At 36.3% G+C, this 117,620-nt stretch overlaps 2 protein-coding genes across 8 annotated transcripts; one reads left to right on the forward strand and one right to left on the reverse strand.

The window, feature by feature from the left end:
- The first annotated feature begins 7,179 nt into the window (after nucleotides 1-7,179).
- RPP38 (ribonuclease P/MRP subunit p38) lies at nucleotides 7,180-9,532 on the forward strand. 2 transcript variants are annotated; one of them, XM_074266667.1, is made up of 2 exons: nucleotides 7,180-7,249; nucleotides 8,610-9,532. In XM_074266667.1, exon 2 carries the CDS (start codon nucleotides 8,634-8,636, stop codon nucleotides 9,471-9,473), a length of 840 nt encoding a protein of 279 aa, XP_074122768.1. In that variant the 5' UTR covers nucleotides 7,180-7,249; nucleotides 8,610-8,633; the 3' UTR covers nucleotides 9,474-9,532. The 2 variants fall into 2 exon arrangements, with proteins under 2 accessions (XP_074122768.1, XP_074122767.1); XM_074266666.1 differs by having other exon boundaries at nucleotides 7,188-7,324.
- Nucleotides 9,533-12,944: 3,412 nt separating this feature from the next.
- NMT2 (N-myristoyltransferase 2) lies at nucleotides 12,945-88,185 on the reverse strand. Of its 6 annotated transcripts, none has more exons than XM_074266660.1 (13): nucleotides 87,826-88,128; nucleotides 86,241-86,315; nucleotides 55,740-55,875; nucleotides 47,389-47,533; nucleotides 43,273-43,391; nucleotides 43,068-43,159; nucleotides 42,796-42,912; nucleotides 40,719-40,889; nucleotides 36,369-36,477; nucleotides 21,504-21,674; nucleotides 15,893-16,060; nucleotides 13,773-13,910; nucleotides 12,945-13,377 (listed from the first exon to the last, which is right to left on the reverse strand). In XM_074266660.1, exons 1-13 carry the CDS (start codon nucleotides 87,933-87,935, stop codon nucleotides 13,357-13,359), a joined length of 1,572 nt encoding a protein of 523 aa, XP_074122761.1. In that variant the 5' UTR covers nucleotides 87,936-88,128; the 3' UTR covers nucleotides 12,945-13,356. The 6 variants fall into 6 exon arrangements, with proteins under 6 accessions (XP_074122761.1, XP_074122762.1, XP_074122766.1 ...); XM_074266661.1 differs by lacking the exon at nucleotides 87,826-88,128 and adding an exon at nucleotides 86,628-86,653; XM_074266665.1 differs by lacking the exon at nucleotides 86,241-86,315 and having other exon boundaries at nucleotides 87,826-88,185.
- Between the last annotated feature and the right edge of the window lie 29,435 nt (nucleotides 88,186-117,620).

A 117,620-nucleotide genomic window follows, 5' to 3' on the forward strand; every position in this document is an offset into this window, starting at 1 on the left:
GGGACTTAAAGGAAGCCAGTAGTTGGAGTTGAGGAGGACAAAAATTTCTGGCATAAGAAAGAGCTAGAGAATTCTGGGAACTGTAAGATGGTGTTTATTGTACATGGAACAGCAAAGAAACCCATGTCACTACACCAAAAGAGTGTGATATGTTGGGAAGTAAAGTATACTGAGAAGATAAAAAGGATTTTGAACATCAAGCAGAGCATTTTATGTTTGGGGGAATAGGGAATTATTGAAGTTTACTAAATAGGAGGGAGGGTGACATATCAGATCTACCCTGTAGGAAAAAATCACTTTAGTGGCCTGAATAGATGATGCTAGCCTGAGAGAGTGGGAGGGTGGCATTGCCCTCCACATAATAGGGAAAGTAGTGGGGAGAGTTTAGGAGGGGATGGACAAACAATGATTTGGATAGCCTGTCTGGACATCACTGAGTTAGGACCTCCACCATCTTTATTACCTGGGCTTGATTCAAGGGAAAAGCCATTCCTAGAGGGAAGGAAGTAAATGAGTAGCCAGAGAAAATCAGGTAATCCATCCATAGAAAGCATAGAGAGTGATTGGAGTAAATGGCAAAGTCCTGTTCATCAGTGCATCATTACTCTATTGCTAGATATATGAAGTATTATGTAAACTTTACGGTGCTAAATAACTACCACTTATTAATGTTAGAAGTCAATATCCTCTGATAGTATAAAAGCATGGCTTTTGTCAGGAGTGTTTGAGGCATGTTCAATAAATTAGGCTCCCAGCAAAGAATTCTCTGGTTGTGCACTGTAGCAAGAAAATCCATAGCACAGATGTCTCTTTTTAACCAATTATTGTGAACTGGGAAAAAACTGAGATTGAAGATCTATATTGAAGATCAATTTTATAACTGAGCTGAGGGTCCCTTTTTTTCTTCACCAATTCCTTCCCATTTCCTTTCTCATTTAAAGGTGACATCTATTCTGTCTGTATTGCTCCTTTTCATTGGAAAAGACAGAGAGAGTAAAGAGTTTGGACAAAACTAGAAACTGACCATCAGTAGCTACCAACCTTTTTCACCCTTTTATAGTCAGACTCCTTGAAAATATTGTCTGTACCTATTTCCTTTGCTTCATCTCCCACTTTTCAATTCTTAACTATCCAGTTTCTGATCCCAACACTTCAGTGAAATGTCCTTTTACAAGTTTGGCAATGCTCTCCATCACTAATTATGGTCATCTGTTTTTAATCTCTTTCTACTTGTCTGCTCTATAGTTTTTTTTTTGTTTGTTTGTTTTAACACTATTGGCTACCTCTTCCTCTAGAATCTCTTTTAATTTGATATTGCTCTATTATTTCTTCTCCTACCTATTTAACCACTACTATCTGATTTGCTAATTATTATTTTTCTCCAACCTACCATTTCTGACTATTCTCTGAGGCTCTAGCCTATACCCTCCTTTCTGTATATACTTTCCCTTAGTAATTTCATCAACTCCCCTGAATAGTAATTATCCCTATACAAATTACTTCCAAATCTACATATCCAGTTCTCCTCTCTCTTCCACCCTCTAATCCTACATTATCAACTGCCCAACCTGTTATATATTCCCACTTGAATGCCTCATGGGCATCCTAAATTCAACATGTCTAAGACTAAATTTATTTTTTTTTACCCCCAAAACCATCTCATTACTTAACTTCTCTGGTTCTATCTATCATTTTTCTAATAATCCCTCTGATTTCAACCTCAGAGTCGAATAGGATTTGGATGATGATTCAACACAGGAGGAGGAACGAGAAGAAGTCATTGGATTTAGTAATAAAGAGATTGCTGGTAAGCTTGAGAGAAACCATTTTAGTCAAAAGTTAAGGTTGAAGTTTAGATTGTAACTTGCTGAGGAGTGAATGGAAGGTAAGAAAGTGGATGTGGACAGTTTTTTCTTCCTTTTTTGGTAATTTTTTTTATTCATGTTACCTTAAATATAAAATGAGAAAAAATAGTATTTCCATGTCATTTATATAGAAGAGCTTCAGAGGATTTGATATAAAAACAATAAAATTCCTCTTGAAGAAAACCTATATAATAAGTATTATACCTTGTTTTCAGAATTCAGAAATTCAGAATTTTTTTTCCTTCTAGGTTTTTTTTTGTTCTCTGTTGTGTACCTTTTACTTTATTACTTTATTCCCTCCCTAAAGAAGGCTACAGTTAAATTAGGATTATATATATGTGTGTGTGTGTGTGTAAATGTATGTACACAGATGCACACACACATATATGTATATATCTATATACATATACATAGATAGCTATACACACTTATATAGTCATATACATACATAGATGAGGCTATATTATATATATTTTCATTTGTCATCTTTTTTTTCTGGAGGTAGAAAAACATCTTTCATATGTCCAAGTTTTTCTAAATCAACCAGCTAATAATTTCTTATCCTACAACACTATTTCAACACAATCACATACTATCAAAGATAGTCTATAAATTTTTTTCTGTCTTGCTTCTTCTATTCTCGACAACATTGGTTTTGATTATATAGGAAATTTTAATTTAAAAGTTTTAATTCAAAATTATCCATTTTACACTTCAAGCAAAAATGTTCTCACCTTAAAATGTAATGTCTGCTACTGCTAAATCTCCTTCCTTTACATCTTTTTTCCTTAGTTTCTTTGTGGACAGTTTTTCCTAGGAGTTAGTTAAAAGGGAGAAGAAACAAAGGATTACTTCTTGAGGGGGATTGTGGTAGGGTCAAGGAAAAGCTTTTTGTTTTTTTTTTTTTTTTTTTTTTTTTTTTAAGGCCAGGGGCAACCTAAACAAGTTTGATGCCAACAGTATATATTGGTGGATGAGAATTGATAGAATTGAGAGTGGGGTGATCAATCATGGTGCCAAAATCCCAAAAGAGACAAAAAGGGTTTGGATCAAGAGAACAAGAAGAAGGGTTGGGATAATATAGAGCACTGGCCTTGAAATCAGGAAAACCTGAGTTCAAATCCAGCCTCAGACACCTAACACTTATTAGCTGTGTGACCTTAGGCAAGTCACTTAACCCAACTGCATCAGAAAAAAAGTAAAGGAAAAAGAAGAGTACAGAGAGTGCCCATCTCTTAATCATAGACTGGACAAAAGAAGTGAAAAGGAAGGCGGTGATACTGAGGGATTTGAGGTTCAAAATTGAGTAGAAAACACATGGTAGAGGGCTTCATTTTTTTCCTCTAAAATAAGAGGTGAGGTGCTCTCCCAGAATGAGTGGGAAGCAGTTGGCAATAGTATAGGTGACTAAGGAGAGACTTGAAACAGGTATGGGGAATATGACACATGAATCAGGAACAGAGTGGTGACTATATTGAAGTAGAGTGAAAAGGGAGATCTAGAAAAAGGCTGATCCATTGGGAGGCCAGGATACATTAAGGGTCTTCCCCTCCCAGATTTATTTATTTATTTAGATTTCTTTGGACAAGATGAAAGAGGAGATTCTTTGCCTCAATTGCTACCTATACTTAATCACCGAAAGGATATTGCCTTAGTCAAACTGAGACTCTTTGAAGACCTTAGCTTAAAAAGGCCAAGGTCTCCCATTTCATCTGGGATCATCTCTAGTTGTCCTGAGTGTTCTGATCTCTATTCAGCCATTGGACCCAGATGACTCTGGAGGGGAAAGGGAGACAGATGACCTTGCCCAGCCCTCCCTCACTTAAATCCAATTCATTTGAATGTCATGTGTCACCTCTGATGTCATGGTTCTCTTTGAAGGACAAACAACCATAGGATACTTAAGAAGACATAGATATGTATATTGAAATGTCTAAGGAGAAGGAACAGATTGGAGTAGAGATAGAAATTGCTTAGTGGCTTGGTGGATGGAGCATGGCCCTGAAGTCAGAAGGATCTAACTAACAGTTAGGATAAGTAATTTAACTCCAATTGCCTAAAAAAAATTGTTTTAATTTTAAAAAGTGAACCAGGTGCTAGGCTCCTTGAGAAAATAAGTGAGATGATTCCAGCTTGCAGATAACAGCTAAAATGATGTCAATCTCAAATGAAGAAAGGTATTAAGAGATTAGAGAGACCAAGAGAAAATAGAATGTGGCTATCCTTACTCTAAACTGAGAGAAGGCACTTTTAATAATGGAGAGGATGACTAGAAATACAGCATCTTCTCAGTCTAATAAGGTTCCATGAGTAAAAGAGTAGAAGAGGATGAGATTTAAGACTTAAGTTTTATTTTGACTATTCTGTATTCCCTCAGCTGATGCTTCTCTTTATGGCAGGGCTCTCCAATCTCCTCCCCATTCTCTTCATTCTCCTTTGAATGTATTCTTGTTTGCCAAAATTAATCTACTTTTCTTTGTGCCCATTTTTGGATTTGTAATTATTCTCTTAGATTTATTTCATCATCCTTTAGAATGTCAGTTCTTTGGGAGGAGACATGTTTTATTGGTGCTGTTGATTTTGTCTTTGTAGTCTCAGAACTTAGAGTCTAAGGTATATGCATAATAGTTACTTAATAAATGCTTCTCAGTTTACTGATTGCTCATCATGTTTCAGTGAACCACTTTACCTTGCCAGCTTCCTTAACATTCTAGTTCTACTACTCCTTGTATCGTTGTGAAAATTAAGATAATCATAAAGTGCTACAGAAGTGGAAGGGAACATTATTTGAGTACAATTTATTTTTACACAGATGGAATTAGACCACTAGCCAAATGCCACCAAAATGTTGGACAATTATGCAAACAAAATCTAAGATAAAAGGAAGTGTCCCTTCTCTATCACACAGTTATGAGAAAGGTATATTCACATTCATGGTATATTGAAACTTCTCCAGAGGAACTGACTGTAACTGGAAGTCAGACTGGAACTCTCATATGCAGAACTGCAGTCCTGCTACTTTGCTTCCATCTGCTGGTAAAAGGTCTCAGAAAAATGTGGAGGAAAAGATGCTGTCAAACAATTCATTCCCAGAGCCCAAAGGAAAACTGCTTTTCCCCCAAGGAAAATGTTTGCCTGACCAATTAACCAATTCACTGAACAGGAAAAGCAAAGATAAATGAAATCCACAGAGAAGTGTCCTCAAAACTGTATTTTTCTTCCCAATTGAATCATTTACCAAACTGAAGAAGCTGATTCCTGTCATCTAAAAAGCTCAGGATTGGGAGACACCAGAAACTGTGATTTTAATGGAATCTTAACTATTTTATAATCTCAAAAAAGTATCTTCTCCGTCTTTGAACTCTTTCCTCATCTATAAAAAAAAATGTTGAACTCTTAAGGTATCTTTAAGGATTCACATTCTAAAAGTCCATAAATAAATGAACTTGAATTTTTTTTCTCCTGTTCCCTAGTAGGATATTTATGGATAATACTTTAGCCAAATGTCTGGGAGGAAGAGGAGAGCCAGTTGGTAAAGTTCTTCAAATCTTAGCCCCTTGCTACTTTCCCACTCTTCTAATATTTCACTCCCTTCCAAGAAATCTAGCATTCAGTGACAATGACCTTCTAATGGTCCCTGTCTTCTCATCGGCTGTAACCCTGGTTTGGAATGTTCTCTCTCATGGTGTATGTCTTATTATTTGTTGCTCAAAGACATGGGCAGGGAACTTAAGTAACCAGAAGATATATGTTCATGGCCACACACATAGGGAACAAAGGCAGCCAGAGAACATGTATGAAATGCAATAGGCATAGAACACACATAGCTTGGGCAACTTATGACATATAAAAACATCAAGAACCTCTTGTCCTATTAGGGAACTCTTTGTAAGATCACAGATTTAGAATCTAATGAAAATTTAAAGGTCATTGAAGGAAACAATTTAATGACACCTGGAAAAAAGCTAGATATATTCTGGCATTGCAATTTGTAAAGTAATAAAATAGGACAAAAATGCTTGTTTTTAAATTCCTGGTAAGTCATGTCAATAAGCATTTAATAAGCATCTAATTTTGGCACATAATATGGCACTTTCCATCTCAAGTCTATTGGAATTGTCTTGGATCACTTCATTGTTAAGAAGAGCTAAGTCCATCACAGTTGATCATTACATAATCTTGCTGTTGCCCTGTGTAATGATCTCCTGGTCCTGCTCATTTCACTCAGCATCAGTTCATGCAAGTCTCTCCAAGCCTCTCTGTATTCCTCCTGCTGGTCATTTCTTACAGAACAATAATATTCCATAACATTCATATATCATAACTTACTCAGCCATTCTCCAATTGATGGGCATCCACTCAGTTTCCATTTCCTTGCCACTACAAAAAGGGCTGCCACAAACATTTTTGCACATGTGGTCCTTTTCCCTTTTTTATGATCTCTTTGGGATACAGGCCCAGTAGATCAGTAGTTGATCATAGTTCCAAATTGCTCTCCAGAATGATTGGATCAGTTCACAACTTAAGCAATAATATATTGCGTCCCAGTTTTTCTACACCCCTCCATTCATCATTATCTTTTTCTCTCATTCTGGCCAATCTGACAGGTGTGTAGTGGTGGGTAGAGTGGTACCTTAGAGTTGTCTTAATTTGCATTTCTCTGATCAACAGTGATTTAGAGCATTTTTTCATCACTAGAAATGGTTTTAATTGTTCGTATCCTTCGACTATTTATCAATTGGAGAATGGCTTGTATTCTTATAAATTTGAATCCATTCTCTTATATATTTTAGAAATGAGGCTTTTATCAGAACCCTTGGATGTAAAAAATTCCCCCTCCCCCCAGTTTTCTGCTTCCTTTCTAACCTTGTCTGAATTGGTATAACGTCATAGCATTTTAAGTTTGTTTGTTTGCTTTTTTAGGACGTTTAATAAATATTTGTTGATTCGAATATCTAAGAGACACTAAGAATAGATAAGAACTAAAGGCGGGTAAACAAAAAGTTCTCGAAAAACCAACGGGATAAGAGCACTCAGCCAGGCTCTTCAAAGAACCAAGTGGAGAATCAGATCATAGCGATTTTCCCGGAGACTTATGCGGCTGGTTACCATGGCAACCAACTCTTCAAACACGCAAGTCCGGAAGGAAATTCCCCTGCCCAGCCAATCTTCAGCGTTTCAAACCCAAGAGAAAAAAGCACATCCGGTGAGAGTTTGACTCTTACTGGCTGGAGACCGGGGAAGGCGGGTCTTCCTTTTGTACTCCCTTGCGAGGGCTTGGCGACTTCCTCCCCTTTCCCTTTTAGGAAGGGGCGGGGCGTACGCATGTTCACTCTGAGGCGACCTGGAAGCTGTAACCTGCGGAACTTGGAGAACCTTTAACTGTGAGTCGGCTCCGGTGCCCGCGGGGCCGCTAGTGCGGGTTGCGCGCTGTACCCCATGAGGGGAAGGGGACCAGGGTAAGCAGTGACTTAGACTCTGGGTTCGTTCTCACCCGGCCCGGGGAGGTCTCGTGACCGAGGGCAGCGGCCCCGCTCGGAGCGCGCGGTCTGCCGAGACCCTCGGTTTGCGGGCCTGCCCCTTCCCGCGCCGGCCGGGGCGCGCGGCGCCGCATGGGGTTCTTCCTAAACTTTCATTCAGCAAGGACTTATAAAACGTCTGTTGCGGCTGGCGAAGAGGGAGGAGCCTGCTAATATTACGGGCTTGTTGTGTGCCGGGTAATCTGTCAAGCGAGGGGCATGGGGGGGGGAAATGTGACTATCTCCTGCCCTGGGGAACATACATTCTCATAGAGAAGACTACGAGGCTTAGAATGTGCAAATCTATAGTTTCCCGTTACTTTATGTGAAAATAAGTTACATTTGGCTACATCTGTTGCTTGCTTGTTTGTATAATTTTCCCCTTGTCTCCAAGAGAACGTTAAGCAGCAGAAACTGCTTAAATTAGGGGCGGCGGTTTCAGTCTTCTTGCTGAAGGCGATGTTGTGGTGAGCGGGGAGACCGGTTGTTCTTGGGGCTAAGGTGCCAGGGAGCTAGTCCTAGCAGACTACTATTGAAAATTATTAAACTTAACTCTGGAGGGAGTTAAAGTCAGCTTAGGTTTCCCCCATCTTTGTATCGCATTTAATGCCGGCCTTCTCCGGGTTCAATTTTTGGGCTGAGTTCTTCCCTAGTTAATGTGTCAGGTTCTTTAATTGGCTGAGAACAGGTGTTACATACTATTTTATAGTTCATTTCCCAACTTAAGATACCGGGGTGAGAGAAGGGACACTGTGTTGCCTGTATGATGAGAACAGGAAACAAAGCTGTTCTATCTAGTGGATAGTCAGAAAGTATGTATCACATGCCTCTGTGTCTAGTGCGAGGCATTGGGGATACAAAGAAACAATTTTCTCTAAGGAAATTAGAATAAAAGAGGTAAATGTCTAGTGTTTGATACTTATGCCAAAGCAACTTTAAAAATTTGCTCATAGATTTGTGTGGTACGTGCTGCAGCTTATAGTTTAGATTTCAAGCCGCATTTTCTGGCCAATAACATTGGTTGTAGTTTTCCTTATGGTTGAAAGAGTGATACTAAGTTTAAATGTAAAAGATACTGTAATGCTTTAGAAAAGTCTTTAATGGCTATAAAAATGGGACTGTTAAAATTTTGATGATTCCAAAATAAGACAACAAACAAGACATATTTGCTGAAAACATTTATTTTAAATAAGAACTCCCAATTAATGTTAATTTTCTTTAATAGTTTTGGTGTCAAAGAACATTCGAGATGGCTGCAGCATCAGGGAAGGGATCTATGCGAAAAGTAAAATCATTTACTGTAAAGACATCGCTAAATAACCCATATGCTATCAGCTGGAGTACTCTGGAAAGAGATGATATGCACTTCATATTACAGACACTGGAAGAAAGATTTAAACATGTTGGACTTCAAAAGATTGAGAATCCAAAGAAGAAAAAACGGCCTTTTTCAAAAAGACAAACCAAAGAAAAGGTTACTATTGATAATGATGAAGTTCCAAAGAAAAAAGAAGCAGAAATTAGCCAGAAAGTACCAGGATGGACTCCTATACATATCAGGAAACAACTTGCTATTGGGATTAATGAAGTTACCAGAGCTCTAGAGAAAAATGAACTTCTTTTAGTGCTAGTGTGCAAATCTGTCAAACCTGCTATGATGACCTCCCACCTGATTCAGTTGAGTGTGAGCAGAGCTGTACCAGCTTGCCAAGTTCCTCGTCTTAGTGATAGCATTGCACCTGTTATTGGTTTAAAATGTGTTCTAGCTCTGGGTTTTAAAAAGAACACTGAAGCTTTTGTTGAGGAACTAAAAGCTATAATTCCCAGGGTACCTAGGTTACATGTGCCATGGCTTCAAAATAGAACTAAAGATTCCTTGGAAGATACAGAAAATGAAACTTTGGAAATGCAAGATGCAAGTATTTTAGAAACCTCTTTTGAAGATCTTACTAAAAATAAGCGAAAGCTTGTTGAATGTCAGCAAGATGCTTCTGCTGTAACTTTACAGCCCCTAAAAATAAAGAAACTGATTCCAAATCCCAATAAGATTAGGAAACCACCAAAAAGTAAAAAAACTACCTTAAAATAACATGTGAAACATAACTTGTATGAAAACCTTTTTTCATAATTAAAACTAATAAAAATGAATTACATGTGTCCTTGCCATATTGCTTGTTAAATGTTCCATGTTAAAAAAAAAAATAACTTTAGGGCACGAACATGTCTAGGTTTAAATCAATATTTAAATGTATCAGTTAATAAAAAAACCTGAGTATAAAAACAAATTTTAAATAAATGTTCAAACTAATATAAATTTAAGAGGCCAGTAAAATGCTGGTTTGTGAGAACATCTGTGTTTCATCATACCTAGGAATTATGAAAATCATTCTGCCACAGCAGACATTGTTCTTATTCATAGTGCATATGTAATTGGATTATAGCTGCTTTATTCTTATCTAATATGTTCAGTCAAAAAACAAAACTGGACTACAGATAGTCTTCTGGAAACAATCCACTTAATCTTGAAATTTGGGGTATCAATTTGTGTTGAACTAAAGTGGTAAATCATTTGTAAGAATTCATTCTTTATACACGAGTGTCAAGTGGTTGCCTATTTTCTCTCTCTATTACACATCTCTGAGGTGGATTCATTTTTGCTAATTTAGGCTTACATTTCATCAAGGATTTGTGGGGAAAAGAATACACACTTTACTACTCAGTGATTCTCTGGGAGACACAATGGGTTTTATTATATAATATGGGGAGGGGGAGGAAAGCTGCACTTCATAATGCCAGATCTAATTGCTTGTCCTAATTTAAAGTTTGGCATTTTGTATGAATTAGATGGGAAGGGATTAACCCTTTTAAATAAAAATTTAAGAAATTAAATTTAAAAATAAAAGTGAAAATTTCCAATGCATCACCTTAAACATATGGAAAACACATTTCCTGTATTATAAAGGAGAGATTAAGAGAACAAAAGTTCTAAGAATGTTTTTGTGGCTGCAACTATCTCTGGAACAGGGCTATTAAACCTTAGTCTACACACTTATTTTAAAAAAAAAATTTTTTTTGCTAACTTTCAATGTAATCTTTCCTTTGTAGTCCTATACGTTTTGTGCTATATGTTAAATAAATTCTGACAAGGGGGGGGTCCCATAGGCTTTATCACACTCTCTGATGGGGTCCATGACACAAAAGGTTGAGAACATTCTGCTTTAAGATTTTTTTTTTTTAAGGGAGCTCTTTATTTTCTTATAGTTGGTTTATTTTCAATAGTGAAAAGTTGAAAAATCCAATGACATTTGAATAAATGATGGCTGAATAAATTATGATATATTAATATAATGGAATATGTCAAAGAAATGACAAGTACAAAGATAAGGAAGTGAGGCAGATAGTGGTTGACAAACTAATATTCTACAATTGTAGATTAAATAAAAAGTAAAAGGCCACCAAACTAAATACAGAGATGAATGCAGAAGGGGGATTCATGAATTATTTTTATAACCACAATGTAAGTAGTTTGAATTTTGATATCCTACTTGCAGATTTTACTCTCTTCTTATTTATAATTGAGAGGGTTTATTAATACTACACCTAGAGGTGCTTTTCAGCTGAAAATAATTTTTGGTTTTAATAGAGCAGAACATTTTGGAATTATTATTCTTTTTAGAATAGTGTGGTAGTTTCTTAATTTTATAAAATAGATGCTAATAACTCAGTACCTTTGGGGCCTGGCTTTCACTGAGGAATTAAGTGACTATGGTAGATTTGTCTTAACTTTTAGTCTCTATTGTTTGAAGGAATTGCTTAGATGCTGACTGTAGGTCTAAAGTTCCATGATTTTCTAATTTTTTTTTTTTCAACATGGACAAAATTTGCATATTTGCCAATATATTTAAACTCTATACAGGGATGGGGATAGATATGAATGTCCTAATTGAAAAGAGTAGAATGAGTCTGATTATACTTTACTTTGAAATAGCATCTGGCTAAATTTAAAAGAGGGCCAGACTACTGTTAACTGAGTCAATAAAAGTGGGGTAGTTTTAAGTTAATGTCAAAATTTCAGGATGTCAGAAAGTCCTCAAAAATAACTTTTTTCCAGTCTATACTAGCATCCCTACTAAAATCCTTTCCCTAAATAAAAAAAGAAAATTAAAGTTACTCAGAATGGTTGTCCAAAATATTTTCTTTTGTTAGTTGATTCTCTCTGGCTTTGTGAAGGCTTCTTACAGTATGAATTAAGAGAATACCTTCCTGGAAGTTCTGAAAAGGATAAATTGTTAACTATATTAAAAGAGATCCCTTGGGAGTAGTGTTTGAGAGAAAGGGAATTCCAATAATATAGACTTTCCCAAAATGTCTTAGAACAGAATTAAGTTTTAAACTGCCCTAAGATTTTTAGGACACCCTGTAAAATAAATTTTAAGAGTTTGAATTGGCACTAAAAATTTTGGAATATCTTGTTGGCTACTAAACTGTACATAAGGATCTCTGTTGCTTCTTGTTGACTTAGAAAACTTCATATTAATGTTACCTATTCTGTATTGCATTTTTATTGTTAAGTGTTTTTTATTTATTTACATTTTAATGTTGGTCCAGTTCTGGTGACAAGCAGAAGTGTGGCTAGCTGTGGTGGTTGACAACAAGTCCCTCTAGTGGTAGGTTTAGAAATCACATGTTCTGGCCAGGCTTGTCCCCCTCAGCTTGTTTTCATACTTCACTAAGTGAGAAAGTTAATTCCTCTTTTATCAAGAGAAATGCCATCACATAATTTTAAATAATTATGAAATGAACTTTAGAAACTACACTTAATTGTAAAGAAAGATGAAAAAATGTATTTTTGTGGCATTTAAGTCAAGACCAAATACAAGGCCTCATTTAGCAGCTCCCATTCTGTTCTGAATAGTCTATATATATATATATATATATATTATATACACATATATAATACAGTGAATCCTTGCTTCAAACTCTGGATAAAAACACCATCGGTAACAAAATTATGAATATTTACAAATAAGATATTTTCATTAGAATGACAGATGTCATGATAAAGTGGTAAAAAGGAACTTGTGCAATTTTGCATAAGCAATGGAAACATTCAAACTATCAATGTCCTGATAGCATTAATAAATTCCACTGGGTATTTTATTTTGGGATCCTTCCCTCACATTGCCTTGAGGAAAAATCTAAAATTGGACAGCAGCTGTAACAGAATAACGAGTATATAATCTTTCAGACAACATGTGTAATGATTGCACGAAACCATTCAGTGCTACTGATTTAATCCATTGGTCTTTTGAAGAGTAAAGTACAAATCTGTGTTTTTATTGACTTGGCAGCATTGCTTATTGGGATAAATAAATGCACCAGTCAAACCAGTACATTTTTATACTGTTCCACACTTAAACAATTACCAAGACTTCTCACTTGAGCTACAAAAGTATTGGCCTCCATAAATCTGCCCAAATAATATCCATGTGAAATGAATAAGCAAAAATATTCAGAATGAATCCTTCATTCTGTAACACTGACAAACATTACCACTTAATAAATAGAAATGCAGCAGTTTATCTGTATTAGCAAAGGTTTTCTTACATTAATCCATCACTGCAGTTCAGTTTGTATAAAAACAGTTCATTTTCTACAGTGGAAAAATACCTTCTTTTTGTCAAGAAGTTGGCAACCAAACCTCTGAAAATAAGAGTAATGTGCTCTTTGTACCTTTCTTCCCCTACTCCCTCCCAGCAACGGACTGTAAAAGTTGGATGTATTTTTGTTTGAAAATAGCCAAAAATAAGTAAAACTGGTCAGGTATGGATTTTCTTCATATTTTCAGATTTTATAGATCACTTCGATTTCACTTAAGTTGTGCTTTTATTCTTTGGAACAGTGGTTCCGGAATTTGTTAAATAGAACATCAACTCAAATGATGACTGCAGAGTTCTAGAAATGAAAATGTCCTACTGTAAAACAAGACCAACCTAAAGGAAGGGAAGAAATGGAGTAATCAGAACATCGATTAATAATAATAACAACATTTATATAGCCCTTAATTATGTGCCAGGCTCTGTGCTAAGCACTTTACAATTATTAAATCATTTGATCCTTTCCACATTGTTGTTATCCCCATGTCACAATTGGAACTGAGGCAGACATAAGTTAAGACTTGCCCAGAGTCATAATGCTACTAAATATCTAGTTGAACTCAGTGCTCTATCCATTGAGCCTATCTCATTACACAAGTGTAAGCAAGCAAACCATATAACAAAAGGTAAAAATATTTCAATTTTAAAGTTTTAAAACTCAGTATTAAAAAAAGAATCTGGGACCATTTATTAACTTAAACTCATTGAAATTTACCTTAGTTTCCACTTACCTTTTCAGATTCCGTTCCTGGACACCGCCAGTTGTACAAATAATATTGCAAATTACCATCTCCTATACCAAACTTGAGTTTTTCTAGGAATGTTTTATTTTCCATCAAATCTAGTGCATTGAACACATCAAATCCTTTCTACAAATTTAAAAAAAAAAAATTAATCAATATCTTCAAAGTATTAGGACCTAATGTGTTGATACAGTATCGTAATAAGTTAATTACTTGATATTGCCCTCAAATTTGAATTTGCATTTACAATTTTAAATACATAGTGATGTTTAAAATTTAAAAAAAAAACCTGTCAGTAGTTAAATCATTAGTCATTGTGCCTAATGCCTTAAATGGTCTTTGGTAAGAAGAAGCAAAATGTGTGGGACTAGTAAGCCAGAATGAGTAGACTGCAGACTGCTTTTTGGATCAAAATGGACATGATAGCATTGTTTATGAAAAAGCACATGTTTTTACAAGGAGACTATTGTCTAAATACTGATTTAATCCAAATGTAGACACCTTTTACCCCCAAAATTGAGTCTTTATAAAAACCTTACTTTGTGTTCATGGACAGGCTAAACTAATGGAATAAAAATGATAATTCTACCTAAATTAATCTACTTGTTCAGTGCTATACCAATTAAATTCCCGATAAATTATTTTAGAATTAGAAAAAAATAACAAAATTCATCTGAACAAAAGGTTAAGAATTCCAAGAAAAAAAAAATGCAAATGAAAGTAGCCTAGCTGTACTAGACTTAACACTATATTTTAAAGCAATAGTCATCAAAACCATTTGAAACTGGCTAAGAAATAGTAGTCAGTTGGTGGAACAGGTTAGGTTCACAAGACACAATAGTCAATTCCTATAATAATCTAAGATTTGATAAAATTAAAGTCTCTAGCTTCTGGGATAAAAACTCATTATTTGGGGGGGAAATTGGAAATTAGTATGAAAAACTTTACTTTGGATCTTTTCCATGCATATGTACATAACTTTTTTCTTTCAAGAACATCTCATTTTAGAGAGACAATCAATAGTGGCTTGTATTTAGACCAATGTGGTTGTTTATTCTCTTGGATTTCTTCATTACTGACTTCTCCAGTTTTGACTATTAGAAAAAGAATAGAATTCTAACAAATTGGTGTAAATTTTAGTGAATTTTAGTTTAAAAAAAAAAAAAAAAAGCTTTAATATATTAGCCACTTCTATACTTAAGGCTTGGATGAAATATTTAATTTTCCAATTCAATATCATTACATGAATGGCTAGACTATTTTTTTCTGATATTACAGCAACTAAAATCAGAACATGAGTTTTTTAATAGGTCAGTTTTTGTTTATTTTGAAAAAGACAAAACAAATATTTATCAAAACTCACAAAAATTCATAGAATTCTGCTTTGACACATGGTCACCATAAACTTTTGCTACATTCAACTGTTCTATCACAATGCTTTGGGCTTCTTGGTTGTTTTCTGTAAAAGACCATCTCCCTTCCTCACATTGACTAGAAGCAAAAAAGTCACTCTCAGGTCTGAGCCTCAGCACAGCACTCTAGATCTGTTTCAGATAATGAGCTAGCTTTATCCATCGTTAAGCAGCCTTGTTCCCAGCTACTTTTGTAGGAATCACCACATCAGTGCCAGATTTCATGGCTTTTGCTGTAATGCAACTCAGAACTCTAACTTAAATTTTCCGTTAGTCAACCTTTCCTGTAGCACATGCTTTTTGTTTGAGGCAAATCAACATTTATCCTAAATTCTGGCTTGAGAAGTTTAGAATGTTAACACAGAATTTGAACAGGTAAATTTAGAATTTCCTTATTTGATCATATATTTAAATGACACAAGGAGCTTCTTTTTTCAAATCCTCTTAGTTTTTCAGTCTTGTTAATGATCTTACTACTTTCACTTTGTTTTTGTAAATTAAGAGATAAATAATTGGGCTGAGTGTTCTTTTGAGGAAATAGAAATGTTTGTGATATTTAGATACTACTAAAGGTTCTCAGGAAACATGTGACAAAATTCCCCCTCTGATTTGTGATGAAAATAATGGGGTATTTGTAGGGCTTTATAGGTTGCATAAAGTTTTTAATAAGTAAATTTTGAAGAAAAAGTTGCTTACCAATTTAGCTATAATGAGTGCATCGTTCATTAAATCCAGTAGTGGAGTCTCAGTGTGAATGTTGTAGAAGGAATAAGCAGCTTTTAGGCTTTTATGAACCGGGTGATGCATAACAGTGGAAGGTAGTGTGTAGAAGCTCAGGAAGTCAGTTAAAGTACCATTTGAACACTAAACAAAAAAAAACAAAGGATTTAAGCTTTAAAATATGACACTGCCTACTTACTCCCACACCCCACAGAGTTTGCAGTACTTTTGTCATATAAACTGAGATGCGACACCCCACTTTATAATGAGAAGACAGAAGCTTTGAGGTAAGAGATGTGGCTGTCACATCCAGCTTATTTGTACCTTGCCAATCTGATTTTACATTACTCCTTACTTTTATCATCCACCAGACTGGCCTGGCTATGCATTAGGACTAATGTCTATGAGACTTGGTATTGGCTATTTTCCATATTTCAGAAGGGCCATTCTTTCTTACTTCTGCTTCACAGAGTTCCTTAATCCCTTTAAAATTCAGCTCCAGGACAAAAGTTCTTCCTAAAAATCTTTCCTGCACTTTGAGGGAGGAACTGTTTTTGCCATGTTGATGACACATTCCCCTTTTCAATAAAATAATAATAATATTTACATAGCACCTTAGGGTTTGCAAAATTTTTTATGTATTGCTTACTTGATCCATAAAACAGCCCAGTGAGGTAGGTGCTTTTACCTCTTTCACAGTAGAGGGAACAAAATCATAGCCGTTAAGTGGCTTTCCCTGAGCCACACACAAGTAAGTAAATGGGGGGGGGGGGGGGAAGGGGGAAGAAGGAGGGGAAAAGAAAGAGCAGGTCACACTCTTTAGAATTATAACTTCTTAGTAAATGTTTGATTTGTATCCCTATTTTTTTTTTTTTTTTACCTATATACCCAAGGTCATGTAAAAATTTCTTGGGCAAAAAAGGCTTGAGAGGTGGAATAAGTTAAAGGCCCTATGATAGGCAACGTAACTTATTTTGCTGTTGTTCAGTAATTTTAATCATATCAGAAAACCTATTGACTCCATTTGAAGTTTTTTAGCAGAGATACTGAAGTGGTTTACCATTTCCTTCTACAGGCCTTTTGACAGATGAGGGAATTGAGACAAACAGACTTAGGTGACTTGCTAGCTGTAAATTTCTGAAGCTGAATTAAAACTAAGGTCTTCCTGACTCCAGGCCTGGCACCTTTTATCCACCACCTAGCTGCCCCATATTTTACTAGCAATTAGTAAGCAAATTAGTAAGCACAAAGATTCTTTGGTATAATATTATACAAATACAAATGAATTTCTCATACAGCCTTAACATTTTTTTTATCATATGATTTTAGTCAGAAAAACATTCTATTGGAATTGGAAACTGGTTTTTGTTTTTTAAAAAATGCTCCAGTGATTTCTTGTTTATCTTTGACTTTAAATTCCTAAGATGACAAAAGCTATGAACTCATAGTAAAAGTACACATCTGAAAAATTCTTTCTTCCTGTCTTGGACTTAATAGCAAATAAGCATGTCTTGCACAATCACATCCAAAAACTGCTATAAAATTACATTTTCTCTCTTGACTCTTGAGTCCTGCTTGGTATATATCATGAAGAAGAGAAAATTATCAGTCTTAGGAAGTGGTCTCTTTGTATTTACAAAATCAAAGTCCCACTACCCCAACAAAACTAGGTGTACATGAATTAAGAAGTTTTTTAGTAGGCCCACTGTCAGAAACATTGTTTTTGCTCATTTATGACTAAGTACCCAGCTATCTTCATGAACCCTAAAATCCAATTCCAATGAATTTGTCTTCAGATTTTTAAGTTCTGTGCATAGGTAATTTTTTTTGTTGTTATTCTGGTATGGTATAACACAAAAGGCATTCATTTAGAGAATATTTGATAAGTAGTGGGGAAATAAATGCTCCAAAATCCAATTCAAAGATACATCATTTTCCTTTCATTTCCTGATCTTCCAATTCCATACCAAAAAAAAAAAAAAAAAATATATATATATATATATATATATATATATATATATATATATGAGCAAGGAATTCATAAGTCCTAAAGATATTTGGACATGTTTACATGTTTTTTGTTGACTGGAAATCTGAAAGAAAGGAAAAAAAAAAACTTTCTAATGTTTTATATATGAAACAATTAGGATCTAATTAATCCAGTTTAAAGAGTATTCTTTCTCTTACCCATCTCCCTCTTTCAACCTCTTTGCCTTATTAAACATTACCCCCAAAATGTGGAAAGGAAAGTGATTAATTCAAAATATTCTTTCCCTTGATTTGAGGTGAAGAATAGATTCAGAGGATATTAGCAATTAAAAAAATCATCTAGTTAATTTCCTAAATGTCCTAAATGATAAAAGGAGTGATGAGAAGTGAAGTCACTTGCCTAAGATCACACTAATGATAGAACTAGGACTAGAAATTAGTCCAAAAATAATTGTCAGAGAGGAACAACTATTTTCCTTATTTCTACTTATTATCCCGATATTTCAGCCACACTCTTGAGCTCTTGAACTCAAGGGAGTTCCACACATCATTCTCATACCTTTAAGTGTTTGCAAAAGTTACCCTTAATGCTTATAGTCTTATCTTGAATTTTCAGATTCAAATTTAGCTCAAGTCCCACTTCCTCAGGAAACAAGTCTTTTCTAATGCCTCTAGTTATAGTGAAATCACCGTTTCTGGGGCCAGCTAGGTGGCGCAGTGGATAGAGCACCAGTCCTGAATTCAGGAGGACCCGAGCTCAAATCTGGTCTCAGACACTTAACACTTCCTAGCTGTGTGACCCTGGGCAAGTCACTTAACCCCAGCCTCAGAAAAAAAAGAAAGGAAGAAAGAAAAGAAATCACCATTTCTAAATATTCCTAGAAGAGTCTGTTGAATCTCTCTTTTCTTTCCTTCATTTCCTACCTTGTATTGTATTTATTTATGTATTCTAGCCAACTTGGAGAATGTTATCTCATTAAAGGCTGCCATAATCATTGCTTATCTTATTATTCCAAGTATCTTGTTTATTGAATGAAATGGATGGGACTAGGAAATGCAGATTTATACCTATGTAGTGCTAAAGAATTACCTGGAAGCAGTGATTGGTTAAGAAAATTGCCCAGAAAATAGTACAAGTCAAAGTAATCCTTGAACCCAGGTAGTCTTGTCTCTGAGACTGGTTTTCTATGTAGTACAGCATACAATTTTTTTTTTTTAAACACAGTAGAATTCAAAATGTGGAAGGCATGGGATGTTCCAAAAAACATGTTTCACAATATTTTGAGGTATGTGAAAATGAAGAAAATTACTTCATCATTGAAAGGACAACAGCCATGGTATGCAAAAGGCAGCAGGATAAAACAACAACCTAGAAAGAGCTAGATGAAATTTAACAATGATAAAGGCTAAAGTCCTTCATTTTCATTTTTTAAAAAATAACTACACTTCTTAGATGGGTGACCTTGGGCAAGTCACTTAATCCCAATTGCCTCAGCAAAAACAAAAACAAAAACAAAAAACCAAAACAAACAAAAAAAACCCCTGCAAAAATAAACATTGGAAAAAGACATGGCTAGAAAGCATCAGCTTCCCTCTGGAGCTTCTCTTTTCCCCCTCCCTCCCTCAAGTATCTAGGAAAGATACTTAGTTTCCCTGGATGAATTCAAATTATCAGATCCAAATGAAAGAACTGGTAAATATGATCTTGAACCATTGTCACAAACCTATGAAAGATGCTGGGGAACAGAAGAAGTGAGGAAAGCCTGCCAAAAGGCAAACTCTGCTTTTCACAAAAGGGAAGAGAGTGGAGTCTATACATTATAAGTGAAGTTTTTTAACAGTAAGAGAAGTTAGTGCATATCTAGAAAATAAAGCATTGATCACAAAATGCCAGTGTAAAACATACAGGTTGTGCCACACTAACTTCATTTGTGTGTGCAGGACAGATCTATATAGATCAGGACTTAACCTGGTCATCAATTGATTTTCAGGGGGTTCTTGAGCTTGGGGGATGGGGTGGAAATGATATCTCTAATTTCACTAGTCTCTTCAGTTAACTTTAAAAATTATTCTGAGAATGTGTTCATAGATTTCACCAGAGAGGTAAAAGTGTCTATGACACAAAAAAGTTTATGAACGACTATAGATAATACCTGGATTTTAGCCAAGTATTTAAAGTCCTTTATAGGTTGTACTTGTGGACAGAATAGAGTGATATATTCCATACAACAGTAATAATATTTAATAATAACAGTAATAGTATTAGATGTCAGGCACTCTAAGTGCTGAACAGATGTCTCATTTGGTCCTACCATAATCCTAAAAGGCAGCTGTGCTATTCCTGTTTTATAGATGAGGAAATGGTGCAACCCAAGATCAATTTATGCCAAAGGTCCTAGCCCTAGTTAGTGTCTGAGCCCACATTTGAACTCAGCACCATATCCACTAATGAGGGCCAGAAACACTTCAAAAAAATCTCCAATGCCCAGTGCCTTGCATATAGTAAGCACTTACTAAAAGCTTATTCAATTGGTAGTCTGTAGAATTTATCAAAAATAAAGCCTTTTTACTGAAATTTATAGTTTCTTCTAGATTATCATAGTATAGGTATTTTATATGTTCACATAATGTCTTTTTTATTATTTTTTGTTGAGGTAATTGAGGTTAAGTGACTTGCCCAGGGTCACACAGTAGGAAATGTTAAATGTCTGAGGTCAAATTTGAACTCGGGTCCTCCTGACTTCAGGGCTAGTGCTCTATCCACTGCGCCACCTAGCTGCCCTATATAATGTCTTTAAACTTATGAAAATATAGAAAAGAATAATACCAATTTCATGCTGAGGAAAACAGATTAAGTGATTTTTCTCAGGGGCCAAATTTGAATTCAGATCTTACTCTGCCTAGTAGAATTATATTCAAAACTTGTGAAAAGTCATGAACTAGAGAATATTTCAGTATTATTCAGTATTAACTTAGAAGGAGTTCTTGATTAGCATGCCCCTAAGAACTTGGCTTAGTCTTTTACTATGTGATATTCTTATTTAAAAAAAAAAAAAAAAAATTGGTAAAGCTACAGCTTACATATATTACCCAGTGGCTGGAGGGGAATATGATGCATAGGCACAAAAGCAATCTTGATTAGCTGGGAGATTGAATCAAATTTAATAAAAAGAATAAGCGTAAATTTTTTCCATAGGCTCAAAAACTACTTAACCATTATGCCATTTTTGGAAACTTTTGCCAAAATATTTTTTCTTATATTTCCAAAATACTGAAATACTTTTAGGAATTTAATTTGTATAAATGAAAAAGAATCTGGCAAATTATTTTTAAGAATATTATATCCAAAAACAATTGGTGTTTGTAAAATCATAATCAAGGTAATAGGGAAGGGAACAAGCATTTATTGATATGTGTTTTACATATATTTATATACTGTGTTTTTATAAGCATCTCATTTGGTCTTGACAAGTACAAGATGAAGAGGTGTGTCTAGAAAACCTCAAATTAATAGGGATTAGCTTATAATGCTCTTGAAGGATCCCTTCTAGCTCTGAAACTAGGATGTCCAAACTTCTACTGATCACCTCATCTTTACCTCTACTACAAATGTGTCGATAATATGATCCTGAGGCAGAAACCAATGGGCCACTTCCTCTTCATTCATCACTGGGGCAAGATGAAACTGCTTCAGATAGTTGTTAATTAATTCTTTCACAGCTTTGATATCTTTCGGCTCCATCGGTCTCAAACCCGAAGTCTTTGTGACCTTGTTATCATAACAAAAAAGAAATGATCAAATGTTAAATTCAAGACGGATAAAAGTAGGCTAGAGCCCATACTGGGTAATTTGTTATACTCTAGTGCAGGATTCACACAAAGCTGCCTTATTTATTATCTCCCAGTATTTAGCCTTTAGTCAGTAATCCCCATGACCCAGTTACTCAAATGTTAACACATAACTAAAGGGGATATTCCAAGTCAAATGGAACAAGATACCAACAAGGTTAATAGTAGATTGGAAAAAGCCATAGATATCCAGGCATTAATTCAGTTCTAGGTTATTTCTCTAAATGTTCCTGTACTTGTATTCTGCTTTTGGGAAGAATTCACAGGCACTGACTGCTAAGCATTATTTAGAGAGAATTGCTGTTAAAAGGCAGGACTTTAAGTTGCATGAAGAAAAGGGAAGAAAAATCCATAATTCATTTTGGTTTCTTGACAAATAAAAATTCACCCAACAGAAACAGGCATGGAATTTAGTCAATCTGCTTCTTCAATCTATTGATGGCTAATTATTTGAACAAGCTGCTGGGCCCATAGACTTAGGAAAGGAAATAGCTGAGAATGACTCTCAGGGTAGGGATCACATTCCACAATGCTTGAGTTGCTAATTAACACACAAGTAAGGTCCTTTCCCTACTGGGTAGTTGTAGTATAATTTTCTCTTCTTGAAAAAAATCCAAAAACTTAGATGTAGAATTATTCTGGAAAATCAAACTATATATTCAAGATACTGTTTATTGTATTACAACCAAACCTTAACTCGATGACATCAAGAATAACTATAATAATAATCAGTACAGTTATCATAGAATTCTATAAACCTTAAATGCCTGTGCCAAGTACAGAAGCTACATAGCACAATACAATATGGCATAAAGTACTGATCTGTTGTTAAGAAACACAGGGTTTGACTCTTCTGAAACTTTTACTACAAGACTATGGATGCCATTTTATTTCTGCCTCAGTTTTCTCATCAGTAAACTGGGGATAATACATGAACAGTCTGCTTCACCGTGTCACAAGGAAAGTATTTTGTGAATCTTAAAAGTTCTGTACAAATTTTCATTACCATTATCATAAACAACCCTGGAGTTCACAAACAGTGATGTGTGAGCAGAATCTTTCTTTTCCAATTTCCCAGCTCCTTCCCACTGTCAGAACTATTGCTACTAAAAGGAAGGGGAGGGAAATGAATTCCAAAGCAGAGGGAAGGAAGAAGCTGAAATCCAAGGTAGAGCTCATCTCTCTGTTAAGTGCCGTGCTGAAAACTAATTTTTTATCTTATTACCTGAATGTATTTCAACTAACTAGCCTGAAATCCTAAAAATTACTAATTCATTTGGAGCAATTAAAATCTCTTTGAAATACAAATAATCTGGAAGGTAGGTATTAGATGGCTATACCATTCAATCCCAAGAACTTATTTCAACTTCATTGATTTCTACCTGACATAAAAGAACTACTCTAGGCAATAAGAAGTTTTGTTTGAAGCAGGAGACAGGTTGGTCAGTAGGGAAGTTAGGAAGGAAAAGAAAAGTTCTGTGCTTATTTTAAAATTTGGCCTAAGATTTTAAATTTTCTCTAATTAGGAAGGGAAATGAAAATCATCCTGCTTTTTCCTCCCACTTTATTAAATGGATTCACACTCTAAAAAACTGATATTTCAAGTTATTATTTGCATTTCTATACATTATGGGTTAAAAAGACTTTTGAAGTCTGGCCCATCAGCCTACTTAGCATTTATAACATGGTTTCTATGGTGCACTTATTTTGTGTTCTAAAAATTAACTTTTTTTTTAAACATAATCCTTTAATGTTGATTCTCAAATCAAGATATATTCCTGCCCCATAAAAGTTAAAGGATTCAGTGTATTCTTTGCTTGCAGCCACTCTCTTGTGAACTTTTGAGATCAAAGGTTGGGAGCTGTGTTCTTGTCCTTTGATTTAATAGCCCAAAGGATAATTGTAAAGTGGATTCTGTGACTTAGACTTTAATTTTTGCTGAAGATACTAGAAATTGAGAACTTGAGTGTTTTGAAAAGTTTCAAAGTAAAAAGGATTGAAGACATAACAAATTTAGTCTCCTCCTGGCTCTATAATCTTAAGACCCACAAAGAAACTGAAAGAGACTGTACTGGACATGCCAAAGTCTTAATTTTAAACTGTTAAAGTTTAAAATGAAACCTAGATGTTTAGAATAGCTTACTTTTTTGTTGAAAAACAACCATTTAAATTCCAAATTTTAAGCAACACTTTACTACTTTCTTTTAGAAACCATGGAGAATTGTGTCATTAGGTAATTTACGTAAGAATATTAATTCTTATATAGTTGATATTTTGTGATAATACTATCCATATCTTTATTTCTGTAAAGTCATTTAAGTAACTCTATTGGATTGGAAGGTTACAATGACCATCCTTACTTTTGAGACCAACTTTTATAAAATATTTTAAAGCATTTTCACATTCTAAATTAGCCTAAGGAAAAAACCCTGTGGATTTGGAAATGTCACATGAAATATTGTATACCTACATTCAAATTACTATATATACCTACATTCAAATATTAGTAGTTAGTCAAAAAATATTTATTAATTTCCTGTTAAGTGGTAGATACTATGCTAACCAGTAAGGCACTAAAAATACAAAGAAAGACAAAAAAACAGTCCCTGAAGGAGCTCATAGTTTAATTGGGAAAATCCTTGTAAACAATTATACAAACAAGATATTTAAAATGTGTATGTGTGTGTATGTGTGAGAGAGAAAAATAATCAACAGAGAGGAGTAGGCACAAACTTTAAGGGGGTTGGGAAAGGCTTCTTATAGAAGGGAGGGTCTAAGTTGAGATTTGGCAGAAGCCAGGAAGTGGGCAGATGAGGAGGGAGAATAACCCTGATATGGGGCACAGACAGTGAAAATGTATCATTTAAGGATCACTGAACCACAAGGTAGGACAGGCTAGGTTTTGAAGGGCTTTGAATGTCAAACAGCATTTTGTATTTGATTCTTAGAAATGAGATGGAACCACTGGTGTTTATTTTAATGGAGTAGCTGTGAGGATGATATGTGATGTAGTCAAACCTGAACTTGAGGAAAACTAGTTTGAGTGCTGAATGGATAAACAATTTAAGGCAGAATGACCAAACAAATACATCCTGCCATGTTTTTAAAAAGCATTCATGGATGGACAAGATCTGAAAAGGACTTGAGCATCCTTATTTAAGATATTCTCTTCCTACCAGATTAGTATCATCACAAAATATGCCAATTAGCATTCTCAAATTACCAAACTTCTAGCAATTGCATTTGAAATTTGTGATGACTTCAATAGTAGATAAAATGAAACATACATCAGGAAATTGATTTATTCTGATAAGGGCAAATTTTTTTCTATAATACTACCATCAATAATTTTAAATGTATGGTGCTAGAAAGGTTTTTAATTACTCAAGTCACCATTGCTGTTTGCACAGTAAACTTTTTTGAGAACCTTCTAGGAAAACGTGATAGGGTAATGTCATCTACTAAGTATGAGTCACTGTACTTATTTATTAAAGAATACAAGGAGCCAGAGTTCAAAACTTAACAAATATGGTATGGACGAGGGAGAAATAACCTAACTTTCTAGGGAAAATTGTGAGGTTTATTGAATTATGAGTTCCCTGAAGTCTAAATCTGGAGTGCCATTTTCAGGGCTGGGTACCATGTTTTGTCTTGTTTTTGGAAAAGACAAGAATAACTGGAACATATCCAGAAGATGGCAAACAGGAGGCTAAGAAGGCTGGGAGATCAGGTACCAAATAAGGTGATGTTTGGCCTAGAAAAAAAGAAAAAGTGAGGGGGAGGAGAGGAGATAAGAGTTGTTTGCAGCTGTCTTAGAAAAGGGACCAGACTTGTGCTGACTGACCCTATGGAGCAGAATGGGGAAAAAGATGGAAGGCAGGGATTTTTTTCATTTTTGTTTTGTATCAGCAGTGTCTAACACATAATAGGCACTTAATTGTGGTTGAATCAGTTCAGTTGCATAGAAACATTTAGGTTTGATATTAGGTGGAGTTATATTATGGACTCCTATGGTGCTTTTGAAGCCCACTTCTCAAAATAATTCATTTTACTCACAATGTTTTTACCCCCCCTTCCCAGTTTATAGAACTAAGAATTTATTAAGAATTTCTAATACAAGGAAAAACTTTTAGCAATTAGAGATATCTAAAAGTGGTATGGGTTATGCAAAGTTCTATTTGATAGAACTGGTTTCCAAACCTCAATGACATTTCTTAGATATGTTATTTTAATTTAATTTAATTTTTGTTGAGGCAAAGTATAGTGACCCAGGGTCACACAGCTACTAAGTGTCTGAGGCCAAATTTGAACTCCATGTACCACACCACCAACTACCCGTTAGGTATGTTATAGAGTGAATTCCTGTTCAGATACAGAATTTTAAAACCTCTGAAATCTCTTATAACTCAGAGTCTGTGCATGTAACATGGTAACAAGTAGGCATGTCATGGCCTAAATTTCTTTATTGGCATCATGAAAGTTACATAGACTTTTAAATGTCTCTAGACATAAATTATAAAGCACACCCAAGGACTCATGATAGAAGATAAAGAATAACCAGTGTTAACATTTGGCAGTATAAAGTGGAAGTGTTTTTTTAAACTTGCCAAAACTTTTTGAGTAGTAATAGTTGAGAATCTCAAGTTTTAGATTTAAATTTTAGAACTGTATTTCCCTTATATTACCAATAAGCGAGTTGAGGTCCAGGAAGGAGAAATTGAAGAGAACTCATGCACTTAATCCCTTCCAGAAACATTTATTAAGCACTCACTCTGCCATGTCTTGTATTTAAAAGTTCAGAGAATACACTAGCTTAGTGATCAAATCTTTGTTCTATAAAACACGATGTTCTACTATGGACTCTCTACCACTTAGCTTGGATTTTCCTTTCACTCTCTACAGGATCTTCATTTTGCTTGAGAAATTGCAGTGTTGAGGAAAGAATTCTAGACTTAACATCACAGTCAGATAATCCTGCTTTGAGCCCTAGCCAACACTATCTTGAATTGTGTGATCTTGGCCAAGTTAATTGTTCTGAATTTGTTTCCCCATCTGTAAAATGAGGGAGAACAAGAAATATTTGATGGGATCAAATGAAATAATACTCTTCTGAATATTACATCTTCTGGTTTCCACTGGCAAGATTTTCCACTTCTTTAGCAATTTAATCTAATATTTAACCTAATTTAACAACATTTTAATTTAACTAATAATTTAATTAATTTAACATTTAAATAAGTATAGTCTTATCAAACTTCATCAAAGTCTTCAGCAAATGATAAGGCAAAACTCATTCTTATATTTTTATTATAAATACAGATTAAAATTAAGTTTTTAAAAGATACTGAAAAACAGGAAGAATATTATTAGCCATATTTTCTCTTGAAATCTAGATGAAAGAATTAAAGGCACTATATCATTTGACTTGGAAAAGGCACTTTAAAATTCTATAAAATACAGGATATGTAAAGAATATGACAGTCCAGAAAAGGAGGTTGGGATTCTGCCTACTATGTGCCTCCCCCTCACTCTTCCCCTTTGTGTCCCTCAATGATGGTAGTAGTCATGAACCAATCTGCTTTTTGCTTAGTACTACATTTGATTCCCTTCTACTATCTGTGAAGGAAACTAGTGTGTGCTTGGAAATTCTCTCCTCAAATCAATAAACAAAGTCAGGCAATCCTTCAGTTTTCTGAAGTCTGAAGATAAAAATGAAGTACAAGAATCTAATCTAATATTGTAGATAGTTCAAAGAATGAGGCTTATAAGACAGTAGTCTTCAAGGCAATTTTTATGGTCTGTTGGTTTTTCTTCTCCAGCTTTTTTTTTTCTAAAAACCACTTCTTACTCTGCCTGTGGAGGATACCGCCATCAGAAAACAATCTGTACTGAAAAGATTGGACTAGATGGTGTTTAAGGAGGACAAGAGCTTGATTTTAACCAACAGATTTATTATATTTACATACACATATATATGTCTATATTATACTTACATTTATGTTTTTATATTTATTTATGAAAACTTATCTACAGAGATCAAGGGCCTGTCACACTAGGTAAAGCAGTTGGATTAGACCAAATAGATCCAGAAAGCTATGTTCTAGGGGGGAAAAAAAAAAAAAGGCAGACCAAATATATCCAGAAAGCTGTTCTAGAAAAGCTATGTTGTAGGGCATGGAGGTATGCCTTTGACATACCTCTTTTGGGAAAAGAGGGAAGAATACTCACTGCTTAGAGCAAATATGTATCATGAAATGAAGCAAATAAAAATAATAATATACCAAATCATAAACCTGTTTTGCAATTGTCAGGACATCATAAGAATTAAAGATTATTGAAAGCATTAGAAAGAAATAGGCAGGTTTTATAAATAATATTCTACAGTAGACCACTCAGTTGTCTGTAAAGTGTAGCTAAGAAGATGAAACAAAAGAACCTTGCCCCTCACTCCCCAATTCTACTTCCACTGAGTATCTTCCAACTATCCTCTTTTTTCCAGTCACATGCCTACTACCATAAACCAGATCCCTTCAGCACTTGTTTTTTCTACCAAAACAGATTCTTAATTGGTCTTTTTGCTTTAAGTCTTTCCTCTCTCTTTCCATTCACTCTTCCATCCCTTACTAGGATGATACGCCTAAAGCCATAAATGTGATCCTATAATTTTCCTGCTCAAAAAGCCCTGCTTTTCTCCCTATTGCTTTTAAACAAAAATACAAACACCTCTGACTGGCATATAAAACACCTTCAGAACTTGGTGTCAACCTATCTTTCTAATCTTATCGGACATTATTTCATACACCTTCTTTCACTCAAAATTGACTTTCATGCTTTGCTTCATGCATGACATTCCATCTTCAAACACAGATTGTCTCCCAAATCTGGAATGCATTTTTTACATCCATTTATTAGAATCTCTGGTTTCCTTTAAAGTTCATTCAAAACACACCACCTTTGGTGCCTTTCCCTAGCTGTTAACACTTCTCTCCTCCAATGTCTTTATTTTTTCTGTATATAGGTACACATCTCTTCTTTGAGGGATATACACTATCTCATTTTTCGTCTTTTTATTCTCATCACTTTGTAGAATGTTTCCCTCATTAGACACTCAATATGCCCTTCATTGTAGTGATTCTTCCATTCTCTCCTTATTGTCTGCTTAATCATGTGTAACTGTCATAAATGGCTATATTATTTCTGTACCTATTATCTTCTGTCTTGTGTCCCGAAGAGATATAAGCCCTTTTGAGGACAAACATTTTGCCATTTTCATTTTTGTACTATAGCTCCTATTACACTATTCACATGGTAATAATAATGAATTTATATACATATATATATATATATATTAAATAAATAATAATTAACACTTTTATTGAATTTGTTGAACATCTAACTGAAAAATGTTGTTTCTCATATGCTCAAGTTTTTGCTTACTCTCCAAATATTGCCAAAAGCAAATTTCTTAACTTAAAAATTATATTGCCATAAATAATATTACTTCAGATATGCTATATCAAATATATAATTTTTAAAACAATGCTACATACATTTAAACTTTCACTCCAATTTTCATTTTCTGCTTTGTCCTCAGTCAGTTTTGGTTTTTTATGGCTTGAAATTTTAAGATCTTATTAAGTAGCTTTTGTCAAAAGCTACCTTTATCATTGTTAAGCTTTTATTATGTGTGTGTTAGCCTCACTGTGATAGATAATGGAAATACAAATGCAAAAAAAAAAAAAAAAAAAAAAAAGGAATAGTCTCTCCTCTCAGAAAGCTGAAACTATCAGGGCAGACCACACACATACACTCACAATTGTTTATACAGAGTAAGTAATTACAGAATGGATATAATGCAGTTAGGGGGTGAAGGCACTAGTAGTTGGGATCAAGCAAAGTTTCATGGACAAAGAGGTCCTTAAGCTGAATCCTGAAGTGGAGGGATTCTATGAATAACAAGAGTAGACATCAACCATGAGTGTCAATCAGATCCAAGGCAAAAAAAAAAAAAAAAAGAGAGTTGGAGTACTATGTGAGGAAAAGGGAGAAGGCCAGTTTGTTGAGCTATGGAATGCATGAAAGGGAGTAATGTAGTCAATTAAAGTTTTAATGAAAATTTCTTTGGTTGTTGGGTGGAACTATTATTAGAGTAGGAAAAGACTTGAGACTGGGAAATTAAGGAGGAGGGTAATGAAAATATGGTGGGTGTGAAAGATTATGCTGAAGTAGAAACCATCAAGATTTTTGACCCAGAAGAGGTCAACAAGTCAAGCATAAAGCTTGGAACAAAGATTTTGATCTAAAAAAGACCATATGTTCTTTCTAGTCTAACATGGAAACTTAAGGTTCAAGACTTAGACTCTAAAGTTGGCATTCTTTTCCATATTGAGTGCCCAGTGTTCAAAGGCTTATTTTATAGTCTGTTTCAAGGTTCCAGTAGGCAACCTTCTTTAAGAAGTAAAAATTATCAAGAATTAGGACTGGAACCTGGGCTTTTCACAACTCTAAGCCCAATACTTTTCCTGCAAACCTACACTGTATTATCTTAGTTCTAAAAGAATAGCTACAGAAGAGCATTTTATTGTGGACTCTTTATAACTGATAAATAATGGTTTGAGCCTCTTTACTCAAGACATCAAGCATCATCTTGCTGCTAGATTTTTATGAAATCCAAGTTTGTGCAACAGTCCCGGAGTAACACACTAAGTAGAATTTACTTTTTTCTCTCTGAGATTCACTTTTTCCTCTTCTTTTATCTTATTCCCTTCATCTTTCTGCCTTTTCTTTTTAATATCTGAAGACTGCCAAAGACCATCTTACACAATTGGTTGGTTGCTTCTGCCTGTGCTGACTCATCCTATGGTAACTTTTAAAACCTGTGTACTTAATAGGAACCTTAATGTATGTTGAATTTTATTGAATTTAAAGCACAGCAAAACAACAACAACAACAACAAAAAAAAAACAAAAAAAAAAAAAAAAAAAACCAAAAACTGTCCAGGATTGGACTTCATTGGTAAGACTAGAATTCACTGATGTAGATGAAGGGTTATATCTTGGAAGAAGCCATGCACAGCTCCTCCCAGATCCAACTTATTATGGTGCTACTGTACTTAACAATATGCAAACACAAGAAACTCTCATGAATAGTGTCCCTTAATAATTGTTAGTCAAGTTCAGATTGGTCAAGATGGGATAGTGAAAGAGCTGAATTAGGCCAGTTTCTCATTCCCTCCCCACTCCTTATCCCCCCCCCCCCAAGAAAATTCACCAAAACATGGTTTTAAAGCTATTCAAGAAAATGCCAGCCAATCCATCAAAAAATTAACAGAACCAAAATAAGAGTCCCCATATAATTAAAGGTAAAACAAAATATGAAGCATCTGAACTACCTAAAGAGCCTCAAACAGCAAGGACAAGAAAATCAACCACAAGATATCCCAAGAGACATCTTCAAATGAATTCTAGTCTTACCACTCCATTTATATTTTTCCTCTCCTCCTCCCCCCCAAGATGGCAGGTTGAATTCATCCAGAAGCAGCACAGCTAGGGAAATCAAACCAAAGAACTTAAAGACAGTAAGAGCCCAAGATTAAGAGGAGAAAATAATTAAGAAAATAATCAATTTGTACAGCAAAACAACTGTTTGGTCATGTATACATATATTGTATTTAATTTATACTTTAACATATTTAACATGTATTGGTCAACCTGCCATCTTGGGGGGGGAGGAGGAGAGGAAAAATTATTACAAAAGGTTTAGCAATTGTCAATGTCGTAAAATTATCCATGCATATATCTGGTAAATAAAAGCTATTAAAAAAAAAAAGAAAGAAAGAAAAAAGAAAAAGAAAAGAATCAATATGGAAAAAAAATCATAGAAAACTTTAAAAATCCATAGAAGCAATCACAAATAGACAGTAAACTAGGTTTGAAAAATAAATTGTTCTTGATTCCTAGTACCTAGAGATACAGAAGATGAAAAGATTTAATTAGATAAGACCTCAGCCTTCATTTTACAGATGAGGAAAGTAAATACATAAGGAGAGTAAGCTACTTGTCCAATTATCAGAGAGAGGCAGTATTTTGAACCTAGTCCCCTGACTTAGAACCAAGGCTCTTTCCCCTGTACTACTACATCCCAAAGACAAATCTGAAAACTTTAAACACTAAATATATAAATGGAGTAAATGCTCTAATAAGATATAATGACTACAGAATGAATTAAAGCACATAACCTAACCATCTGTTGTTTTATTTCATTCTTTTCCTTTATATCACTAATGTCTGCCACAGGAAAGAACTTAAGAAAGACCTGAATTAAAAGATAGTGAGAATTTTACTGGAAAATCATAAAAAGCAGAATTGGCACCAATGGCAATGGAGAAAATTAAATCTAAAACAGAAAAAAAAAAAAAGCTTTACATTTTGTACCTGGTAACTAAATGAAGTAGATTTTCGATCTTGTGCCAATCAATAACTTAAAAAAAAAAAAAAAAAAAAAAAGGGAAAAAAATTTAACAACCCACTATCAGAATGTGATAAAAACAGGAGGAAATTATAGTAAGACAACAAGCATTTATTAGGTACTTATTACTTTCCATGTACTGTGCTAAAGTGTTAGGGATACACAAAAAAATCAGATTGTGTGTGAGCGTGCACATATCTTAAGAGTGTACAGACAGTAGTATGCTTCCTAATGAGGAGAGAAAATGTGCAAATATTCAGATATGTACAATAAGAGGATAAGATGGTAATATTTAAGAGGAAGCATTAAAATTTGAGAAGGAGGAAAGGTCTGGAAAGGTCATCTACAGAAGAATGAGATTTTAATTGAGTCTTGAAGAAAGCCAGAGAAATGATAGAGATGAGGAGGAAGAGTTTTTCAGACATATGGTGACTTTAATAGTGTTTTCACAGCATTTCACTTAGCATTCACAAGAGTTTACACAAGAACTAATGTACAGGGCCCTAAGAAAGATAGAGGCAACCTTTTTTATATGCTACATTTACTAACAACAGTGTATGCAATGAATCAAGTTTAGGTTCATATGAATATGAAAAAATTAGATTATATCAAAAATAATAACAAAAAATTACATTTAGTGAAAAACCTATAGGACATAGCTGATGTATTCCTCAGAGATAATAAAATTTTAGCAGGGAATGCTTGCATCAATAGCAGCAAAAATTAAGCACAACCTAAAAAAAAAATTGTGTAGAGAAAATGTGTAAAGAAAATGAACTTTAAAAAGTTAATTTTTTAAAAAAGCATTCAAGTCTTCAAAATTTTTAAATGAGAAAAGAGAGATTACAGTGGAAGGAGAAGAGTCAAGAATAATATCAGGTTATTATATATAATTGTGTGTTAATAAAAAATGAAAAACTAAGCAATTCATTCTATAAAAATGTATAAAATATTCAAACAAGTAGGAAATAACCTGAAAAAGAAAAAGTTATTAAGCAGCTTTTGTCCAAAAAATACTTCTCCCAAAAGTTTTTTTTTTAAAATCTGTCATTCAAAGTACCTTTATAACCCCATCCCTTCCAAACTTCCTACTTTTCCCGACTTCTTTCTTACACTTTAAACCATGAAACATAAGTCTTTGATCCAGTAATATTAGCTTCCTGTATATTTCATGAACAAGATACTCCATCTCTTGGCTCTTCTCTTCTTCCATACCTGCAATACTTTCCCTCCTCTGCTCCAACCTCCCAGGGCTTCTTTTAAATTCTCCTTAAAATTCTCTCCAACCCCTCTTAATTCTACTATCTTGGGTCTTTCCTATTTGTCCTACATATATCTGTTTTCATGTTGTCTTCCTCACTAGACTGCCATACAAAAAGACTTAGTGTAACTCTTTGAAAAAACAAAAAATTTAAATAAATCTATGTCTGACAAGTGAAGCATGGGTACATACTAATATTAATATACTGGATATATTAATATGCTGGAATATGACTGTATAGTAAGAAGATAAAAAGTATACAAGGAAATATGAAAAAAGGTCAAGGAAGAGGAAAGAAAATGGAGTGATTAGAGGACTTGAAACTATAAGAGCCCCTTATGTAGTCCAACCCTGCCATCTGACACATGAGAAAGGGGAAGTAACTTGCCACATGTAGTAAATGTCAAGGGCAGGATTCTAAATACAAATAACAGGTATCAACTAATTCAAATTCCTTATTTTACACATGAATAAAGTCCCAAGTCTCTAAGTGATAAAGATGAAAGACAGCCCAAGATTACTAAAGTACAGTCATGATAGGAATGGAAGTTAACAGTTGTCATTATTATTCTTTAAAATACCTCAAACTTGCTTATATGAACAAAGTTAAGGGCAACTCTGAATTCTTTTCAGATTAAGTTAGGGATATCTCTGGTTCTAGTGACAATTAAAAGGGCAAAGAAGCTGACTTAGTGGAAAATTGGGGTGAATGAGAATTCAGCAGGAGTTACCTCACATGCAAGTATATGAATTATAAGGCATTCATTTTATTAGCTTTACCTTTAAGGGAAGAAGCTTTAGGAATACAATACCACAAGAGTTATATCAAGGATATAGGAGAGTCAGATGAAATGGATGGCACCTAAGAGCCATCCATACATTAACAGAAGGTGGCTAGATTGTCAGAATACAAGAGAAATTGAGAACAAATAAGCCAGAGCAATTGGGACTATAAGAAGATTATATTGGTAATAGACCAAAAACTTCTCACCCCCAAACCCAAAATGAAACCTGAACATTAGAAATGGGACTTCCTGGTCTGGTGTTACATTAATGAGTATGGGGGAAAGGGAAAGTGAGTCATCCTATAAGATCATAGAAATGGGAGGAAAGGTGTCAGGGAACAGAAGTAGGACAAATCATCCCCATTGCCCCAGAACTAGATACTATCAAATTACTTTTCCCAAGAATTCCAAGGTTTCTCATGCATCATTTCTTGTTTTTTATTTATTTTTTATTTTTTGAGGCAATCAAGAATTGTAAAGTGACTTGCCCAGAGCCACACAGTGAGGAAGTGTTTATCAAGTGTCTGAGGCCAAATTTGAAATCAAGTTCTCCCAACTCTCTGTACCCATGTATTACTTCTAAGAAGTTGATGGTCAAAAAGGAACCAAAGGCTAGGAGCAGAACTGGTAACAAAATTAACTAAGAACAAATGATACATTAAGAAGGGATATTTCCTTTTTGCATTCTGTAAAATGTCTTGATAGCTTGTAGCATTAGAGTTTTCTTGTGACTCTCTTAGTAGATCTATACAAACTTCAGATAAGATCGCATCTTTCCTCTCCTAGAGCTTATAGTCTAATAGGATATAAATGACTACAAAGAAAAATTATTAGATTAATAATGAAAATGTAGCTTTTGTTAGTGAATCTGTTTATTTTGTATCTCTTTTTACTTCAAAGTCCCTTCGTCTCTACTCAGTTTTTGTCTTTTCAAGCCTCTTTGTTTTTGCCTCATCTCCTTTTCCTGACCTTAGAGACTTTTGACTTATCCCTACCTGATTGCTTTTTCCTGTTTCTCCTTTCATTTGATTCAGAGAAAGTGAATCATCATTTTTCATTCAACAGAATTCCAACAACAAAATTAATTGAATTGAAAAGAAAGTATCTTTTTTCTTTGGATAGGTTAAGTGGCTTAAAAGTGATAAAAGATCTCCAACTACTCAGGTCTGTTCCCCTTTAGTTAGTCATATACCTCTGAAGTTGAGAATTGTTACCAGACAGGGGGAAAAACAAAAACAAAAAACAAACAAAAAAAAAAAAACCAAAGACATTGCCTAGTATAGAACAAAGATCTGGGCAGAGTCCAAGATCTAATTTTGTGACTTTAGGCTAGTCACTTCTTGGCTAAGTCTATAAAATGGATATATAATATGTGTACTACCAACTTAAAGGACTGTTATAAAGAAGGAGCTCTGTAGATTGGAGGGTGGGAGGGAAGCTACATATATGTGAATCACTGACTCTAGAAAACAAAAATTGTAGCAAAGAATCTGAAAGTTTCCTCACCATTTGCAAGGTAAAAATGTCTATATTCTATATTTCTTTCAAAGCATTGTTACTATGTAATAACCTAAAATAGAAGATAGTTGTATAAAAAGTAGTCAAGAACCAAAAACTAAAACAAAATGCCAGAACACAAAGCCAGAGTTATTAACAAGCTCTTCAAGTACAAGTGACTTGGTTGAACCAGTTCTTAACAATTTAACCCTAAGAACATTGCTATTTATTTATATGAGTGATAAAATCTCTCTTCCTACTTTTTTCTTTCCTCTTATAGGAAAAAAAGTTTATTTTCCACTCCAAGAAGTTAAAATAACAGAAGCCTGGACTTTTCCACTCTTTTGCTTTTCTAACAGACAAATTCATACCCTGAAAGATGTGTATTTCCTGAGTTGGTTTTGTACAACCACAAACTGAATAATCAAGCCATTAAAAATCTTTGGTATTTTAAAATAAACTCTCCAAGCATTCATATCCTCTGTGGTCCTGTCGCTATGTCACCTTTGCAAATATGTTTTTATACCCCTATAAATATTTCTTTTTCTAAGCTCAAAGCTTCATTGGTTTGAGCTTAGAAGTATTGCAATTTGTTCTTACTTACATCAGGAAGTCTGTATAGCTTCATTGTTCTCTGTAAAGTCATATTTCTACTCAAGTGAGAAAATTTCACTTCTACCAATTTTCTGGGATTTAGTGATCGATGCCAGTATCTGGAAATACAGTGCAATAAAGATTTTTAAATCTTATTTTTCTCATTATCATTATAAAGTTTTTCTTGTTGTCTTAATATTTCTTCTAAAGCTTTCACTATGTGTTTTTTAAGCCTTGTAGTTTAGCCATTCAATAGTATGCCACTAAAATTTAAGACATCAGTTATTTTTCATTCACTTTTTAAACCTCTAAATTATTTCTATAGCATCCGCAGACATTATAGACATATAAAGTAGATGGCAAAAAGTAAAATAAATATTTTTTAACTTTTCTTCCTTTTTTTTTTTTTTGAAAAGTAAATCTTGACCTCATAGAAGAAATTTCAACATTACCCCCAGCTCAATAAGATTTTGAATCCCACTACTGATCCTGTGAAAAGCAATGCAGTAATTATCAAAGTGATTTGGGGCAGATAAAAATTAAATCAATGTAACAGAAAATAGAGAAAACATTTAGAAAGAAAGGTATGCAGCAGATAAATGTTTGAAAAACCCATAACTATCAGATACTGAAGTAATGAATATTGGAGAAAATTGTACAAGTTTTTTAGACTCTCAACTCATATCACTTTAATTAGATGTTTTAAGGATCTAGGATTTCAAAGCTGTTTTCTCTTCATTCATTCAGAGAACAATTCTTCTATACCTTAAAACAGTCTGTTTCAGTTGCTGTGTCTGAAAAATTAATTTCCTGATGGCTAAGCTGATGATGAGTCTCTGAACGTGGCTAGATATGTCCTTAGATGAGAAATGTCTGATCCTGACTCATCTTTTCTTTGACTTTTAAGTCTTAAGAATTACTTGGGAATAATTGTAAAGTTAAATAACTTGCTCACCATCCACAGCCAGTATATTCCAGTAGTAGGATTGGAACATAGGTTATCCTAATTTTAAGACTGATCCTCGTCTATACTATTATGTACTACCTCTCTGTAATAAATATATCTGATAAAAATCAGATACCGACCATACAAATTTATAAGACTAGTACCCCTTTCCACAAGTGGTTAAAATATGTTGAAGGAACAAAAATCCATACTTAATCTACAAGTTAACAAAAAACAATTATGTAGTTATTATCTTATACTCATCTAAGTTGGTAAAAGCGTTAAAAATACTATGTTGGCATGATTCTAAGGGGAAAGGTAGCTGTGAAACTTTTAGGAAAGCAATCCAGCAACCTATAGTAAGAATTACTACTACTAAATCTATATCTTAAGATGTTACTAAAAGGTAAAATTTATTTAATCTTCATAAAAATATCCTTAGCAGCTTTACTTTAATTGAAAAAGTCTAATCAGTCTATATATTCAATGATTAGGGAATATTTGGTGTTAATATGTGTGTGCTAATGTACCATGACGTACATGACAGTTATGAAGACTGAAGAAAATAGTAAGAATAAAATATGTTCTATATTTTAAGAAGCAAAAATCTGCTTAGTTCACAAAAGAAAATGAAACTGATAAGAGTTTATCTACATGTACATGCATTTTCTACTTAGCAATATTTTGAAGCTTAGGATGATGGCAGTTTCTCCAAATTGCTTTCAGCTACCATACTATTACTATTTTTTTTTTTTTAATTTCCCTTCTTTCACACTTGGAAGTATTTATCTGGGATAAAAGGAAGAAATATCTATGTCCAGTGACTTGGAGTTATCCATGGCTAATTCTCTTCTAGATTCTGCAATTTGGCTTTGCTTGCTTGATGTCACTTCTTTGGTGGAGCTTTAGGCCCCTTTCCTCTTAACTTTTTATGTCAAGTAATACTTGGGGATCTCTTCAACTTCCATGGATTTAATTATCCTGTCTGTGCTGAGGATTCTCAAATCTACCTACTACCTAACTTTTCTGCTGACTTCCATTTGGTAGAGACAAGTAAGCTATTTTCCACCCCTATTTTCCTCAAGAGATCCCAAATCTCATCCAGGCACTTCAGTAAACTGCAGTCAAGCCAAGGAGGAGTTATGTACATGTTTTATACCAGTTTTAACTCCTCTAGATATTTTGTCTTCTATGTTGCAACCCACAGAAAATAGCTCTGGGGTTCTGACTGGCTTAGAAGAAAAGTTAAAACTTTGAATTTTTAAAGCATGTGCCTTTTGATCCCAGTCTTTAAAACTCTGCCCACTACTAGTCTGTCATGGTAAAATGTGGAGTTAGGGAAACAAGCTCCAGTTAGAGATATTCATTTTTAGGTAAGGTCGATCTTTATTTTTAGGATGGGAGAAAGGATATGATTAAGAAAAGCCTTTTGTAATATATTTAAGCACAGTTAAAATTTTTTAAAACAGCTTTGTTTTCTTTTATGAATAAAAATATTGTCCTTCATGAAAAAATGCCCCTGGGTGCACTGTCTTATTTGTTTATATATTTTCCACAAAGAGAGATGACAAGTGTGGGGTACAGCAAGGAAGATGACTAGATATGACCTTGGAAAAAATAATTTACTTCATGAAAGAATATCTTATGGTTTTAGTAAGAACATATCACACATCTTATTTCTTCTAACAGTCTTGTTCTCAACACAAAGCTCTTTATCTACGCAAGTGTTACCCTCTCATCCCATTTCTTCCCTCTATCATCCACATTCTCATTCGTCTTCAGTCTCTCTCCCTGTGTGGTTGCTCCCTTAGTGCCAACAAATATGCCTATGTCTCCCCCATTCTCAAAATACCCACTTAATTCTTCCACCTCTGTTATCTTCTATTTTTTCTATTCTTTGTGGCTTCTTTCCCTCCATATTTTGACTTCATTCCACCAAAACTGCCCTCTCTAAAGTTACTAGTGTGATCATTACCAGTTACCAAATCTCATTCTCTTTCTATTTGACTCCTCTATACCTTTGGCAGTGTAGAACACGACCTTTCTTTTTGATATTCTCTTCCCTCTTAAGTTTTCTGGAAAACACGCCTACTGTTCACATCACTCCTCAGTCTCCTTTGTTGGATTCTCAACAAGTCATACTTCCTAATTGTAGTTGTCTTCCAGGGCTTTCTCCTGAGCCCTCTCCTTTTATCCTTTCATACTAAGTAGTGGGAATATCAACACCTCCCCTGTTTCTCATTAATTTTTTTCTCTACTGAATCTCACATTTGCCTATCTTGCCCTAACCTTTCTGCTGACTTCCAATCTTAGATCTCCAACTGCTTCTAGACTTCTCAAATGGATGTCTACCAGACACCTTAAACTCAGTATGTCAAAAAATGAACTCAATGTTTCTTTCCTATTCCTGTAGAGGATACCACCATCCTTCCAGTCCATCAGGCTCACAAGTTAGGAATCATTCCTAGATTACTCACAATCTCCCACCTCTCATATCCAATCTATTGCCCAAAACCTGTAGATTTAACCCTTGCAAGCTCTCTTAAACATAACCTAGTCTCTTCTCTGACATATCCTCACTGACCTCATGACTGGACTACTACATTTGGCCAACAAAATCATTTTTTAAAAGGTCTATGTCACTATATCACTCAAACTCCTTTGGCTCCCTATCACCTTGAGGATCAAATACAAAATCCTCTATTTGGCAATGAAAGGCCTTCATAATGTAGCTTCATACTACTTTTCTCTTTACATTTAACTAATTCTGTCATGTGATCTTGTTCCTTGAATAAAATACCCCATTTTTCAGTTCTGGGCATTTTCTCTGGCTGTTCCCCATAGTTTGGAATGCTCTCCCTCCGGACTTCCCCAACTTCAAGTCCCAATTAAAATCACATCTACTACAGGAAACCAGTCCCCTCTAAATTCTAGGCCTTTCCTTTTTCAATTATTTCCTGATTGTCCTAGACCTAGACTTTAGGTAACTTGAGGGAACTGAGCAAATTATCTTTTGCCTCTTTTTATCCCTAGCACTAAATTCAGTCACTGGCATGTAATAGGTACTTAAATTCTTACTAATTGGCTGAGGTATGAATAATGCTTTTTGTACTTTTCCTTTTTGGGAAATAAAGTTGTTGATGCCTCTTTTGGCCAAACACAAAAGGAAGGATCCCATATATATATATATATATATATATATATATATATATATATATATATATATATACTTGCTTCCAAAAAATGGATGAGTGCAAAGGAATGATATGCTAATAAATATAATACTAAGTCTGATGGCTTCAAAATACCTAGACACTGCTTTTCTTGAGCACAGTAGACTTGACTTGTGTACAATTTGGAAATGGAAATGGAAACAGAATGGTAGCTTTAATTGACAAAAAACATTCTCATTACCTGCAAGTAGCCACTGGCTTAGGAAGTACTACTCCTGCTGTGTAAACAGCTTGAAAAATCCCCTCCAAGTTGACTCTTCTAGTTATTTCTCTAATTAGCACTGGTGCTACCCGTTTGGATCTCAACTTCTTATGAACACAGAGAAAATTTATTTCTACCATCTTCTTCACACTAAGAAACAAATTGTTAAAAGTTATGGACAAAAATATGAAAAAATTTTGTGCAATAAACTTTCATATTCTTTTGGAGTATTTTCTAAAAAAGGAGGGACTGGGGGTGAAGGAAAAGAAATCAGGTATATTGTTTGACTCAGGCTCTACCAATCTGGAATTTGTGACACAATTAGGAAAACTTACCTTTGATTTTCTATCACTTGCCAGTGATAATTATATCTAAGTCTTTATTAGCAGCATAATAGCTCTTCTTACTCAGTGTACATAAAAGAATTTCATTTTTAAAAATACTCTAATTTAGGATTCTCCTTACAAATCACCTTTCTTTTTTAAGAAAATGTTTAAAATAAGTATGGATTCATTAAGTATCACAGACATTTGTACAAATTTGATTGTAAACTAATAATAAAATTGTGGAAAATGTGCAAAGTCTTAAAATTATTACCTCTCTTAAAATTATTAAAAACCCTTTACTAAATATTCTTTTTGCTTAGATATAGTGTAATAAATACTTTCAAGGCAAAGTCTTCAGGGAATTCTAAAGTTTGTGATAGTAATGTGGCCTAGTTTGGATTACTTAAAGAACTTCAAAGATTCCAAATTATGGCAGGTAAGAATCTTAGGTAACCCCTTTCTCTTAAAGTTAAAAAAGCCACCAGCTCAGAGAGTCTTAAATCTACTTGGTGCCCTAATTTCCAGGAAACCTGCTCCTTGTTTAACTGGCTGAAAAACACCAGTAGAAAATCAGTTTGTGAATGATAAAGCATGACTTATTTAAAAAGCATATTGCAAATCAAACATTTCAATGAGAGTTATCCTGCCTGGTCATCACACTTAAGATGCTGATTACCTATATTCTAGAACTCATCTTTGCCCCTTAAAATACTGGAAAGCAATTACATATATTAATATCATTGGACTTAATAGCTATTTTGAGAGGTAGGAATTATAGGTATTTTAGGCTCGAGACTGTTTTAATTTTTCTCTTTGTTCATAGTACTTAGTAAATGCTTTCCAAAATGTACTAAATTGGGGCAGCTAGGTGCCACAGTGGATAGAGCACCAGCCTTGAATTCAGGAGGACCCGAGTTCAAATCTGATCTCAGATACTTGACACTTCCTAACTGTGTGACCCTGGGCAAGTCACTTAAACCCAGCCTCAAAAAAAAAAAAAAAAAAAAAAAAAAAAAAAAAAAAAAAAAAAAAAGGCAAAATGTACTAAATTATCATTAACAGCTCAGCAATCTGAAGCTCAGAGAGGCTAAGGTTTTCATTGTTTTTTTTTTCCCATCCCCCTCAGTTTTATATTGTGTACATCTTTTGTTTCTTCATGTGATTCTTGTAGACAATTAATTGTGGGATTTGTTTTCTTATTCCACTCATTACTCTTTTCCCTTTTATGGTACTGTTTAATCCATTTACATTTAAAAACATGGAAAGTTTATATTTTCTTCCATTTATCTCCAAAATTATTTTTTGAGTTACAATTTTTTTCCTTTTGTGCTATAAATACAATACATTCTTTCTGTTACTTTCAATCGTTTTTTAAGGTCCAGTCTCCAGTGAAGTGCTCATGGATACACAGAGGAAGTATTTAAGTCCAGGTTTTCCTGATTGCAGAGCTTTCCAAACATGTTCTAAAAACCCTGAACCTAATTCCTCAAGAGGAACTTTGAGCATATTTTAAACAATGGCAATAGAATTGGAAAATATACCTTTCCTAATGATTGCTTTTGGAAAGGACAACACAAATTCAGAAGTCTCTTAGCAAATCACCTTATATACTATATAGGCAAAACAACAGTGCAAATACTTGAACATTTCAAAATATCCAAGATTTTATCTTCACTATGAGATCATTTTTGTGCAAGTACAAAAATATACATTTAAGATTTGATATATACCTGTCATAAATCCGAATACTAGCTGGGATGGCACTTATAAAACCCACTAGTTTTTTGTTTGAAGAAACCCTCACTCCACAGTGCCATTGAGGCAGCCAACCTGGAGGACGAAGAGCCCTAAAATCAGTCCAGAGACAGAGAAAAAACAAGTTAAGTCTATGGATTAAAAAAAGAAAAGAAAAGAAAGAGAGAGAAATAGAGAAACATTTCCCTCAAAATGATCATTCATGTGCTCATCCCTTCTACAATAGCAAATATAGCTTGTTACTCACCATAAGAGGAACTCAGGGGAATAATCAAACCTGAACATGTTGTCATCATCTTCTACATAATTTTCATTTAATAATGTATACAGCTCCTTGAGCTGCGAGCAGAAGACAAAAAGATATGTCACATCACTGCCTTTCCAAGACAGCTCAGAACTGATTTACTAAGATAAATTGCTCAAAGTGATATTTTTTTTTTTTTTTTACTCACTACTTCAGCATTACTCAAGTCTAAGGTGTCCCATGTGAAACCCTGGGGTAAAGAATATGGTTCCTGACGAATGTTGTCCTTATCTGGTTCAATTGCACCATGAGATGTAATTACTTCATCTGTTTAAAAAAAAAAAAGAAATAAGATTTCATTATGAACCATTTTTGACATTTAAAATTTTGATCTAACTTTATTTAAAATATTTAATATTCTCCCTTCATTAGATTACAAGTTCCTTGTGAGTAAGGATTGTTTCATTCTTTAGATCTATATTTCCAGTGCCTAGTACAATGTCTGGAATTTAGTAAATACTTACTATTTGTTGATGAGTTTAATAATATGGTGAAAGTCTTTTTTTCTTTTTTAAACCTGTTAGATGGTTGGAGATTGCAGAGAAATATTTGCAATCAACTTAAATCTACTTTTATTCATAATGAAATGCATCTCTCTTTGTGGTGAAAGGGAGCAGTCTTATGATAGTGACTGTATAAACCAACAGAAAGAAGCACCTACATAGAGGTGATCAAAATGACAAGGAAATTATGTCATATAAGAATTGCTTGAAAAACCAGCCTGGAGAAGAAAAGATGTGTATGTGAGAGTGAAACGGGATAAAAGCAAGCATATAGATATCTATATCCAGATTATTTGAAGCCTGTTATATCTGCAGGCTTTCTATAAAGGGTATTGTGTAGTATTCTGCAGAAGCAGGCTTGACCTAAAACGTTAACAACAAAATCTCAACAATTAGAACTTTACTAGAAAGGAATGAGTTGGCTCTCATGGAAGAAAGGCCTATCTTTTGTCTCTTTGTATTCCTTGCACTTAACATAGTACCTGGCAAACAGTAGGCATTTAATAAAAGTTTACTGATTGTATGTGTAATAGAGAAGATTCCTGTTCACCTATGATTTACTCTGGATGACCTCTGAGGCACTTTACAATTTATGTGATTCTATAATTAAGTGAATTCATAGTCTATTGAAATGTCAAAACCTGCTATTAGGAAGTAGGTTTAGTAGTTCCTCAAACTTCGTTCCAAGAAAATCCTATGAAGCATTGTGGTTGCTAATGCATGCTTAATGAAATATCCCCAAAATGGTTTTGACTTTTCCACACTGCACCTTGGAAATATATAGCTATGTCTAATATTAACCTAAAATGCTAAACATTACAATTATTATGAAGACCTCTCTTAAACCGTCATAATAAGAAAATGTCAGATGGAACATTAACAACTATTCTTGGAGGCTCACTTGCCTATCAGATGAAAGGAGGCAAAATTCATTTGTATATCTTTTGCTCAGTAGTACAAAAGGAGCAGTGCCAAAAAATGATCAACACAATACCCAGGCTCCAGAAGTAATTGTGGTTGAGCCAAAGATAATGCTTTGATTGGCTTTTCCTTGCATCTTCAGCCCATACTCCCTGAGCTTTTGGATAGTATCAAAAATTCCTCATTTTTACTTCAAGAGTTAAGAGACCATATGTGGGGGAGAGGGCAGGAAGGCTATACCTGTGATTTGCTTATCTTAAGCTATCTACTTTGGGCCATAAACATCCAGAGGCAATCCCATTGATCCATTACAGAACTTTGAATCATAATTCATGGTTTATGAATTAACCATGAATGAACTAAATTCCCTTTCTTCCTGCCACTCTTATTTTATCCTACAAAAGCAGATAACATGCCAAATTAGGGATTTTGTTAAGCCAGTGTAAACTTACAATCATTATATCCTGAGTTCAAATAGCCTAAAGCTTTCTGATCCAATCTCTTAGGATAGTCCTAGCAGTTCTATAGCTTCCTGTACCAGCCTAGGTTTAGGGCCAAATTGTAAGAGTAAAGGCCAAGAATGATCTAACAAGTTCCAAGGGAGCTAGGTATCTTCATGCTGTCTTCACTATTAAGCAGAGACTTAGTGACTAACACAGAACTGAATGCATCAAGCCAAATAATACTTAGCCATATAAATTCAAACCAGAGAGAATGTCAGAACGAGAAAAAAATCTCATAAAGATGCTACTTAACTTTAGGTCAGTGGAGAAATAAAAGATAGGGTTACCTTCTAGGATCTTCAAGAACAAATGCAAGCAGATGAACCAATTTAAACTTTTTAAAGATTTCCTTGAAATCAATTACCTTAGAATTATTTCCTATTATAGAATTATAATTGGAAGGTACTTAATTTGACCACCTAACCCAACTCATACATGAAAAATATTCCTCAACAACATTTTGTCTTTCTGTCTTTAGCTGAAAACCCTCAATGTTGGGGAACCATCACATCTGATAGCAGCCCAAATCTTGAGTCTTCTTTTTTCCAGTTCTTTCGCCAGATCTTTATATGGCATAGATTTATTTTTGTTAATCATTTTAATTGCCTTTCAAGTTTTCAATGTCCTTTTTAGAATGTGGCACTCACAATTTAATACAATACACAAAATGTGGTCTGACCAGGGCACAGCAGCTATCACTTCATTATTCCTGAAATTTATATACATTACACACACACACACACACACACACACACACACACACACACACACACTTAATGCAACTAAAGATTACATTAGCGTTGGAGAAAAGGCATATCATTTAATATTGACCTACTGAACTTGCAACCTACTAAAACCCACAGATCTTTTTCAGGTAAGTTGTCTTCCTTTAAGGATGCCTATCAGACTAAGCATTTCATTCACCTATGCAGCTCCCGTAATGACAACAAAAGCAAAAGCAGCTCATTTACAGTGTGTTTTGAAGTTTGGGAAAAAAAAAAAAAAAAAAAAAAAAAAAAAAAAAAACACAAAGAACTTATGAGGTTGCCAAAAATATAAGTGTACCTAGAACAAGCATCTAATGAATTCTACCACACTCAATCACAGGCAATTTCCCTTTTTCATTTACACCATGATGTTTCAAGACTGTGGACACTTCTTACTCATATTATCATGGTAAATCCTTTAAGTTATTATCCTAGCTATCATCCTCTAGAATAACCCTTTATGTCCTCTTTAGCATCTCCCTCAGTTCCTATGAACTCCTCTTCCACCTGGTTCAGCTATCTACCAGCAGTGTAACACTTTAGACCCTAAATTTAGGGTAGCTAAGTAGTTTGGTGGATAGAACATTATACATAGAATCAAGCAAAACTGAGTTCAAATCTGGCCTAGGATACCAGGTGGGGCACAACTTGGGCAAATCACTTAGCCCTATTTTCCTCTATTTCCCTATCTATAAAATGAACTAGAGAAGGAAACAGCAAACCACTCCAGTATCTTTGTCATGAAAACCACACATGGAAGTGTTTCTGATAAAGGTTCCATTTCTAAAACAGAGAATTGGCTCAAATTTATAAGAATGCAAGCCATTCAAAGGATCTCCGATTGTTTGAAATCTTTTCTATTTGTCTCTCTACTACTTTATATATTCACAAATTACCAAGTTAGCCTACCAAATGGTCACCTCCACTCTCTCTTTTCTCCAATTTATCATTTCCTCTGATCTAATCTTTATGCACACAGCTTTGATTTGAACTTGAAGGGACTTTAGAAGTCTTCATATCACTGCTATGAAATCTCAAATGGCTCCCTATTACTCATTTAATAGAATTCAAACTTCTTTCAAGTCCTTCTACAATATAACATAAGGCTATGCTTGTGGCTGCTCATCTAGCTAAAATGAACTAGTCAGCCCCTCAAATATATATACATCCATGCTTTCCCACACTTGCTAATGCAGACCATGATGTGCCCTATAAAATTCAAACACTTTTTTTTTTTTTTTTTGGTCAGGAGGCTGTTTCTTTCTGATAAACTTGTCATACAAACATGTATAATAGTATCTTGTATGTTATATCTTATCTACCACCAAACTTAGGAGGTTCCACCTTCTTGGCTAAATTCTGTCTTTTCTTTAGTGCTTAACCCAACAGCACATAGTAGACATTTAATAAGTGCTGATTTAAAAAAAAAAATCAAATTAAAAAGTTATATATTTGAATAGGAAGTATCACAATACATATTAACTTGTAACAAGAAAGTGGGTTGTATGGGAAAAAAAAATGTTAGTGTTCATTATCTTAGCTTTACTTTTATTTAAGAAAAAGAACTTACGGAGCTTGGGTACAGGTTGTGTATCCCAAAACTGATATTTCCGTTTGTTAGCCTCATCAATGTTCTTGGCGGGTCCCTGACATGCAGAAAGAAGTTCCATAGCCCTTTGAATATCCTGCAGCTTTTGCATGGGAATAGCTGGATTCTATGTAGACAAAAACACAAAATGAGTTGAGTGTGACTGCCCTAGGATAGGTATATATGAACCCATTAGTACTTCTAAAGACCTACCAGAAGTACCTTTTAAGACCATACATCTATAGTCAAATGTAGTCAAATGTATAGTTTTATTTAATGTATAGTTTTATTTACAATTGAGATGTAAGCCAACATTAGTAATTCCAGAATTTTAATTCACAGAAGACAATAAGCCATTTAATATAGCCTATGCAAATCACCCTACTTTCTCTTTCAGTTTGCCACACTTTCTCATATTGGGAGAACTAAAAAAGGATTACTGTGGAAAAAAATAGCTAAACTTTACAGTTTGTCAACCACTTCCTGGTTCAACAACACACAAAAGTAAGGTATTGGGGGTGGGAAATAGAGAGTGTGTGTGTTTTGTTGAAAGCAACAGAATGTGTAAATCAATCAGCATTTCTTAAGAGTTACTAGCTACCAGACATAGTTAGAGACTAGAGATATGAGGAGGAAAAAAAAAAAAAAAAAAAAAAAAAAAGTCCCTGCTTCCAAGGAGCTTATATTCTATAAGGAAAGACTATAAAAGCACACACATAAGCATGATATAGGTTAGGGGAGGGCACTTGCAGTTAAGTGTATCAGGAATGATTTCCTATAGAAAGCAGGGAATCTTGAAGGAAGTAAGGCACAGAGGGAAGGAAATGTATTCCAGGTATGGAGAAATGGCTGCAACAGGTGACCAGAATCCTCATTTTCATCTTTAGTCTGGCTTATGTGCCATACTTTAGCACAATGTCTTGCATAGTAAATGAAACATGGTAACTAGGTTAATGTTTTGCTCAATTTTAAAGCTGGAAAAATAGATGAATAATTCTAGAATGGTTGGGAGGACTATTTTCTTTTTTCTTTTTTTTTTTTTTTTTTTGGTATCGTGTAACTCATAGTCAGGGAAAGCCCGCAGAAAACGCCTTTTCAGGAAAAATTTTTTTTTTTTTAATGTATGAAATAAAATATGTAGGATTATAAAGGAAACCATATTGTAATAGTTTTTTTTTTTTAATATTCATGTTAAGAACCTCTAGTTCTAAGTTTCTTTATAGAACCTTAAAAGCAACTAGAAATAAGTTTTTAAAAAACTCTCCTTGCTTATATTTTTCTAGAAGTAAAATTGGTAAATGTTTAACAATTTTAACAATTGAACTCTCCAGGATGGGGGAAAAAAGTGTACATAAGCACACTTTTACTACATTTTCTCCACCAATTTTTAAAGTAAAGACAATCAATTAGTCTTTGCCAATTCTTGAAATGTAAATACAGAAAAAAAACTAAAATTCTATTCATCAGTTCCAGCATACTTCTGCTTTTTTCCCTACCTTATCTTACCTGAATCCAATCTCCCTACTTCTCTCCAAGGAAACCCTTTAATAAGCTAAAAAGTCAAGAAATTTCACTCATATAAAAATTAATTTTATTTAAAATAGAACAATCAAGGAAGTGGATCTTTGACAAAGAGAAGATCTAATTCAGTTCCAATTGCTCAATGATGGACAGAATCAGCTACACCCAGAAAAGGAACACTGGGAAATGAGTGTAAACTGTTTGCATTTTTGTTTTTCTTCCCAGGTTATTTTTACCTTCAGAATCCAATTCTTCCTGTGCAACAAGAAATTTGGTTCTGCACACATATATTGTATCTAGGATATGCTATAACATATTTAACGTGTATAAGATTGCCTGCCATCTAGGGGAGGGGGTGGAGGGAAGAAGGGGAAAAATCAGAACAGAAGTGAGTGCAAGGGAATAATGTTGTAAAAAATTACCCATCCATATGTATTGTTAAAAAAAAAAAAAAAGTTGTAATTATAAAATTTTTTAAAAATTAAAATTAGAAAAAAAAATAGAGCAATCAAGTTAAGTCACTAAGTATGTTATAGATTCCTGCTTATAAAATGACCCTAGAAAACCTAGTACACTAAATCTAACTGGAGGCTGATCAAAAGCTAACCACACCTATTTTTATCTAACAGCTCAGTTTAAAGATTGATGTTGCTTTTGTAAGATGCTTACTTTATATTTTGATTAATGAGATCATATTCATAAGGGTCATAACTTAATTACATGTACTAAATGAACAAATTACTTCAGTTCAGATAATTTGTTATGGCTTACAATTACTTCTTTAGTATGGAGTCTGCTGAACTCCAAGCTATACACAAAGATTGCTTCCAGTGGGTTGATCAATTAGCTGAAAAAGAGTCAGGACACATCTCAACAAAGCAAGTCTGGGTAATATATCTGTCAATTTCTATTAGATGAAATACTACCCAATCTTACAAAGAATACATTGCTATCTACTGCTGTGCATTTGCTTGCTTCTATATTTCACACCCCTTACACATACTTTTTGAGGTAAAATTCCCTTAAGCAAAAATTTAGCAAAGCTATACTATTTTGAAATAAGTGAGAATCAACATCTTTGTCCCAAGAATTGCTAATATCACAACTCTGTATAAAAGTGCTCTTGGTAATTTATGATTTACTTTAATTTAGTTCTATCAAGTTGACCAACAAAAATCATTATTCAATTAACAAAAATGTCATTTGTCCTCATTCTCGCTGTCCAAAACATTTCTTAAGGCAGAATTCTAAATGGAGCACAGGATTCAATTGGTCAAAGAGTGTGGCAATAAGAATGGCATGTTAAGAATAAACTCTTAAACTTGTCCATCTTCCAAAATCTCTGGCACAAAAGCACTTCTCAAAGGAAAAGGAATTAAATTGTAATTCAGGCATGTGGTCACCCCAGTTTTTACTACTTTGTTATCAGCACTATGTCACAGTGGATAGAGAGCAAATTTCAAGGCAAGATGACCTAGATTTAAGTTTGACCCAAGAGGCATATGGGCAATGTGACCCTAGCCAAGTCACTTTAAACTTCTCAGGGCTCTAGAGAACTCTCTAACTGGGTTCTTGAATCATGTGTGTGTGTCTGTGTATGTTTTATTTCAATGCATAAAATATATAGTACCACCAAGAAAACCAATATTAAAATAAAAATGTATTTTTTTTTCTCCACTCAAATCTGAGTATATATTCCATTAAGTTTATCCACAGAACTCTTGGAGAACCTCTACTCTAAAACTAATCTAGACACTGCAACTTCTACTGCTAGAGGAAGATTATTCACTTTGGAGATCCCCACAGAAATAAAATCACAAGTTGAGTCTGTATTCCTAGAAGGCAAGTAATTCAGCATTGCAGAATGAAGTTTCTTCACTGGTGCCCTATCAAGACTTCCCAGAATCAACCTAATAACACTTATCATTTTCTAAAATTAATCTGGAGGAGGTAGTAATTATTGCTGACATTTCTATGGAGGCTTAAAGATTGACAAGATTCTTTAGAAAGGCTGTCTCAATTTTCAGATGAAGAAATTAAAACCATTTCTAATCATATAAAAAAGGTTCTAAATCACTGTTGATTAGAGAAATGCAAATTAAAACAACTCTGAGGTACCACTATACACTTCTTAGATTGACTAAGATGACAGAAAAAGATCATGATAAATGTTGGAGGGAATGTGGGAAAACTAGAAGATTGTTGCATTGTTGGTAGAGGTGTGAATTGCTCCAGCCATTCTGGAGAGCAATTTGGAACTATATCTAAAGGGCTATCAAGCTGTGCATACCCTGTGATCCAGCAGTGTCTTTACTGGGTCTGTATCTCAAAGAGATCATAAAAAATGAAAAAGGTCCCATATGGCAAAAATATTTGTAGCTGCCCTTTTTGTAGTAGCAAGGAACTGGAAACTGAGTGGATGCCCATCAATTGGAGAATGGCTGAATAAGTTATGGTACATGAATGTTATGGAATATTATTGTTCTATGAGAAAAAAATCAGCAACATGATTTCAGAGAGGTCTGGAAAGATTTGTATGAACTGATTCTAAGTGAAGTGAGTAGAACCAAGAGAACATTGTACCCAGCAAGAACAAAATTATGTGATGATCAGCTCTGACTCTTTTCAATAGTAAGGCGATTCAGGCCAATTCTAATAGACTTGTGATGGAGAGAGCCATCTGCATCCAGAGGACTACAGGGACTGAATGTGGATCATAACATAGTATTTTTCACCTTTTTTTGTGGGTGTTTGCTTGGTTTTTTTTTCTTTCATTTTTTTTTCCTTTTTGATTTGATAATGTGGGAATACATATAGAAGAATTGCACATGATTAACATATATTGGATTGCTTGCTGCTTAAGGGAAGTGGGGGGGGGGGAGAAAAATTTGGAACCCAAAGTGTTCTAAGGGTGAATGTTGAATACTATCTTTGCATGTGTTTTGAAAATAAAAACCTTTAAAAAAAAAAAAAAAAAGGCTATTTCAGTGGCTTTTCACCAAACCCTCTGAAGTAGGCTACAGAATTAGTAAGAATTCAAATCCAGGTCTCACCTCACTCCAAGTCAGCCCTTGTCTACTATACAAAATTAACACAGAATCTTGGAGCCGAGTGCCTGGTGTTGGTGTTATGTGACCTCTAGAAACAAGAGCTCCTATATGCCCATTTATAAATAAACTTCTGCCAAGAATGGAAAGCTGTAGCAAATGGCTCATCAATGTGCTTCAACCAAACCAATTAAGAAGGAAGGAGAGACCTCAACAATAATTTAATGCAATACCCTTAAAATAAGGTTATTATAATATCATAAGTGTGTTAGTCCCAGACCTAAAGGGGAACAGTTGACCACATAGGCATACTAAATGGCAGAGGAAGAATCTAACTCAAGTCTTCTGACTCCATACTGGAAGGAAGGAATTATGGCTAGAAGCAGGTTTCCAAGGCCAGAGCCATAAATCAGTAGGATGATGGGACAGTAGGTGACTGAGTTAGGTCAAAGCTCAAAGACAAAGCCAACAATGGAAAGGTCATATTCCACCCAGGAATATAGTTAGTAGGTTGAGGATGAAATATGCATGTAGATTTCTTGAAAACTGGAAGCTCAAGAAAAAAACAATATGGGAAACTCTAGAAAGTGGTAATCATAAGATCATGAATTTAGAATTTAAAGTCACAACAAGTATTCATGGAGTGCTTACTATTTTCCAGGCTCAAAAATAAAGTTTTGCCTTCAGGGAACTCATTCAAATGGAAGAGACAATATATACCCAACTATGTACATAAAATATACATATATGTAAGTGGAGGGCTATCTGGGAAAATACATTAAAAGAGACCTCAGACAAGTTAAGCCAAGCCCTTTATTTTGCAAATAAGGAAACTGAGGTCCAAAGGAGTTTGATGTCTTGCCCAAGGTGGCAAACCTTGAGGGCTGAGATGATCTGAATCCAGTTCTTTTGACTCCAGATATAGTGTTCTTTCCATGTCCTCCTGGGTCATGGGTCTCTTACTTAGATACCTGCAGGTTGAGCTGATGGAAGCAAATTCTAGAAGTGCTGAGATGCAGAAGATCTTTGCATACTTGAATCTTGCATCAACAAGAAATCTTAACAATTCCACTTGAGAGCAGCAACAGAAAGTTACAAAGCTGCCATTTCATCACCTCTGTTGGGCTCTCCCAATCTTAACTCTCAGTGACAACCTAGAATATGCCTCTGAGCAGTTACTCTTTCTTTTCTTTCTTTAAAACTCTAACTTCAATCTCACTTTCCCATCCGCATGGAAGATAACACTAACTTTCATGTTGCTGAGAAAATTAAAGTTGGAATTTCCACCTTGAGTTCTTTTACTCTATCAAAAGGTCTTTACCCATACTCTTTTCTAAGCACTGTAATAAGTGATGAGGAAGCAAATAGAAGCAAAAAGAAAGCTAGACCCGGGCCTCAAGAAATTGTACTTTAATGAAGGAAGACAACATATAAAAGGGAGCAGAGATTTGGGGTAGATGAAGGAATCTATATACAAAAGGTTCATGGAGGTTTTGAATCTGAAAGTTGGGGTCATAATCAAGAAAGGGAATGAAGCCTGGCTAATTCAGACCCCTCCACAAAACCAAGATCTCTAGAAAAATTCATCAATATGAGAAGGGAGTTGGGCCAGCAGGATAGTGCAAGGTGCAAGTAAGCCCCAGATGCAAAGGGAATTTCTAGGATGGGACACCACTGGAGATATCATTTTGAAATCCAACCAACAGTCAGGATCAAAACAAGGAGGAAAATAAAAGGCAAAGCTAAAGAGCAGACAATTATAGCTACAGGGCTGGAAGGAATCCTAGAGGCTATCAGTTCAACTCCCATATTTTACAGGTGGGGAAACTGAGGCCCAATGACCTTAAGTGACATCTTGAAATTGTCATTTCCTCCTGACAAAAAAAAAAAAAATGAATGAAAAAGTCACTCCTCACTAAGTCCAAATTCTTATTTGTAAAAAAATAAAATGAAAAAGAAAATACAATTTTACTGTAGATTATTTTTCACAGAATAGAACACAGGCCTAGGCTGCTTATAAGAGCCTCATAACAGTACTCACAAATCCCTACTGATGACTCACTTAGTTAAGCATTAATGAAACCATTTCTACTTTTCTTGCTCTATATATGTGCACTTAATCCTGAACTTTTTGGTAATAAGGTTTGACTTGTATGATGCTGTTGGACTCTTTATTGCAAGGGCCCTCCAAGAAAGCACCAAGATAATATCTTTCACAGCCCAGTTTTCCTGAGACACTAGTTCATAAGACATGGTATCTGCAATCTGTTCCATCATGTGTACAACCTTCTGCTTTTCTGACCGCTGTCTTCACTGGACATCTGGTTTATTCCGAATGAAGGCTTCTCCATTGGGAAGACCAAAGTATTTTTTTACTTCAGAAAATTTAAAGGCCAGACACTGAAAAATGATGAGTATGGATTTACCCCTGGCTGTGCCTATTGAACTTTGCTGCCAGAAGGGGATATATTTGACAAGCATTCAGAAAATTAAAGTGGAACTATCTTCTAAATTATAAGTAATAAATCAACCCTTAAAAATAAATCCTAAACCACTAGCTATAGCTATAACATTGAAACTTTCTTCTTCTTAAAAATATTAGCATATGGAATAAAAACTACTAACAAAAATAAGAGTACAAAGGCTCTGTGTGTGTGTGTGTGTGTGTGTGTGTGTGTGTGTGTGTGTGTGTGTGTGTGTGTGTGTGTTTGTATTTATTTTGTTACTTTACTGGTATAGAGGACCCTTAGGGAAAACTCCTTCCTCTGTAAGAGATAGGCAACTCTTTTGTAAGTTGCTTGGAACATTGAGAAGTGAAATGACTTGTCTTTGGTCAATGGCTAGTATTCATAGGTCAGGATTTTGAACCCAGACTGAGAGGCAGTATGGCAGAGTATAGAGGATCCTGTGAAGACAGACCTGGGTTCAAATTCTGCCTCTGACACCTACTAGCAGTGTGACTCTAAACAAGTTGTCTTGGTCTCCATCTTCAGATAGGAAATAAATAAAACACTTGTCAATCAAGGGTTGTAGTGAGAAATAAATGATGGTACTGCAAATCTTAATCAGTCAGTATAGATATGCAGAGCATTATATCTGACAATGATGACCCAAACTCAACAAATGAAAGTCTTGTGTTTATATATACACAATACATGAGTACATATATGTACGTGTAGCTAACTATACATGCATGTATGTATCTGCGTAAGGTATATAGACTAATATTCACGCATGAATAACTCATACATAAATGTGCAGTTTATATACACACATTAATATAATAATTTTTATTGTTGTTCAGTCATTTTTCAGTTGTTTCCAATTCTTTGTGACCCCAGTAAAGGTTTTCTTGGCAAAAATACTAGACTGGTTTGCCTTTTCCTTCTCCAGCTCTTCCTTGCCCAGCAGAGTCCTACTACTAGTAAGTGTCTGAGGCCAAATTTGAATTCAAGATGAGTCTTCCTGACTCCAAATCCAACACTCTGTGCACTATGGCACCATATAAGTTGTCTGTATAATACTTACACTCAAGCTGCTATTATTCTAGTTTCAAGATTATCCCTATATCCACGATTCTATGTTGCTTCTCAAACCTGAATGTACTTCTCTGGATGTCCAAGAGCATGAAGACTCTTCTACTTACCTACTACCGTTTGATATCAGCCCTGACAAAGGTTCTAAACTAGGTTTCCAATTCTTCTCAGTGTAAGGCAACAAAAGCCACCTTCCTTACAAGGGTTAAAAATAAATCCAAGCCCTTACTTTGGATGGCTGCTGAATTTTAATCTCCTGGGAATCAGATGCTGAATCGGATTTTGTGCCTCCAGAATTCGGTTTCTCCTTTTTTCTCTTCTGTTTCTTCTTTTTCTTTTTGGCTCCCAAATCCCCTCCAGGACTTCTGTTGGAAAATTCAAAGAAGATGAAATGAGAAAAGTCATTATTGTGAAGTGTGGAGGGCATGAAATTAAACATTAAGGAAAAACACTTTAAGTTCTAAGGAAACAGGTAAGGAAGTAAGGAAATAAAATTCAGCCAGGCTAATGAGTTAATGGAGAACAAGCAAATGTGTATATGTAACAAAATTTCACATTTACTCTTGCTGGCTGACTGTCTGAATGCCATTTTGGAGAAAAAAAATTGTGCATTCCATATTCTATCAATGCATGTTAAACAACTCCTAGTCTTATTTTTTTTATTGCTCTACTGACCCAGTTTTAGTCAATTTTTCAAGAGCCTTTTAAGAAGAGGCACTCCGAGAAAGAAAGTGCATTATAAACCTTTCTCTTGGGCACAACACACTATTAATCTTGATGCACTAGAGCTAAAGAAATTGGCTTTCTCTAAAAGAAAAAGAAAAAAATTTCCAACAAAGATTTTCACTTACTAGTTTAATAATAATTTAAAAACTTTAATGGCAAGAGCTAAGTTAACTGTACACACAGAATCTGGAATCTATGTCTTTACATATTTGATGCTCTCAGAGAATAGGAAAGCAGGAGAAAAAATCCACAAGGAGTTTTAATGTTTCTTCTATGTGGCCCTAAGCAAAATTTCCAGAAGATGCATTAAAAGTCTGGGAGACATTTTCATCGGGTTAGGATATAACCACTCTCCATATTAAACACTAGCTGAACCACTGGATCTGAAACTTTTTTTGGGGGGAGGGGCAGGGAATGTAAGAAACTATTTTAGGGAATATTTAAAAAGACAATAGTAAAGAGTAGACTCATCATAAAACAACTTGTTATTAAATGAATTGAGAAAACATGGGCCAAATCACGTGGCCTAAAACATGAAAAACTTGGAATCTCCTTGGACCCGAGTTCAGATCATCTTTTAAGGTCAGTTATTACTTTGGGTAAATCACTTAAGCTCTCTGGATTACAGTTTTCTCCTCTCTAGGTAAATTGGATTCAATGATCTTCAGTCCCTTCAGTTGTTATTTAATAATTTTATGAATCAAATACTCAACAAGCGTTTAAGTGTTAATAACTGGGAATACCAAGACTAACATTAGAACACTCCCAGCCCTCAAAAAGCTTACAGCCACAGACTCAAAGGAATACGAGGCCCATCCTCTCCCCCTCTCCCCAAACATGCACTCTCCTACTAAGGTCTATTATTTCATTTACTCATAGAATAAAATAACAATCAGAATTTCAGTGTTCAAAACTAAATGGTTCATTCTGATATAAATTCGCAACTATGGAGACCAGGAAGGTGTCTGTCAAGTTCTATTCCTGGATATAATTTAGTAGAACTTTATTCTGACTATAAGAGTATATGAGGGGGGAAAAAATGGTATTTCTTGTAGTATCTTTTTTTTTTTTAAATTTAAATAATGGCTTATTCTGCTGTAATAAAAGCCCAGATAGACTTGGTCCTAATTCTGCCCTAAAGTAGCAAAAATCAGTGATGGCTTGAGATGCATTAAGGTTTTAAGCCACTTATCAAATCACTTCTTCCCCCCAGTATCTGGATACCATACAACCTTAAAAATATAAACGCCTTATTGAAATATGGATGCCTCACTGAAAGGGAGTTATTCACTGCATCTGTTGTTTCCTCACCTCTAAAACAGCATGACCTGCTCGGGTTAGATGATCTTGCAGGTCCCCTTGAGGTCTAAAAATCCTCAGTCCATGAACGAGGGCTTTAAAAGCCACTAAGGCCAGATTCTGACTGCCATTTGCAGTTTTCTCTGGGTGAATATTCAACACTGCAAATGTCGGATTGGCAGGTGGGTTTAAACAATTACTTCATCTACTACATCCTTAGATGAACTTAGATTAGAAATAGGACTTGCCCATGTGTTGGGGTTTGGGAGCACAGGCATATATAGGAATCATGACAACATCTCATACCCTCATCACTTCTCACTTACATTATGACAACAGCCTCCAAATTGTTCTCTGTGCCTCGAGGATCCCCTCACTCCAGGCTCAGCCTAGGCCCCAGTGCCAAGTTATTTTCCTTAAGCACAAACTGAACCATCCACCTGCACTACGCAGGCAACTTCAATGGCTTCTTAATGTCTATAGGACAAAATATAAGGTCCTTTGTTTAACTTTTAAAGCTCTTCTTAACTGTGCTAATCTATTGTTTCCAGCCTTATTAGATATAACTTTGTGATCCTGACTTTGTGGCCCAGCCATCCTGCTCTTTCTGTTCTTCACATGTTGACATGTCATCTCCTGTTTCCATGCCTCTGCAATGACCATCTTGCACACCTGGAATGTGCATGCTTCTCAGTTCTACACCATCTTCTACACAAAGCCTTTCCTTATTCCCCCACTGCTAGGGCTCTTCTGAAGCTATCAGGACAGAATGGAAGCTATCACTGAGCAGAATGTTAGACTTGGAGTAAGGAAGACAAATTCCTGAGTTCAAATCTGGCCTAAAACACTTATTAGCTGTGTGACCTTGGGCCACTCACTCAATTCTGTTTACTACAATTTCTGCATCTGTAAAATGAGGTAGAAAAAGAAATGGCATATCACTCCAGTATCTTTGCTAAAAAACCCCAAATAGTTACAAAAAGGTGGACAAATTGAAATGACTGAAACCCAATGACAACATTCTTTGTACCTAGTCCAGATCATGGAACATACTGAATACTTCATAGATATTTATTGACCAATTCATTGAACAGGATCATTCCACATCCTGCTTTTGGGGTTTGGTCCTGCCATCCATTGATGGGCAGCAAAACTACCGAGGTCTACAATGTCCCTGAGATCTCAAAAGGAACCTGTCCATTTTGCCTAGGCAACAAGTAGTGTTAGTACATGATATATATATATATATATATATATATATTTATTTATTTATTTTAGGTAATGTGGAAGCCAAAGAAGCCATTAGGACATGAGGAGTCTCTGCCCTAAGCTGAAGAACACCAAGTTTGTACCCAGCACGACCCTTATAATTTTCTGTCCCCATCATTTGACAGTTACCTTCTAATTGAAGACAGCTCTGGTTCTTCCCTATCGTATAATGAAGAAACTGGATTCATACAACAAGGTCCCATAACCCCAAATCTCCAAAAATCCTGTAATTAGGCACTGAATGGCTAGTGAAGAAAGTGTAACTACCTACAAATTCAAAGAGTCAGCATAAGTCTCTCTGATGCAATAATGATCCAGTCTCTGCAATGTAACAAATTATTATAATCAGGTGCCCCTCACTTTCTGGATTGCCTTGCCATGGAAAACAGGAAGATGTCATGGTAGACATCTTCTAACAAATGGCAACTAACAAGAGAAAAATGAGTAGAACCAGAAAGCTAATTTATACAATAATGAAAATATTCTAAAAAGAAACAATTTTGAAAGACAAGATCTCTGACCAATGCAATGACTAACCATGAATCCAGAGGACTGAAGATGAAACATGTTACCTACCTCCTGATAAAGACATATGTGATGGGCTCAAGGTGCAGAATAAGATATGCATTTTTGAACATGGATAATAAGGGAATGTTTCACTTGACTATGTATCAATTGAGGGGTTTTGTTTTTCTTTCAAATCTCCTTTTAAATGGAGATGGGGGTGGGAGGGAAAGAAAACATATTTGCCAACCGAAAAGTAAAATAAAATATAAAATGAAGTATAAGTACTTCCAGTGCCAAGATGGCAGAGTGAGAAAGAAACCCTTTGAAGCCCTCCCAAATTCCCCTCCAAACAACTAGAAAACCACCTCACAATTGATCTAGGAGCAGGGAAGCTGCTATTCAGCAGGGCAGGAATGAGCTGTTAGGGTGGGAAGGATACAAGGTCCAGGAGCAGCAGCAGCAGAAGCCAGCCTCACAGCAGGGGCCCCACACCATGGCTCCAAGGCTGGGGCAATCTACCAGCAAGGCCCTGACCTCCTGCAAACTAGCAAATCAGAGGCAAGAAAGCAAGGCAAGAGAGCAGTGTGTTATAGTTCAGCAAGGCTCCACCCCAAGCAAAAGCTAGCAGAGAGGCCTTCACCCCATTGCTGACCAGTAGTGAAGCCCCACCCAAGGGCTGGCCAACAGTGAGACCCCACCATTGTTTCCACAGCAACCAAACAGCAGGGCCCCACCCCTGGGGCAGACCAGCAATTAATCTGGGGGAGGGGGGGAGGCAAAAGGGAGGCCCCATTCCTTAGTACAAGCCAGAAGGGAAGCCTCTAATGAAGACAAACAGCTAAGTCTTGAAGCACAGTGAAAGCCAGCAGTAAGACCCTGAGGCCCAGCACAAAAAAACTTGGGACAATACAAGACCAGAGTTCAACTCTCATATAAAATACATCACAAAAAAAGCACAAAAATGAGCAAATGAACCTTTGCCTCAAAAAAGTTAGAATGACAGGAAAGATCAAGACAAACTTAGAAGATGATGATAATGTCAAAATGGCTACATAGGAAGCCTCAAAGAAAGATCAATTTGGTTTCTGGTTCCTGGAAGACCTTTAAAAGGATTTCAAAAAGCCAATTTTAGAAGTAGAAAAAAAAAATTGAGAAAAGTGTGACAAGAGAATCATAAGCAAAGATTTACAAAAATTTACTAAGGAAAATAACTCCCTAAAAAGTAGAATTGGCCAAATAGAAAAGGAAGCACAAAAGTTCAATGAAGAAAACAATTTCTTAAAAATTAGAATTGGGCGGGTAGAAGCTAATGACTATGAAATATCAAGATATGATAAAACAAAATTTAAAAAGTAAGCAAAATTGAACTTTCTTGCTGGAAAAACAACAAACCTAGAAAATAGATCCAGGAGAGAGAACATACGAATTACTGGAACATTTGAAAGACATGATTTTAAAAAGAGAAAAGAAGACTCAACAACATCTTTCGAGAATTTATTAAAGATGAAAATTATCAAACTGTGCATACCCTTTGATCCAGCAGTGTTATTACTTGGGATAAAGAAGGGAAAGGGACCTGTTGTTTGTGGCAACCCTCTTTGTAGTGGCCAGAAACTGGAAACTGAGTGGATATCCATCAATTGGAGAATGGCTGAATAAATTGTGATATATGAGTATTATAGAATATTATTGTTCTGTTAAGAAATGACCAGCAAGATGATTTCAGAAAGGCCTAGAGAGACTTACATGAACATCAGTTCATGGATGTGGCCCTCTTCAACAATGAGATGAACCAAATCAATTCCAATAGAGCAATAATGAATTGAATCAGCTATACCCAGCAAAAGAACTCTGGGAGATGACTATGAACCACTACATAGAATTCCTAATCCCTTTATTTTTGTCAGCCTGCATTTTTTATTTCCTTCACAGGCTAATTGTACCCTATTTCAAAGTCCAATTCTTTTTGTTCACAAAATAACTGTATGGACATGAATACATATATTGTATTTAAGTTATACTTTAACATATTTAACATGTATTGGTCAACCTTCCATCTGGGGGAAAGGGTAGGGGGAAGGAGGGGGAAAGTTGGAACAAAAGATTTTGCAATTGTCAATGCTGAAAAATTACCCATGCATATATCTTGTAAATAAAAAGCTATAATCTAAAAAAAAAAAAAAAAAAAAAAAAAAAAAAAGAATTTATCAAAGAAAACTGCCCTGATATGCAAAAAAAAACAGGGCAAAATGGAAATTGAAAGAATCCATGGATACCTGCTTCAAAGAGATCCCAAAATGAAAACTTCTAGGAACATCATAGCTAAATTCCAGAGCATAGAGATCAGTGAAAAAACTATTGCAAGTAGCTAAAAAGAAACAATTCAAATATTGTGGAACCACAATCAAGATTCACAGGATATGGCAGCTTCCACAATTGCAAAAGCTTGAAATACAATATTTTGTATTGTATCAGAAAGCAAAGGAGGTCGGATTACAACCAATAATCACTCACTCGGCAAAATATAATCTTTCAGGGAGGAAAATGGACATTTAATGAAATAAAGGATTTTCAAACATTCCAGATTAAAAGACCAGAACTAAATAAAAAATGACATCCAAATATAAGACAAGAAAACAAAACAAAACAAAAATAAACAAACAAAAAAATGAATCAAAATAAAAAAGAGAAAAAGACAAAAAATTCAATAAGGTTAAACTGTATTTCTGTATAGCAATATTTTTGTAATTCTTAATTTTATTACAATAAGAGCAATTAAAAGGAGTTTATATAGACAGATGATATGAATAAGGTGACTTGGACTCCTCCCCTAAAAAAAATTAAAGGGATAAGAAATACAATTTCACTAGAAGGAGAAGAGAGACTGAATAGAATAATTATCCCATATATAAAAGTCTTAAAAGAACTATTATAATGGAGGGGGAGATGAGGAAGGGAAATAATGGGCAAAATTGAAATCTTATTCTCATCAAAATTGGCTCAAAGAAGAAACTACATAAATGCTGAGCTGAATACAGAAGTATATTTCACTTTAAAAAGTAAAAAGAAACAGAGATAATAGAAGGAGAAGGGGAGACTAGTAGGGAGGGTAGATTGGAGAAGGCAGTGATCAGAAGTAAAACACTTGTGTGGAGGGAAAAGGTAGGAGTTAAAGGAAAGCAGAGATAAACAAGGAGAAATAGAATGGAGGGAAATATGCAGGTACTTATAGGATGAACTCATCTATAAAAGGGAAGTGTACAGCAAAATAGATTTAAAAACCAGAATTCGACAATATGTTGTTTATAAGAAACACATCTGAACCAGAGATAAAGATGCAAGAGTTATATTCGTGATTTCAGACAAAGCAAAAGCAAAAATAGATCCAATTAGTTGAAAGGAACAATAGACAATGAAGTCATATCAATACTATCCATATGCAACAAATGTCATAGCATCTAAATTTTTTACTAAGTTGAATGAGTTACAAAAAAAGATAATATAAAACTGTACCAGTGGGGGACCTCAACTTTCTCCTATCAGAACTAGACAAATCTAATAAAAATAAATAAACAAGAATAAAGTTCTGGAAATTTTAGATACGATAGGTCTCTGGAGAAAACTTTCTATTCAAAGAAATATTTCTTTTATCAAGAGATTAAAAACTAATTGGAAATATAATCTTGTCACAAAAATAAGTGGGCTAAAGGACAATCATAAAAACATTAATTTCAGTTTAAAAAATGACAACAATTAGATACCAACAATAACAACCAAAATTTATAGGATGCAGCCAAAATGGTACTGAGTGCAAGTTTTACATCTTTAATTACTTACATCAATAAGTAGTAAATAAAAATAAATAAAATAAATTGGGCATGCAACTAGAAACAAAAAGACTAGAAGAAAAAATTTAAAATTCCCAATTAAACACCAAATCCTGGGGGAAAAAAGATAGATTAATAAAATTGAGATAGCCATTGAACTAACAAATAAAACTTTTATGGGAGAAAATAGAATACCCATTGGTTAATTTGATTTTAAAAAAAGGAAAGAAAACCAAATTACTAGTATCAAAAATGAAAGGGGTAAATTCACCATCAAAAAAAGAGGAAATTAAGACAATTGTCCAATTACATGCCAATAAATTTGACCATCTAAATAAAATTGATGATTATCTACACAAAAATCCCTAAGACCAGATGAATTCATAAGTGAATTCTACCAAAAAAAAAAATAATAATTCCAATATTTATAGAAACATTTTGGAAATTTAAGTGAAGGACTCCTACCAAATTCCTTTTACAACACAAATATGGTGCCAATACCAAACCAGGAAGAGCCAAAACTAAGAAAGAAAATTATAGCTCAATTCCTTTATCTCTCACATATATAGAAAGTATTTGAAGTATTCAAAGTATCTGGACAAGCAATTCAGACAAATCGAAAGTAGTCATAGAAAAAATTCTCTGAATCACTATTGATTAGAGAAATGCAAATTAAGACAATTCTGACATACTTCATGCCTATATCAGATTAACTAATATGACAAAAAAGAAAAATGTTGGATGTTGGGGGGAGGAGGGAGATGTGAGAAAACTGGAACAATAATGCATTCTTGGTGGAATGGAGAACCATTGTGGAGAACAATTTGGAGTTGCCCCAAACAACTATAAAAATGTTTGTACCCTTTGATTCAGCAATACCACTGGCAGGTCTATATCCCAAAAAATCCTAGAAAATAGAAAAGGACCTATTTGTACAAAAATATTTAGAGTAGCAATTTTGGTGGCTAAGAATTAGAAAACTTAAAGTATGATCATATATCACAGCTTTTCTAAAAAATCTATGATATGATTATAATGGAATATTACTATACTATTAAAAAATGAGCAGAATGATTTCAGAAAAAAACTTGAAAGACTTATATGAACTGATGCGTAAGTGAAGTGAACAAAACTAGAACATTATACATAGGAACAGCAATTCTGTTTGAAGAATTGCTAATGACTTAGCTATTCTCAGCAGCACAATGATCTAAGACAATCCAAATGGACTAATGATGAATGAAACCTATTACCCTCCAGAGAAAGAAGTGATATTGTTTGAATGCAGACTGAAGCATGCTTATTTTTCACTTTCATTTTTCTTATTTGAATTCTCTTGTACAAAATGTCTAACATGGAAATGTTTTAAATAATTTGCTTATCTTAGGAAGAGGAGGAAAGGGAGAAAAGATGGGATAGAGTTTGAAACTCAAAATCTCAAATACAAATAAATATACAAAAAGAAATGAAATATAAATAATTCCAAAACAAAAATACAGAAATACACACACAAGTGCATGTAGAAATGGCATAAATAAACTGATTTTAATCTTCAATTCCTTAGACTTTCTAGATTTCTGTATAATAAAAGTTTAATCCACCAGAATGATCAAGGTACTCAGAATCCTTTTTTTTCCTCTTTGGTTACTTGACTATCGAGTGGTATACAGTTCTTGATACACCAAAGTTTTAAGAAAATGTTTTAGAACATTTAGAAAACCTTTAGATAAGTGTTTTTCCATTAGATAGGTCTTTAGTCTAATTTCCAATATTTAGCAATGCAAACATAATTTAATTTAAAAAACTGTTTTAATCCACACAGGACCTCAAGTACCACAGTTATACAATTTTCACTGTATACTATGGTAAATGAAGAAAAACATTCCAAGTTAGTTTTTTTTTTTTTTAAGGTTCTGATTGAGATTCCATTTTACTAAATTTTTATTGTTAAATGTATATATCTGTGTCTGCCTGGTTCACACCAACATTCCAATTCATGTAGTTGGTTGATTGTTATCCTTCATTCTTCAAGAGGACCAAAATGACATCATTATGTTAGAGTTGAGTTATACTTTGCTCGATTATGGCTAGTCAGACAAATACAAGCTGGGAGTGCTCTGACATTAGGTCCATATGAACATTTGGGGTGGACCCTCTAATTTTTTTTTCATCTCACCTTTCTTCTGAGCTAATTTAGTTCTGCTTTGCTCACAGAGCACAGCACCTTCTCTGATTAGGGCATGCCATGTTGGGTAATCCTGTGCCAGTGTCTTTCATGTCATACGATTGATTCTAAAGTTCTTAAGAAAGACCTTGAAAGTGTCCTTGTACAATTATGGAAGCAGTGAATATAAGCTCTATAGCTAAGGCATGTTTTATCTCAACATGTTATCTGTCACTTGCAACATATGATAGGTTGTTCATGGTAAGCATCTACGATTTATTAATTTATTTTTATTTTCTGGCAACATTGAGATTAATAATCTCAATTTGTAATCAAGTAATCAAAGCTTGGAAGGAATTTACCTAGAAGCTAGGTTCCCTTCCACTGTGAGGATACACAGCCCTGAAGGGAGCTTATCTAGGCCAAGGCATCAGTAGCTGTAGGTTAGAGAGTCACCAGATAAGGCTTCAAAGGATTTCCTGATCCTGGCTCAAATGTCCTCCCCTCTCATTTGCCTTTTGGATTCCTTAGCTATCTGAAGCATTACTCTCTATGTGGAACCCTTCCTGATTCCCAAAGTTGCTAGTGTCCTCTATTGTTCCAAACTCTATGCATTTATTTTGTTTATAGTGATAAATATATAAAACTAATGAAACATAAACCAATTTGCAAACCAGCTAATAAAATATTATGTTGTCTCCATTAGAGTCTAACTATGTCCAAAGAGCTCTAAAGCTGTGCATACCCTTTGATCCAGCAGTACCACTACTAGGTCTATATCCCAAAGAAATCAAAAGAGGGAAAAGGACCCACATGTGCAAAAATGTTTGTAGCAACCCCTTTTTGTAGTGCCAAAGAATTGGAAAATGAGTAGATGCCCATCAATTGGGGAATGGAGAATGGCTGAATAAGTTATGGTATATGAAAAAAATATATAATATTATTGTTCCATTTCCCCCAGGGCAAGAACTTTTTCCGTTTCCTTTATCCCTAGAGTCTCACATATATGACTAGATTTATTAGTTGGAGCCCTTGGCTTTCTATAACTTTTTTTAAAACAACTAATAAACCTCATTGACTCAGCTCATCAGAAAAAGCAGAGATAGGCCCAAGAACCTTGACCAAAGGCATTATGGCTATTTTTGTCTTTAAAAAAAGTTAAATATTTAAGAACCAAAGTTCCTCTTTTCCCTTCTCAAGATGTCTCATGAAAGCCATACACTAAAAGAGACCTCACTAAGATTCACACAGCTGTGCCAGCAAGTAAATGCCTAGCAGTCAGATCTGCCCATTGGTGGGTTGGGCTTCCTTGTGAACAAGGTAGGTTTCTCCTACTTGGAGAGCCTCAAGTGGTCAGCGGGGAGATTCTTTTCCATTAGGTAAAGAATTTTACATTTCTGTGATTTTATGATGGGAAATGAATTTAAGAAATTCTGCCTCTGAGTCCTCAAAGATGGCAAGGTTTACCTAAGCTAAAACTTCAACCAATAAAGGTACCTCTGTCTAGCAACATAGTCTTCAAAAATCAATCAATATGCCATTCCATTAGGAAGCCCAGACTGTAGAAAGCAAGATGGTACAGTGGATTGCATTTTGAATTTGGAATCAGAGGATCTGGATTCTAATTCTGACTCTGTTATTATGTGTGTGACCTTAGATTAAGTCACTTCTCTGTAAAGTGAGAAAATTGGACTACATGGTTTCTGAAGCTGCATGATCTGTGATCTTAGAGGAAAAGAGACATTCATCACATCAGGCAGCCAAAGAAACCATGGAGAATAATCTAGTACATCAAAGCCAAGCACACATTTTGCCCTCACTCCAGGGGAGGTCAACAAGCCAGGAGCAGATCCAACTGATGCCCCTTTGTTCACGGAAAAAGAGGCTCACCTTAGATTTCACAGCTTATAACCAGACACACTGAACTGCTTCTCACAATGAGATTTTTATTCATTCAACAAACATTTATAAAGCATCCACTAGGAAGACTATACTGCATAAGGTACTAAGGCAGATGCAGGAATAAACAAAAGGTTTAGAAGTTTACAATCTATTAGAAGCAATAAAATTCATATACAAATCATTAACTTTATTATTGTCGTTAATAAAGCAGTAATGACAATCTAAGTGTTTTATCGGTCTTCATAGATTAAAAAGTCCTTTATAGAAAAACTTTTAGCATAACAATAAATCTTTGTGTCAAGATTTAAAGAATATTAACACTTCACAGCCATCTTATTTGCTATAATTTGTTTTTTTTTTCTTTTTTCTGGTTATACATGTACATTAATTTTAAAAAATACACATTTCTTTTTTTTTAATTTAATTTTTATTTTATAATTATAACTTTTTTTTGACAGTACATATGCATGGGTAATTTTTTTACAAGATTATCCCTTGCACTTACTTCTATTCAGATTTTTTCCCTTCCTCCCCCAACCCCCTCCCCCAGATGGCAGGCAGTCTTATACATGTTAAATATATTACAGTATATTCTAGATACAATATAATACACATTTCTTTATGAATCATGTTGGGGGAAGAAAATCAGAAAAAGGGAAAAACCATGAGGAAAAAAAAAACTGAACAAAGCATATGTTGATTTACATTCAGTTTCCATGCCATATATGTGCCATATACATACATATATACCATATACATGTCACATACATATATATGTATATATATACATACATATATTATCAAGTTTTATATATATAAAATCACCTGGCAGTTGAAATCTTAGACACTTAGCATGCCATATAGACAAGGGAGAAAGTCGTCTAGGTAACTTAGCAGGAGATATTGCTTGAACTTGATAATATACAAGTGAAAATGGAGGGAGGTTCAGGGAGAAGCATATTAACATCTCAGGACATCAGTGAATATGCATTAGCCAGTCCCAATATTCAAGTTGCCAACAAAAACTCCCCCATCCTTCCTGCCCCCCAATCTTCCACAACAACTTAAAATGTCATTTCAGATGGTCATTTGATCTCCTAATGTTGAAGGATGACATCCTATAAGCATTTGGGGGTCCTCAGGCCAGTGTGGAAGGTTTTTCAAAAGAATTCACAGCCCCAGTCTCTGAGTTAAGGTTTGGCAAAAGAGGGGTTATTGACACTTGAGGGGTTCTCAGTGGGCTAGGATCCTGATTAAGAAAGTAGCAGGGAATTAAGAGACAAAATTTAATTTTATTTGGTCTCCTGTAGCTTGGAGCCCGGGAGTGATCTCAGGATGAACCATGGGAGTAATTTCCAGATGAATTAAGGGTGGAGATTACTTAAGGAGTTTCTGGGAGGCCAAGTGAATTAAGGGAGAGGGGAGCCAGAACCAGAAGATTCAGGGTTTTCTGACCTGATCAGGGGACCAAAGAGTCCTATTACATCACTAACAGCTTTTAACATGGGATGAAGGATCTAGAGCTACAGGCAAAACATCCCTGGTTCAATCCTAGCAAACGAGAGCCAGAAAATGGCAATGACCCACCTAAGAACAAGCAGCTAAAAGACAAAGCTGGGATTTGAATCCAAGGACCCAGCAATACAAAGCAGAAAGATTCCTGAATGTAGAGTCAGTGGCAGTGGCTTAAAATTCCAGCTCTCTTGCCTCTGTGATCTTGGGGAAACTATTTAACTTCTTAGGCCCTCAGTGAGGGGCTTGGACTTTAAAGGCCTATTCAGTTCCATCACTAATAATCATTCTTTTAAATCATTCTGAAATAAATTATTATTACCTAAAAGATAATATGGATAAGAAAAGGAATGAGCCAAAGTGTACTTCTTTGTCCATAATCCTGAAAGAAATCCACAATTTCTACAAGGTGAATGAGAAAGTATCCTTTCAAACAGCATTGTAGACATCTCCCTTTTGTTAATGAAAGGGGACTGTTCATGTCTATGCTTCCTGTCTAGTAAGAGTGTTTCCAGCAGCAGCATAACTTCTGCTTGGGTTGTTCTTGGACAACATAAATTGCAAATTCTACATTTCTCCCTTGAATTCCCTAGACCACGGTTTTTGCCCCACAGGAAGACAAGAAATCTTGAAATCTTAATTTCTTTCTTTTTTTGAATGCAAGAAAGGGTTTATGTTTTTGCAAGAATGGGTGTTTATGTAAAGAGATTCACCTTTGAAACTCCAAAGGCAGCATGTTATTTCCTGTCCAGAAGCACAAGTCCCCATTAATTCGATGTTACTGAGGTTACACAATATGAATGTCCACTTCTCATTACATAGCCAGTCCCATCTCCAAGAAGCTAATATTCTAGAAGGGGGAAGGTAATAAAGGAGGGCTAAGGACCAAGAATAAATCTTTAAGTCTCAGGCCACCATCCTAGATTACAAAAGTCAAGAGCTTATTTTGGGGGGGGAAGATAAACTCCACCCTTGATAATTTCTTGATGTCCTAGTGGGTTTCAGTTTTTTTAATTTAGGTTTTCTTTCATTTCCACAAGATTTGCTCTTTATTGAGCTAATATGAATTATTCAAGCATTAAGCAAAAGAAAAAGATATCAAGAGATTTTATCATCAAAATAAAATGGAGACTCTCAGGACACTAAGGGAAAAAACAAAACAAAATATGAGACCAGGGAAAAAGAACCTATATGTATAAAAATATTTATTAGCAGCTTTTTGTGGTGGTAAAGAACTAACTGGAAGGGGATGTCCATGAACTGGGAAATGGTTAAACATCCCATGTTAGTTGTGTTATATGAATTTAATGGAATGCTATAAGACATTACAAGCAGGTGAAATTTCAGAAAAACCTGGAAAGATATGCATAAACTGATGCAAAGTGAAGTCAGAAGAACCAGGAAATACTGTACAGAGTAACAGCAACACTGTGACATCAATTGTGACTGCCTTAGCTCTTCTCAGTGAATGGGAAAAGTTTGCTATTTCTTCAAAAAGAAAATATAAATTAACCAAGCTATAGGATCAGGTTCCTTTTTCCCCTACCTTTCATGACAAACAATTCCAGAATATGAATAGATAATTCTGGAAACGTATAGAACAAATTGACCTAGTCTATATCTACCCATCCCATACTTTGGAAACACAACTCAAGGTCAGCAAAAGACATGTCTTTATTTAAATTTGAATTGATGTGTTGTTTCCCATTTCCCACTGAGCTAGCACCTGTTTTCCCAGTCAGTATCAGATTGTATAATGATTGCTGCTTCCTTATAATATAGTTTTAAAAATAGCTTTCATGCTTAGAATGTAAGGCCACAATTTCAGCCACGAGGATAAGCCACCAAAGGGGAGGAGGGTTAATATTGCATTAGGGAACATATATATGCTTATGATACTTATGCTCGGAGCCTCACTTTACCTCTTGTATGGTAGAGTGATGTCCACTTCTCATGAGAAACAAATAAAAACTTTTTCTTTACACCTTGAGAGATCTCTGAGATTTATTAGGTGGGTTAGTTACATCATACGATAATTTTTTCTTGTTTTTTTTTTTAAACAATATGACTAATATGGGAATGGTTTACATTATTGCACATATATAATCTGTATCAAATTGCTTACCATCTTAGGGAGGAAAAGAAAGGAGGGAGAAAATTTGGAACTCGAAAATTTTTTAAAAAGAGAATGGGAAAAAAATGTCTTTACATGTAAGTGGAAAAAAAATAAATACCGTTTAAAATATACCAATATATCCAGGATTATGGGACACAATAGAATAGGGATGTGAAGAACAAAAAGGACATTTCATGAATTTTAAATTGTTATGAATAGTTAAGAGTATTCTGTCAGTCAGTCAGTAAGTAAGCATATATAAAGTACCTAATGTGTGCCAGGCATTACAATAAGTGCTAAGTACCTGAAAATGTCTTGCTAATGATAAAAGCAGGCACTTTTTTTTTTTTTCCTATCATGGAAGCCATTTTTATTAAAGATTATCTCCTTGGATTATCTCCAACCCCTGAAGTTGGAGCTCTTCACTTTTCCACTTTGAATAACTAGGAGCAGAGAGTAAGTCCTCCGACTTTTCTGAGACAGAGCCATTAGACTGATACAGTATAGAGGAATATGACAGACACAGCACACAGAGCTTATAATGTGGAATTTGAGAAAGCCTCCTAGAATACCTTTATGGAAAAGAGAGTGGTTAGTGTGGGCTAGGTCGTAATATGACTAGTAGATTTTTAACTGGTTTAAGAAACAGACCCCAAGAATGGTGATCAATGGACCAATGTCTAGCACTATCAAGAAACATCTCTATTAGAGTGTTACAAAATTATCTGTGACCTCATTTTGCCCAATATTTTTAGCCATGACACAACCTATTGATTAACAAGCATTTACTAATCACCTTCTGTGTGCAAAAGGCATGCTCATACAATTTTTCACTGACAGAAAGCTGGGACCGACAGCTAACAGGCAAGATGACAGAATAAGAGTCCCAAATGTTGGCAGGCTGAACGACAGGCCAAATTGATTAAGATGAAGCTGATTTTCGCTTATTAGCTTTGCCATATCAAGAATGGCACTACTTATAGGTTCATACTTTAGAAACAGAAGGGACTTTGAATATTTAAATCCCTAAAAGGGATGTGATATGAAGAACTTGGGTTCTCCTCAAGCTTAACTCCTCATTTTACATATGAGGAAACTAAGTTAAATAATCCAGATCATTCAACCACCTCTTCTAGTTTTAGGCATAAGCCCAGAATGCATTCAACATGGTTAGCCAACTTCCCGCATAAATGTAGAAATGCCCATTAATCTATTTAGTGCCTTTTCTCCCATTTATCCTGCATAAATCTTGCTTTCTATACATTTTCTTGCATGTTGTCTCCTCCATAGACCGTAAGCTCTTTGAAAGCAGATACCTGTACTTTTTTGGATATCCTAAAGCCCAGTGCCTGGCACATCAATTCTTAGGGAAAATATCTTCCTGGCTGAGCACAGTAGTAGAGTATAAGCTAAGAGATCAGATTTCCCTAATCAGGGAAATCTTTAAAAGCAGAGCTTTAGTTTCTGAAGAAGCCTAGGATAGGTGTGGCCCAGTAAATGAAACAAAAGCCAAGAACTTGGAAGTCTGAATGCCAGTTTTGTAGTTCATTTCATCAGTAGCTCTGATCAAAGATCAGGTGGTTTCCTGATCTATAAAATGAGCTAACTCTTCTCAAGCCACCAACCTGGGCCCCCAGCCCTCCAGCCCACACACATGCTTTTAAAAAAAAAAAATAAAAAAAAATACCAGTAACATGAAAAAGTCACCACAAGGCAAGCTAGAAACATAAAGAGTAGGTGCAAGTTTAAAATATGACCAGAATGGCCTCAGGGTTTGATTCTAGGTTGCTAAGTTTGAGTAACCAGAAAACCAGGTTAAAACAACTCTTCCCTGAGCTGATGGAGCTGTTTGTCCCTAAACATCTGTAGTCCATTCGAAAGAATAATTAACTAATAGCTTTAACAGATGATTTCTGGCTTTATCAGTTTGAAATTGGAGGAAGAGAAGCAATAGAAACACTGACACCTTCAGAGGTTTAAGTTCTGGCTAGCGAAGGATTCCTTTAACACCAAGAATCCTGATTTTGCCAATGTGGCCAGATCAACTTTGCACAAATGATTTCACTCTTTGGCATCTCAGCCAAGGGAGCAAGACACCAGAAAGAACAGCTGCTAGTGAAAGGCGGCTCTTTTCTAATGGTGGGATATGTATAGAACTTCTCCCAGAGAGCCTTGACTGGACTCTGAAAACGGCACAGTAGCATGAACTGGCTGCTGGCCTTGGAGTGGGGAAAACCACTTCAGACTCTTGTTGTGTGAGCCTGGGGAATTCAAAATCTTTCTGAGCCTCAGATTTCTCATGGGTAAAACAGGAGATATCACTAATTAGTAGTAAAGGTTTCTGAGCTCCTACTATCTTTCTCTCTATAGCTAGGTATTTCTCGAAGGCCAGAGATGTCAACCTATGACCCTAGGGGCTGCATGTGGCTCATTACAGCATGATCTTAAAACCAAGAAATAACCAGGAAGAAAATCATTGCTACGAATTGTATCAGTGAAGTCAGTATGTCTTCACTGATAACAAAAAAAAGCAGTATGTCTTTTGAAGAGCCCAAAATGATAATATAACTGAACTTCAACCTGCAAAGGGAAAGTTTAAAAAAATTTTAAAAACCTAAAAAGTTTAAATTTTTTTCAATGAAAGCAATTAGATCTAATTCTCTGGTGGTCAGGCTGGCCTCTCTTCATATACGGGCTAAAGAAGAAGAGCTGAAATAATCATCCCTAATCACCATTTCCTAAGCACTCATTCTTAGAGCTAGGCTCGGGGGTGAGCTGTTAGAACACAAAGCAGACCAAGTTGCTTCCTCTTTGGATCTAATATTGTAAGAATGATCAATTGTCTATCCTTAGGTTCTGAAGAGAGAAAGGAAAGGAAATGAAAGGGGGGAGGAGTAAAGGGAAAGAAAAGGGGAAAGGAGGAGGGGAAGAGAAAAAAAACAAACAAACTAGATTTCTTATTGGAATCAGAAGAGATAAATGAAGGAACTCCAGCAACAAATATGCATTGGGAGCCAATGACAGGCAGAGTGCCCCATCATATAGAAGACACAATAAACACAAGTTTCTGATCTCAAAGAGTTCACGTGCTGTCTAAAGATCTCTACTATATATATATATATATATATATATATATATATATATATATATATATATATATATATATATTGAAAAGGCAAAGCAACAACATTCCTACAATTAGGTGAAATATCTTATCTGTGACCTCTTCTTATCTATGCCTTCCCTTAAATTCTCATGGGGACCCAATAAAACATCCTCAGGTGAGGTAATTAAACTGGGGGCCCAATGACTCCTCAAAGACCCTGAGACTAATGTATGCTGGTCTTCGAGGTCAAAACTATTTTAGAAAATGTCTTCATTTCAAAAAGAAACAATTACAAATAACTCACACAAAAGCTAATTGAGAGGAGAGGTGGTTCTCGATGGTTTTTAATAGTGTAAAGAAATCCTAAAACCAAAAAATTAAAAGAAATTCTGCTCTGGATAGTTTTGTATTACTGTGAAATACATTGACCTGTTCATCTGTCATCTCTTGTACAATTGATACTATGGCAGACTCGATAGAGCTTTGGCCTGGGAGCTGGCAGATATGGCTTCCTTCTGTCTGACATAACTGGCTTTGTAACCCTGGACAAGTCAATAACCTTTCACTGCCTCCAGGTGACTCTATAACACATCTCTAAGTTGCAGGGAATGCCATGTGCCTGCCCTTGGTAAAGGGAGCTTCCTCAGATCTGATCCCTTCCCCCATTCCAATGTCAGTGCATTGGAAGAAGTCAGATTGGTGAGATTGTCACTGGAAGCATGGGAATCAAGGCCATGCAAACCTTCAACAAATTTTGAAAAAAGGACATTTATGTTCTGAGTGCCATTTTGGACTTGATGACTTTGAAGCTCCCAAACCCCCAGATTCTAGGATGCATTAACAAGTTATTTCTTTCCATCAGAACCCACAGGTATCAGAACTTAAACAGTCATGACCACTGGCATCCACGGACCCTCTTGTGACATCTTTTGGAATGGTTTGGAGTTTTGGTTTGGTTTGGTTTTTGAGTTGCTTCAATTCTTCTGACTTTTCCCCCCTTTGTTTCAGAAACTGCAAAAGGTAGGAGGGAAGGTATCACAGAATAAGCAGGTCTAGAATAGACTTTGGAGTGGCAATGAACCATGTCAGGACTGAATAAAATGAAAAGAATAACTTGGAAAACTGATGTCTTCAAGCTTCTCTCTGAAAATGAAGAATTTTCTAGTACCACTACCAGGCATTGTGCTAAATGCTTTTATAAATATCTTTTTTAAATACTCAAATGAACTCTGTTCCTATTATGCATTTCATAGTTATGGAAACATGAGGCAAACAGGTTAAATTACTTGTTGAGCGATCACATAGCTATTAAATGTCTGATGCTGGATTTGAATTCAGGTCTTCCTGACTCCAATCCCAGTGCTTTAGCCCATATTCTTAACCTGGATTTCGTGACCTTTTCCCCTCCATATTTTAATAATTGTATTTTCATATAATTAACTTCTTTTGAAGTCCTAAGTATCTTATTTTGCGCATTTAAGAACATTATTCTGAAAAAAGACTTCATAGGCTTTCAAAAGCAGTTGCCAAAGAGATTCATGATACTAAAAAAAAAAATTAAGAATTCCTGCTGGCCATTTTGTAGTGGCAAGGAACTTAGTTGGGGGATGCCTAAATGAGTTATAGTATATGAATGCTATAGAATATTATTATTCTATAAGAAACGATAAGCAGCATGATTCTAGAGAAGCCTGGAGATGTACAGGAACTGATGCTGAGTGAAAAGAATAGAACCAAAAGAACATTTTACATAGTAACAAGATCATATGATCAACTCTGAGCAATGTGGCTTTTTTCTTTGATTCAGGCCAATTCCATCCAATAGACTTGTGATTCATTCAGAGAACTCACAGAGACTGAATTACATAATATTTTCACCTTTTTTTAAATCATCAATTGCTTTTCTCTTCCTTTCTCATTTTTTCTTTTTAGTCTTTTTTTTTTCTTGTGCAGCATAAATATGGAAATATATTTAGAAGAAATGCACATGTTTAACCTATATTAGATTACTTGCCATCTAGGCAAGTAGGGGATAGGAGGGAGAAAAATTTACAACACAAGGTTTTGCAAGGATGAATGATGAAAATTATCTTAGTATATATTTTGAAAATAAAAAGCTATTAAAAAAAAAAAAAAAACAACCAAAAACTTCTGCTACAGTGGACCAGAGATTCAAACTCAAACAAGTAGGATGCCAATAAACCACATAAGAATCCCTGATAACTATGTAATGAGTTTCCACTTATTAACATTATCTATGTCCAATTATAGGAATAGCTAGATGATGCAGTGTAAAGAGCACCAAAATTAGCATCTGGATGATCGAAGTTCAAATGTAGTCTCAAGACTCTAGCTGTGTGGCCTTGTACAAGTCACTTAACCCTGTTTGCCTCAGTTTCCTCATCTATAAAATGAGCTGGAGAAGGAATGGCAAAACACTCCAATATCTTTGCCAAGAAAACCCCAAGGGGGAAAGGAAGTCACGAAGAGCTGGACATGACTAAACATCAAGAAATATCCAACTGTATTTTTATTTATTTTAACTATTTCCCAAATACATTTTAATTTGGTTGGTCACACTCAGCAGTGTCCTGCTTGCTCCAGACTACCTAGTTGCTTAGCTCATATTACTTCTCCAATCCTCCATAGTAAAACTTTCCCACTCTACATATCTTCCCCTCCCCCCAACAGACACAGGTTGCTTTCTCTTTCTCAAGTCTAAATATTTACTTGCTCTGAGCCAGTCCCACTGGTAACTAAGAACGTGTACCATAGCATAAGCCCACAAGACAGAAGAGAGACTATTTTCTAGATAAGATGAAGTAGTTTACCCAGATCTCTTCTATCTAGGACTCTCAGCAGATGTTCCTTCCACTGCAAAGTCTAGCTCTACAAATGTTCTAAGGTATCTGGCAGAAGCAGATTTTAAGGGGAAAAAAAAAAAAATCAAAGATTATCTAATCAGTCTATTCTGGCTAATGTGTCTACGTTTTCCCCCAGGTTATTCATTGACTAATCATGCTTAGTTAGCTCTTTTCTTTGGCAAGTATTGATCTGAATGAAATAAAACACCTCAAGGGGAAGCTCCATGTCACAGGGCCTCATTCTCCAGGGTCCCACTTCAAAACAAAAATTTTGTTCATTTCAATGGCCTGATCCACTGCCAAGATTTTTTATTCCCTTGGTTTTTCACTGAAACTAATTACCAGCCCTAAATATGTCCTTCAAAGATTTTAATCCTTTCATGCTACCATGCATATATTCCAATAGCTCAGAGCTTTAGATTAGAAATGATTTCAGGATGCCCAGGCATATTCTATAGAGAGGGAAACTTAAATGAAGTCCCAATTCTGCCACATATTGGATGTGGGATATAGGACAGAGTCACTCACTTTACCCATCTGTGAAATAAGGCTAACACTACCTGGACTCCCTACTTGTTAAGGGGCAATTGAAGCCATCTACTAAAGTCATGATATTTTCTCTCCTTTTCTCCAATAAACTCTAATGGCTCAATGACTTTGATCAAATATGAAGTTTTTTGACAACTAAAGCCATTCACAAGCTGACCCCTTTCTACCTTTTTCCAGGTTCTTTACTTACCACTCTCCCATCCTTGCACAAACTCTGATCCATTACCACTGACTGTGTTCCTTATTGTAAGGTCCTCCCATCTCCTGATTTGGGATCTCTTTGTTGTTTTTCCCCCAACCCAAGAATTCTTCTCCCTCCTTACCTGACTTCCTAGCTTCCTTCAGGATTCAGCTCAAATTCTGTCTTTTGCAGGTCTATTCCACCACTCTCTTCCCCTACATTCTTCTTCCCTCCAAGATTACCTCCTATTGACACCATAGGAATTTACTGGGGCAGGGATTGTTTTTGCCTTTTTTTGTAAACCCCAGCACTTGTCCAATATATACAGTTAGTGCTTAATTGGGACTAAAAAAGGTAGCAGATTGGGTGGTTTTATATTATGTTTGCTTTTTAGATTAGAATAATATCTCAGAGTTAAGAAAATGCCTCAAACTGAAAGATGAGAATATCAAGTGTAGGTTTGAAAGAGTATTTCCTGTATAAATGAGTATCATTTATATGGCAGAACAGGAGTGGACAGAAGACCACCTTATCTGAGTTCAATTCTGTGCCCTTACAGTACCTGAACCAAGCCAATTAATCTCTCAATGCCCCCAAGAGCATTTTTCCAAGGCTGTAACTTACAGGATCCTGGAGCCTTTACACTAGGAGTTCCCAACCTTGATGAAATTACATAGCCCTGCAAATTATTATTTTAAAAAGAATTTTCTAAATCCTAACCAATTCATCTGGTCAGTCCAGCTCTGGAAACAGCTGTTTTGGAGTGGCCACACTACTCTATGCCAGTTACACCACACATGTTAATATTGGCTCATTACTGCTATTTTCAATGCATCTCTGGAATTTATGGACTTCCCTGAGTGAAGGGGATGTTAAGCCTTTCTCCTGCCCTTCTAAGATTTACCATTTACAATTGTTAAGCTGTTAACAGATCATATTTCAGCTTGGGAAGCTAAATACTCCCCCCTTTGAATTTTTGTATAGTTAGGTAAATCTGTTGAGCCCACCAAATTCTTATATTTTCCCATGGATTCCATATACTTGATTTGAAAAGTCTTGTTAATACTAATCAGGGAGCCCAAAGTGATATACAAATATAAATATTTATGTACTCATCTATATTTCACACACATTTATAAATATAAAACAAATATACAAATGAGTTTCTACAAATAAATCCATGTATATTAATCATATATGAAATGTACCTATGTATGTATGTGTATATATACATAAATACATAATATATGCATAATTTTTCACTTTTTTAAGGAATTCAAGTCCTATTCCAGTGCCAAATTACAGAGCTAAGAAAAATGTTTATGGTAGATTTACAAGTTTCTAATAGTAACAGGGAGTATTGCTCAAATGTTCAGACTCCTTTGTATCAAAGTGCCCCAGGGAACACTTTGTTGCTTATAGGCCACAGTGAATTTATTTTACCAGTGTTTTTACTTAAATGTTTACTGTTTCTAGTCTCAGAAAACTTCAGTTAGTTGCTTCTCTTTCCAGCTCTCCAAAAAAAAGAGAAAGAAAAAAAAACTTTTCAGGAAAAGGCAGAGTACAAGGAATTCCCAGGGTATAAGAAACACACTTTGTTTAAGAAATTAGGAACCCCAGAAGGCAGGGCCAAACAAAAAGAGATCAGAGCTGTGGTGGTGAATAGGTTTTCCCTTTGCCTTTTCAGATGAATCATTTGTTAAGCACTTACTCCATGCTAGGATCTAGAACTTGTCATCTTGCTACACAGGAAACATCAACTGTGAAGGCATTGGGTTCAAATCCTGCCTCATATACCAGACTAACCCAGCCTGGGTAGAATACAGTAAATCTAGATCAATAATCTTATCTTTCTGGGTTAACTTCATATGACTCCATGCTCTACCTGCAATCTAAGTTCCAACTAGCCTAGTTTGCTTACTACTTTGCCCAATCCCAGCACCCTCTTCCTCCCTTCCCATCACAATCCTGACTATGGTCCTTGGCCAGTCCATTCTGGGAGAGTTCTCCTTCTGGCAGTTTCCTGAAACTTCTCTTCAAGGTTGAGTCCAAAATATCACCTCCTCTTGGAAGCCCTTCTTGAATGTTTCAATCATAAATGTATATACTCGTGTAAAACACATACTCTCACTCTCTCTCCCTATGAATTTATTACATATTTATATGCCTCATATTTACTTGTCAATGAATGTTAAATTCCCCCAGTTAAATTTAAGTTTCATGAAGTCAAGAATTTTTCTTTGTATCCTCAGTGACTAGCCCACAGGAAGAAACAAATTGTTTATTAATCAATTGTTACACAATGGGGACACAAATAAGAGCAAGACAATCCTGTCAAGAAACTTACATGTGACAAGTAAATAAAAAACGGAATTGACAATTGCAGTACCTCTAACGTGATATATTCTCTTGTGTAAATCACGGAAGACCTAAGGGAACCACCTATCTACTTAGGACACTGCCAATGGGCTGTCAACACTAATACTCTGGGCTCAATATTAGATAAAAACCTTCACGTGGACCAGGTTCATTCCTAGTTTGTGGCAATCCAGATGAGGGATTGGCTGAAGGTTAGTTCTGCATTATTTGGAGAGGAAGAATTGGCTAATCAAATTATTCATGCAAACAAGCTTGCCTTAAAATGTCTAAGTTATTGAAGAACAGTTTGCAAGCAATCCTCAAGGCCTTTAGAAGTAGCTATGTTGAGGCAGTGGCCAAAGACCATATATAGTCTAATTGACAACCATTTCTTAAAACAAGCAACACTTGTTTTAAGTAGCCTGATCATAATCATCATAATCTTAAATACAAGCTGGAAGGAAAACGTTAAAAAGAATCAAAATCCAGTCCATAAAGGAAGAAGTCTCTACTCCAGCATACTAGGCAAATGTACAGCCTTTGCTTCAGAAGCAGCTGAGTGGCACAAGAGATAAAGTGTTTATCTAAATGGGAGACCCAAGTTCAAATCCTGACTCATGCTTGTGTGTCATCCTGAGCAAATGATAAATCTCTCTTATCCTCAGTTTCTTCAACCTCAAAATGGTGACAATAGCCCTCTTATGTGTGTATCAAATAAAATAATACACACAAAATGCTCTATAAAGTTTAAAGAGTTATATAAATACTAGCAATGAGGATGAAGATGATGATGACTTCAACCTCTAAAGAAAGCCCATCCCACTTTGTCATGAAATGTTTTTTTTTCCACAAGAAGCCTAAATGTCTCTCCCTCTATAGACTCCTTCAAAAACAAACAATAAATCTAAATGGCCTGAATAACCTTTCCCAGATTAAATTCTAATATCTGTGGTCCTTTCAACCTATCCTCACATTGCCCAAGATCTATCAACAAGCATTTATGAAATGTTGTTCTTATGTTCTAGGCCTAGGGACTAAAAAGAAATGAAACAAGATATTCCTGAAAGTTCCAACAAAATCAGAAAGGAAAACATTAACATGTTGGTAGGGAACTGGGTAGAAGGTGGTGCTTTTGAAGGAAACTAAGGATTCTAAGGTGGAACTGTATTTCCAAGGGATACAGAGAAGGGATCTCAGGATCTTGTCTAAGAGGGACAAGATTGGCTCAACTTAAAAGTTCACAGAGGGGAACCATATATGATAAGGCTGAAACAATTGTTTTTAAATGTTAGAAGTATCTATTTGATCATAGAGACAAGAAGGAGAATGCCATTTTAAAAAGACAATGTCAGGATTAGGCCTCTGCTTTAGAAATAGCGCTTTGGCAGCCAAATGGAAAACAGTAGGAAAGGGAAAGGCTGGAGTTAGGAAGACCCAGGAGTTAGTTTACAACAATCCAGGTGAAAGGTGTAAAGTGGGACTGGAGTACGCTGGTGGCCTTGGGAATAAAAAAGGACAATGTAAAAATATTTATGCCCAAAAGGCTATAAAATTGTGTAACCTTTAATCCAGCAGTTTCACTACTGGGTCTGTATCCCAAAGAGATCATAAAAGAGGGAAAAGGATCCACATGTACAAAAATGTTTGTAGCAGCTTTTTGTGGTGGCAAGGAACTGGAAAATGAGTGGATGCCCATTAGTTGGAGACTGAATATGAATGTTCTATAAGAAATGATAAGCAGGCTGATTTCAAAAACCCCTGGACTTAAATGAACTGATGCCAAGTGAAATGAGCAGAACCAGGAGAACATTGTACACAGCAACAAGATTTTATGATGGTCAACTATGCTAGACTTTGTCATCTGCAATTCAACGATCCGAGGAAATTCCAATATACTTTGGATAGAAAACACCATTTACAATCAGAGAAGAGAACTATGGAGATTGAATATAGATCAAAGCAAACTAATTTCATCTTTTTTCCCCTTCTGTTTTTCTCATGGTTTTTCCCTTTTATTCTGACTTTTTTCCCAACATGACTTACATGAAAATAATAAAAGAATGTACAGGTATAACCTGTTTTTTAAAAATTAAATTTTAAAAAAAATGATGAACAAGCTGATTTCAGAAAAGCCTGGAAAGATTTACATGAATTGATACTGAGTGAAGCAAGATTATATGATGATTATCTATTATAAACTTAGCTCTTTTCAGCTATGCTGTGATCTGACACAATTCCAATAGACTTGGGAAGGAGTTGACATGTGCATCCAGAGAGAAATTTTTTTTGGTTTGTTTGCTTTTTCTTTCTAGAGGTTCTCCCCTCCCTGCCCCCTTTTCCTTTGATTTTGCTTGCACAACATGACAAAACATGGAAATATGTTTAAAAGGATCACACATGTTTAACCTATATGAAATTGCTTTTTTTTCTTGGGGGGTGGGAAGGTAAAGGGGAGGGAGAAAAAAATTTTGGAACACAAAATCTTACAAAAACGAATACTGAAAACTATCTTTATATGTATTTGGAAAAATAAAATACTATTGAGGGAAGAAAAAAAAAGTTGTCATGAAAGGAGAATAAATGAGACTTGGCCCCTGCCAAGATTTGTGGGCTAAGCAAGAATGAGAAAAGTCTGTTGCAAATCTGGGTGATATTACTTGACAAAAACAGGGAAGTCTGAAAGAGGGATAGTTGAGAAAAATACTAAACTCTGTTACGGACATCTATCTGCCTCCTGGCTTCCTTCCAGTCTCTGCTGACGCTTCCAGCATGAAGCCGTTCCCAGTCCTCCTTCCCCCTGAGACCATCCCCAACTCAGGCTATATCTGCTTTGTTTATAGCTGCCGGGTTAGACTGTGAGCTCTTCAGAGAGCAAGCCTTTTCCTTTTTTAGTCTTTCTTTGTGTCCCCAACACTTAACACAGCATTTGATTCATAGTAGGCGCTTTAACAAAGGCTTACTGACTTGATAGGTTTGCCTGAATAACCTTTCCCAAATTAAATTCTAAACTCTCCTGTCCTTTCAACTTATCCTCACATTGCCCAAGATCACCAAGCACTTATGAAGTGTTGTTCTTGTGTTCTAGGCCTAGGAACTAAAAAGACTAAAATGAAACAAGATATTCCTGTAAGTTCCAACAAAATCAGAAAGAAAACATTAACATGATGGTAGAGAACTAGGTAGGAGGTGGTGTTTTTGAAGGAAACTAAGTATTCCAAGGTGGAAGTGTATTTCCAAAATGTCCAGCAGAAAGGTTAAGTGCTGTGAGATTGGCACTCAAAAGGTAGACTAGGGCTGGGTATAAAACTAGAGATGATAATGGGCCCCATTGGAGCTAATGAAGTCATCAAGAGAGTGTGAGAGAAGAAAGCGGGCCCAAGATAAAACCTTGGGACATGCTCAGTCAGGCACACAGCATTTATTGAGTGCCTATTGTATGCCAAGCCAACTGTGTTAGGGCATGAAATATGAAAGAGGAGCCATCCAAGAAGATTGAGGAGTTCTCAGGTAGAAAGAAAACCAAGAGACCAGTGACATGAAAATCCAGAGCAGAAAGGAGTATACAGCAGAGGAAGATCAACCTGCTTTGAGGTCAAGAAGGATGAGCATTGAGAGAAAAACAAAACAAAACAAAACAAAACAAAACAAAACAAACAAAAAAACAGCAGAGCTGACAATTAGGAGATTATTGGGAACTTCTGCAGAATTGCTTTAGTTGAGTGATGAGGTCAAAAGCCAGTTTGCAAAGGGCTGAAGTTCACTAATTCAAGCTGGCTTGTCTCCAATCTAGCTTTAATTAGTAAGATTTTATTATAGTATGCTACCACAGTATTTAGATGGGCCAAAGTTATGTGTAACTACACTGCCTGTGGAAAACAAGACCCCTGAAATAGTTCAATTCAAGTATTTTACATCTCTACAGTGGGTTTCAACATACTGGAGAGCCATATTTTTCACTGGAAAACATCCTATAAATATTTCATAATTCATTCATGTACTCTAGGCCTTGGCCACAATTAAAAAAAAAAAAAACAAAAAAAAAGCAACACACAAAAGCACACACTTTTTTAGTTATCTTACAGAAAAAGCCTACAAAAATAGGAGAAAAGCAGCATCTGTGGTATACAAATTTAAAATTTCCATTGCATATTTTCTAATTTAAAGCACTACTTTATATGCCATAAAGTAGCAGAGAAAAAAGTTCAGAAGTAAACGATTACTTTCAGGCCACAGAACTGATTGTCTTAGCCTATACTAGTCTCAGAGTTCACCTCAACAAAGTGAAAAATTTGCTTCTTATTATCGCCAAAGATTCACTACTTGTTGCTTTTTGGAATGAATAGAGAGTGAAGAAAATAAATATTAATAAAATATTAATAAATATTTAAAATCTTAAATTTTCATTGAAAAATACTGCAATATTTTCCACTTAAACTCTTGAGGTGAAAGAGTCATGGATGTCAGATAGGTTGGTAAGATACAAGGAATACAGAATTTGGAATTGGGAAGTTAGGAGTTCAAATCTGTACCTAAACATTTACTCACCTAGTGATTCTGGGCAAGTCATTTAGAGATAAAGGTTCTGTTTCCTCATCTGTTAAATGCAGCATTTTTAAGTATCATTCGAGAGAACATGGAAAGCTCTGAAAACCTTAAAGCACCAAGCTATTATTATTAGCTGGGTGATCTTAAATATTACTTTACCTCTTCAAATTGAAGATAGGGATTAACAAATATACATAATACCTTCAGGGGATTGGTTATGAGGCTTTATAGCTTTAAAGCAGGAAGGGAATTTAAATATCTCATCCAACCCTCTCATTTTATAAACAAGGAAACCCAAGTCCCAAAGCAATTCAGTGCTTTGCACAGGTTGACAAGAATAGGAGGCAGCTTGAGCATTTAAATCCAGGCCCTGAAGACCTGAAATCTAGCAATCTTTCCCCTATGCAAAGCTATACGTTGCAACCCTGGATCTGACGCTTTAGCAGCTGATTCAACACGGGCAATTCAGCTTCTCAGTCTGTTTCTTTCATGGTAAGATGGGGGTTTAAATTATTCTCACACTATTCTCTACCTTATGGAATCAGAAAAAATGCTAGGGACACTTTAAAAATTAAAATCAAAATACTCATGGTCATACAATCCAACCCTATAATTTTGCAAATGAGTAAACTTGAAGCCCTCCCCTCCTGCCTGCACAAGAGCAAAGATTCAGAGTTTTACCCAAGACCTCATACCTTAATAGGCCAGCAATTAATTATCTCAATTCTATTTTTTCCACTGTGGATTGATACGGCTACTTTAATTGCTCTCAGTCTTCTGAGCATTCTTTTATTGTTATTCATCAGTGAGAGTAAGAAAAGACCCTGCCTGAAGAACTACTCATAGTGTTTAACAGATTGCAGGCTTCTGCCTATTGCAATGATTCCAGAACTAAGGTGGGGGTGGAGAGGAGTGGGCAGGGAAGGAAGCAACAAAGTAATTGATCAATCAGCACTCAGATGGGTAATTCTTGGCAACACTGATTCCAGAGGAAAGTATTGTATAAGCAAGATGGAGGACCTAGGTAAACAATCCTAAAGCAGAAACATCCTGCCTAAAATTTTAAATAAAACACAGCCAAGAGATGAACAGAAGAATATTAAAAAGGAGACCACAAGTGAGCAAAAGAGAGAGGCAAAGTCCTCTCTAGTGAGATACCGATTGGCAAAGCATCAAAGCAGCCCCCAGCATCTACTTTAAACTACCACATATGTATTCATGACTATTTGTAGGTAGCCATCATGGTGCAAATTCCCATTACTTCATAAGCATAACCTGGCTCAGGATCAGAGCATTTCCTTCCCTGTCTTGGAAACAAAAATTTTCTGGACTTTACTCTCCTAACGGTTATATTGGATCCCACCTTGCCAAACCCAAAACCCATGGGACCCAAGGGATTCTCTTGACAGTTTCCCCTTAATTTTTCATTTTGTATTTTATAGACATCTCAATGCTCAGTTCTCACTGTTGTCTAAGCAAATCTCAGAGCCAGTAGTCAATAAAACAGCATGTGGATTTTTTTTTCCACACTTGAAAGCATCAATCACTTGGAGATGCCAGTGTAGCAGGGGAATCTGAAAATCAGCTCTAAGACTCCTGGAGCATGTTTTTCAAGCTGACCCACTTCCACATTAGTCATATTGGTTCACAAAATCTCACTTCTAGGTGCAACAGTCATTGTACATTTCTCTGAACTCGGGAGGCTTGGAGAGAAATGCAATACATTTAAGACTCCACCCTCACCGCCCCCCCATCCCCCACCCCACCACCACCCTTTTCATGTCAAAATGCTCCATCAACCAGACCTGTTCAGGGATCCATTCTGTGCCCAAACTGAAACAATCTGGTCTCTCATAGGAGAAGAGAGGAAGAAATCACATCTGCAGGGTGACAGGAGGAAAGTTAAGGAGAAAAAGCAGAGCTCTCTGATCAAGTATTAAATACTTTACAGCTTTTGACTTCTCAGATCAAATATACGCTTTGGAAGCAGGATATGGTGAAGTCTGTGGGAGGTGCCCACAAGCCTGGAGCCCGTCTTCTAAATTAGGTGAGAAGCACCTTTCCTAAATACATATGCATAGGCAGGCTTCACAAATGCAAGCCTTCCTGTTCAAAAAGGCAAGCTCAGAGCGTCCTAGGAAGAAGGGCAGAAGGCAAAATTGCGACTGAAGCATTTTCTGGGAGGGAAATACCTTGGATCCATGCGTTTTTTTTCTTTGTATCCACACGGCTTACTTCAGAGCCTGTCTCCTAGAGCTTAATTCAGTGCCTGGTAACTGACTGACTGACCCCTGGTTCAAGGACTTAGCCCAGGAAACCCGCAGCATCTTTCCCCATTCCCCTCGTGGGTTGCCTTTTCTGGGTTGGGGTACTTCTCTGTCAAAGACAGAACTTTCTATAGTTCATCTCCAACTAAAAGCACCTTAAATTTACAAAAAAATAAAAAAATAAAAAAAAACCCAAGTTTGGGGGTGAAAGGCATGAGAATAGGGGGGAAAGAGAGGAAGTTGGAAGATCCATTACAAATAAGGAATTTGCAGCAGAACCGAAGATGGGGGCTGACCACAAAGGAAACGAGACTGATTCATTCTCTCTCTCTCTCTCTCTCTCTCCCTCCTTTTCTTTCTGCTTTCTCTCTTCTCTCCTTTCTCTTTCTTTTTTGGCCTTGGGTTCCCACGGATACAATCACATGCTGGGAACTGCAGCAAGCAACTCGCCCCCCCCCCCTTCCCGGAGGGAGGCTGAAAAAGCCGCCCCGCCAGACACCCCCCTCCCCACGGGCAGGAAAGCGAGGCGGACCCGAGCCCCCGCGGCCCTGGGGCAGCCAGAGGCAGCTTCTATTTTGGAGGAAGGCTGGGAAGAAAGGCTCGGCCGTCACTGGGTGACAGCGGTCCCTTCCATCCGCACCCCACCCCAAGCACGCGCGCGCGCGCACACACATACACACATACACACACATGCATACTCACACATGCATCTATACACACGCCTCCGGGAGCCCACGATTGGCTTGCACGGGGGTGAAAGCCAGGCAGCAGGGCACAATAGTCCCGGGTCAGCCCAGCGCACCAGGCAAACAAATGCTTATTAGACAGCTCGCCCTCCCCAGCCGCCAACACGTTCGCAGCGCGTGGGCCGCGACCGCGGTCACAGCCGCCTCTCCGGGTCGTGGTCGGCCCGGGGGCCCGAGGCGGAACCCCCCCTCCCCCTTCTCCCGGCTGCTGCAGGGACTGCGGAGGAGGTGGGGGTGGGGCCCGGCCCGGGAGGCACGGGCACACACCGGCGCGGGCACACACGCACACGCACACACATCCGCCCAAGGCTGGGCCAAGCCGGGCACGGGCAGGTCTGGCGGCCGCCCCGGCCTCGCGCCCCGCCCGGCTCCCCTACCCGCGGGCGTGCTCCGTCTCCTCCTCATTGTCTCCGTCGATCCCGCAGGTGTCCTGGTCGTCGAGCTCCAGGCTCTGCTGGCTGGCGGCCGACTCGCTGTCCTCCGCCATCGCGGCGAACGAGCGACAGGGCGAGGGCGAGACGACGAGAGAGCCGGGAGAGCGGCGGCAGCGAGCGGAGAGTGACAAGGCGGCGGCGAAGGGAGCACCGCCCGTGGGAGTGAGAGCGCAGCCCGGGCGCGGGCGCCCGAAGCCGCCAGGAGCTCCCTCTAGCTGCCGTCCTCCTCCTCCTCCTCCTCCTCTTCCCCCCTTCTTCCTCCTCCTCCTCCTCCCCCCTCCGAATTTGGGGAGAGCTCGACAGAAAGCGCGCGCACATGCGCCCCGCGCCCCCGCCCGCAGCCTCCCGGGCAGCCAGGAGAACGTGGGCCACGGTCTGGGGACCCCGGGAGCGAACTCCGCGCGACCCTCTCGGGAACACTCCGGCCAACTGCCCCTCTCTCTCTCGCTGCCTCAGTTTTCCCCTCAGAAAAATGAGGCGAGGGGCTGGGCCAATGACGATCGTCGCAGTTCCATTTAAAAGGCTTCAAAGCACAGCCCTCCCATTCCAGCTGGGGGAAGAAACGGAAGCTCTAACCGCAATTAGTCAACAAGCATTTATTAGACGCCCACTAGATACTGAAAGCTACAAGTAGAATGAAGGAATTTCCTCCTCATAATGATATAATGATTCTATTTTTTAATTGGCAGACAAGAAATACACACACACACACACACACACACACACACACACACACACTCCAGAACCGTGTGGCATAAAAAGCAGGACACTAAGACTTTGGGGACAGCCTGCAGAACATGAATGAATACCAAAAATAAGCCAAGTACTTAAATACCAGGTAGTTTAGAAGAGAGGGAAGGAATAGAGGTGATGTAAGTACATGCATGGCATATAGTAAGCGCTTAAGAAATGCTTCTTGACTGACTGACACTACACTGATGTCTAAATTCCCCTATTGTGTGATTCTATGGACTGCAGGGTTCTCTTTCTCCTCCTAGTGGTGTTAGTATGATTGACTTGGGGAGCCTGAAACAAATCTTTCGAGTAATTCTCAGGGGATCTGGGCAAAATCAACACTGGGAGTTTATTCAGTGCTGGACAACTTCCTTAAAGGAAAAAGAAATTCCTGTTAATAAAATAGATAGTGCAATACAAAACAAATTTTTGGGGACCGGGGTTCAAATCCCAGATTTACCACTTAGGTTCTTATATCAGAGCTGTAGGATGTGGGGAAGGCACTTTCCATTTCTGAGCCTGTTTCCTCATCTGAAAAATGAAGAATTGGCCTAGATGATGTTGGAGCTCTCTTCTTGCCTTACATCTTTTGCCAAGCAAACAAACAAACAAACAAACAAACAAAAACATATATATATATATATGTATATATATATATATATATATGAAGAGAGAGAGAGAGAGAGAGAGAGAGAGAGAGAGAGAGAGAGAGAATTTTCAGGAATAGCAACCTCCTTAATACACAGGCCTCCATGAAAACATGAATTGTAATCACTCTTAAATCATGATTACATGAACTTCCTGTCTTCATGAAGAGGAAGTTAGTAATTGCCTTAGAAAGCTGGAAGTGGAAGGCTGAAATTCAAAATCCCTGTTTCCTATTTCCCACTTCAACCTTTATATACCATGTTCTCTTTAGGCTTTGTTATAAGCAGCAATGTCCACAGACCCTTCAACACCATGAGAGTGCCCTGTGATTGTTTGCTCAAAGTCTGGAGGACATGAGCCACAATTGTCAGGGTTGTATGGGAAGCAAAAATGAGGCTGAAGGAAGGAAGGCTTACTGAAATTTGTGATATTGGCATTTCCTTTTTGAGGGATTGGGAACACATTTCTACAATGAAAGTGCTTTTGAAAGGGGCCAATAAGAGAGCCTTAAAATAGGATTGAGATAGAAGTAGCTAAAGAAGAAAATCAGCAATTTCCAAACCTTGAACATAGTTGGCCATTTAGGACTGGTTGATGTGGAACCCACTAAATGTTTTTTAAAAAAGTAAAAAAAAAAAAAAAAAAAAATTGGTGACAAACTGTGGATGAAAATGCAATATTCTCTTTTCACAGTTGCAACTAATACAAAAAATGACTGGTTTCCTTTCAAAATAGAATCTGAAGATAGAATCCATTAATGTGGAGGAAAGCTTATCTGGAGTTTATCTCTCTGACAGAAACACCTGCATAGCTCTGATTCAGTCAGACCTACTTGTGAAATATCAGGATTAGAAAGTCCATGAGTTCCTTCTTTCCTTCCTTCTTTTCCCCTTCTTTTTTCTTTCTTCCTCTTTCCATCTCTACATCTTTCCCTCCCTCCCTCCCTCCCTCCCTCCCTCCCTCCCTCCCTCCCTCCCTCTCTCTCTCTCTCTCTCTCTCTCTCTCTCTCTCTCTCACACACACACACACACCCACACACACACCCTCTGATTTCATTAATGGAGGAAATTCCAATACAGATCATGGAGTGTATTATACTTTAGACATTTACATTTATAGGGTTATCTTGGGGTACTGAGAAGTTATGTGACGTGCCAGTATATATCCTAAGGCCAGGCTTGTACCCAGATCTTCTAACATCATCCTAATGATGTTAGAATTTGAAGAAACAAACACAATCACTCAGTCTTTATAAAAATAAATTTTATAAGCATGTTTTATTTTTGTATTGCCTAATTTTTACCCTGAATCCTACCCTTGCCCCACCTACATTTTGAGTTCTTTAAAAAGATAAAAACGCTTAGATATGATTTGCTTAAATTTCCATAAAGCTTTGGCTAACGATTCCTCAAAAAGACACTGAGAAATTAAATAACTTTAAAGAAGAAATGTTTGAAAATTAAAAACTAGTTAAAGTCTAGAAAACAATGAACTATAGTGAACATGTGCTCCCCAAAAGGAAAAGAAAATTGACCCAACAGTATTATGGTTTGGGGGTTGACATTATGTAATCTATCACATTAGTCATCAGAAAACTGAAAAAATTGGCTGATGGTTCTAGTGTCATATCAAAGCAATCCTATGTAGAAACACACTTTACCCTACAACCTTTATTTCTCAAAAGGTTGTTATTGTGACTTGTTGTTCTTGTTATTGTTTTTCTTCCTCCTCCTCCCTGTCTTCTTTTTCTCCCCCTCCTCTTCCTTCTTTTTCTTCCTCTTTCCCTTTCCCCCCTCTTCCTTCCATGGTATTTCTGTGCTAGGCTTATGACGCTGCAACAAAGTGGGATTTCCTTGGATTTCAAATTCAGTGTTTTTATGGGGGAGTAAGTATAGACAGAAGGAAAAACACTTGTATCTTCCCTGCTGACTGACTCATACCCCATTAGCAGTGGAGACTGGTCTGGTCTTATTGAAATTATTTTACACAGCCATGCTTGAAGCCATAAGGACTCAGAAAGTTGTGCTTATAATTTTTCTGAGACTATCTGCCAACTCTAAATATTAGCAATCACATTAGAAGTCTTTGATAAAGACAATCAAATTAGGCACTTCTGCATCCTGAGATCTGTGAGCATGTAACACATATGTAAAAAGACTGCCTTCCCACATGTCATGCTTTTCAGAGACAAAAAAAAACAAAACAAAACAACAAAAAAAAACTAGAGCATTTCCAAAGAACACAAATGAATTTGAAGTGACAAACTTTATTCTGGGTTTTGTTGTTGTTATTGTTATTAAGTCAACACGATTCTGTGGTATAACATTAGCAGCATGCTATGAAATGACTGTAATCTTTCCACTCTGCTTGACGTTGACACTTATTACACTCTTCTCTATTGTTTTGCTCTCTGAATATTAGGAATTAGGAATATTAGGAGAAATGGGAGGGAGTCCAGAAAAAAAAAGCAATGAAATGAGTTTGAAAATAGAACCTGGAAGGAAAGGTCAAAGAAGCTCATCCAGTTTCTCCGGGGTAATAGAACACTAAGGGAAGACAAATATTTTCAAACTCAATATGGTGGACATTGACTTATGGTTCTCCATTTCTATAGTAGACAGGAGAAAGGAATTTATGTTATTGGAAATTTGTTTAATAGTTGTAGTTCACTTAGGGAAGAAAAATAATTATCATATCTTAAATGTATTAAACATTTAAACAAGCTGCTTACCAAGGGAAGTTATAGAACCTTTATCATTATGATGATATTATTTCATTTATTATATTTATTTTGCTATATATAATATATATTTATATATGTTATTATATATTATAAATTATAATTAGATCTTATTATTAGATCTTTTAAAACTAGGTTGACAGAGGCAACTAGATGACACAATGGACAGAAGATCAGCCCTAGGGTCAGGGGGAATCTGAATTCAAATATGACTGAGACTAGCTATGGGACCCTGGGCAAGTCACTTAATCCTGATTGCCTCCAGAAAAAAAAAAAAATCCCCCAAAGACTGGACTTACAAAGCAAACCTCCCTGAAATTATAAGCTGTAATAAATTCCCTCCAGAAATCCTTTCTAGCTTCAAAATTAGAGGATTTATTTTAACATAGATATAAACTTTCCTATAAAGTTTATACCTTTCTAAGTATTTTCATACATAGTCTCTTTATAGAGACCCGCCACCATCACTGGAGACAGAATTAGTTTGACAACAGAGGCAGAGGATATAGTTTGCCTAAAGTTATACAAATAATGATAGACCTGGCATAAGCACTTGTGTCTCATGACTCTTAAAAATAATAATGTTTATATAATACTTTAAGTTTGCAAAGCACTTTATGTGACTAGGTGATCTGATTTGAATGTCCCCACTAGCCTAGGAGCTAGGGATCAGATTATAGATAATAAAACAAAGACTGAGGGATTTAAGTGACTTGCCCAGGATCACAAAGCAAGTTATTTATCATTGGAGCAAAGATTCTTAACAACAAAAACAATCAGCATTTAGATAATACTTTAAGGTTTGCAAAGTACTTTTCCTATGTTATTTCATTTTATCATCAAACAAGTCTGTGAAGCTTGGTGCTATTTATTATTAAGGCCTATTTTACAAATGAGGAAACTGAGGCTGAGAAAGATTAAGTTATTTGCCCAGGTTCACACAGCTTGATAGTGTCAGAATCTGGATTTGAACACACATCTTCCTGATTCCTCAACCTGGGATTTGTGAACTTAAAAAAATATATAAGCCATATTTTAATAAAATTTGTTTCTTTTGCAATGCTATTTATTTTCTTTTATGCATTCAATAACATTATTCTGTGAAAGAGAGTATCTCATCAGAACACCAAAGGAATGCGTAACAAAAAAAGCTTTCATTAGAGTCAGGTTTGAGCACAAGGATTCCCTAACTCATAGTTGAACACTTCATTCATTCTCCCTTCTTTTCTCCTGGTCTAAGGTTCCTTTTAGTACAAACCAGACTGGAGTGGGAAGACATTTTCTCAGTCTGCACTAGATGACAGTGCAATTTTTAATCATATTCCTTTAGAGCAACTATATCCCTTGTTTGGGCTGATTTCTTGTTTAAGAAGATAACAAAATTATTCCACAGTCAGTCAATTAGTATTTATTATATTGAACCAGTACAGCAAACCACACTGAGTGTCATACTAAAATAAGAGGAAATTCACTTGAATGAATACATTGAAATACTATGGATTGGTATTTTCAAGAAAAGAAAATCCCTAATTCCCATCCCAGGTTCTAGAGCCTACTAACTAGTTCCTGATTTCCACTCTTGTTTGGGATTTGGAAAACAGTTCAAGTAAAAAGTTAATGATAATTGATAACAGCTGGCATCTTTCTGAGCCATGAGATGCACTCACAGTTCTACTCTCTTGATATGTTTAGAAGTGGCTCTAAATATATCTTTTTTTGTGAAAATCATGACTTCAAAAGTCAGAGGAAAAAAGGGGGATGGTTTTTGGTTTTTTCACACATCACTATTCAACATCAACTAAAATAAGACTGATAGCCATCAGCAAGATCATCTTAATAAGAAGACTCTCAAACCATCTGAATGATGGGTTTGAATAGTGCAAAAAATAAAGTGTGGAGAGGAGAAAGGGAGCCCTCAGTTAAATAGCCTAACCAACCAACCATAGGAAAGTTGGGTTTTTTTGCTTGTTTTTCATCTGTAAGAGAAGAATAGAAAGACAAAGACATCCTGTTTGGGTTTCTTAGTTTTTGATCAACAAAAAAAGTTATTCCTTACCCCCAACCTGGCATCCCCTTTTCAGTTATTCATTTGACAAACATATGAGGTCAGAGTGAACTCCTAATTAACTAGGAAACATCACTGATAGGAGAGAAGCCTGACCTATTTACAAACCCATGACTACAAGGTCCTTGCCACATTGCTGATTTTGCAGGAAAGCTCCATTGGAGTGGGAGAAGAGGATGCAGGGCTGCTTATAACTTTGAATTTCTATGGTGCTTTACTTAAGGAAAAAGAACATCTTCTTTGGCATGAAAAGCGAGGTGGACTTATATAGCTAAGTTAATAAAATGGAGTGTCAGTCTGTAGATGAAATAATGGATGAAAGGAAAATACCAGAATGAAGCACAAGCCAAGGAAAGAGGCAGAAGATGAAAGGGCAAGAAAAGTGTTAATTGGAGGAGACAAAAGAAATAAGGCCAGTAGGGGGAAAAAAATTACCTAGCTAGCGAGAGCGCCACTTGTGATCTCATACAACTAAGCTGAATTTAAATGAGTCACTTATAAAAACCAGAACATTTTAATATTTATGCAGTATTTCAATGTCAAAATAAGGATATCAACAATAAACAAGTTGCCTTTTTTTTTTTTAAAGCCAAGGAGGACTACAGAGCGACCTCATTTTAATCTTTTTTTTTTTTTTTTTTTTTGCTAGGACTTATTATTCAATTGTTTAATTATGTCTGACTCTTCATGACCACATGGATTGTAACAAACCAGACTCTACTATCCTCCATCATCTCCCAAAGCTTGTCTGTGCTCATCTTTGTTACTTCCATGATACAATTCCATCTCATCCTTTGCCATCTTGTTTTCTTTTTGGCTTTAATCTTTGCTAACATCAGGGGCTTTCCAATGAGTCCTGTTTTCTCATCTAAAATATTTAAGCTTCAGCTTCAGTATTTGACCTCCCGGTGAATAACTTGAATTAATTTCTTTAAATATTGACTGATTTGATCTCCTTGCCACACAAAGGACTCTCCAATGTCAGAGAGGACTTAATGAGCACAAGCCTATATGTTGTCAAGTTGTCATGATTCTTCATAGATGAAGGATTTATTGGTGACATCTAACCAAGCATGTCATTATAACCCACATTGATTATCACAGGACTCACCGTAGCACTCCTCACTGAATTCTCAAAGGATATGTGAATGGTCCCTTGGTTTGGAATCCTACCTTTGTTTGCCTTGGTCATCACTGATAGCAAGCACCTGGCCTCAGCCTCATGTTCTTGAAAACTTTTGCTTGTTTTATGATCTCCTCAATTATAATTCTGCATCAGCAGCTCTCCCTTGTTTTTTCTCACTACCACCCAATTTCCCCACTTTCTCTGCTCAGCTAATCTGTTGTCTATTCTCCATTTTCATCAAAGAAAGTAGATTCCAGGGACAGCTAGGTGGTGCAGTGGATAGAGTATCAGCTCTGAAGTCAGGAGGACTTGAATTCAAAATTTACCTCAGACACTTAACATTGCCTAGCAGTGTGACCCTGGGCAAGTCACTTATCCCAATTGCCTCACCAAAAAAAAACAAAAACAAACAAAAAAATCCCCCACAAACTAATTAATTAATTTTAAAAAAGAAAGAAAGAAAGTAGACTCTGAAGCAGTCAACAATCTTATTAGGGCTAAGACACATATATTCTTGGTTAATTGGCTGAGCAATCTACAGGCATGTGCATCATACAGGAGAATTATAAAACTATTGTAGAAGCCAGATGGGAACCAGGCCTGCAATCTCAGGGAAGATTTGAAATCACCACCACCTTGGCAACATCCCACCTTCCAAGCTCTCGCAAGCAATGTAAGACTTCTTGATTAATTCCTCTATTTCTTGGTCAATCAGTGCATCACTAGAGTGTGCCCTTCTCAAGTAGAGTAAATAATAACTTTATAAACAGAGTACAGCCTCCTATATTGTCAGAGGCTTTGTTACCAGAGATGGAACTACAGAAAAGTCAGGGAGATGTCCTCCATGTTTGTTGAAAGATGTACCTCTCTGGCCCTTTCTTGAGAGGGAGAGGAAAGAAGGGGGGTTGAGAGGAAAATGGAAGGAAAACATCAGGAGGAAGAAGGAAAGAGTGGGTGTTGGGCCAGAGGAAGGACAGGAGACCAAAAGGAAGGGAGGAAGGCAGAAAGAAAAAGGAAAGCAATAAAGAGAGGAAAATGAAGAGGAAGAGAGTTTCCAGATATGTTATCCTATGTAGAGGGATCCCTCTGATCCCTACTCAGTGACAGACTGAACATAACTGTCATCTGGATTACGCTCCCACACACAGCTGAGAAAATTGTACAGAGACTCTGCCCTCAACCAGCACTTTGAGATATGTTTTTTTTTTTTCTATCTAACCGGTAAGTAACAGTATTCTTTTATAATAAATTTGTTGTCATTGAGTTATTTTCATCATGCCCAACTCTTCACAACCCCATTCGGGGGTTTCTTGGCAATGACATTGGAAGGGTTTGCCATTTTCTTCCCCAGCTCATTTTATAGAAGAGGAAACCGAGGCAAAAAGAGTTAAGTGATTTGCTCAAGATCAAGATTATTATAATAATACAAATTTGTTGAATTGAATTGTCCTTCACAACCTCGCAACTTCCTTCATCTATAGGGTTCCTGATTTCCACAAATGATTCAATATTTTTAAAAGCTTGATATAAAAGGATCCTCATTTCAAATTAAAGCACATGTTTAGTGAGTACTTACAACAGTTCTAAGTGTTGGAGGAAATACAAAGCATAACATAGATAACTGCATCTTTCTTGCCCAAGAATTCATTAAAATGTGAGTCTGGTCATAGGAATTCAACATAATGAGTTGTAAATGAATGTACAGGATTATGAGCCTTTGAAAACATGTCTCCCTAGAGTATTAATGTATCCATTGGTAAAGGGTTCCTCAAAGATACAAAGTTTTTTAGCCTTTCCTACATGGTCCATCAGAATTGATTGAGGCAACACATCTAATCAACTGTAACTTACTGTTACAGTAGCAAAATTTGTTTAGTAGTAGTCCCTAATAACAATTTTCTTTTTTTTCTCCAGTGATTACTACTTTCCCCACAATGCCCCATGGAGTCATTCAGACTCCTAGTGCTACTCTGTGGTTTGGATCCTCTTAGAAGGGAACAGACTTGGGATTGGAGTAATTCCTCTAACATTCTGATGAATTCCACTTTCACCTCTGGTTCCATATAGATCTTTAGCTTAATTGTACTAGTCTAAGGGCTTGAATTTGGGAAACCAGCATGGGGGTGGGGTATGGTGCTAAAGAACTAAAGGCTTCATTGGACCTGCATGATCAAATTTAATTTATAAAATGGAAGAAGAGAGGGCAAATTCAAGCCCTTTTCTTCCCTTGATGCTCCTTGAGATGACAGGGAAGGCAAGTTCGAGTATATGCTGGTACTGCCTAGGAATTCCCCTTCTCAGAAGGCTGAACTCTGGCACTCATCACTGCTTGTTGTTTGGGAAATCCACCCAATTCTATCCAGGATACTGAGTTTTAGGAACTCAACAATTCCCTTGGAAAGCTAACTTCCCAGGATTCCCAAAACTCTGCCACATGGTTCCCTTATCCACAAATGCCATCTCTTCATCTATCTCTCTTTTTCTGGGACCAGATATCTAAAGATATCTGAAGATATCAGATATCTGAAATAGAGGAACTTTCCTTTCTGTTCAATAGAGGTAGTGACTTGAGTGCTTTGCTTGGAGTCAGGAAGACCTTTTTTTAAAACTTGTTTCAGTCTTACTAACTTCCTTGACTTTAAACTAGTCTCTAGTCTCTCAATTCTCATTTCCTCATGTGTAAAAGGAAGGGGTTGGGATTGCTAGATTTTAAGGTCCCTCCCAACCTAATTTTAGGGTCACTTCCATGTCCTCTTAGCTCAGCTTACCTTTGTATCTCACTGTAAGAGAAAAAGGGGAAAAGACCCAATTCTGTAATTGACTTTATAAGTCAGCACAAAAGGATAGCTCTGTATCCTCAACTGGTTCATTATGACCAAGTCAAACACTCCCCTTGCAATGGATCCAAGTATAATCTGTGCTTAATTCATGTTGTTTATTGGATCACAGTCCCTTAAGAACACATTATTATGATCTTACAGCAGCCAGCTTGAGAGCAAACCTACATGGAGCCAAAGAGATTTTCTGACAATGTAGATAGATATAAGGGGTTAATCTGGGAGTTCTTTTATTAACTTGATGAGTTTTCTTTGGGGACTTGGATTATTACAGGGGGATCCATTAGACTTGGATCAGATAAGATATATATTATAATCTGTGGTCAATTGTTTATTAAATCATAGACCCTTGAGAGCACATGTTGTTTTTCTATTTGTTTTATATCCAGTGCCTAGTGCCTAGGATAATGCCTTCACAGAGTAAGCACTTAATAAATGCTTATTGAATCAGCTTAGAAAGACAGGCTGTGCCCTTTTAGATGACTTTTCAGGTGCATGATTCTGTAGTCAAATCAGCAGGAGCAAGAAGATAGGAGCTCTTGAATTATTACCTATGGATCTTAAATTATGTTTATTACCTGCTGAAATATGAATTTGTTTCCCAGAGGACCAGAAGAGTCAAAGACCCAATTTTAGACTTCTTGTTGCATCCTTGAGCATGTTTGCATAAAATAAATGCCTTGATTAATGCCAAAGGTACAAGTGGGTTAAGTAATAGAGCAGACATCAATCTAACATGGTCATCTGATTGCAAAGTTTATTTACAGGTAAGTTTTTTGAGCCCCATGTGTGAAGAGCAAATTAGAATATCGTGCCATCTCCAAACTCAATTTGTCATATTATTTGATAAAACTAGCTCTCTTTTTCAATGTTCTCATTTCTGTTACTGATAACTCATTCTGCCAATTTTACAGACTAAGAGATAATCTTGGAATCTTTTTTGCCTCTTCCATAGCCTTCATCACCTTCATCTGGGCTCATTAAGTTCTGTCAATTTCCTCTTTCAGAACATATCTCAAATTTTCCTGTACTCCATTCTCTCTGTCACCATTCCAGCCCAGACATTGCTGCTTCTCCAGAAAAGAGCCCCAAATAAAAGCTGATAGGTTATCATTATTGGCAATGAGAGTTTATATTTTTTTGGAGTTGGAGCAGATTCACTGTATCATTTACAATCCCTTTAAAAAAAAAAAAAGGAGATACTGATATTGAAAAGGATCTGTATGTCAACATAGTATTGTCAAATGGTATTGATGAGGTCTAGATATCAGGGTACCAAATAATGAGGTTAGTGGCAGGTTTGGGATTCAGGGAACCAAATGAAGAGGTTTAGGATTCCTGGAGATCAGGGAGTTAAATGAAGAGGTTCTGGGTTGTGTACCCAAGTGATGAGGTTTGGCACAGTGTCCCCTCGATTCCCTTAGGATTCGGCAAAGGGAAGGGAGTTGTGGGAACCCCTTCTGGTGGCACAAGGTCCTTCATAAAGGAATGTATAAACTCGAAAAGCTAGCCTGGTAAAAAGAAGTTTATTATTGGTATTTGGAAGTCAGTTTTTGCTATGCATGAATAGAAAAACTAAATTCCTTAGTGGAAAGGTCCTAACAGAGAAGTAAAATTTCTAGAAGAGAAATTCCCACAGAGAGGTATAAAGTCTTGTTAGGGAAATAGGTGAGAAAGAGATAAAGAGGGGGTAATGCTGAAAGGGAATATCATTTTAGCGGGCAGAGGGTTGCTGCTATGCCAGGGAGAGAAAGTCTTCTGCAAGGACTGAGCCCCAAGTTGGCTCATTTTATGGCTAGAAGCTGGGGGTTGCTCTTGATGGGGGCTGGGTGCAGTTTGATCTGGTATCAAAATAGAAAATCTTGGAATTGAATGAGTGTCTCAGAGCTAATTTCCAATTCAATAGAGTTGGAATCTCTAGCTCCAGACTCAACCTAGATAACAGAATGAAAACCCCTTCATCTTGATTCCCTGGGGCAGGTCTCTTAGAGGAGAGCTTAGTGTTCTCCCCCAAAGTCAGAGAGAGAGTGAGAGTTTTGGGGCTCCCCTCATCAGTATCATCATATGTTTTAGCATTATTGACAGAATTCTGAAGAATTGAAAGGTTTAGAGTTTGAAGAAACCTTAAAGATAGGCATTTTTTACCACCTTTTTCTTTGCCAATCTGATGAAACATGTTTTAAATGCATAATGAGAATAATGTTTTACACACATAAAATAGAAAGGAAACAAATTATGTTGAAGTTATCAAAATTATCAGGTTTTCAAAATACTAAAAAAAACCCAAATTCATGGATCCTAGGCTGAAAATCCTTGATAATCAATTTTTTTTTTTAAACAGATAAGGAAACTGAAGTTAGAGTAGTTATGCAGATAGTAAGTAGTCCTACTAGGATATGCTTTTGTAGATTTCCTCCTAACTACTGGAGGATTCTGGACAATTCAGAAAAATGTTAATGGAGTGAGATATCTGGGATACCGTTCCTTTAAAAAAAAAAATTGAAAGTGGTTTTCCAATTTACAAATGAGGAGAGTCAGATATTTCACCATGGTTTCAGGGAACAAAGAGATGTCAGTCTAACCTCAGAATTGAATTCTGAATACCTACCTCCCGGCTTCTTCTCTTCTGTCCTTCCTCACCCATCAGACATGAAGAAAGTTATAGCTTCAATAATCTACTTTCAGGAGCCATGAAAATTATTGTCCTATTTTAATACAAAAATCTGATTCACTGGTGGCTCAGAGGTCTTCTCTTCCCACCTTCTAGTTAATGTACAAGACAGTATGATGTACTTGAAAGTATACAAGATTTAAGTACTAAAAAACTCTTGTCACTTATTTGTCAGTTCTTGTGGATTCAATTATCATTGCTGATTTCCAGATTTATATAACCCATTCTTAATTTCTCTTCTCCAGCTCCATAAGACTGACTCTCTTGACTATTTTGAACTGGATCTCCTATGAGCATCTTGTTCAAACCAAAGCTAATTATTTTCTCCTGGTCCAAACTACTCTATTATTAGTGAGAGCATTACTATCTTTCCAGTCACCAAGGTTGGAAATTTCAGAGTCATCTTAAACTTTTCAATCTCATCCATTCTACAAATCCAACCTGCTGTCAAATGTTATCATTTTTAACTTTAGGACATCTTTAGCATGTACTCCCTATTCATCATATCCATGTCTACAATCCTAGTTTGGGCCCTCATAGCCTCCTGTCTGGACTACTAAAATAGGCTTCTTGTTATTCTCTTTTCTGGTCCATCATCCAAATAGATGGCAAAACAATCACCCTAAATTCGAGGACCGAGTTTACCTTAGAATCAGCTGGAATCAGGATAAGCAAAAGTCCTTGGTCTTTATTCTTTGTCTTTAGGGATAGAAGTGAAGGGAATGGACACAGGATCTTTTTGACCTTCTTCCTCATCTTCAAAGTGCCTCTGGTTTGTCTTATTCCACTCCTTAATCCTTCCCACAATTCTCTATATATACCAAAAGATTGAACCAGCACCAAATAGTGGGAAGGGCAATTTTCTAAGCATATGCTAATAGAGTATTGTCCAATCAGTAATTAGCCTTAAGTGCTGCATCAACTCAGAGTTTCAGCCCTTTATACCTAAAATATAGCTCTGATCATATTCTCCTCCTCTTATAAAGGTTTCCTATTGCCCCCAGGATCAAAGATAAAATCCTCTATTTTGCCTCTTCTAACTTTCCAGCCTTCTCATACTTTACTCCTCTCTACTTGCTTTGTGGCTTATAATCAGATAAACTTGATTTACTTCCATACCAGAAGCCATCTTCTGCTTTGATGTCTTAGCATTGGCTACCCCACAAGCACGGAATTCATCTCCACTTCTTAAAATCCCTGGCTTCCTTCAACACTCAGAACTTTTTCTAGTTCTTTCTTTCCTCCAACCCTTATCTCCACCCTCCTCCCCACCCCCCAGTTACTTACGCCTTTTCCTAAGCTTAACTTCCATTTACACTGAGGCTATCTTTTTTCTACCCCATTGGAATGGAAGTTCCATAATGCTAGAGACTATTTTTACCTTTCTTTGCATTTCTTAGTGTTCAGTGTCTAGAGTAAAAAAAAAAAAAAAAAATCTTAATAAATGCTTCTTAATGACATTGAGCGAGTCCTTTGACTTCTTCTGAGCTAATTTTCCTTACTAAGTAAAATGAGAAAGGTAAAGATGATTCCCAGGATCTCTTTTAGGATCAGTCTATTACTAGGAGGAAAACTAGAACATGGCCCCAAGATACTGATCTCCAAAGGTGAGACTCAGTTCTCAGTTCCTTCCCTCAGGTACATGATTAGTCTGATCCTTCTATTGTCTCCTAGAAACACACTTAATGAACTCTGCTGGTGGTCTAATTCTTGTCCTCCCTTGGAGGAATCAATGTGTTGGGACAGATATTTCTAGATTCTACAATTGGACCAAACCTTTTTGAAAATAATCATGAAAATGTGTTGTTAACTATGTATCGTTCACGTACTGGAGTCATTTAGCATTTATTAAAAGCTTACTAAGTGCCAGGCATATACTAAAGTGCTAGAAATACAAACAAGCTGAAAGACAATCCCTTCCTCAAGGAGCTTACTTTCTGGTTAGAGTGTGTCCAACTGTGGCTGATCAGACCAATATGAGCACAAATAGTTCCTGTGACCATTTGTAGTGGATTCTCTAACTTTGGGCATCTCATGTTCTGAGCTAATTCAATTCTGCTTGGCTCATAGAGCACAGCACCTTCTCTGATGAGTTCCATACCATGCTAAGTGGTTCTGTGCCAGTGTCTCCCATTTTATATAATTAGTCGAAAGTCATTCAGAGAGACTTTGGGAGTGTCCTTTTATTGCTTTTTCTGATCACCTTGTGAGCTCTTGCTCTGTGTGAATTCTCCACAAAATAGTCTTTTTGGCAAGCATACATTTGGCATTTAAACAATGTGGCCAGCCCAATTGAATCATGCTCTGTGCAGGAGAGTTGGAATGCTTGGCAAGAATGGAATGCTTAGTTCAAGAAATGTCCTCAGTATCTGGTATCCTGGTATCGAATGCCGGCCCGATGATTTTCAGAATCTTCCTGAGACAATTCAAATGGAAGTGATTCAGTTTCTTGTCATGGTGCTGGTATATTGTCCAGGTTTCACAAACATGCAACAATGAGGTCAGCACAATGGTTCTGACTTTCAGTCTGGTAGTTGGTCTTGGATGAAGCTTTCTTAGTTTATGAAACTAGGCCTAAGTCACATGATCCCTGTTTCTAGAGATGGGAGATGGGGCCTTGGACTCTGGGTCAGGGAGGAACCCTAGGGGAAGGGGATCACATGATCTCTAGAGGTTTAGGCCCTTGGTTCCTGAAGGTGACGAGAAGTTGCTGGAAGTCATTTGACCTGTGGTTAGAGAGGGTTGCATCCTTTTGGTTTGTCCAATGAAAAGGCTTGGGTCTTTTCTTATTTAACCTGTGTTCTTCTTTGGGCTGGTCAGGTTTCAGGGTCACATGGCGAGAGTTAGGATGGCTCCCAGTTGTGTCTGGGCCTCTCCTTGCAGAGATTAAATAAATGCTTTCTTTTTGTACCTGAAGATATCTCTGATTAGTTAATTTGGGAAATGGGTCTAATACCTGTTCCACACTGGTCTAATACCTCTGCTCTCCCATACTTTGTTTCTGAGCCTCCCAAACACTGAACGCTGGCAATGTGTGTCGATCTCATTATCTTTGTGGGCATCCCTGGAAAATATACTATCAGGGTAAGAGAACTTATCCATAGCATTCAAAACGTCACCATTTGCTACAACTGATGGTTCCACGTGTGGATGATATAGCTCTGGCTGACAGAGGACTTGTGTTTTCTTGATGTTAATTGTTAGGCCAAATTAGCACAAGCAGCAGAGAATTAATCCATATTTTGTTGCATTTTAGCTTCAGAGGCAACATTGAGTGCATAATCATCTGCAAACAAAAAACCATGCATGCCCACTCTCTCCACTTTAATTTTGGTTTATAGCCCTTTCAAGTTGAAGACTTTACCATCAGTGTAGTAGTTGACCTTGATGCTGTGGTCATTCTCATTGAAGATGTTTGACAACACGACTGAAAACATCATGCTAAAGAGCATGGGAGCAAGCACACAGCCTTGTCTCACTCCATTGGTGACTGGGAAAGCGTAAAAGGATTGCCCATTGCCCAAAATCTGGGCAAGCCTACCATCATAAAATTGACGTACTATATCAGTGAACTTCTTTGGGCAACCAAATCTTGACATAATTTTCTATAACCCTCATGACTGATGGTATCAAAGGCTTTAGATCTACAAATGTGAACAGAGCTCTATTCTGCTCCTGGCATTTCTCCTGCAGTCCTTGGGCAGAAAATATATTGACTATCTCTGGCCCCTTTTAAAGCTAAGAATCTTGCCAGCAATGACTAAGAGAGAGACCACCCATGATTGTCACAGGACCATCTTTTTAATGGGGGAAGACAGCACATAAAGGGAAGCTGAAGTGGAGGAGAGGAAGCAAAATTGAGCACTATTACTTTCTTTGTATTATTGCACTGATACTCCCCCGCCTTGTAGAAACTACAAATCTACCTTTTTCTCTGCCTTGTTGCCAAGTAACTAGTCTAGTTAGTATCTGTGGTACTTCTCCACAAGCAAAAACAGCCAGAGCTAAGAATCAACAATACTGCACATCAATCTAAATGGAATTGTAATTACCACTATTCTCTTAGAACAAGACAAAATTCTGCAATTTAACAATATATGAATTATTTGCAAGAATTAGAATGTAGATTGAAAACTTCTTGAGAGTAGGTTCTGTTTCTGATGGAATTTTAGCTGCAGCCCAAATCTGAAGAAAAGGACCCTTTTCCATGCATATCTAGTTGCTGCACCACCCCCAATAATCCCGTCATTCTCTCATGGATGCATTTTTAAAAAGTCATTTTCCTTAATCCAATCATAGGGATTTTTTCCATTTGTACTTTCTCATATCTGAGATCTCACTCTCTGAGATTTTCCTGCTGTGTCCAATTCTACTTTTTCCCCCCTTACTTTCTCTTTTCTACAGAAACCCTTGTCTCATCCTTCAGGATTGTCCTTCTCCTTTAAGGAGAAGGCTTTAAAGGAAGTCCACTCCTTAGCCGAAGTAAATGTCCAAATAAATGCCTATGCTTGATTTGGTTGAGCCTGAATTCTTTCAGAGACAACATCGCAACCCATGCCCTGGTACCCCAATATCTTTGGCATGCCCTAATATTTGTGTATCCCCATTATTATCTTAAAAACACGTCCCAAACCAAATTCATTATTTCCTCCTTTAAAATCCTCTCTCCTTCCTACCCTCTCTGTTACTGTAGAGAGCAACACCATCCTCTCAGTTCCTCAGGCTCCCAACCTAAGAATCAATCTAGATTCCCCACTATCTCGCACTCTCCCATATCTAGTCTGTTGCCAAGGCCTATTGATTTCACCTTTATTACATCTTCCAATACACACTTTTCTCTCCCTCCACCCTTCTGGTGCTGGTCCTCATCACCTTACACCTGTGAAGTAAAACTAAAGGCACCATGTGAAGTGATAATATAAAATAGAAATATGAAATAGATTTGGGAGAGTATAATGGTTAGCAACATGAAACAGCCACGACACAGTCAATCTTCTCAGATTATAAAGGTTTGTCATTTATTACACAAAATAGCTCATGAACTTGATCAACCAAGACTAAGCAAGGCAATTAGGTGATTAAGCAACTTGCTTTTGGGGTATTGCTGTTGGGTGTTCAAAATCCTTCATGACCTAATTCCCTTTTATTTTCCACTCTTCTTACACTTTATAACTTCAGTGTGGGGACACTGGTTTTCTAGCTGTTTCACAAACAAGATAAACACACCCATCTCTTAGCTTTGAGCATTTTCTCTGGCTGTCCCCCATGCCTACAATCCTCTTTTCCACTTACTGGCTTTCCCGACTATCTTTGAGTTCCTACCAAAATCTCATCTTCCAATCTATCTTAATTCCAGTGCCTTCCTTTCTCTTAATTATTTCTATTTATCCTGTATATGGTTTATTCGCATATTTAGTTGATCTTCATTTGCATGCTTAACTTTCATGACTTTAAGCATTTGTGATTTTATTAATAACCACATTTTAACTTTTGGGTTGGGAGTGTGGACATTTGCAGCTATCTGCACTAGAGAAAAAAGGAGGTTCCATGTGAGCAAGTTTATGGAGCAGTTGGTATCCTACTGGGCACTTCCCTGGTCTTGTTGACACTATTGCTATAAAGAGCTCCCCCCTGCACATGTTGCATCTTTTCATTATTGCCTTTAAAACTCAAGTTTTGTGCTACAATTATGCCCCAAAGCATAGTGCAAGTCCTTTGGGTTCTAAGCCCAAGACTGAAAAGTCACTGATATAAAAAATAAAGGTGTTACATAAACTTTGTGTCAGAATGTCTGCAGCTGCTGTTACTGAAAGTTTGGTGTTAACCAATCAAAGATTCATTAAATTATAAATGCATTGCAGAAATTGCTACAGTAATCTCTCAAATGCAGATGAGGGGAAAATGCTCTCACACCACTATCTGACATAGTGAAAGGTAAGAGTCTTGTTAGAAAATCTTTTAACTTTTTTTTTTTTCTGTATAGTATTTATGATACTGTTGATTTCGTGTATTATGAAAAGTGAATATTGTCTGAAAACAATGGTTTCTTTTTCTTTTCTTTCTTTTTTTTTTTTTAATTGAGATGTTAGCATAAAAGGTCATAGAAACCTAGGGAAATACTAGTGAGAAAAAATATTTTGCATATTACTAATTTTACTTTGTGTACTGCATTTTATGGATTATTTCATGGTTATTGTGTTAAGAAAAGTATATATCATCAGACTTTATGCTTATTATAAAGAACTGTATGCAGCAAAGTGTATTTTCAGCAATATCTAGTGAAGGATTACAATTTTTAGTGGTTTCAAGAACCTGACTTTCTATTTCCCTTAGATTTACTGTATAAACATTTGCATTTTTTTTTATTACTTTTGTGCTGCTTTCTAAGTCACCCTGAAAAGCTGAGGATTAATATTATTTGTTTAGTATCCTCCCCAATTAGATAATAAACTCTTTTTTCCCCCTGAGGCAATTGGAGTTAAGTAACTTGCCCAGGGTTACACAGGTTAGGTAAAGTTAAATGTCTGAGATCACATTTGAACTCAGGTCATCTTGACTTTAGGGCTGGTGATCTATCCACTGCACCACCTAGCCAGTCATCCCTAGATAATAAACTCTAAGTCAGGGGCTATTTTTTGTCTCTCTCTACAATGCTTAAGATACTCATCTGGTATTTTAGATGGAAGCAACAGCAAAGAATGAGGGGTTTGTTTTTGATATGCTAGACAACAGCCACTAACCTATGAGGATGTGTCCCTCATGGCAGAATCAAAGATTTAGCAGGTCCCACCAAGCTGGAAAGGCTCTGAGCCTGAACTTGAGAAGAGATTATGGGTGTTATCTGAGCTCATCATCACATTGTCATGGGGTTTTTGAGTATAACAATTCTCAAAGACAGAAAGCTAAATTGTAAAGGAATTGTGATTCATTTCAGTGGAGGGACTGTCTACCCCAATAACATCACAAATTCTTGAGACACTGAAGTATGGCTTTGAAAAAGCACAGGGGGAACAACACAAAAAGCACAATGATGTAACTGAACTAGAAACTTCATTTTCTTTTCTCCAAAGTTCTTATTTCATTTAGGAAAATAAATAAAATCCAAGAACAGATTTAATTATTATTAACTGGCAACTTGCTTTGTATTGGCTGGGATTCTTTTTTAAAAAACAATCTCTTTCAAGAAATTTTGGAAAAAAAAAAAAAAAAAAAGCCATGAAAGCAAGCAGAAAAAAACTGTAGATCTGAAGGCAAGGACTATGCTTTTGCATTTCTTCATATCCTGAGTGTTTAGCACAGTGCTTGCAATATAGTAAGCAGGCAACAAATGCCTGGACCACTTGGAAACTGCCATGGGCCCTGATCTATTTTATCCCCTACTTTTCTCAAAATCAAAAGCTGAAGAGAATAAGAGCATCCAAAATACAAGGATTGGGCACAGAGTGAGAATTCAAACTCATCTCTCTAATTCCAAATCCCATATTTTTTTTTTTTCACTGAGCCTTATTACTTCCCCAAAAGGCTTATTTCTCTTAGACACAGGCAAAGAAAACTCATGAAGTAACACCTGTGAAGCAGAATACTACATTAAAAGATGAGCAACAAAGACAGTGGTAGGTTATTTTTGTCACTGTTTCTAAAGACACAAAAATCCGAGTCTGAAGTATGATTTGAAGAAAATTTCTGGTGCATCTAGTATTTTTTCCTTTTTGCCAGTAATTCATAATATTAACAACACTAGATTTATAGTCAAGGGAACTGAGTTTAAACCCCAGCTCTTTTTATTAATGTCAATTAATTTTATAAATTAATAAAATCACCATCAGTAATAATCGACTTCATCATACTTTTATGTATCCAAATGACTATTATAAGTATTATGTCCGTTTATTCTTATAGCAACCATGTGAATCTAGTAAGTCGAACAGGTATTAAGTCCCATTTCACACATTAGGAAAACTGAGTTCCAGAGTGATTAAGTCTCTTGCTTCATGCTAGAAATCATGCTAGACTCCTCTTATGACTATCAATTCAATTCTCCTATTCTTGGCTCCAGTTTCTTGAGAGATCTGGACAAGATGACATTGAAGGGAATTTTGAGGTCAAACATGACTTGGTTCTGTGCCTACACATGACTGTTTAGTATGGCATGTGCTTGGAGTTGTTTCTGAGGATAACTTGATGTTGATCCATCCATTCTCTCAAAGGGTTTCCCATCTGACTAACATAATGCATTTTTGAGAAAGCTGGCTGCGGGTTAAGAATGCAGTTAGTTTGTGGCCATGGGTCAGATCAAAAGTTTATTGGACCCAAAGAGAACTCAGCCCATGACAGAGATCATTAGATCTGAAAAGGACCTTGGGAGATGAGAAAATGTAGATCCAAAGAGATTGTCATAGCATCACAGGGGAACAGAGGTTTGGTTCATGTCTACATAGCCTAAGATGGCATCGTCAACATGGAAGATACAATTAAACTGCTTTAAGGAAACTGGGGGATTGTAGGGACCTGTGTGAACATGCTGGGTTGGTCCGCTCTGTGTTTGGGAACTGCCTTTTTCCACTGGCTGCAAGATTGAAACTTATAACATCTTTACATCAGACTTGCCATCAAACCATGGTTGTTGCACATTTGCATCTTAAGGTGAAGGTGTCTTGGAGAAACTCTAGGACTATTTCTTCCCACCTACCCCCAGGGCATCTCAGTTTAAAAGGAAAAAGGGACCTTGTAGTCTCTGATCTGGCCAGGTAAGGAATCCAAGAGGCAAGACTGGGTGAAATCCACAATGTCCACAGATACTTCAGTCCTTTATTTCTCCCAAACAGTTTCCTAGGTCTTTCACATGGTGGACACCATCTTGGATACTCTGGGCATATACCCTGCCCTGCATTACAATTGATGTACAGCTGGGCTGAACCTTAGAGCTCATGTGGTCAAGGGATTTTTAGAATGTTGTGTCTCATGGGTCCCTTTAGCAGTCCAGCCTGTGGACCCTTCAAAATAGTGTTTTTAAAAGCATAAAATAAAATAAAATATATAATATTATAAAGAAACTAATGGTATGGACATAATTATAGAGATATATTTTTAAAAGTTTACTACCTCAGGTTAAGAGCCCCTTTGATTTAGTCCCACTTCATCCTCTTATAGTGAAGAAACAGAGACCCAGGAAGTGAAACGGTTTGTTTGAGATCATACTGGACAGAACCAAGATTTGAACCTACAGTCTATCCCTTCAAATCCAGTATTTTCCCCACAGGATCTCAGTGACTTGTCCAGGATCAACAACTTCATCTTTGTATGTTACTTCACTTAATCCCTACATCTTGCATGAAACATATGCTTAATAAATATTTGTTAAATTGGATAATTTGCCAGGTTTATTCTTCTTCATAAGTAAAAATTTCCCTGCAATCCTGCTTCACTTGGAAACCTTTTCTTCATAGGGAAGGCAAGATGGTAAACCCCAAGCCTATCCAGGTCATATTGCCAGCAATTTCAAATGATGTGGTTATAAATCAATTGCCTTAGATTCTATGTTTTTATGTCTTGATATGTTTCTTCCTTTTGTATAATTTTGTCTTGCATGATATAAATAAAATCTACCAGAGTAGAGTCTATATTCTCAGGCCATTTTTGGTAAACATTATGTCAGACAACAATCTGACCTATATATAGATATAATAAACTGACCTATCTTTTCACAATAGCAAGACCAGTGTGTGTGTGTGTGTGTGTGTGTGTGTGTGTGTGTGTGTGTGTGTGTGTGACAGAGAGAGAGAGAGAGAGAGAGAGAAAGAGAGAGAGAAAGAGAGAGGGAGAGAGAGAGAGAGAGAGAGAGAGAGAGAGAGAGAGAGAGAGAGAAACAGAGAGATAAGACAGAGACAAAGACAAAGAGACAGAGACAGAGACAGAAAAACACTGGTAAGAATTCAGTCCATGAAGATCAAATATTGGCTGGCCTTGAAATAAACTTAAAAGTTTTTGAAACCAGTAGAGAATCTCAGTCACAAAATTCCCTATTTCAATCACACTGGACCTAGAGAAACAACGTCAGCTCATTAAAAAGAAATTCCATCCTTCCATTCTTGTTTTTGTAAGCTTTCAAATAACATGCATTTTTTTAAAATTAAATTTTATTGTTCAATTAATAAGATTTTATTTTCTCTTCCTCTTTCCTCCCCCTATTTCCTTTGAAAATTAAATGAAACAGAAATGAAACCCTCATAACAAATATGCATGGTCAAGCAAATCGCCATGTCCAAAAATGTGTGCCTCATTTTGCATATTTGGTGCATCATTTCTCTGATGAGATGAGGGTAGCAGGCTTTATTACTCCTCTGGAATCAATAACATGTATTTTTTTCATCTTGCAGATACGACTCAGTAAAATGACTGCTAAGTGGGAACCAATATTTTCCAGTGCTCACTTTCTTACCTAGATATTTCATTTTTTTTATTTTTTAAGCATGTATTTGAGTTCCAAATTCTATCCCACTCCTCTTCCTTTCCTGAGTAAGTAATCAGTTATATGTTATATATGTGCAATTATGGAAAACATTTCCATATTAACCATTTTGTACCAGAAGACTTAAAAGGAAAAAAATGAAAGTGAAAAATAGCATGCTTTAGGCTGCATTCAAACAATATTAGGTTTTTTTTTTTTGTTTTGTTTTGTTTTTCTTGGAGGCAGATAGTATGCTTCATCATCAGTCCCTTGGGTATGTCTTGGATCATGTGTTGCTGAGAATAACTAAATTGTTCACAATTCTTCTGAATAAAATTGCTGTTACTGTGTACAAGATTCTCCTGGTTCTGTTCACTTCACTATGTACCAGTTCCATGAAAGTCCAGGTTTTTCTGAAATCCTCCTCCTCCTCCTTTTCTTGTAGCACAATAATATTCCATTACAATTATATTTCACAGCTCGTCTAGCCATTCCCTGAGTGATGGGTATCCCTTCAATATTCAATTTTTAACCACCACAAAAAAAGCTGCTTTCACAATTTTTGTACAAATTGATCCTTTTCCCTTTTTTCTTTTTTGAAGTCTTTGTGATATAGATCTAGCAGTTGTACTGCTGAATGAAAGGATGTGCAGTTTTATAGCCCTTTTGATGTAGTTCCAAATTGCTTTCCAAAATGATGTTAGATCAGTTCACAACTCCATCAACAATGCATTAGCATCGCAGTTTCCAACATCCCCTCCAACGTAGTCATTTTCTTTTTCTGTCATATTAGCCAAGTGCAAGGTGATACCTCAGCATTGTTTTAATTTGCGTTTCTCTAATCAATAGTGATTTAGAGCTATATAGAGTCTATATGACTAAGCTGGGGTTTGGATGCAGGAAGAGCTGGGTTTAGATCTAGCCAACCTCGTAGGTTGATGATCCTCTTTCCTCCTTCCCAAGGTTGCTGCTGCTACAGCTCTGAAAATAAATTCTTCCCTGCTAGCTTGCTATCCCATTCCTGGTAGAACCACTGAAATTTTGAAACTTGAGTGGGAAAGGTAGGATGGTATATTTGAAAAAAACACTGAATTAGAGTCAAGAAGTTTTGAGTTCAAATCCTGCCTTTGACATTCACTAATTGTATGACTCTGGCCAAGTCCTTTAACCTTTTAAAACTTTAGTTTCCGCATCTATAAAACAAAGGGGCCATACTTGACAGCTGTATAAGGTCAAATACAACTTGAAATTTACAATCTCATATTTGGGTGGGCACTGAAAATCTGATAAGAGGAAGTCATTATTTAATTTACATTTCAAAGGTTAGTAGTAAAAAATGATAACATTTTGATGTCTTCAGCTCTAGGGAATTTGATGTGACTATGGCCTTGAGTATATCACATGACTTTGAGTACCTCTCTGGGTTTTAGTTTCTTTATCTGCAAAATGAGAGGATTGATCCAACAGGTCTTTAAGGTCACATCTAGACTCAAAAGTCTGAGATCCAAACCCTTAGAACTACTAAGCCTCTACTTTCCTAATTCTTTCAAAACAGTAAAATCATTCCTTTCTTTCACTGGAAGGCCTATATCAATTGATGCAAAGAACAAAATTAAGAAAACAATAAGTATAAGTAAAGCAATGGAAAGGGAATGAGCAACAATTTAAAAAATCCTTCACAATGAAAACAGTGAAATTATAATGACTAATTGGTCCCACAAGACATATAAAAAGGCACCTCTCCATCTTGTTTGCAAAATTGTGGAATCCTGCATATGATGTCACACTTTTTGGATGTTTTGTTAGCTTTATTGAACTGCTTTCCCTTCTTTTTTATTTATTATAAAGGATGTTCTCTGGGAAGGGATAGATATCCTTTTTAAAAAGGATATTTCTTTTTCATCTTGATCAACTAAGTCAGTTCAATCTGCTAAGAGTTGGATTAGATCTTGGAAAAGTTAACTTTTTCTTTATTAAAGTTTCTATGTAAGCAATTCCAAAAAGTATGAGAGATGAAAGGGAAAAGATACTTTTTTGATTTCTCAAAACAAAAACTGTCAGTACATTGGGGAAATGCGACCATCATTAAGATTTTCAAGGGAATAAATTGACTGGTAGAGGTATTGGGGTACATCAAAGATGATGGGATAGTGCAACATGGGTTGCAGTCATCTCTGAATGAATTTTAGGCTCAAGCCATCTCCAAATCAAGCATTGGCATTTATCTGGGCATTTACTTGGGGTATGGGATGATGTATGAGTTTCCTTCAGGGAAACAGGCAATGCAGCAAAGTGAAGAGAGGATGTATATAGAGAAGGGAAAAACAATAGAATTAGGTGGAGCAGGAAAATTGGATGATCTCAGAAGAGATGTTACATACATTTTGGACAATTTCAGAAAAATCCCTTTAAGGTCTACATGGAAAATGGTAAAAGACCCTTTTGTTCTAATGAATCCTTGAGTGAATAACAGGATTATTGGGTCTGGGGCAGCTTCTAGACTTGGCTAGAAAAGGTAAAGGGTCCTTTTATTCCAATGAAGTTCTTTGAGAGAAAAGTGACTGGATTATTCAGGTTGGGATTGCAGCTAAGATTTTCAGAAGGAAGAGTCTTATCCCTATCTAAGGGCTAAATTCTAAGGGTTTAGATCTCAATCTTTTGAGTCTGGATGTGACCTTACAGACCTTTTGCATTAATCTTCTCATTTCACAGATAAAGAAACTAAAACCCAGAGAGGTACTCAAAGTCACATGATATTCTCAAAACAGCAGAAACCAGAGTGGGGCTCACATCCTCTGACTCCTGTTCCTATGCTTCACAGAAAATGGGGCCATGAAACTAAGTAATTGGGGAATAGCAAAGCTTATTATGGAGGCTGAATGGAATGGACCAAAGAAGCAAGCTGGCCTTTCAAATATAGGTGCAGATTGTTGTCTATAGAGTCACATGTAATAATTTCATTGGATTTATTTTGCTATCTGTTTTTATTGTAGCTACAAGAGAAGGTTCATTTAACTGGGGGTCAGGATTGGGATCCATCTCCAGAAATTGCTATGATGAAAAAGCAACAGATATCAGAACATTTTAAAGGGAAGTTCATGGGTGAATGCTTGAAGTTTATTAGGTATAGAATGAGGTATATGAATATCTATTTTGTCTTCAGTTTAGATGGATAAACAAACATACAGAGAGTCAGGATGAATGGATAGATAGGTAAAATAGATAGACAGATATTGAGAATAGATGGATGGATAGATAAAGGATGGATGGGTATGGGATGGATGCTAGAGCTCTTTCCCAAATTAACTAAAATCAGAGACATCTTCATTTAGGTACAAAGAGAAAGTGATGAGGTTTAGATTTGGGGAACCCAAATGAAATTAGGGTTTCTGGTGGTCAGCGAGTTAAATGAGATCTAGTGGCAGGTTCAGGGTTCAGGGAATCAAATGGAGGGGTTGGCTCCCCTGCAACCCTTTGGGATTTAGTGCAAGGGTAGGGAGTTTTGGGGAACTCCTTCTGGCAGCATAGAAGCTCCCTGTAAAGGAATTTACAGACCCAAAAACCTGGATTGATAAAAGAGGTTTATTATGGGGATAGGAAGTAAGAGTAAAGTCTGATTAAGGAAATAGGTGAGGGTAAAGAGAAGAGAGCACTGGAAACAGTATTTCAGTAGGCAGAAGCCCTTGGCATGCCAAGCATAGCATAGCATGACATGTTTGGAACCACTTCAAAGAGAGAATTTTAGTTTGGCTCTTTTTATAATGAGACATTTAGCTAAAGGGGACTCATGGGTAGAGTTCCAAGTTGGCTCATCGCTGGGTTTCAGCAAGGGCTAGAATTTGCTTGGTGGGGCTTGAGAAACCTGAGTTTAGAATAGGAGCTGGGACAGCTCAAGTTGGCTCAGATCAGATATGGGGCTGGGACAAGTCCAGATCTCCTATTGGAAGTCAAAGGGATGCTTTTGACCAGGATTTGTGAATCAAAGACCTTAGCTTCCTGGATTGATAATGCTCAGTTAGAAGGGGTTGGGAATCAGAAAGGAATCACACAAATCAATCAGAAAGGAATCGCAAATGCAGTTTCTTACAGGGACCACAACCTGCTTCAAAAGCATCTATTTAATATCTGCAGAGAGAGGCCTAGAAACACCTGTGTCAGGAACCTTCCCCAACCTTTCCCCTTGCTCTTCCCCCCTCTTGAACAAACCCAGGTCACCACGGCCCTGAGGCTGATGATTTCTGAGGAATGTCAAGACCACAGTTCCCAGAACTGATATGGAATAGACAAAACTACGTTGTTCCACCCCGTCCTTGGGCCCCTAACCGTCTCATAATCTGCACCTGGTAAATGTTACAAAAATATTTGACTCATCTATCATGCTACCCAATCCTTATGCATACATGGCATTGCGGTTTTCTGCCTATAAATTCTGTAACTGTAAGCTAATAAACGAGACATGCTTGACCATTGCTTTGAGTAGTCTCCCCTCTCTCTCTAGATCCTGTTCCCGGGCTGTCTTAGCCCCCGCAGGCTTTTGCCTTAATTTCGGTCTATGTCCTTCTTTTTTTGACCCACGTTGAAGACCTGCTGGACAGGTCACACCTGGGACCCATCCCTGCATATTCTCCTGAACCTGGCCAGCTTCCGGCTTATCTGGAATTTAAAAGCAAAAGACCTGAGCCTTTTCATTGGATAGACTAAAACGACGAAACCATCCTTGACCAATGGTCACCAATGTTGTCTGTCTCCCACAGGTCACAGCACTTTCTGTAACTTTAGTAACTTCTTGCATCCCAGGATTCAAGGCTGGGAATAGGGATCATGTGACTTCCTGAAACCTGAGGCCCAAGGTCTAATCTTCCTACTCTGGACATAGGATTCATATGACAATCTCAAATGAGAACTATTTCATCCTATCAGTACTAATCAGATGGATGGATGGATGTACAGACAGACAGACAGAAAAACAGTCAGGATGGATGCATGGCTAGAGATAGAAAAATAGATAGATAAACAAATAGACATGCTAGACAGTCAGGATGTCTGGCTGGTTGGACGGGTAGATAGATAGTTAAGGGTAAAACTTATGATTTAATTGATACAGAGACTCTCAGATGAGGAAACTCCATCTACCAGTTCAGGTTACCACATTCTCTGCAACTTGTAGATTCAAAGACTTGCGTAGATCAGAGCTTCTTAAACTTTTCCCACTCACTTCCTTTTTGGCTTGAGGAATTTTTATGTGATCTCGGGTATATAAGTATATACAATAGGTAAACAAATCAAACATATATTGATAATAAATCATAATTTTGCAAATTCACATTCAGTTATGAGACCTCATATGGGATTGCAAACCATGGTTTTAGAAGTTGGGGCCTAGAGCACTGAGAAATTAAATGAATCATCCACATTGCCAGAATGTGTCAGATACAGAACTGGAAGCCAGATCTTCCTGATCCCATTGGCAGCTTTCTAGTTTAGGATTTCTTAACCTGGAATCCATGATCTTTTTTTTTTTTTCCTTAAACTTTGATAAGTATTTCCATGTAATAGTTTCCTTGTAAAGTAATCCTATATATTTCATTTTATGCATTGAAAAACACTATTCTGAGAAGACATTCATATGTCTTATCAGACACTGGCAAAAAAGTTCATAATGGAAAAAAAGAACATCTGTGCTACCCATTAGTTTAAGAGTGTCTCTTAAGTCTTTCTAAAGAGAGAAATACACTCAGGATAAGCTTTATGAAATGCCGGCTAATAGAAAGAGTAAAGATAATTCAGTTGTTTGTTCTGGGGGAGATGACCCTAAGTGTCCTGGCTGTGAAGAAACCCTGGAACTCTGGAAACTTTGAGTTGGGGGAGCAAAGTGAGGTTGGACTGCATTTGAGTGGAGATGTTTAGTAGACCTGGGGAACAAGAGCCCCCACCTGGTAGCTCCCTGTGGTAACCAACTATTCTTATTAACTAGTTGCTAAACTCAGTTGTTTGCCACAAAAATGTTGTTGAGGGTTTTCAGAGTTCTCTCCATTTCAGGGAGAATATGTGAAGCTCTGATGTTCCCATCCTACTCATACCTCTGCTTCTATGTACTATAATACTACATATCATAAAATGACATATTATAAGCACTACACTAAAAGTGCAATAGGCCAGGAAATTACTTTGCCACTAAAACAATGGCAATTTTAGAAAATGCTCCCCCCCCCCTTTTTTTTTTCAGTTTATTAGAGGAAGGAAAAAACAAAAACAAAAACATTTGTCTTATTTTGAAGCCCAGGTATGGCCTTATATCATTGATATTATGACTTTCCTCAAAGAAGTGAACTTTGAAATATGTTTTAAATGAAAGGAAGCTGACCTAGATTTTGGCCAGGACACAATGGCCTTCTCCAGAACTGACCACAATCTGAAGGAGGGAGGTGAAAAAAAGAATAGTCTATTCGGGATTTATATTTTTGGAGGA

This window comes from Sminthopsis crassicaudata, chromosome 5 (assembly GCF_048593235.1).
Source record: "Sminthopsis crassicaudata isolate SCR6 chromosome 5, ASM4859323v1, whole genome shotgun sequence".
Lineage (NCBI taxonomy): Eukaryota > Metazoa > Chordata > Mammalia > Dasyuromorphia > Dasyuridae > Sminthopsis > Sminthopsis crassicaudata.

Excerpts from the sequence above, each read along its gene's own strand:
- RPP38 (XM_074266667.1), top strand. The coding sequence starts at position 8,634 with ATGGCTGCAGCATCAGGGAAGGGATCTATGCGAAAAGTAAAATCATTT.
- NMT2 (XM_074266660.1), bottom strand. The coding sequence starts at position 87,935 with ATGGCGGAGGACAGCGAGTCGGCCGCCAGCCAGCAGAGCCTGGAGCTC. Across the intron at positions 55,876-86,240 it reads CAGAATGGATCCCTGAACAG|AAGTCCTGGAGGGGATTTGG; the intron begins GTCTGGTTGATG and ends ATTTTCCAACAG. Across the intron at positions 13,378-13,772 it reads CAGGAACGGAATCTGAAAAG|GTTGGTCTTGTTTTACAGTA; the intron begins GTAAGTGGAAAC and ends CCCTTCCTTTAG.